This window comes from Gorilla gorilla, chromosome 5 (genome assembly GCF_029281585.2).
Source record: "Gorilla gorilla gorilla isolate KB3781 chromosome 5, NHGRI_mGorGor1-v2.1_pri, whole genome shotgun sequence".
NCBI classification, from domain to species: Eukaryota; Metazoa; Chordata; class Mammalia; order Primates; family Hominidae; genus Gorilla; species Gorilla gorilla.
The window spans coordinates 70,272,934-70,417,112 of NC_073229.2; the positions used below are offsets into that span (position 1 = coordinate 70,272,934).

General features: G+C 44.4%; 1 protein-coding gene and 1 long non-coding RNA gene across 3 annotated transcripts; one reads left to right on the top strand and one right to left on the bottom strand.

The window, feature by feature from the left end:
• Positions 1-4,206: 4,206 nt before the first annotated feature.
• Positions 4,207-83,943, bottom strand: TRAM2 (translocation associated membrane protein 2). Its single transcript, XM_004044187.5, has 11 exons — positions 83,667-83,943; positions 42,590-42,653; positions 23,403-23,512; positions 22,781-22,897; positions 16,310-16,368; positions 15,016-15,100; positions 14,340-14,410; positions 12,823-12,927; positions 12,390-12,533; positions 11,350-11,513; positions 4,207-10,029 (listed from the first exon to the last, which is right to left on the bottom strand). Exons 1-11 carry the CDS (start codon positions 83,784-83,786, stop codon positions 9,956-9,958), a joined length of 1,113 nt encoding a protein of 370 aa, XP_004044235.1. The 5' UTR covers positions 83,787-83,943; the 3' UTR covers positions 4,207-9,955.
• Positions 83,944-84,020: 77 nt separating this feature from the next.
• Positions 84,021-90,879, top strand: LOC134758740 (uncharacterized). Of its 2 annotated transcripts, XR_010134264.1 has the most exons (4): positions 84,021-84,503; positions 84,903-85,241; positions 86,263-86,493; positions 89,744-90,879. It is a non-coding gene; the product is annotated as an uncharacterized lncRNA (long non-coding RNA). The 2 variants fall into 2 exon arrangements; XR_010134263.1 differs by having other exon boundaries at positions 84,025-85,241.
• Positions 90,880-144,179: the final 53,300 nt, after the last annotated feature.

Below are 144,179 nucleotides of genomic sequence, written 5' to 3' on the forward strand. Positions count from 1 at the left end.
ACAAAAATTAGCCAGGTGTGGTGGCATGTGCCTGTAGTCCCAGCCACTCGGGAGGCTTAAATGGGAGAATCACTTGAACCCTGGAGGCAGAGGTTGCAGTGAGCCAAGACCACGCCACTGCACTCCATCCAGCCTGGGTGACAGAGCAAGACTCCATCTCAAAAAAAAAAGGTTAGAAAAATACTGCTTTTAGAGAGCCTGGCCTTGAGAGAGGAAGGAAAGACTAGTTGCAGTTACTATTCTCTAGTGAGCTCTGACTGGCTTTTTACAAACAGGGCTTCTCTTTGGTTGAAGTCAGCCACTAAGTTCATCTTTAAACATGCTATCTCAAATTCCCCGAAGCCACCCAAAATGTGGTATGAATGAGGATAGAGTTACACAGAATTCAGACTGCTTTGCCCTCTCAGAACTTCTAGGGAACTTCCCTTGGTGTTTCCTTCCCTAACGAGCTCAGCCACTTGTAACCAGCTTATTGAAAGGGCTGTGAGGCCGGGCGCGGTGGCTCACGCCTGTAATCCCAGCACTTTGGGAGGCCGAGGCGGGCGGATCACGAGGTCAGGAGATCGAGATCATCCTGGCTAACATGGTGAAACCCCGTCTCTACTAAAAATACAAAAAATTAGCCGGGCGTGGTGGCGGGCGCCTGTAGTCCCAGCTACTCGGGAAGCTGAGGCAGGAGAATGGCGTGAACCTGGGAGGCGGAGCTTGCAGTGAGCTGAGATTGCGCCACTGCACTCCAGCCTGGGCGACAGAGCCAGACTCCGTCTCAAACAAAAAAAAAAAGAAAGGGCTGTGAATGTATTATGTTGATTCCTTTTCTGTTCCAGGTTATTATCTTGGGAATAACCCATGTTTTGTTTTGTTTTACCCTCAGTCGCTCATAACTATTTAAAAGAGTATCTCACTTTCAAGTATAGATGCTCCTCTACTTATGGGGCTATGTCTCAATAAACTCACGTAAGTAAAAAATATCGCAAGTTGAAAACACATTTAATAACCCTGATAAGCCCATTGTAAAGTAGGCAAATAAGTTGAACCATTGAAAGTTGGGGACTATCTGTATTTTAGAAGTTTTTTCAGCTTAAAAATTACCAAGCTCTATCCTACTTGGCCCAGCTCAGTCCTTCCCCAGGCTTAGAAGCCTGTGGTAAAGAGTGTGTGTATACTGGGGTGATGATAGTGGTTTCTTCTTACTCCCTTCTTTCTGTCTTCTGCTCCCTTTGTTCCTATTCAGCCATGCTGCTGTTTCTAGCCCATGTAGGCTCTGGGAAAGGTTAAGGGGGTAGAAACCAGAGAAAAAGGGCAAAGTCTTATTTCTGTGGCTAGTAATGTCGTAATGTGGGGCCAGGTCTGAGTGACATGTGCCGAAAGGCTGACTCTTTCTCCCAGAGCACCTTTTCTCTCTTTTTGGATTCAGGGGGTACATGTGCAGGTTTGTTACATGAGTATATTGCACCCAGGTAGTGAGCATAGTGCCCAGTAAGTAGTTTTTCCACACATACCCCCTCCTTCCCTTCCCACTCTGGTAGTCCCCAGTGTCTGTTGTTCCCATCATTATGTCTATGTGTATTCAATGTTTAGCTCCCACTTAGAAGTAAGAACATGCAATATTTGGTTTCCTATTCCTGCATCAATTCACTTTAGGATAATGGCCTCCAGCTGCATCCATGTTGCTGCAGAATACATGATTTCATTTTTTATGGCTGCATAGTATTCCATGGTGTAGATATACTTCATTTAAAAAATCTAATCCACCATTGATTGGCACCTAGGTTGATTCCATGTCCTTTGCTCAGAGCCCCCTGTTTTGGTGAGTTCTTAGAACTCTTTCCAACCGGAAACTGCCCAGTGCACCACTCTCAGATGGAGGGGACCCAGTCTGTACCTGATCACCCCGGCTCTAATGGTATGGTCTCCAAGGCTCCTTCTGATCTTCCCAGCAGGCCCTTTCAGGCTGACACACCTTCCAGGGTGTGCACTCTCGCCATTTCTCACCCAGATGGCTCTCTTGGCTGTATAATTAGGCAGCTCAATCCCTTTCCTTTAGACTGTTTCAGGGGAGAACCAGGTATCCCAAATCTTATGCTCTCCAAACTCCAGGGGACAGACACATGTCAAACCCTGAGTCTTTTAAAGTATCCCCTCACTTAGCTTGCAGACCCAAGGCACTCCAGCCCCTTTCAAGAAGCTTGCACTTTCTGATATTTTCTCCATCACTCTTGCCTCCTGTGGTAGAGGAGCTTTGGGCTACTCCTTAGCAAATCATTCATGGATTGGCAGCAAATCTGCAACATATGGAAATATTTGCCAATTTTTGTCCTCAGCTTTGGGTCTCAGCCAAAATGGAGATTTAGGAAAGTCTCATTTAGCATCCTCTAGCCTGCTTTTGGTTGTTTTGTTTTGTTTTTGTGTTTGTTTTTTAGAGACAGGGTCTTACTCTGTTGCCAGACTGGAATGCAGTGGTGTGACCATAGCTCACTGCAGCCTCAAACTCCTGGGCTCATGCAATCCTCCTGCCTCAGCCTTCTGAGTAGCTAGGCCTATAGTCTCAGAGGGAACGGTCTTCAATAAAGTTGGCACTATCCACATACACTCCTTAAGTTTGCTGTCCACTTCTTGCCTTGCATCTCCTTTTAAGTTTACTTAAGACTGAGAAGCTGAGATCTGACAGCACCAACACAAGGTATAAAAGAGATTTCATGAAAGACCAAAGCCAGCAGGCCATTTCTGTGGTGTCCAAACTTGCTGCTCACCTGTTTATAGAAAGCAGCAAGTATAGGAGCTACAAACGTCAGAGCAAATCACTTTTTCTACTAAAATCCTGAATGGCAGTGCAGCCATTAGATGTCACTAATTACCTTATGCTACAGTCATAGCTGGCATGCATCTGGAGTGTCAGGTTCAGGTGGTGGAAGAGAGCTGAGCATTACCCTGTAGCAAGCAATATTGTAGGAAGCAGAAATGATCATCACTTCAAACTGGCCACCAGGGAGTTGAAAGATTCTAATACACACACACACACACAGAGAGAGAGAGTGAGAATTATTAAGATTAGCACTGGTAGCTGAAGCTATATCAGGTCTAACTGAAGAATTTGACTAAGACTGCTTATAGTGCTTACGGCTTTGGGACTAATAAAAATCTGCCTTGTGGGTAAAGATGGGCTGTGAGTTAGCCACTACTCAGAAACCTGGGCCTGTACCTTGTCTGCACCATCAGGGGGCCTTGAAAATACCATCCAATTAAGGTGTATCAAATCCATATCTATAGGCTTTGAGGGTATTTGGGACACATAGGTAGAGAAGACATCTCTAAATGTCTCCAGAGAATCCACTTGGTTAAGTGACTCCTGAATATCCTGCTGGCACATAAGTTCATTTTAAAAAGCCAATATGAGTGCTTTATATGTACCATGAACTTAGCATTCAGTATCTCTAAATCTCTCACCACGACTCCCCGCAAAACATGAAACCCTTTTGACACAGCTGAGCAAAAAGACTCGGAAGGGTTAACTGCTTGAGTTCACCTAGCTTCTCATGGCAGAGCAGGACCCAACTCTACAATGAAGCTTGCCATGCATCAGAACCACTCACCTTCACCTCAAGCAAACATTTCCTCTTTCTCACACCCCATGGGTGTCCTTGACTAACTGCCACCTGTAACTGCACTCATCTTTTGAAATCTCTCCAAAGATGGTTCTGGTAAACACAGCAAGCAGCTATAGGCAACAGCAGCCATGTAAGTGACACCAGCAATCCCCACTATTTTACTAATACTTGGATGTCTTCTAGTCAGCACCAACATATTTGTTGGCCTTTACACAAACGAAACCCCATTTCCTCCAAGCTAAATAACATCATAGTAGTATAGTAGGCATCAAGGATGATGTGCTTGTTTCTGGAGCTTCCTACCCACAAACCCCATGTTAAGAAAACCCCTTTTCCACTTCACTATTAAAGAAAGATTCAAATAAAAATGATGCTTATTGCTATCCAGCACTTGATGTAACTGACTCTCCATCCTTAATTCCCTAATTCATATCACAATGGACAAATACGGGTCAAGATATATAAGAAATGACTAATATAGTGAGAAATATTAGACGTGAGGGCTAAAATTCATTGCAAACTCCTTTAAGCAAACGTAAACATCCACGTTAAAAGCATCACCGTATAAAAGCACGTCAAGGAAATAATTATGAGACAATTCTGTAATTTTCTGCCTTTTATTGTTATTTCAGAAAATATTTGATCATTTGTCCCAAAATGTACATTTAAAAAATCCATACAAAACTGTATTGTTTTAAAACCAGACAGAAACAGTGGAAAAATGATTTTGAAAAAAAGTTCACCAAAAGTAAAAAGACACCCCTCCCCCCAACCCTTTTTTACATGAAAGCATAAATACGGCAGGTACAAATTTTCCTTGAGTTCCTTGTTGAAATTTGGTCCATATGAACAGGCTAGAGTAGAAAACAGACACTTTGTCCACACTTGCATTATCAGTTGCTCAGGGCACCAGCAGCCTTAGTTCATCCTTCAGATGTTTTTTTAAACAGAGGAACTGAAAAATGAGGTTTACAGTCTCATCACATGAACACTCAAATCTGTACCCAAGGAAACAGCGGTATTATATTTACTATCACAGCTAGACCCTATCAGGTGAACAGGGCTATCCACCTGCGGCTGTTGCTTCGCAAAATATCCTTTCTCTCCACGTGAACAAGTAGCTCTAGAGTGCTTTTAGGCAGAGTGACGGTGATGTCATGGGCACCACACCAATCTTATTCCTGGACAATGACTTAAGCCCCATCGTGAGAATGGTTTTTTCCTCTTCAACAGATTTTTAAAAAATAGACCTCTAAGATGATGCTACATGTTCTAAAAGAGTGCCACAGAAACCCACCCAGGATCACAAGAATGACAACAACAAAAGGAAAGTGGCTATTTCTTGTGTGAGGGATGACGACTACCCCTCCCATGGGTCCCATTTCTCCCCCAGTTGCAGGTGTTTTAAGGGACAGAAAGGCTGTGGAAAGGACCACTGGCTGGGAGAGTTATTGCACAACCCGGAAGAGTGAGAAAAACGTGGGCAGGCAAGGGGTAGGGGAGAGGGTTGCTGCGACTAAAACAAGGTAACACTGAATTAGGAGCTCGAACAGTTCTGCAACAGTCAGACATGTATGTGTTAGCACTTGAACTGGAGACTGGGAAGTAAAGTAAACACCTTTATCATATAAACTTTGGGCTGAATGGGAAGCAAAATAGACCAAAAGAGGTTACGGCAAGTGGGCCTTTTAAAAAAAATCTGGGGGTGGGGAAAATAACGGAGAAGGAGAGTTTGCTATGTGGGGCCAGAGGAGAGTTTTCGAAGTGGGGGCTGGAAGCTCCGGGCTTCTCTTAATAGGTATGCTTGTGGTTGGGCCACCTCACAGACTTCCACAGCCACCCAGCTGGGCCAGAAGAGAACTGACACAAGGGAGAAACCAAAAACAAAACAGAACACACCACAGACCCTAATCCTGGGCAGCAGGGTTAGAAACAAATGGGGTGAAACTGTCACAATCCGTGTCCCTTTTATATGTAACTATACTGAGGTATGGTGTCCTTGGCTGCCGTCGAGCCCTGGCAACTGGGGGCTGGCCACGGAGTACAAGTGAAAACCACACAGCAAAGTAAGGCACTTAGTCTCACACACGCGCACGCGCACAATCTGCTTGGGACAAAAAGTCTACAGGGGTTGTCAAGCACGAAAGGCTACATGGAGACTGCAAATCCCAATGCTCGTCTTTATAGCTCTGCCAGTCCAGGGAACTCCATAAAAGAATGAGGCAGCTTTCACTGGGGAGAACTGGTCTTCAGCCTTTGCAAGGTGGAGCTAACACTCATGCGAGTAGTGGGGTAGAGTGAGAAGTTGGTAAAGTCTTCCTCACTGGGACAACCTTGAGCTGGAGAGGGATCCTATTTAGGTTTTCCAGTAATCTGACAATGACCTAATCCTCCAATAATCCCGAAAGTCCTCTCCTGAGAAAAGGAACCATAAGCTCAGAAGGCAGAGTGAGGGAGGAAGAGCACTCCATTGTCTTGACTCAAAAGCTTTCAGCACTCCCTCCATTAGAGGAGAGGGCTTAGAACATCAAGAATTGAAGTTTGTGCACTTGTGCCATAGGCCCTTAAGCAGAAGAATTAGGTGCAGACTTCCCTACCTCTCACACCAGGCCTAGAAAAACCAACTAGGAAGGCTGAAGCATACAAAGGAAACCCAAGCCAAGGCCTTTTCTAGGCACAAGGGGGTCGGCAACCCACTTCCAATTAAAGCATCCATGGAAGATAAGAATTTTGTTGTGGAATCCTGGGATGAGATGCACTCTTTCACCCAACCTCTTATTAGCTGCTTAGAAAAAACAAGGGGTACTGACAAAGGAGGTCCCAAAAGAGACCCCAGAAGCACACACCCACCCCAAGCTTCAGGGGTTCTTAGGGTCCCAGGGTTTCCGGTCAAGAGAAGGATCTGTGAACGTGGCCAGGGCAGAGGTGTCTATTGGGGTTTCTTAAATGTTGGGAAGTTATGCCTTGGGACATGAACAGACAAGTTTCTCAGCAACCATTTCGGTCTGGTGACCCAGACACACATAGGATTAGAACTGACTCAAAAGGGAGGACAGCAGCTCCTCGCCGGCTCAGCCTGCTCCCCTCTCGCCCAGAACCATCCCCTACCTTCAAAAGGAGCACATGCAATTTATTAATAGTGCAGCTATCAGCGCCCGGATGGTAAAAATAACTCCCATCATCACTGCACCTCCAAGGAGGGGAGCGGGTAGCACAGATCCTTGGTCCACCAGCGCCACCTCCCTCTCCTCCTACTGTGTCTGTTGGCTTCCCCACAAATGTTAGTTAGCCAGGGCTGTCGAGAGGCCACAGTTGCTGAGGTAGGTTACGTCTTTTCTCCTGCTCTTAGTGCATGGTGCTGAGCTCTCAAGCTTGGAGGTGTCTGGCAGAGCCTTCACAAATGGCTTGGCACTTTGGGGCAGGAGAAAATGCATAAAACTGAAGAAAACAGCCAAAGTGGCCAAAATTAGAACAAGCTAGCCCAACACGCTCATAGGATGAAGTGGAATTCAGCTCTGGCAACACAGTCTGTGTCAACCTGCCACAGACTTGGCTCTGCTGTGAAATAAACGTGCCAGGGGGAGGGGGGTGACAAAGTACCCTACAACTACCCTCTAACCACCCCCCCAAACATCCCTGAAGCCCAGGCTGGCAAGATGCCAGCCCCACTCATGGTCTCAGGGTTGTTTTTTTCTACATAAAATAAACCCTTAGCACACCCCTGTCCACTGGGAAGCAGAGCCTAGGTTGACCCCGGCCACTGGGCTGGTGGGACCACATCCAGGGCATGATGTACTGGCAGCACGGGGAGCTTGCAAGAGACAGGGACATGAAGTTGTGGCGTCTCTAGCACGCAGGTGTCCTGGGACAGAGCAATGGAAACCTACAGGCATGAGAGTGAGGGTTGCTTGATGGCAAGATTTCAGCTGCTCTGCTCACACTACCTCTCCAGCAGCTGGCACAACGCAGGCACCTGGCACATCCCAGCATGCCATACATATCTCTTGAAGCCACAACTCAACAGTTTAACCTGGACTCACCTGAGAGAGGCCTCCTGCATATGAAGCCCTGCTAACGACACAGCCTGGAGAGCACCCAGGATGGGTGTTCTATAATGGGGGAGGAAGGTGGGCTTAGGAGGCTGCTGGCTGAACATGCCATTTGCAGTTATTAGGCAAGGTGGGGGGCCTGAACTCAATTACAGACTCTGTCAGGGCTGTTTGACTAAAGTGGCTAAGGGATCCCATATCAGGTCTGCTGTGTTGAAACCAAACTGCCCTTTTACCACCGTTTCTGCTGTGCAGCCCAGAGAAGTGTCAGGGAAGGAGAGGCAGAAATGGGAGAAATACATATTTTCAAAAACACTGTCTCACTTCCTAAGGGTAATCAAAAGCAACCACGGGTAGCTCTTCCCATTTCTGCAACCTTATCGTAGAGAGGGATGAAGGCCTCCAATGGCGTTAGGAAACAAATCCCTCAGTTACTGGGAAGCTAAAATTTATCTATGATGTAAGTGACTTGGAGAAGGGGAGTTCCCTTGATGAAAAGACCCATTTCCCCCCTTTTGAATCTAAATCCAAGGTTTGGTTTCTACTGTGATGTCAGAAAGATGACCAGTATTCCAAATGACACTACTATTCCTGCACCTACCAAGAACTACTCCCCTTGCCTCAAAACAGAGTTCGGAGGTTCTTAATTAGGACTTTTGTTTTTTTAGACAGAATTTCGCTCTTGTTGTCCAGGCTGGAGTGCCATGGTACAATCTCCGCTCACTGCAACCTCTGCCTTCTAGGTTCAAGCGATTCTCCTGCCTCAGCCTCCCGAGTAGCTGGGATTACAGGTGCCTGCCACTACACCTAATTTTTTGTATTTTTAGTAGAGATGGGGTTTCACCATGTTGGCCAGGCTGGTCTTGAACTCCTAACCTCAGGTGATCTGCCCACTTCAACCTCCCAAAGTGCTGGGATAACAGGCGTAAGCTACTGCGTCCGGCTGTAATTAGGACCTTTTTAAAGCTGAACGCCCCTTCTAAAAGTCCTCACAAGGCACCATAAGGACTTGGAGGCCTTGTCTTCAGGTGGAGGGGAGGGGAAAGAATCTGTGAGGGAAGGGGCCAGAAAGGCACCTATCATCTACCCAGAGAGTGACTCTCAGTCAGTCATGGTTTCATGCAGTCTAAAATGCTGTCGTTGTGCTCAAAAAACGACAATTCCAAAGAACACTCAACAAGGGTGGCCAGATGAACAGTGGTCCAAGTGACCCTCCCTGGACACCAAGGGACCGGCATGGGGCTGAAGCCCTTGAGGCTTAGTGTTTCTGCAGCTAGAGATGAAGTCAAGGTAGTAAGTTTGGCCCCTGACGGGGCTGGCTGGCTCTGGAGGTGAGGACCAGCCTATCTCAGGCAGGTATATGAACTGCTGTTTGGTTTGGTTTTGAATGCTTGTGAATGGCTGAAAAAGCAATAGCGACTGGGACTGCTGGAGAAAGGCCTAGGTCGACTCCACTGTGGGTTCTGCCACCATTACCTTTCTGGAGGTGCCTGCTGCGCAGTTTGCTCTGCTTTTGCTCTAAGCAGTGGGAAGACGTGTCTCCCCCCCAGAGCGACAGCAGGCTGGCTTCCAATCTGCGGCCAGCCACTGGTAGGAGCTCGAGTCACGGGACCCAACCGAGTTCACACCATCCTTCTGGATTGAGTTGTCACGTCCCAAAGCCAAATGCCTTGGCATTTACAACGAGCAGTGGCTGCTGTGCCTCAAGATGGTACATGCAGAACTGGAATCATATATCTCGTCAGTTAATCAGCACCAAGGAGATTATGATCCGAGAGGGCCGCTCTCTTCTTGCCCATCCACATGAGGACCACCAAGGGCCTGCTACCAGCCCCAGGCTTCTGACCGGCAGGCCCTGGGGGACCGAAGGACAGGACTGCAATCTTAGCTCCCCTCCCATTGTAAAAATCAGACAGAAAAATTGCAAGATAAGGTGAAAATAGGAAGTAAAAAGGAAAAGCAGCAGCCATGAGGCAAGAGACAGAGCAAGCAGACAGGTGCCAGCCATGGGTGCCTGGCGTTCCAGAAAAGCCAGCACAGGACAGGAGTGAGGACAGGAGGTGGCCTGAGGGGGAGAAAGAGAAAGATTTTTGGCTTTATTGAGAATGGTTTGTGGAAGAATAAGAGGAAGCCAAGAAGAAGGAAAGCGAAACGCCCCCTCCCCCCATTGAAAGACAGGTTTCGGCTGTTTGAGACGGAGCATCTACAGGCAGGAAGGAGGAGGCAGGGAGGGGGCCTGGGCTCCTTGCCCCCTGCTCAGCCCCCACCAAGAGGATTCCTGTTCTTAGCACTTTGGCCTTAGGGAGACTTGAGTTTCTTAGTCCGTGGGGAGGTTCCGTTCTCTGCCTTCACCACTCCATTTTCATGGTAACCTGGGAAGTGGAGAGAGACAAGCATACATGGTGTTTCTGCTGGAGCTAAGGCAGAAGAGGGGAGGGTGGGGCCAGGCCAAGGAAGGGGCCCGGGCAGCCCAGCTGCTATACATGGATGCACCAAAGGGGCGCCGGGCTGCAGCCTTGCACAGCAAATGCAAGCCAGCAGACGGCTCCCAGGAGGGTCCTGTCTTCCCCAGGGCCCTGGACTAGTGGCCCTGTTTGAGAGGCTTGGTCTCTGACTGCGCTTTAGCAGGAGGGGCCTGGGATGACACACAGTAACTCAGCAACAACAGAGGCCAGCCTGCCCAAGCCTGAGGCTGGGGCTAGATACTCGCCGAAATCACTTAGATGCTGTCACTGTCTCACTGTCCTCAGTTCTTCTCAGGCCCCTGCAAGGCATCAGCCCATTTCCAGTTCAGGAAGAACTCCCAGGAGCAGTGGCCACAGAAGGGAGGGGGACAAGAGGCTGTAGGAACAAGGCCTCAAGCAGGATGCCTGACACTCCTCTGGCAGAAAAATTGTGCTCTATTGTTCAAAATACCTCCGTGCGCCTGCTCAAATTCAGAGGTACTGGCTGCAGTCTTATGCCCCATACCTCCCCCGCCAGCCAGGCCTGACTCTGCGACACACCCAGCTGCGCGCGTGTCTGGTTCAAACACACATAAGCCTTTGCCAAGCAGGTGGCCACCTAGAGAAAAGCAGGTGAGTCAGAAAGCAGCGCCCGGTGCAGACAGGCCCCCAGGCTGGGCAGAACGTGCAGGGCTGGCAGGGCCTGAGGACCTGCTGAAGGTGGGTGATGACTGGAGTGCGTGCACGGGCCAAAGGATAAGTGTCCCACCCCTACCCCCCACCTAGCACTATGTCACTGTGAGTCATTCTTGGAGACAGAGGAGAAGCCAGCAAGCTGGGAGGCAGGGCAGGCTAAGATGTGGAGCAAAAGGGCAGGTGAGGACAGAGGCCGCCGTCCGGCACTGAGAATGGGCGGCGGCAGCAGTAGCAGCACTTGGCTGGGGTCCAGAAGCCACCCTGAGGACACGCTTCCTGCCAGAGTTCCCCGCCCAGCCACTGCCCTGCCCCGTGGTGGCCAGGGCTCCCAGCCTAGTTAGGGCCAGCCCCACCCACAGCCTGTCCCTGGCCCACACCCAGCCACGTGCCAATCAGGGAGCTAGGAGCCCCAGCCCTGAGGTAAGAGTCAGAAAGGAGAAGCTGGCAGGATTGGTCTGGGCGGCGCCCAAGAAGCCGGGTGCCTTGGCTCCTCCCACCCATCCCAGACAGACTTCCCTGGCTCCACTCTCTGCCAAGGGCCCTGGCACTCACCAGATTCCCTCTTGATGAGCCTGGCTGGTAGTCTGGGTGTGGCTGGGACTCTCCGCTTTGCACTCTGCTCATTCCAGTATTCCCGCCAGTGCCGCAGCTGGGAGTGGATGAAGCGCCACATGAGCCAGGCCTGGGCGGCACACACCAGCAGCAGCACGCAGAGCCTGCAGAGCAGGGGGTTAGGGGCTTAGGCTGGGGCTTGGGCTCACAGCCTTGGGGCTGGGTTGTGCAGGGGAGAACAAGGGCCAGGGGCCCTGCAGTTCCCATGGCTCATCACGTCTGCCTTCACCACTGGCCCTCTTCGATACCACCACTATCACCAGGAAGAATGTGTGCTTCAGTCAGTCTCTGCTCCAGCACACATCACATGTGCCAGGGAGATGGGAAGGAAGTGGCGACAGACGTACAGCCAGCTCCACAATCACGCTACTCCTGTGACGAGGGAGGGGTCCATGGCTGTGTCTATTTTGCGCCCATTGCACAGAACAAGACTAATGTAAGCTCCACAAATATTGGTAGCATTCAAATGAATTGAATTTCTGGAAGAGTGGCTTCTCATTTAACATGTCACTTAAAAGTGGAGCAACCCTGGACAAATCACTCTCCTGGGCCTAGGGGCTCTGGAAAATAGTGGCTTCCTCACTGCCTTTCTCGCTGGTACAGGAGGCCACTGGCCAAGCCATTGAGCACATGGTTTTAAAGCACCCACACACAAGAAGAGGAGAATGATATCAACTGACAGACTGGGTGTGATGCCTCTGTGCATCACAAAGTGCCAGACAAATGTAAGGGATTCCTATTTGGACTACAGTCTGAGCAAACCAGGACCAGGGGATGAAGATGGTTTGGATGGAACCAGAGGCTGCTATCTCTTCTCCCCTCAGGCCTGATATCCAGAGATTTCCAAAAAATAACAACATGTGGGAGACTAAAGGGTCTGCTGCCTCCAGACCTTCTGCAGGGGCTGTGCCAAGTTCAGGAGGCTCCTTGTGGTACTCAGGAAGCCCTGGCTTATCACCTTGGACTTCTGCTCGACTCACCTGCAAAACAAAGTGTTGAAGTTCCCTTTCTCGGGATCAAATGCCTGGTTTTCCATGCGAGCCAGTCCAAAGCCAATGGCCAGCACGGCAAGGGTGAGGATGAAGAGGCGGGTAACCCCAAAAACAGCAGCCCAGGCACTGAACCTGCTCACAGAGGCAGAAGAGGGATGTCAGTCTTTAGCACCCTTGAAGGAATCTTCACCCACTTCTCCAGAAGAGACCCCGAGTGGGAAGAGGATTCAAGGGTGGCTGGGGAAAGTGCTTGAGGGACGAGATATCTAAAATCAGATGTTCCAGAAAAAAATAATGGGAGGGCACCACCTGCAGGTAAGCGGGCAGTGTGCACCCAGGGAGGGACCCTCCAACCATCCGGGCCTCGGGGGAACCCCTGCCCAGGCCTCTAAGCAGGCCAGTCTGCAGCAGACCCACTTACAGTTTCTCGTTGTTTTCATCTGCAAAGTAGAAGAGTCTAGCCGTGTGGAAGAGGAACTCAGTTGAGTACTGCAGCAGCAGCAAGATCAGGCCCAGGCGGCTCAGGCTGGGGGTGGGGAAGACTAGACTTACATTCCCTCCAAGATGCTGCGTGGAGCAGAAGCCATTGCATCTTGGCTCAGGCTGTCCCCTGTGCCTGGCTGGGCTCTGCTTTCCACTCCCACTTTCCCTGGCTGGCTCTGCTCCATCCTTTGGATTCAGTTTAGCTCTCACACCTTTAAGACATTTTTCCTAATACCGACCCGCTGGCCGTTCAGCTGTCCTGTCTCGGTCAGATGCCCTTGCCTGCTCCCACAGCAAACCTCGCATAGGCCCTTCACAGTACTTAGCACCTTGCACTCATCACCTAGGCTGGAACCAAGTACATAAAAGGTACTCAGAACACATTTGCTGAGCTCTGAGTATAGGAATATGAAATGTTCCTGTTGTCTGACTTTCCATTATCCAAGTCTTCACAGCTCCGAGGTACATGCAGAAGCAGCAAGTGCTCCTTCTGTGTGGTCCTGCTTATACATTCTTCCCTGGTCCTCGCCACTGCTACGGTGACAGTGCAGACTGGCTTCTTAGACCCGTTATGCATGTGACACGTGACCATCCAACACAAGGGCAGAGCTGGCATCACCCCACAGCCTTCGGCCCTCAAAGACCCATCCAGGAACTGATGCTGCTACAGGCCACCAGAGACAGGAGACAGAGTTTGAGAGCTCCTTCCCTGCCTCAGTCTTACTAATCCAAGTCATTCACACACGATGCCTGCTGCAAGGACCTAGTCCAACGCACCTCGGGATTTCCAGGCACCTCGGCAGAAAGTTACACACAGTGAGCTCTGTAAGTGCCAGCCTAGAGAAAGTGTGGGGTGCTTTTACTGCATGGATAACACTCAGCAAAAGCCCAAATTATCAATGACACAGCTTATTAACATCAAAAGGATTCTTTTCATAAAAGAGGCTCTTCAAGAACTAATATTACAGCAATTCTTTCTGCCTCTAGAACAACCAAGAGAGACCTACTCTCCATGTCATTATAAACCAAAGGGAAGGGAATTCCAGGGCTACGAGCTCTAGCAGTGTTTGCATTGGACACTGTGAGGTAAGAGCCCAGCTTTGGGAAGCCTTCAAGCTGCAAAGCCATGGTTCAAAGGCCGACATCCACTGGAAGTCTTCCTGGCTCTCTCTGTTGAGGGTCTTCTTCTGGGTTGCAGAGCAGATGATACATACTGTGTTATGGTGTTCATCACTCTCAACTGTCCTTACTTATGTCTATAACTGTCTCTTCAGAATGAGAATGAACCACTGAAGATAAAGAATCTTCCATTACCATCTTTGTATTGCCAAGTCTTAGCACAGTGCTAGGCACACAGAGGATGTCAAGAAATGCCTGATAATTATATGATTGTGTGGACAGATGCATGGACATAAAAGGGCAAGGAAATCTGGCTGGCTCCATGGTCTCACTCACTTTAAGAGGTATGCTCCAGCTATATGCACCAGGTACAGGCAAATATACTGGAGCTGGCGGGGAATTTCCTCCTGGAAACAAGAGAAGCAGATGGTAAATTTGCTAATTCCCTAACTGAAGATTCAGGGAAGGGGGAAAAGTGCAGGGGCTTGAGAGAGGGCCAGGCTCCTCTGGGCTGCTTTAACACACAGTCCCATGTCCCACGAGTCCCACAGTCCCATGGCACCAGCCTGCTGAAATTCAAGGGCATTCAGGTCCATTCCCAAATTCCAGCAGCCTTGGGTCTAGTGTCAGAGGGCGAGGTTTGGATTGAGAAAGAAGAGACAGGGACTGGAGAAGAGGGCTCTTGGAAATAATTCAGAAGGAAACTATAAAAAGTAAAAATAAAAAAAGACTATGGAAATGGCAAAGACCTCTCCTTTGACATCTATGAGAGTTAGGTTTCCTCCAAAGCCACAGGTCTGGTGGAAGAGGCAGGCAAGAGACTGACACTGGTGGTCAACTACATGACACTTCTCCAAGAGATGACTCAGCATGTTGCTCAACCCCCAACATATTCCTATCACCACCCAACACTCCATGCTTCTGGAGGAAAGGAAGGGAGGTACCCCTGGGAATAGCAGGAGGGGAGTGGTCAATGAATGGCCTCCAAGAAGGGGGAGAAGTGAGCACTCACCTTCCGAACCTTCTGGAAGTATAGCTCAGGAAGTGCGTGCAGCCAGTAGGCCAGCTGGCATAGGTAGAAAAACTTCACCTGGAAGCTGGAGACAAGGGGGCAAGTCACACGGGCAGGATAGAGAAAAGTGTCCCTGCAGGTGCTGGCCAAGCACGGGAGGGAAAAGCATGGGCTGAGACTCTGCCTGTGAGGAGCTGGTCCAGGAGCAAGGGAGTTAAGCGAGTGACCGCCGCACCCTGAGCCTGGGACCCTGGCTTCTCCGTTGGCCTGTGCCCTTGTTCCACATACAAGACCACTTAAAGGACACGGAAAGTCCACAGAAAGAAACAAACATGATTAAAATAGTGCAGAGGAGGAGGAATCCTTCAGCCTTGAGGAGGGAGCTGATTACAGAGCACTGCTGGAGATAGGGACCAACAGATACACTGAGACAACAAACGGCTCTAAGTAGCAAAGGAAGGTTCTAACTCAGCCCTACATCCTTTGCTACTGTTGCTCTTAAAGATCTCGGGAAAGGCAGCCAGGCGTGGTGGCTCACGCCTGTAACCCCAGCACTTTGGGAGGCTGAGGCAGGTGGATCACCTGAAGTCAGGAGTTTGAGACCAGCCTGGCCAACATGGTGAAATCCCATCTCTACTAAAAATACAAAAATTAACTGGGTGTGGTGGCACATGCCTGTAATCCAAGCTACTTGGGAGGCTGAGGCAGGAGAATCACTTAAACCCAGGAGGCGGAGGTTGCAGTGAGCTGAAATCATGCCATTGCACTCCACCCTGGGCAACAAGAGCAAATCTCCATCTCAGAAAAAAGACAAAAAACAAAGATCTCGGGAAAGGCAAAGGGTGGCCTCCTGAGGGAGATGGCCCCAGGTATTGCCCTTGGGGTACACTGCCCTCTTGGCAGCACTATATGAGGCAGAGGACGCTGGCTCTGACAGACCACCAGCCATGGCAGGCCAGAAGGGAAGACACTCTATGGATGTCAGGGGGTCGCCAAGAAGGTAGAAACCCAGAGGGCATTATGGAGGGAGATGTTCTGCTTCTGAATCTGTCTCATGCAGTTGAGGCACCTCCGTGATGGGAGCCAGCACAGATGGAATTTCATCTGGGGATTCTCTGGTCAAGCATGCTGAGAAGAAGTGGCTTCCAGACAAGTCTACCATCCACAATAGGCTCAGGGCATGATCTGCTCGTCAGGCCAGCTGGGCCTGTGGTGTTCTGGCCACACTCCGCTGGGACAGGAAGGCAGTGGGCCCGGTCGCTCCTCCCTGGGGCTGAGTCAACAGAATACTCACGGGAGGTGCACATGCGGGTAGTCTTCCCAGAGGCTTCTTGGGTTTGTTAAGTATCCTTCCTGCAGTGGGCAAGAAGAGAGACCATTTAGAGATGTGGACGTGAGACCTGCTGGGGCCCTGGGACCGGTCCAGGGGTCAGGGATGCATCCAGTCCCCACCTGACAGAAAGAGGAAGGAACGGGAAATGTGAAAACAGAGAACTTCTCTGTGTGGGACCCCTGGCGCTTGGCTAGTTTCTTTACTGTGGAAGAGTCATGCTGGAGTAGGAAGGGCCACGCTCTGAGGTCCAAAGACCCACATCTGAAGATGAGTCTGACAAGTGAATTAGTCTTGCTCCTCTGAGCAAGCTAATTAGTTTCCCTAAGCCACAGCTGGCTTATCTGCAAAACAAAATAAAAATACCCACCCTCACAGAGTTATTGTTGGAAATGAATGGGATAGTTTATGTGCCAGTGTCTAGTCCTGTGCCTGGCATGCAGGTGCTCAGGAAATGCCTCTATAATGAATAAGCAAATGAACTCTAGAATCACCACTCGCTGGAAAAATGAAAAGCCTACTTTGGCTTTTCACAGCCTGCTGAATAAAAAACATGGCAGGACCCCATAGGCCTCACCATGCAGCTGGACTCTGACACCTACCACACTGTGTCATTACTGTCAGTTGTTTCCATTACTCTTGCAAGTCCCTTCACACTAGGGCCTTTTCTTGCCTATCTTTAGAATTCTAACATGCAGCCCAGCACCTTATATGGGGTAGGGATGGCAACATGAAAATCCTTCCATCACAAAACATCTAGAAATGCTGGGTGAAATCTAATGAATATTCTTTTAAATGCAAAGAGCTGAGCTCACAGTAAGAAAGGGAAACCCCCTGGGACCCAAAGGGAGAGGGAGGCTAAAAGGCAGAGCAGTAAAGTGACACTGTAGCAGCCCAAAAGGCACTAGTCATGGGCCAGGGTTTTTGTGCCCATGTGAGAACAGAAGATGGTGCCTTGGGAGGTGGAACCCAAGACCTTGTATAAGACCAGGACCTCTGAAAGGCCACAATCTCAGAGAAAGGAAAAGACTAGAAAGTGTTTGCTGACCAACACAGGGAAATGAAGATGTCTGCTCAGCCCATACTCAAGGTGAAAACAAAATCATTTATTCTAAAAATCTGCAACCTCAGGTTCACTCTGAGTTTGGAGGCTTTTGTGTGATCCAAAAGCCGCCAAGGTAAGAAATTAGAATTAATAGTGTTGTGGGCCAGTGATACCCTAGGGACATACCCTCATCCAAGGATGCTCAGGATTTCCACAGATAAAACCTTGCTAAAGATGAATTTATAATTCAAGAGTACAAAGCACGGGAAGAAATAATCTACCACAAGCAAGAGTCAGCTGAAACTACAGGAGTGCAATACACACCAGTTGGTTGAATGAATGAATGATGAATGCTTTGGGCAATTTCTCTCTTCTGAAGAAAGGGCTCTTATTTGTCACTCAGAGAAGGCAGAGCAGATTAGATTAGGATGACTTCATTTTAGAAATGGGAAAATGAAAAAACAGACAGGGAGGATCTCCTGAAATAAGATAGTTTTGTTTTGTTTTTTTGATACGGAGTTTTGCTCTTGTTGCCCAGGCTGGAGTGCAATGGCACGATCTCAGCTCACTGCAACCTCTGCCTTGCAGGTTCAAGCGATTCTCCCGCCTCAGTCCTCCTGAGTAGCTGGGATTACAGGCACACACCACCACGCCTGGCTATTTTTTGTACTTTTAGCAGAGACGGGGTTTCACTATGTTGACCAGGCTGGTCTCAAACTCCTGACCTCACTTGCCTCGACCTCCCAAAGTGCTGTGATTACAGGCGTGCACCATTGCACCCAGCCAAGATAGTTTTTCAGTAGCACAGCTGAAATCCGAGTTGGGCCACAAGCCTTCTGGTCCAATAACTTCAGGCTAGGTTGCTTCAGTAAATCAGAAAATCAGCTGAGCTGGTGGCTTTGATGAGAAGGCTGAGAACCTCAAATGTTCACACTGGGATTAAAGGCAGAGGTTTTACAGTGCTCAGAATGAGGCCAACTGGGTTTAGTAAGAAGCATTCTAGGTTATTGTCTATTAGGATCTTTAGTTGTATTTCCAAGTGAGGGCTGATCCACCCACCTTTGAGTCACTAAACGCCCTGTGACCTATCAGCATGCCTTTCGGGTATAGTCCATGGCCCTAATCCCACAAACTTGGGCCTCCATGAGCACAATAACCTGACTGATAAGTCCAATCGGATACATCTATACCACTGTAGTCACAGTCACCTGGATTAGAAGGAAATGATCTCACTTCGAACTTACATGGCCTCATTTCTAATCTCTTCTCACTACCACTCTCTCCTCCCTGGGTCACGCACTGATTGAGGAATAAAAGTGGATGAGGCTCTCGGGTGGTGGCGTGTGTGGCGGTTGTGACAGTTGTGAGCTCTCTCAAATACACTGCTTCTATCACCTCTACCCACCCCCTCTGTCGGGCATACGCCTGCCTTCATCAGCTCTCCTGCCCCAGGCTACCTCATTCCAGGGACATCAGAGAGGTGAGAATGTCTCTTCCTAGAGGAAGCAGGAATGTACTTAGCAGGAAAAATGGTACTTCTGAAACTGAGGTGGGAGAGAAAGTTTTGCCCAAACAAGACTCACCAAGAAAAGCAGCACTGAGAGCAACGTAAAGCCCAGAAAATCTCATGATTTTAAACAGGAAGGCTCCTTGGCTTGGCCTCTTACTTAGAGACAAAGAGGTCAGAACTTTGAAGCCAACAAGCAAAGAAACTCCCCAGAAAAATGTTGCCGGCTTGTGAATGTCCAGTCCACTGGGACTGGAGGAGGAAAGGGGTGGAGGGAGGAGAGCATGGGGAGCCAGAGGAAAAATGACTCACTGCTCTGAGAACAGCCTTTTCCAGACCTCTGTCCAGGCAGCTGTCTGAAGGAGGACTGAGGCTGGGGCACCCTCTGAGCTCAGGCACGCAAAGCACCTGAGTCCACAGGGGGCTGAGTGTGACCCAGCAAGCACCTGAAACCCACCCCAAATCCCACCCACTGACAGGCCCCAGCGGATGGTTTGGAGAGGCTTTTGAAATCCTTTGTTCTCTCTTGATTCTACAAATCCACCCATGAGCTAAGCAAGGCCTCAACAAGGTGGAGAGATCCCTCCTGTTTCCCCAGCAGCCTTCCTTTTGGTGTGTGAACAAACACAACCACGAAGAACAGCATAATTCAGATATAGCACAGGCAAGTGCTACATAAATTCAGACATACCTTATACTATTTGACCATCAGAACAACCATGCACTAAAAATCTGCCCTAAAGCAACTAGTCTGTTAGTAGAAACCGGTCCTGGTACAAGCACCAGCATTAAGGACATTCCCTCTACTTGGTTCTAAAATCTACGGTGGATTTTAGGTTCTAAAAGATGAAGTCAAATATAGCAAGGAAGTCAGACAGGGAAGACCAAACGCCCACCCATCCTGCTTTCTCCAGTGGAGTGTTTTTTTTTCTTTTTCCCTCAACAATGAGTAGTCGATCAAAGGTAGATTAAAAGTTGGAGGCTGACATTCCTATAAAATTATTGGCGGTCCAGCCACACTCCCACTGCTCTGCCTCTATATATGCAGAGAGAAATGTTTCAATCAAACACCAAAATAATACTGGTATTTCTGGTGGGAGGAATTTGCTTTTTTGAACTTCTCTATATTGTTCACTTTTTAAAAAATGATCATTTAGGATATTTATTAAAACAACCAATTCATTACTTTAAAAATGTTGAAGGCTGGAGAGAGAAGATGCATTTGCAGTTTATTCACTCATTCTCATAGCCAACATTTAGTGGGCACTTAGTATGTGCCAGGCACCATACCAGGGATACAGCAGTGAGCACGGTGCCTGCTAGCAGGCAGCTCAGAATCTAGTGGGAGAAACGAGAATACACAATCAAGAAAAGCACCAGCAACAGGCACAGCGCAGAAAATGCAAATTGGTGGGGGGTTCTCTGAGGAGATGGTATTTAGGCAGAGACTTGGATGGCAAGAAGGAGTTGGCCATGGGATGGCAGGGGATGGAGCCCTTGAGCAGAGAAATCACCAGTACAAAGCCCAGGATGCAGAACAGCCAGGCCAAAAGTGGGGGTGTGGCCAGTGAGATGAGACCAGCAAGATCAGCAGGGCCCAGATCACATGAATGGGGAGGAAAAAACAATTTCACTGCAAGTGTGATAGGACTTTTAAGCACGGGAATGTATAGTTTTATTTCTGTTTTAAAAGATCCATCTGGCTGAGCAGAAAATGGATTGGGGTGGGAGGGTACAAGAGTGGAAACAGTCTCCTTCTAGAAAAAAGATATTTAGTGTCTAGGCAAGAGATGATGGTGGCTTGGACTATACAGATCGAGGTTTCTCAATCTTGGCACTATGGCCAGATAGTTCTTTGTTGTGGAGGCTGTCCTGTGCATTAAACGCTATATTGTAGCATCCCTGGGCTCCACCCACTAGATACCAGTAGCATATTGCCAAACGTCCCCTACAGGCCCAAATCTCCCCTGGTCAAGGGTCACTAGACTAGGGTTGGTGGTGCAGGCAGAAAGCAACAGACAGTCTCAATGTGTTTGGGAGGCAGAGCTGGCAGGACCTGCTGATGAAATGACTGTGGAGAGTGAGAGAAAGAAGAGTCATGAAAAAATTTGCATCATAACAGAAAAATTTTTTTTTTTTAAAAAAACAAGCTGTTTTTATGCCTTTTACAGAACTACCTCTCTTCTTCTTCAATCACTTTCCTTCCAGGAAGCACAGTTCCAACGGAGGAGGGCAAGGAGTCAAATGTTGTTAGGAAGAGTTGGCGGGGGGCGGGGGTCACTGGAGCTTTCCGTGGTCCCCTGGTCTCTGTGCCTATTGAATATGTTGAGTGGGGAACTGGCTCTCCCCAGAATAAAAAACTGTTATGTGCCTCCCCAAGAAAAGCCTATTTGCTCTCAAACTAATTAGCATCATGTTCAAATCCTTGAAGAACTGAGAGAGGCAAAGACAGAGCTGTTGAGCATTTCACACCCTGGAAGGCGTGTTAAGCAACTTGGCTCTAGCCTCCAAATCTGGTTGCCACGTGTCACAGCTGGGGTGGAATGTTTGGGGGTGAAGTTGAAAGGGTAAAAGTGATTCAGAGATGAGGCAATCCTTCTCCTGAACGGCGTCTTTGGTATCTTGAGGCTGTTCTGCTTCAAAGCAGCTTAGGCCTCCGGGGGTGGGCATGAACTGAACGTCAAGGGACTGGGTGTGGTCTGAAACCTGGAAGTCTAGGGACTTGTGTGCATGGCACAACAGCAGGGATGCACTGTTCACACAGTGTCAATCTGCCCCTGGGACTGTGACAGCCTTGCCTGAGAGGACAGAAGTCTTGGGCCCCTCATTTAAAATTCCTAGTGTTCTGCTTAGGAAAGCTGCTCTATGATGAAATGATAATAGGAATAAAAACAATGTACAAAAGGACACGTTGACTCTGGCTTTGAGAATAGGAATTCAACATTCAACTCTGGAGACAGAGTTCCTTGTGATGAGAGCGCCCATCACTGTCACTGAAAGAAGAGGAAGAAAGTGAGGGATCTGTGGAAGGCCGGGAAGGAAATCTTAAAGAGGTCACAGGGTTGCTGAATTTTCCAAGACCCAGGCATGGATTTCTCAGGGGGCCAGGTTACAGGAAGGTAGAGCTCCAGGTGGTGGTGGGTACTAACTCAATACTTCCTAGCAGGACAGGCAAGGTCTTGTTACAGCAAACTCCAAAGGACCATCCACATTCCTTCCTATGAGGGAATTTTGCTGTATCAAAGGTTGCTTGAAATAAGAGTCTGTTTACGTAGAAAGGAGGGGAAAATTGTCTGGTCCTGCAGGCATTTGTTGAAACAGCACTGACTCTCACAGGATTTGATGAGCTGACAGAGTGAGGCTGGCCTCGTTTATAGAAGGCCAAGGTAGTAAAACAGAGAGTAAGCTGGGCTTGGAACTCTATCTCCAAGTCCAAACTATCCTTTGCTGTTTCAAAACCACAGAACCACAGGCATACTGCAAAATTTGAGCTTGGAACTCTTCAATCTGTAACATGGGTATCAGAATGAACATCAAATGTATCTTATGGGACAGTGTTTGTAGAAGAGCCTTGTAAAACAATACAGTATTATGTAGATACATGGTATCATTACTGCAGTATTGCATAATGATTATAACAAGTGGTGACTGTTGGCCAAGATGACTCTCTCCAGCTATAAAATGGCATCTCTCTGTAATACCATGAGGATGCAAACATAGTTTCAGTTCTAAGAAGCTAAGAAGGTTCTAAGAAACTTGTTCCCCTTAACAGAAAAAGAAAAAGAGCAAGGGGTCCTTTGCAGTCATTTGATTAGCAATCCCAGAGCTGGAATTGCCCCTTGGTTTGAGCTCTCCTGCTTCAGCAGTCCTGAGAATGGCTCACCGTCACCACCACGTAGAAGCACCAAATCACCGAGGTGAAATGAAAGACGACCAGCTGTCCAGATTCATTGAACTTGCTGTGTTTGACTTTGGAGAGATGAAGCCGTTTGCTGATTTTCTAAAGAATAAAGAAAACCCCTCATATTAATATACAAATGTATCCATATTGGGCAGGTTTCAAACTCTTGTATTCTCCCCACAGAAGGGTTGAACATCGTTAGAAGTTTGCAGCTGGCCATAATCCAAGTCATTTGGTGTAAGCCTACTGTGTGCATACAGTGCTTGGTCTAAGGCAAGCATTTTGAGAAAGTGGCAAGATGAATGTCTCTAGCCTACATGTAAAGAAAATATCCCCAATTATTCAGTGTGCCACAGACCCATAAGGACACCATCTCCAGACAGCTTTCTCTCTGTGTAATAAATACTGCTGTCCCATGTGCTGATTAAAGGAGGCTGTGAACAGAAACCAAAGTGTGGTGAAGGAAGCCCAGGCAATAGACCCAACCAGTGCAAGCAAGTTGGAGGATGAATGGGTGCAGAGCTGCAGTTTCCTCCAAGGCCAGGTCCTCCACCCCAAGGCACCTCCCCAGCTTCTGATCTCAGAATCCAGACATGTCACTTACATCTAAAATGTACTCCTGAACCACAGCATGCAAGATGATGGTGATGAAGATGTAGAACAAGATTGTGACCAGGTCCTTAGGGCCATAGTGGTAGTGCACGGTCTCACTGTCTGTGGAGGTAATAAAAGTCCCATCAGCATCCCTGGGGGAAGGAAATACTCCGGGACCCAAAACTAAAATGAGATGGGAGGCGAAATGCGCCATCAAATGCTACCCGTTTGCTATAGCTCCAGACTCAGAAGAAGGTTTCTGCCCCAGAATCCTGCCCACCCTCTGGTCTTAGCACTTGGAAGCACCAATGGAGGTGGCTAAGGAGAACCAAGTGCATGGCTGTATTGTCGTTAACAGTATCTCCTGAGTCTGTGCAGCAGAGCACAGTGGTTATAACGGAGCCAGGGTTAGAGACCACCAATCCCCATCACTGGCTCTATCACTCCCTAACTGTGTGACTGTGGATAAAGGACTAACCTCTTTGAGCCTCAGTTTCCTCCCCTGTAAAATGGGACTATAGTTACGCTTTCTCAAGAAAGCACCGCGTAAGGGCTAAATGTGGACTCAGAAGCTGGACTCTTCAGTTTGTATTGCAGCTCTGTCCTATGTGACCCAGGGGTATCTCCATGTGTGACTTTTCTGTACCTCAGTTTTCTCATCTGAAAAATGAGGACAACATTTCCTGCACAGTAAGTTTATTATGAGAATTAAATGAATAAATGCGAAGTGCTTAGAACAGTGTCTGGCACATAGTTAAGTGCTATATATGCACTTGCTATAATTTTTGTTGTTGGGCTAGTGCAAGGATCAAATGAGATAATTTGCTTACAACAGTGCCAACAATTTACAGTAAGTCTGCAATAAATGGTGGCTTATTAAAGTACAACTTAATAGTAATAAATTAGACAACATCCCAGGTATAGAAATCTTGTGAAACTCTGCCATTGCAGCCTGTGGACAGAGGAGAATCTGCATCCTTGCTCCAGTCAGTGGGCAGCAGGCTGCGGGGCTGTGAGCCTGGTGGCCATGTGCCTGGGTCTGGGCTGCTCTCTGCAACCCCCACCTCCACCAGGCAAATGGCTGCTCTCCAGCTGTGCTGCATTCGCTCTGAGTCACACACACATGAGTCATCTCACTGCTGGGATGCATTTACCAGAAGGTAGCCAGGCTCAGTTTGTTTCAGGGTGGCCAGGGAACAAAGTCAAGCTGATTGGGTCACTCTGGGAGTCCACCCTAATCTCAGCCACCCTAGACTGGGAGAATGTAACGGTGGGCAGTGGTGAGGGGGTGGGAGGAGGTGGCGAGGACAGAGAGAACATGATCTTTGAAATCAGACAAACTTTCCTTTTTCCTCTCCCTCTTCCTTTCCACAAAGACCTATTCTGTGAGAGGCACTGGGCTAACTGTTGAAACATGGAGATAAAAGACACCACCCCCGGTTGGAAAACATACAGTGCAGCAGGGAGACTAACAGACAGATGTACGATTACACTACAGACAGGCAGCGCTCCCAAGAGGCACACACAGTGAGCCACAGCAGGCGAGGGCCCCACTCTGGCTAGGGTGGAGGTTGTGGGTAAACTGTTCACTGGTCAGGGTGAACAGAACGGCATTGGAACTCGGGGACCAGCAGGAGAGGCCAGTAGGAGGGGCATCCTACCCAGAGAAAGCAGCATCCACAAAGAATGAAGGGACTGCGGCTGGACTGCTGGGGGCGGAGGGGAGGTCACCGTGGTGAGTGGCGGGCTGCTGTGCGTGGCCTTGTGTGCCATGTAAAAGGGTGTGGACTTTATCCTGAAGGCAACGTGGAAATATTGAAGAATTCAAATTAAACAGGAAAATGATGACATTTGCGTTTCGGAACATTTACTCTGGCAGCAGTGAACATGCCCAGAGGTAAGGACACCGGTTAGAAAGCTGTTCCTGTGATCCAGGTAAGAAGCCACAGGGCCTGAATCAAGGCAGGAGAAGAGAGAGGAAGGGAGAAGGAGGGCTGTCAGTGAGAGAGAGCTGATGAGCCTTGGCCACTGAGGACCGAAGGGCTGGGATCCAGGATGGGGAGTCAGGCACTGAAGACCCGAGGAGAAGACACGAAGATGAGGGAGAGGAGACTCATGGCCCAGCCTCTCCGCTCTACCACATGTGACGCCAGGATTACATTTTCCTTGCCTTCTTCATAAAGAGACCAATTAGGTGGCTGCATATTTTGAAATTATAAAATAACTAAACACAGTTTCATCATCAAGATCATCCTTACTAGGCATAATGGGATTTATACTCAACCAAACAAGCACAGTCCAAAAATCAGTGAAACAGTACCTGATAAGACCTTAGATTATCCATTTTAAAGCCCTTTACGAGGGTCACCTGCCATTCTTGATCCCAAATACTAGGGTTCCAAAGAAATATGACTATAATCTGAAATGCTTCTTGAAACTAGAATGAATGCAGAAATAAACACAGACTCGTGTTCCTCTGCTGTTGAGACCTGCGCACATGCATCCTCATTGGCTGATGAACCACGCACAAGGGCTCCATGCTGGGCGCTGGGAGACAGCAGTGAGCAAGGTGGGCACAGCCCCTGCCCTCTTGGAGCTTAGCGGGTACACACCACATCCTCGTACACTTAAACACCAGCAGCCAAAGAACTGTAACTCAACAACAAAAACCAAACAACCTGATTCTAAAAGGGACAAAGTTCTTGAAGAGACATTTCTCCAAAGAAGAAATACAAATGGCCAATAAAGACATGAAAGATACTCAACACCACTCATCATTAGGGCACTACAAATCAAAACCACAACAAGGTTATCTCCTCACACCCATAAGGACGGTTACAATGAGGAAAAAGCAAACAGACAAGCAAAAAACAGAAAAACAACAAGTATTGTTGAGGATGTGGAGAAACTGGAAACTTTGTACATTGTTGGTGGGAATGTAAAATGGTACAGCCACTGCAGAAAACAGTATAGTGATTCTTCAGAAAGTTAACAATACAATTACCACATATTTCAGTAATTCCACTTCTGGGTGTTGGGGTAATTGAAGGCCAGATTTCAATAAAATATTTGTACATCCATGTCCATAGCAGCACTATTCACAATAGCCAAAAAGATGGAAGCGACGCAGGTGTCCATGGATTGATGAATGAATAAACAACATGTGCTGTATACATACAGTGGAAGATGATTCAGCCTTAAAAAAAGAAAAAGGAAATTCTGACACATGCTACAACATGGGTGGACCTCGAGGACATTAGACTAAGTTGAATAAGTCAGTCACAAAAGGACAAATACTGTATGATTTGATTTATATATGAGTTACCTAGACTAGTCAAATTCAGAGACAGAAAGCAGAATGGTGGCTACCAAGGGCTGGGAGTGAGAGGAATGGGAAGGTGCTATTTAATGGGTACGGGGTTTGTTTTGCAAGATGAAAAGTGTTCTGAAAATTGGTTGTATAGTAACGTGAATGCACTTAACAATACTGAACTGTACATTTAGAAATGGTTAAGACGGTAAGTTTTACGTTATGTGTATTTTACAATTTAAAAAACAACAACAGCCAGCTGTGTCAATGCTCTGAAGTGGACTAAAGGCTGGGGGTGTGGAGCAGAAGGTTGGGGACCTGCAGAGGTGGGAGATCAGGAAGGACCCCTTAGAGGTCAGGGCAAGACATGCGGACTGTACCCTAAAGGAATGAGAGCTACTGGAGGATTTTCGTCACATGTTCATAGAGACCTCTCTTTCTGCCACAGGGAGAATGGGTTAGAGTGGCAAGGCTGGAAGCCAGGAGAGCAGTCAGAAGGCGCCCGTGGGAATTCCAGGCAGAGCAATCAGAGAAGACATGGGCGTCGGATAGATTCGGTGACGGAATCAAAAGAACCAGCTAACAGCTGGCTATGCGGATTGATTCTCAAGTTCCTTCTGGAACAGTACCTATATTCTATAGCCTCTTTCATGGTTTTAAAATTCTGCAACATGCATTATCTCGTCTGATCATCCTAACTATCTCATGAGATAAGCAAGGAAAGTGAATGAGGAAAGAGTTCACAGAGTTAAGGGACACAGTCCGTTTCTTGGGTTTCCTCATTCCTAGAACCCAGCCACCAAATGCCACCTCAAGGTCAACACAGCCCCCCATCTCACCCCATCACAGCTCCATTTCTGGTAATATACCATTCCTCTGACCTCTTACTCCTACAATCATAAGGAACAGCTTCATACACAAATAATCAAAAGCTATATTCTGATTCGCACAAATTATCTCCATGGTTTCCCTCCTTACCTGCTATCCTCCTACTTTTTGTTTTGTTTTGTTTTTTGAGACAGAGTCAACCAGGCTGGAGTGTAATGGCGCAGTCTTGGCTCACCACAACCTCCCAGGCTCAAGCAATTCGCTTGCCTCAGCCTCCCAAGTAGCTGGGATTACAGGCGCAGGCCACCAGTTCCGGCAAAATTTTTTTTTTGTATTTTTAGTAGAGATGTGTTTTTGCCATGTTGGCCAGGCTGGTCTTGAACTCTTGACCTAAGATGATCCACCTGCCTTGGCTTCCCAAAGTGCTGGGATTACAGGTGTGAGCCACTGCACCCAGCCCTATCTTCCTACTTTTGATCAGAGGAGGAAAGTAGTAGGTTGGTGCAAACGTAGTAATAAATTGGTTTGGCCCTGTTTTCACAGAACTATAGAGGTTGGACCTCTGTCCCCTTCCAGATGCCTATAAACAAACTGATGTTTTTGATTTTTTTTTCTTTTTAAATTTTGGTTGCCACTAATGCTTATAAAAATCCTCACACAAGGCCGGGCGTGGTGGCTCACACCTGTAATCCCAGCACGTTGGGAGGCCGAGGCAGGCAGATCAAGAGATCAGGAGCTCGAGACCATCCTGGCTAACACGGTGAAACCCCCGTCTCCACTAAAAATACAAAAAAAAAATTAGCCGGGCGTGGTGGCGGGCACCTGTAGTCCCAGCTACTCGGGAGGCTGAGGCAGGAGAATGGCATGAACCCGGGAGGGGGAGCTTGCAGTGAGCCGAGATTGCGCCACTGCACTCTAGCCTGGGCGATACAGCGAGAGACTCCATCTCAAAAACAAATAAATAAATAAAATAAAATAAAACAAAATAAAATAACATAAAATAAAATAAAAATAAATAAATAAAAATCCTCACACGACCCAGGTTAGAGCTCCCACTTCTCATAGACTGCCCCTGTCGTGCATGAGCTCTCAAAAAGAACAGCAATCGTTTGGCAATAATCTATTCTATTTTTTTAGAAGAGTAAGTCCAGCACATCTCTGGCCTATGAGGCCAGAGAGGTGACTCTGATTTTGGATCAAAACAAAACGCCTACAGGGACCGGGGGGAGCACAAATGAGCCAGGTGGTCCAGGTGTCTTAAGATAGCTGCTTTCAATACAGAGGCCCACTGCATTAAGCAGGTCATATTCCTCACTTCCACAGAGAAATATGCTTTCCACTGCTTTTCTTTAAACATATCACCCTCTTGGTCTATCTTTCACATCTCCACTTTGAGAGAAACAAGTTTAAGAGATATCCACTGACCTTTTAACCTTACTAAAATAAATACACGTTAAAACTGAGATAAACGGTAGTAACTGGCAGCCTCGATGTCAGGAACACACTAGAGAGGAGGGGCACACCCCACACTGTGTCCCACAGGGGTGAGGGAGGCAGTGGCGAAGCCGCATCTCAGCCACTGTGGCTACAGGAGAGGCGCAACCCAGTGGCTGGAGTCCCAATGTTTCAAAAGCAAAGAAAAATCTTTACGTGAAATCATCTGATTTTAAAATGCTGGTGACTAATTCGAAATTTTTAAAAACACTGCATGGGCCAACACCAGACTGGCCAAAGAAAACACATCTGTAGGCCAACTCTGACTACAGGCCACAGATTTGTAACCTCCAACCTTCATGACCCCTGATACCTTTCCAACACCAATACTCTATGAGCCTTCTTCCTATATAACCCTATGGAGTACGCCAATATGCTCTAGTGTAGGAATTAATCTAGCTTTGGGAAAAAGCACCTTCAATAATGACCTTCCTACTGTAGTGGGTTATCCCACCTCCCATCAAAAGTGACACTTGCTTTGCTTATCTTTGATTACAGTTTAAAGAGAGACCTGAAATAATCAGAATCTTGGCTGTTTTGACAACCTCTGTGAGCAGCTGTCCCTTTTGGGGAGTCACATTCTGCTTGACCTCCTGCTCCGTTTCCTATGACTAATAGATATTTTCCTGTTTCCTTCTGAGGTCACCTGCAAGCGGCTTCTCCTGCCTGCCTTTACATTTCCCAATCCTGTCTGGATCCCACTGTGCGGTCTCTGACCTCCTCTGCACAACCTGAGCTGGTGTCCACTTCTTACTGACATCCCATCTGCTTCTGAGAACTCATGTGAGCCGGGGCAGGCATCTGCCCTAGAAGCTTCTTCTTTTGTCTGAAAGCTAGTTGTTTAAAGAGCATCACTGTACTCCCAGTTTCTTTCCGAAGCCCTGCAAATCTAGCTTTGTAAAATTTTCTTCTATTGGTTTCTGTGCCAAGAGCCAACTCTGTTTTCGTATTATTTTGAATTTTTTACACTATATATAAATCCAGAATTAGATATGGAAACACCACCACAAACAAAATCTGGAGGCAAATGATCACCTGGGGAAAATATTTACAATTCAGATCAGAGACAAAGGGCTAATCTTGCTAATATGTAGTAAGTTGCTATAATTTCACAATAAAAGGATTTTTAAAAATCAAATAGAAATGAACAAAGGATATAAACAGCCAAGCCACAGAAAAAAGAAACACAGAAAAGATGGCCGTTATACATTTAAAAAAATGCTCAGCCTTACACAGAAGAGATATGCAAATTAAAACTACACTGAGATACCATTTCATACCTATCAGATTGGCAAAAATCCAAAGCTTGACAGTATATTCTTGCTAAGGCTGTGGGGAAACAGACTCTTTCTTACACACTGCCAGCAGGGATGTAAAACGGTACCACCTCTTTGGAGGGCAATTTGGCAATTTCTGTTAAGATTACAAACACATCAATCCTTCGATGCAGCAATTCTACTTCTGGAAATTTATCCTGCAGCTGGTACCTGCTACAGTCAAAATGACATGTGTACAAGGTTACACACCACAGCACTGTTTTTAATGGTAAATGAATGGAAACAACCGATGTTGTTTTATCTATAGGGAACTGGTAGATATAGTTATAATACACCAGGGTTACTCAACATGTGGCCATGGGCCAATAGCATCAGTAACACCTGTGAGCTTAAAAACACGCATTCTCGGGCCCTACCCCAGGCCTATTGGCTCAGAAACTTAAAGAAGAAATCTGTATTTAACTACACCTCCAGGTGATGCTGACCCAGCAAAAATTTTAAAAATATTTATGTAAGCAATAGAGCGATTTAAAAACATCAGAGAGAAATGAAATCAAGAACAGGTAAAACTGTAACTGGGAGATTTATGAATCAGAATACCAGTTACTTTAGGAGGGGTGCTGACTGGAAGGGGCAGAAGGAAGCTGGGGTGCTGTATCTTGATCTAGGCTAGAGCTGCACGGGTGTGGACATATGTAAAAATTCATCAACATGGGCACTTGGCTGCATTAAACCTCAAAACACATTTTTAGAAAGTTGGTGATGCTCTCTGCATATTGATATGAAATGATATCTAGCATACATTATTTGGTGGGGAAAAAAGCCAGGTACAGAAGAAGCATATAGTATTCCATCTTTTATGTAAGAAAGGGCAGGAAAGAAAAATATGCATTTGTAGTTGCATAAAGCAACTCTGGATTGCCAGTTAAGAAATTCTTGGGGCGGCGGGGAGGTACACAAGACAAAACAGGGACTGCCCACAGGGAGTAGGGGTGTGAAAGGGACGGAGGGCACGGTGGGAACAAGACTCTCTCCCTCTGTAGTCATGGACTGGATGGGGCACAGGGAAGCTAGGAAGTGGGAAATACTCTATCTTGGTCTAGGTTCAGTTGGTACAAAAAACCTTGACCTAGGTTAGAGCTGTACAGGAAAGTGTTTTAATACAGATTTATACTTGAACTGTGTGAATGTATTTCTATTCAAAAAACAATTTTTAAGTAAGTCTTCAAATTCTTCCTGCTTTGTACAGATAAAGTGGTATCTTCTTCTCTACCTTGTTGCTCTATTTTTTTTTTCTTCCATAGGGAGCGAGAATGGGCATGAAAAGACCTGGAGCTCACTTCTGGAGCCACCACTTGTCTGTCATATGATCCAGGGTCCCTCTGTCTCAGTTAACCCCTCTGAACAATGGGATAAAACCATCTACCTTTTCTCACAGAGCTATACACTGTAAGGTGCTATGCAAACAGATGAAAGTATTATGCCTATTTCCAACAGAAACAATCAGACGCTAAAGGAACAGAAGAGTCACTTGCTCTATCCATGAGTGATACTGAGCACCTCTCATGGGAACATTTACTCTTCAGAGTAATCCCGGGTATTATCTCCATTTACTGACATGGCAGCTGAGGCGTAGAGGTGAGCAGTCGCTGTGCCCCCAGGACCTGCAGCTAGGCAGCAGTGGGGCCAGGACTCAACTGTGCTACTGATGCCAGGGTCAAATCCATTAGCTCCCCATCAGGCCTCTCTGCCTCCTGATACCCCTTCAAATCACACAGAAGGTGCACTCATTAAACCCTGAAGGCCTGCCCCACTCCCCCAGGTGGCAGGGAAAAAAGAGGAGCTTAAGACAGGCATGGGGCAAGCAGCCTCCAAGGGCAGCATTGCCCCACTCTCCAGGCTGCTGGCCTACTCCCTCTGTGGCCGCCCAACCTAGAAGATGTGACCAGTGGTGTTTTAACTACAAGCATCACCATAGTTCTCAGACACATAAGCATAGATACACACACACAGAGGCTGTTATGGGTTGAATTGTACCTCCATTAAAAAATATTTGGGCCAGGTGCAGTGCCTTAGGCCTGTAATCCCAGCACTTTGGGAGGCCGAGGCGGGTGGATCACGAGGTCAGGAGTTCAAGACCAGCCTGGCCAACACAGTGAAACCCCATCTCTACTAAAAATACAAAAATTAGCTGGGCTTGGTGGCAGGTGCCTGTAATCCCAGCTACTCAGGAGGCTGAAGCAGGAGAATCACTTGAACCCAGGAGGTGGAGGTTGCAGTGAGCCGAGATTGTGCCACTGCACTCCAGCCTGGGTGACAGAGCTAGCCTGCAGTCCTAATTCAGATTGAGTCTTTACAGAGATAAATTAAAATGAGGTCATTAGGGTGGGACCTGTTTCAGTATGACTGGTGGTCTTCTAAAAAGGGAGAAATTTAGACACAGAGACAGACACAAACAGAGGGAGGGTGATGACAAGAGCCAGGGAGAAGATGACCATTTACAAGCCAAGAGAGACCTAGAACAGATCCTTCCCTCACAGCCCTCAGAAGGAATCAACCCTGCCACCATCTTGATTTCAGACTTCTGGTCTCCAGAACTGTGAGACAATACATTTCTGTTGTTTAAGCCATTCAGTTTATGGTACTTTGTTATGGCCGTCCTAGGAAATACACACAGACACACACACACACACACACACACACACACACACACGCGCGCGCGCGCGCGCCAGAGAATTAAAGATCTGACAGATCTTCAGAGTTACCATTTTAACCCCACAATGCATGCTTTGTAATATATTTTCTCCATTTTTATAGTAAGGAAGGAAGATAAAGAAAGGATACTTCCATGACATAAAACAATGTAGCAAACATGAATGAAGGGCTGAAGAGAAGTTGATAAGATCCCAGGTTTCTGCATTGCTTTTTTTTGTTTGTTTGTTTGGTTTTTTTTTGGCCCAGGCTGGAGTACAGTGGCACAATCTCAGCTCACTGCAATCTCTGCCTCCCAGGCTCAAGCGATTCTTGTGCCTCGGCCTCCTGAGTAGCTGGAATTACAGGTGTGCCCCACCACACCCAGCTAATTTTTTTGCATTTTTAATAGAGACTGGGTTTCGCCATGTTTGCCAGGCTGGTCTCAAACTCCTGACCTCAAGTGATCTGCTCACCTCGGCCTCCCAAAGTGCTGGGATTATAAGCATGAGCCACTGCACCCGGCCTGCATTGCTTTCTTGATGCACCATTCCTTTTTATAAAGCTGTAACCCTCCCTGTAGCTTTCCAGAAAGAAATATACAAGGATTCCTAGGTGCTAGGCACATACTACAGACTCCACTGTACTTCAAAGTTCTGTGGCTTCTGCATACAACATCGCCTGGGCATGACACATGCATTCCATAGGCTGCCTCACGTGAAGAATGCTTACAGCTAGGGGAAGGTGTGAACTTTTTAAAATTCATTGAGAGCTATAAAGAAAAAATAATCTCTCAAGAATCACATACAAAAAAATTTTTTTTAATTAAGGCTTTTTTTTTAACTTACAGAAAAAATAACAATTTCAACAAACCCACTGTTAAATTGACAAAAATTATTTCAGTAAAAACAACTGATTAGAAAAAAAAATTATCCAGCTGGGCATGGTGGCTCACACCTGTAATCCCAGCACTTTGAGAGGCCGAGGTGGCGGATCACTTGAGGTCAGGGGTTCCAGACCAACCTGGCCAACATGGTGAAACCCCATCCCTACTAACAATACAAAAATTAGCCGGGCGTGGTGGCGGGCGCCTGTAGTCCTTGCTACTCGGGAGGCTGAGGCACGAGAATAGCTTGAACCCAGGAGGTGGAGGATGCAGTGGGCAGAGATTGTGCCACTGTACTCCAGCCTGGGCAACAGAGCAAGACTCTATCTCAAAAAAAAAAAAAAAAAAAAAAGAAAAGAAAAAAATTATCCTACCTAGGTAGAAGAAACAATTTGATCAGGAGAAATAGGAAAGTGAAATTCAAGTAAAGATGTGGGGTGGAGTCCAGGTCAGAAAGGGTGCAGGGTGGGGTGGGGTGGGAGGAAGAGCAAGATGATTCACTAGGAGAAGACATTTGGGGGCTCAGTGCAGCAGTTCAAAGATGTGGGTCTGCAGGCGCTGGCCACCGTTCCCGCTGATCGCAGGCTTCAGGCTGGTTAACAATCAGCCACAGCCACTCTGTGGTTCTGCTTATTTAAACTGCCACAAGCTCCACATGGAATGGGATAAATTATCTGAGCTACGACAGGGAATTGCATAAAAATCAAGCTGTGTCTGAAGAAGACACTTCTAGGTTGCATGGAGGTGTTTAGTGTGTGAAAATTCATTGAGCTGAACACATGATTTGCCCACCTTTCTGCACAATTGTTACACTTAATAAGTTTTAGTTATTGGAAAAAAAAATCAAGTCCAGGGCTGGCCATAAGACCTGGGTCAGAGGCTCCCCATTCTTTTTCAGATGGCCAACCAATAAGGCCAGGGACACTGGGGACCATGGTTTTTCTCTTATTCATACAAACAGAACCTCAGGGCCAGAGAGCTTTGTGGTGGTTTGGCTCAACAGGGCCAGGACAGAGCCAAGTCTCTACCTCCCTGGTTGGGACTGCCTATGCCCACTGCCCCATTTGATAAACCCAGCTTTTCTAAAGCTTTCCAGAACCCTGGTGCTGTACAGGTGTGAGCACCCCAGTCCCTCCTTGGCTCTTGCTGGTGCATCCTTGGGAGCACGAATCAATTCTCTGAGCCTCAGTTTCCTTGGCTATAAAAGGAGCAGGCCAGGCTAGATGAGTCTCAAGTCTCCTCCAGGTGTATGGGCCACAGATTAGGTAGCTTTCATCCATAATCAAGTATGGCTTCCATCTCCAGAGCCACCGCTGCCCACCTGTCTCTTTCCTTTCTTGACCCCCATGAGCTCATCTTACAAAGAGGGGCTCAGCTTGATATGTGATGTCAATCTTTCAAGTATATGATACAAGCAGGAGACAACACTAATTCCTGCCAACCAGCAAAGGGAACAAGAATCATTTTGAGCCCTGGAAAAAGGCCTTTGGCTGAATGAGGCTTTAAAACCATCTGTCTGAGGTTGTTTTGACTGCAGCAAGTCTCATCCTAGAAGAGGCTGCGAGAACAATGGCCAAGCTATGGTGTAGGAGGTTCTCAGGCCTTTCATCTCTGGCTGCAAAACACAACAGAGCAGATGGTAGTAATAAAGCCAACTGGGATCCTCAGGGCCCGGGGATGGATTCTTGTTACCTTTGATCACTGTAAAACAAACCTTTCTCTGGAAGAGTTCCCTCAACCTTAGCCTTGGTGTTCTAGGTGTGCAGCAGCAGGCAGAAAGCTACCAGAACTTCTGCCCACACTGCCTTACAAGCGTGTACATGACTTTTTTTTTTTTTTTTTTGAGACCGAGTCTCGCTCTGTCACCCAGGCTGGAGTGCAGTGGCGTGGTCTCAGCTCACTGCAACCTCCGCCTCCTGGGTTCAAGTGATTCTCCTGCCTAAGCCTCCCAAGCAGCTGGGACTACAAGCGCCCACCACCACGCCCGGCTAATTTTTTTGTATTTTTAGTAGAGATGGGGTTTCATCGTGTTAGCCAGGATGGTCTCGATCTCCTGACCTCTTGATCCGCCCGCCTCGGCCTCCCAAAGTGCTGGGATTACAGGTGTGAGCCACCGCGCCCAGCCACAAATGTGTACACGACTTAGGGAGCTGTATAGCACCAGCTGGAAACCAACTCCACCAGTGATACTCCCCACCTCCCCCCAGCTTTCCCAGACCAAATATTTATAGAAAAACAAAAACTAGAAAAGGACAGAAAGATGCAAATGAGTTACTGGGTTTAGGGGTTTCCCTATCTTACCTTTGAGGTTAGAAGTGTAGGATTATTTGAAAGCCTAACTAGAGATTTTTGCCCACCTCATTTAAAGCCGTGCTTCTCGGGCTTTATGGGGCACAGGAATCTCCGGAGCTCTTGTTAAAATGTAGGTTTTGATGCAGCAGGTCTGCGGTGGGGCCTGAGACTGTGTTTTTCTCACAGGTTCCCAGGTGGTGCCGATGGTGTTGGTCTACGGAAAATCTGAGTAGCAAGCCCTTCAGAGGACTCCCAGGGCTTCCTGTCTACAAGAACCACTGGGGTTGAGGGAGTGGTCATCACTCTGGATTTTGCAGATGCAAGATGGAGATCCAGGTGTTAAGTGTTTCACCCAAGACCATTCAGCGTTAAGTGTTTCACCCAAGACAATTCAGCAAATTAGTAGCACAACCCAAGACAACCTTGTGGCTAAATGCTTAGCCCATTTGGGCTCACCTGTTCTAGATCAGAAAGGAAGCCAGCAGGCCTGGAGTCTGCCTGTGGGAAGAATCAAACTTTTCTGGCCTTTATAGTCTATACATTTCTGATCACACACTAGATACTTTGTGGTAGTTTAATTAGAAAGAAGACTCAGAGTGTGTAATGGTAAGACCAGAAAACACATATTTTATTCTTTGCCAGAACCGAGCAGGGTGGATGGTTGTGGCCAGTTAAATTTGAATTTCAGATGAATGATGATTAATTTTCTAGTATAATGCTATCTCATACATAATTTGGGACGTAATTATACTTTTAAAAAGATATTTATTGTTTATCTGAAAATTTAACTGGCAGTCCTGAATTTTTATTTGCTAATAGAAAGGCAAGCAGGAATGAGGAGAGCAGAAGTTAGTAAAGGAATATTTCCTGCTTCATCACTGTTGTCCTTAAAGAAAACCTCAAGGACGCCAGGGTGGCAGGGGCTCCACCAGGATGCATAAGATGCATCACTGCCACTACTGTGTGCATCTCTCTGAATGAAGCTTAATCTTTTTAACCAGCTGATTATAATGCACAAAATCATAAATTTATAGCTGGTGTTGTGAGCTAAATTGTGTCTCCCTCACCTCCACCAAAACTCTTGATGTCCTAACTCCCAGCACCTCAGAATGAGACCTCATTTAGAAACAGGGTCTCTGCAGATGTAGTTAGTTAAGATGACGTCACCGTGGAGTAGGTTGGGCCTCTAATCCAATATGCCTGTGTCCTTATGAAAAAGAGAAATTTGGACACACAGACTGACATGCACACAGGGAGAAGTCCGTGTGAAGACTGACACTTCACACGCGAAGGAACTACCAGAAGCCAGGAGGGAAGCCTGGACCAGATCCTTCCCAGAGCCTTCCGAGGAGCACGGCCCCTCTGCTGGCCCTGTGGTCTCGGGATTCTAGAATCCAGAACGCTGGCATGGTAAATTTCTATTGTTTCAGCCACTAGGTTTGTGGTACTTTTGTTACACCGGCCCTAGGAAACTAATACTGGGAGCTGGGAAGACGAGAAAGGAGTATAGAAGAAGAGGGAGTTACAGCAAAACAAAACCGTCAAGAAAAAGCCTCATCCACATTACTTATTAGCTTTGTTCCTTAGAACTTGAAAACGTCTGCTGAGGAAGACACAGGGATTTGGAAATGATGGACCCCCTTGTATGAAAACAGTTACTGGCTCTACTAAAATTCAGTTTTAAATGTTGAGTTGAGCAAGCTATACACTACTTAAGGAAGAAACCTTAGAAGTCAGAATTTACCCTGGTTATACAAAAAAAAAAAAAAAAAAAGGTACATTTCCAAGAGTAGAGTACGATCTAAGGAGATTTTGGGGAGGGTTTTAAAAATCACAACCTTAACAGACTTGTTATTGTAAAGTGTTTTTTCCCATGAGAAGTTTGCTTTCCTCCAATTCTTACAAACCAAACATTACCATATTGGGTTAGTGATTAAGAAGCTCAAAACAAAATTAAGCAGGGTATCCTGATTTCATTGTCTCTCTTGATTATTTGCTTGTCATATTTCCAACAGCCCTGAATGGCAAGATTTAAATAAAAGATAGGCTACTTAAAACACTTTATCTTCTCTTGCTAAAGTAACTGAAACCCCCTCCATTTAGCATGTACTTCACTGTACCTTTTCCTCTACCCAGGCCTGTTCTGGGCCTGGAGGAGGATTCCAGGAGCAGAATTCAACAGTGCCACCCTGGGAAAATGCCAAACCCCACTGGTTCCAGTCACGCTGGCCTATGTACAGTTACTAGAACCCCCCGAGGTGTCTGCGCCCTCACTTGAGGGCTTTTGCACATGCTGGTCCATGTGCCCGGAGTGCTTTCTTCTGCCCAGACCTCTCACTCTACTCACAACACAACACAACCCCCACACTCAGAAACGTCTTCTGTCGCCACCCCTTCGCTTTTCCTTACCACATAACCTTGTATATTTCCTTCATCACCCTGTTACAACTACAATGTAATTCATTGTTTACTTGTTTATTACCTATCTCTCTCTAATAAATGATGTTTCATGACGTCAGAGATCAGATGGGTTCTGGACATTATTTTACACCCAGACCCTGGCTAACAATAGGCACACAAATATTTGCCTAGCTTGATTAATTAATTAAGCAAATGAAGGCATAACATGATCCACAGTGGCACTCCACTACCCCTACTCCGCCTTACTCAAACACTGTAGGAAGCTTTTTCTGCCCAGAGGGTCTGAGTTCAGCTCTAGAGTGTGCTGTCTATGTGTCTCATGCTGTTGTGAGAAGAATGCTTGAGGATATCACTTGTCTGCCAATGTCTCTGGGAAGGTTTCAAACTCAAAAATCAACCCTCTGATCATGATCTGGCTTCACAAATAAGCCCTTCTTATAATAAAAGGATGCCCAATCACATGCACTTCAACTTTTTTGGTCTCCAGGATAATTCTTTCTCATGGTAAATTAGTAAGACAGCTCTGGGTATGTGGGGTATGATCCAGCGTCCCCTGTAAGTTGACTTCAGGGAGAAATGTAATGAAAACACCAGCACAATGTTTGATGACTGGCTATCATTATAGACATTTATAAACTGGTATTCTGATTTTTTTTAATCCTGTGCATTTTATATTTACAAAACAACTTTAAATTTAGGGTTTATGGGTCACGAGTATTAAATGACAGAAGGTATTTTGGCAATACATACATAAAACCTTTACATACTACTTAACCCAGAAATTCTAGTAATAGGAAGTTATCCTAAGAAAGTCATCACAAATAAATGTAAAAATTTAGCCACAAGAATGTTCACTGTAGTACTATTTACAATAAAAATAGGAAACCTAAATATCCATATGGGGCTGATTGGATAATTTGTGGTAATCCCTATTAAGAAACATCCTGCAGCTTTTCAGAATATCTGGTTAAATGGAATGATAATCGATGACACACAAAAAGGTTCATCATATTATAAAAACAAAAAATTGTGTTATAAATCAGTATTCGAAAACGTTCTAACTTTAGTTTTTTTCTGGGTGATGGGGTCCTGTGTAACTTTTATCTTCTTATGGTTTTCTGTGTTATAATTTTTCTCTAAGAGTTATATATCACTCATATAAATGTATTTTGAAAAAGTGTTTAAGAATAAATTTTAACTAGTCACAAAAGGTCAAATACTATATATGATTTCACTTATATGAGGTACCTAAGGTAGTCAAATTCACAGAGACAGAAAATGGAATGGGGGCTGTTGGGGGCTAGAGGGGGTGGGGAAAGGGGAGTTAGGGTTTGGTGGGCAGAGTTTCAATCTGCAAGATGAAAAGAGTTCTGGAGATAGATGGTGGTGATGGTAGCACAACAATGTGAATGTACCTAATGCCACTAAGTTACACACTTACAAATGGTTACGATAGTACATTTTATGTTATATATATTTTACAATTTTTTTAAACTAAAAAATAAATCAGTAAATCTTGAGTACAGCCAAGTCTCTGTTATTAGGATTTTCAAGAGGCAAGAGTAAATAAGCCCGAATTTGACTTAGAACACATAGCCCTGAGCCACATCATCCACGTGCCCCCCAGCACTAGAGTGTGCCCTGGGATGAGCGGGCATCTGTCTGCTTCCTGACCACTGGTGCTGGCCACATGTTTCCTGGCCCACTGAGGACAGAGATGCTCTCCAGTCTCTTTAGTAGCATGGAGCTTTCTTCCTCTCTTGCCAGTGTCCCTCAGTTTGACTCTCAGATGAAGAAACTGACTTGGTTGCCCCAGAAAAGCATGGCTTCTTTCCAAGCCTGGCCACAGTGACTGCAGGGGATGATGGGCTCAGGAAAGATTCATGGCTATATCCTCCATGAGCCACAGGTTCAGGAATTTGCCCCCAAAGTCCTTTAGCTAGTAGCTGGCAGAGCCAGACAAGGAAAAGAATCTCACCTTAAAGTCAAGACAAGTCAGCTCTCTACTATAAAGAGGAAAAGGCCGGGTGCAGTGGCACATGCCTGTAATCCCAACACTTTGGGAGGCTGAGGCGGGTAGATTACCTGAGGTCAGGAGTACAAGACCAGCCTGACTAACATGCTGAAACCCCTTCTCTACTAAATACAAAAAATTAGCCGGGCGTGGTGGTGCACACCTGTAATTACTTGGGAGGCTGAGGCAGGAGAATCACTCGAACCCGGGAGGTGGAGGTTACAGTGAGCCAAGATCGCGCCATTGTACTCTAGCCTGGGCAACAAGAGCGAAACTCCGTCCAAAAAAAAAAAGGCTGGGCACGGTGGCTCACGCCTGTAATCCCAGCACTTTGGGAGGCCAAGGTGGGCAGATCACCTGAGGTTGGAAGTTCGAGACCAGCCTGACCAAAACGGAGAAACCCTGTCTCTACTAAAAGCATAAAATTAGCCTGGCATGGTGGCGCATGCCTGTAACCCCAGCTACTTGGGAGGCTGAGGCGGGAGAATCGCTTCAACCCAGGAGGTGGAGGTTGCAGTGAGTCGAGATCGCGCCATTGCACTCCAGCCTGGGCAACAAGAGTGAAACTCCATCCAAACAAACAAACAAACAAACAACAACAACAACAAAAAGAATAAAGAGGAAAGAACTAGGTTCAGCAAACAAAAGTCCTTCCTTTGTTCATCAAGAGGCCACCCAGGACTTTGCCACTGAGAAAGGAGCGATACTCGGGTGCTGGTGGTGGGATCGGAGAATCCCAAAGTTGCAGACCTGTGCCCGAGGGCTGGACTCAGCCTTCAGATGTGTTGGTTTGGTTTACACAATGTTGACCCGCATGGTGTTTGCAGAATTTCTAAATTAGTTGGCAACATTTAAAAATCAGAGTATTTCTACCTAAAAAGAGATTTCTTTGGATTCTTTTGTGGGGGTAGAAAAGGAAGCTCTTAGGCACACAGCTTTTACACTCCTATGTGACAATTGGCTGGAAGTGAGCAGCAACTACTCCTTTAGATAGACCCTCTCCCCTGTCCAGTTCAGCGATTTACCTGCCTGGCCTTGCTGCTCCTTGAGCTGTAGCCCCTCAGCTGTACTGGGAACTGCCTGTGAGGCCGCTCTGGTACCTGGCATGTTGCTGGCTGGGCTCCCTGTAAGTGCTTGGAAATGCTCAGCCACTATGGGGGAAGCTTGTGATGCAGCAGCTCTAGTCAGTGAACCTTAACAACAGTCCTGTGACAAGACTTGTGGCTGGGCCTGAGGTTTGGTCCTTACCCCAACGCAGTCAGAGTGCAGCACCCTGGGCCCCAACCATGCTTCCATGCACTATCAAAACGCAACATCCTGCCCATTCTCCTCTGAAAATGTTAAAAGGAAGCCATGCTCTGGAGAACAGATCAATGGTCATGATGCCTCACATCCTGTCTCCAACAGAACTCAATGTTAGATGCTTTGGAGAAAGGAGTAGGAGCTGCACAAAGCACCACATGGTGCAGCAGGTCCTCTTCTGATGAAGAAGACAGAGAGCAGAAGAGAGGGAAGTTCTTAGCTGTTAATGCTGCACCACTGCAATCTCAGTGGTGGAGGCTGCCAGAGGCTGGTTGAAATATCTAAAAAGATTGTACACAGCTAGGTGTGGTGGCTCATGCCTGTAATCCCAGCACTTTGGGAGGCCAAGGTGGGTAGATCACGAGGTCAGGAGTTCGAGACCAGCCCGGCCAACATGGTGAAATTCCTTCACTACTAAGAGTACAAAAATTAGTAGGGCGTGGTGGCACACGCCTGTAATCCCAGCTACTTGTGAGGCTGAGGCAGGAGAACTGCTTGAACCTGGGATGTGGAGGTTGCAGTGAGCCAAGATTGTGCCACTGCACTCCAGTCTGGGTGACAGAGCAGAGACTCCGTCATGGGAAAAAAAAAAAAAAAATTGTACACAGATGGGGAAAAGGAAGCTTTCCAGGTCCTTCAGGGTTAACAGGGCCAGGAGAAGATGGAGACCAGTGATTCTTACCTGCTGTAGGCACGCTAATGTTATACTGAGGTAAAATAAATAGAAAGGCAGTCTTGGCTGTGACCTGTAAAACAAAGGAAAAGAGTTCCAGTTTAGCTTTTGGCCACATCAAAAGAAACAAGTGGAAGCTGCTAACCGCCCCTTTTACATCTTAGACCCTCAAACCTCTTGACTGAACGGTTCTGCCTAGTTAGCACTAGTTTTTGTTCCATTTTTCTTTAATGACATACCTCTCAATACCTGTACCCTGGGACTCAGATGGTATCTAGACTGGTACTCACTGCAGATGAGATGAAACACGCTGTGCGTGCCAGGACAGGAGCTCACAAGTGAATAGTACAAATCTGTCAGCCATTCATTCACTCAGGTATTTATCAGTTTAGTTCTGTGCATCAGCATTGTGGAAGACAGAAACTAATAAATAAAGTCACAACCTTCAAGAAGGTTAGGGCCTAGCTGAGGTTTCCACAGCACTTTGGCTGCCTGTGCATTGGAGAGCAGCCCTGAAAGTCGACACCTGAGCTTCAGAAACAGAGAATTCCAGCTGCTAATTTCACATCTACCTTACTGGGGGGCATGGGGCCAGAAGTAACATCCCACATTGCTGGTTTGTTTATTTCAAAAACTGCCTTTAAAATCTTAGTTGTGCTGTGAAACAAAAAACTGTGGTTGCCACCTAGTTATGAATGGCCAAATCAGTACTGTGACAGTTTAGCCAGCAGGGGAGGGATGACAAAACCTGGGGGTTTGAAGCTTGGACTCAAGAATCAACTACCTGGGTTCAAATGCCAGCTCTGCCATTTTCTTGCTATGTAACTACCAGCAAGTAATCTTACACGCTGAGCCTCAGTCTGCTTGTCCATAAAATCAGGGGTGTTTGTAATACCTCAGCTAGTTTGGGTACTACAGACTGGTGTGGCGCTGGCCCAGCTGCTAGCGTTGTTCAAAGCTCCCCAGAGGTTTCGGATGTGCAGGTGGGCCTGAGAACCACCATCCACACTGTTCTGAAACCTGCAGCAAGGCCAGGTGAGGAGGCAGCCCAGGACCAGGCCTTTCCCAAGGGCCCTCTGGAGACACCTCGTCAATAAAGGGGTGCTGGTTCTTCTCTAACAGAGGATTGAAGGATGCACATGTGAGGGAGAGGGTGGAGGACAAACACACTGGACAGTGGCAAAGGCAGCATGGAAATGAGTGAATGATACATCACAGATGCCCTGTGTTGCCCAGACATGCCAGTGAGAGGTCACTATCCTCAGCTACCTCTAGAGACAACTCTCTCCTTTAAAGAGCAAATCTCCCCACTCCCCTGGTCAACAAGACCCATCCCACTCAGTGGGTGTCATTTACTCTGTACACAGAGATGCAGGACGAGACTTCTCATGTCTTTGTGCTGCAGCCTTAGACATGTCCTATTAGGCTTGCAGGGAAAAACCCAAATGAGATTAGCTAAGAGGAGTGATAGAAAACACCAAGCCCTATCCGAATATACAGGTCTTCCTAATCCCCACCCTAAAACCTTATTACCTTTGGTCAAGACCTTTTTCAGTGTTCTCGACCTACCTACCTTTCCAACTGCCTGTATTTTCTTCAGAACAGATGTGCTGGGTTTCAGCCAATACATTCTACTCACCACTTCCTTTGGGGAGTTTTAGCCCCTCTCAGTTTGTGTCCTACCTTTCCTATACCCACCACCACACACACACAGTTCTCCTGATTAGAATCTCACACATCCCTTCATGACCCACCTCAACTGTAACCTCTGTGAAGCCATTCCCAGCTGTTCGAGGGGCATGATCTCTGCTTGCCGGATGCACTCTGTGTCATGCTCTGCTGTTTTTGTCATTTCCATACCCTTGTTCATAGTTCTCATCAGGCTCTCACCTCCTCCACAGTTCTCATCAGACTCCTCACAGTCCCACAGGCAGGGACTGTGCCGTCCTGTCCCATTTATCCTCGCAGCCCCTCTTACGTAAGGAGCTCAGATGCACACAGTAAGTGCTCAGTAAGGGCTCATTGCTTAAGATGAAAAATCAAAAGCCAAGTCAGCTTCACTCAGCTGTACTTATTCTCCCTCTGTCATGGGAGCTGCCCCCAGTGCCATCATCCAGGCTGTCCTCTACCATCAATGGCCTTCTCTCTGAGACCTTTCCAGGCACTAAGCCACCTGAATCCAGCTCTGCCACAGAGCCCCTCCTGACCACGCTAGCCATGTTGGCTCTCCCTCTCTGAACTCCGCTCATATAGGTCATTCCTGGCCCAACCACCTAACACTTCATATTGTCTGACATGACTCCTCTGAAAATAAACCTCATCTTCTCAGCCTGAAATCCCTGTGAAGGAAGATCAGAGGAGTTGGAAGAAATGAGAGAAAGGAGGAGCCAGGAGAAAGCAGGCAGGCATTAACCAAACACTCTACCCTGCCTAGGCACATATCTCCCACTTGATTTCATTCAAGAAATGCACATGTCTTTTAGAGCACAGGGTGGAGACCTCTGTGGGGCTTGGGTTGTCTGCCATCCATTCTCCTCTCTTAACGGCACCAGGGTTTCCTGAGGGAAGCCTCTCTCCAGCTGTGTGTGGGCATAGGATGTGTGTAGGGTCACTACGGGGGATGGGAGGATGGAGGGAATAGACCCTCTACTCAGGGCAGGAGCTGGGCCAACTGGACACCCTCCCCTGGGCTCTGGGTCTTGGGCGGGTATGAGGAGGTGCTGCTGGCCCCCACAGAGCCTCCTTCAGTTGGCCAGGGTCCACTTCTAGGACACATTATCATTCAATGTGAAGAGCACTGGTGTTCAACTCCGGCTGCACATTAGAATCCCTGGGGGAGCTTCTAAAATCTCTCTGCCTGAGCCACACCCCAGCCAATTAAACCAGACTCTCTGGGGCATGGGCATTTTGTCAAACTCCCCAGAGCATTCCAATGTGCTGCCAAGTCTGAGAACTTTTGCATTTTTTTTAAAGGAAGATAGACATCTGGTATGTGGGCTCTACATATATTCTTGCCCTCACCCAACATATACAGTTAACTGTCATCATTCACACGAGTTATGTTCTCTCAAGTCACTGCAAACACTGAATTAGTGAACACTGAAACCTTGTTCCTGGAAGAAATACAGGGTTAGGTTCCTGCAAGCCTCTGGTCCCATTTTTGTCAACAGATCAATTCATAACCTTGTTTTATGTGTGTTTCTGTTTAAAGACACCTAATTTAACATATATTGTTGATTCATTAACATTGAATTCATGGCCAACGGCGCTATAACTCATGCCAGAATAAAGCTTATCTAACCACATATGCTATCTCCATGAGGCACATCGTAGTCATCCTACGCTTAGGATGCTAGACAGCACTTCTGCACGACAGTTGGGGGCCATTTTTAAATAGTGAAATCACCAAAAAGCAGCAGAAAAATGCAAAAAATGTGGCACTAAAGAGACTACGAAAAGGACATCTGTCTACAGGATGAGAGCCGGAACGGGAGGCAGAGTGTCGCCTTGTTTGGCCTCAACTGGGAGTGTGAGTATTGGGCAACCCAAAAGTGTTTGCAGCTCTGCACATCTCTGTGAATGACCAAGGAAGCTGATTTGGGGGTTACAAATAAATCTCAGCAAGTAAGCAAATTTGCAAAAACAAAATCCACAAATAATAAGGATCAAACGTATCAGGGCAAACCTGAACGTCAGCACCATGAGGTTCAAGATTTTTTTTCTTTTTTAACAACTGTATTCAGGTATAATTTACACAACAAAAAAAAAAATCACCCATTTTAAGTGTACAGCTCTAAAGCATTTATCTTTATTTTTAAACTGTCTCTTCCTTGGGGAAACATAAGCTGTAGGAGCGTGGGGATCTGACCTGCCTTGATGATCTGACTTGCCTTGTTTGAGGCGCACATCCATGGACGGCTTCAAACTGCCCCAGAACAGAGCGGCACTCAGCAAATGCTTAAATGAACACAGCGACTAAGCAGGAGAGAGTCGGTGCTGTGCTCAGCTATCTGACCCTCATCCTGTCATCTGTCCACGATTATTCTTCTCTGTATGTCTTCTCTCTCTCGGTCTGTCCCAGAGCTGAGTGAATAGTAGGTTTCTCATAAATTCCTATTTGACAAACTCATACTGTAAGCAGCTATAATATTTAGTGACTACAGATGAGTGCTTAACATGTTTTCTGAACATGATTCTGAGAGAACAGGATCTACGACCATAATCATGACAAAAATACTAGATCCCAGTATTTTTCCATCCCTAGCCCCCCTGGTAGTAGCAGCAGAAACCATTCTAAAAAGTGCAACTTTCTCTGTAAACAGCCATGCTTGCTCCCACATTACCATATCTCAACAAGATGGTGTCAGTTTCCCTGGTTTATAGATGAAAAAGCCAAATTTGGGGCACAGAGAGATAAAGTGGCCTCCCGAGACCTCACAACTATACAAGCAGAAAAGGCAACATTCAACTTGATTTTTTAAAAACATTGTCCCAAAAACAAACTTAGGAGGCACACAATACTGCACATAGAATAGAATGGTAATGTAAAATGGAAGCAGGAAAGAACACAAAAAATACGCATTTTAGGCAAAGAAAAGAAGCAAGGAATGAGGCTGATCCACAAAAATGCATTCCAGGAAGTCCTACTCATTGGCTAAAGGTGGCCAGAAATTTGGCTCCAAGCTTTTCTGCAGCCACCTGAAGGAGTGATCAGCTTCTAGATTGACCACATCCACCCATTAAAAAAGCAAAAAGCACTAGTCAAGAGCAGACTTACTTATTCAGCCTTCTTCTGTGCCTTAAAAGGTCCTTTAGCACCCCAAATCTTCATTCCATGACCCTCTCCCGACCTCAGACTAGGGATGAAACCACTAACAAGTCCCTCTCCGCAAGCACCAGCTGAGTTCCTGTAGCACACAGGGCTGAGAACCAGGAGCCTATTAAAAATGTCATTCCAATTATTTCTCATCCCTCTAAGGCTGTTTATAGGAAACATTATTGAGTTTAATAGCATTTTAAATGCCAAGCTCAGTGGGTAAAAGGTTAAAAGTGACAACGTGCTAATACACTAACGTAAAAGGAGAACACTGAATTATGTAGGAAGGGTCACATCACACACACACATATACACAGAGAGAAAGAGAGAGTGAGAAAGAGAGAAAGTTTCATTAAATTTTTAACTAAAACAGGGCATCAAACACAAAGGCAAAGGCCTTGAGCATGCTTATGTAGCCATAACAAACCAAAACTGTTTCACATGCCATGCTGTATTAGGGGCACATGAACCTGAGCTCTTGGCTGCAACTAGACCAAGGATGCTGGTGAAATAGCTGCTTCCAGCTAAGCATAGCGGATGTGGATTCCAGTCCCAAGTCTGCTGTGGGCCAGCTGAGTGACCTTGGGCAGGACATTTCACCTCTCTACACCCCAGTTTACTCATCTATTAACAACGACAACAACAGTTAATGTTATCGAGTGCTTACTCGGTGCCATGCATGAGTCCAAGGGCTTCACATAAATCTATCTCATGTCATCCCCACAATGACCCTACAAGATAGGTACTAATCATGTCCCCATTTCACAGATAAGCACAGGAAGGATAAAGCCAAAGGAGCAGCTCAGAACGAATGTCCTTAAAGGTCCTTCTCACCCTCAGCTCAAAAAGGTAAACTTTACCCGATTCTACTTACTTTCCAATGCCCAAAACGCAACCTTACACTGACAAACTTTCTAAGAGGTCTTTCCAGAAGTTTAAAATATATTGTTGCTTCTTCACTTTGTGAAGATAAGGTCTGGGTATCACCTATGTCTGACAGAGCAAGAAAATAAGGCCTCTCGGGTTAATCCACCACCTGCCAGCCACAGGCACTGGGTACGCCTAGGCTTCCAGATGCCCAGATAGGTTCTCCTTTCACTGCAAGTTGTTAGCTGGTCACCAAAGATAAAAGAGAAGAACTGTGATGAAAGCAGTTTCATGGCTTCTCTTTTAAAGTATTAAATCCTTTGGTTCAGTTTATTCTGTTTTTTTTTTTTTTTTGGCAGACACATCCATGCATTGGCACTTGGAAGGGGCTGTGTGGGCAGACCAGCCCCCGGGGGCAGACAGGGTACAGAAGGCCTTATTTTCACAGGAGCAGCTCTGCTCTTAATGACTTCTGTCCCACGGACACCACCCCTCCCACCTAAAGGACAAAACACAGAGACACATATGTCCCACGACTGACAGTGAGGACCCTCATTTTTTCTTCCTGAGAAACACAGGGTAAAGCCAAGTGACAGGTCCTGCTGAGGCTGGGAAATTAGGTACCTAAAACTTCCCTTCTTCTCCCAGCTCGGCCTGTTTTTGGAAGCCAAAGGGTCTTCACTAAGGCTTTCCCCAGATTGATTTTGCATCTTTCTGCAGAGGAAGTGAACAGGAAAATTTCAGGCAGACAAGAAAACCTTGGAAAGTTACGCCCAATTGGTGGGGAAGAGATTTTTGGGTTTTGTTTTTTTTTTAACAAAATAGTCTTTTAGCCTTTTTTCCTGGAGTGTTTATGTCCCAAGCCCACTGATCACCTGCATGCGCCAGGTATGTGGTCGGGGTGTGATGAACGTGGGTTTGCAGCCCCTCCACTGCTCGATAAAAGGCAGATACAGCTGAAACAAAGATGCTTTTCACTTGTGCTTTCTGAAAATCTCCATTTTGAAGGGCCAGAGGCTGTCTGTGAGGGCTGAGCGCCTGAATCGCAGGGGGCAGAGTTCTGACAGTACCTTTCTGTGTGGCTTTTAGCAACGTCTAGAGATTCTGGTTTTTCACCTGAAAAACTGCCTTGATACAAAAATCAGGCAAAGCTAAATAAACATGCACACAACAAATTCTCTACAAGCCTGTGATCACGATGTTGAGTAGACTCACTATTAACAGTTTTGATAGCAGTTTTAGATTAAAAGTGACATTGTGTATTTATGAAAAAAACTCGCAATTTGAATAGCCACGATAAAATTATATTACTTGGTTTGTTACAGTCATTGATTTAAAAGTCTAAACTTTATATTGGGATACAGAGGAATGTAGAAAGAGTCACAATAAAGGGTTTAAAAAATCTTTGAAATTGGGCTTTTTAAAAAAGAGAATAAAGCTTGAACTTGCCATAATATACATCCCCAATTTGGGAAATTAATCGGGTACTGAAAAACAGAGGGTGGCCTAGGGAAAGCCCTTCCCCACTGCCTTTATATCCACAAGTTAATTATAACTTTAAGAAGACTGTGTATTTATGCAATTTATGCTGGTATAGCTTGAACTTGGCCTTCTACGTGCTTTATAGATAGCCTTATATAAAACATACGAATTTGCTGAAGTAAATGTATTACTTCTTTGAGAGCCTTAATATATATATTCTCATCCTCCCCTAAAAAAAAGCACTGACTAGGTATTTCTAATACTTACCACTTGATTATATACTTCACTTTCACTCACACCCACCTGCCCCCACCAAGTAGCTTTTCCCCTTATCTGGATAGCATAGCATACTCATAAACCATTCCTTATGGAAGCTAAAAACTACATAAAAAATTTTAAATGCTCAGGCAAAATAATTTTCCAGAATAGTGACATTCTTAATATTTATTTCTCCTGCATCATGGGGCAGAGTTCATATTACTGGTTGTGTTTGGATATGAGTAAAACACACATTGGTCAGAACAAAATGTTTTTACTTTTGGCCAAAAGCCACCTGTTCTGATGCAGTATCATTGATACATTAAAAATAATAACATAAAAAAGAAAGGATTATGGAGTGAAAAATTTTAGGTTGTGAGTTATTTTTGGAGAGTTGAGATTAGGTAATATTTTAGACTTGACTACAGAAAAGAAACCCCTCACCGGTGTAGCACAGTGTCATTTCAGCTGTAGTTTTTAAAGATGTTTTCGCTCCGTAAGACAGAAAGCAAAAAGAGAGGAGGGTCATTCTAATCAGTATAGATGTGTCTGCGACATCGTGTCTGTCACTAATCTTCAGCAAGCAACAAGAGTGGGTGCCAGGAAGAATCATCCCCAAGGAACTTCTGGCATTTCCTGGTATTCAGGGAAATAAAAGGATTATTCAAGGTCTCCACATACTCAGGGTAGCTGGACCAGGCAGGACCCAGGTATATTTGCCTTCATTTGCTTGTTTGCTCTTAGAGAAAGCCAGAGTTGGCAGACAGTGACCTGCTGCAACCATTTTAAATTATTCTCCACCACCTTGAAAGTTTCAAACATCAGCATGTTGACCCCCACAAAACATCAGCATGTTGACCCCCACATTTTGACTGAAGAGCTAGGCACGTGGATTAGAGCCTGCTAAGAAAATGAACCATGAGTTCACACAGCGATGGAGCAGGGTGAAGCCATCTCCGGGGGCCATAAACCAGGCCCGTCAGCAGGGCTGCAGGCCAATTCTCACAGGAAGCCTTCAAATTCCTCTGGGTATTTGTGTAGGGGCACATAAAGACAGGCCTTGACCCTAGATGTCAACCTCCGCCTATCATTAAACTAAGCGAACTGAGGCCAGAAAGTGAAAATACGAGTTTTTTAAATGTTAGATGTGTGATCTCTGTGTCCTAGTTTCTGTACTACCCCTACTCCATGGAGGAGTGTGTCAGTAAAAGAGCTTAAATGAGGGGTCCCATGGAGTTGGCCATGGTACCATTCCAGTAGCTTTAGAAGTCAAGGTCAGGCTGGGGACCTCTGCTATGTGTGTCTCAGTTCTGAATCACCTTGGTTTCCTACCACTCTCTGTTACAGCAGTGCATCCTCCTTCTGTGGGAAATGCATCCTAACACACTCGGCACTGGCGTTTGAGTCCATCTTGCTCGAGTCTACAAAGACCGGCCAATGACCACCTATGTGAGGGAACCCGATAAGCAGAACTTCATGATGATGATTTGATTCCAGCGTCTTAAACCAAGGCCAAGAACATTAATGAAAAACATCCAGCACTCAAATGTCTCTGTTTGTCAGCAAATAATATTCACAAGGGGATATTCAGAATCATCTTCAAAGTGGAGAAGGAAAATAACAACATAAAAGGCAAGAGTTCCCGGGAAAATGTGCTACAGATGAAAGGAAATACAAATCTAACACCAAAGGCAGGGCCTCAGGTAAACACTCCCCACACTTTGCCACAAACCAGTCTCCGCATACCCCTAAGCCAAATAAACAAAGCCTGGGCAAATGTCAATATTTAAATACCATATCCCAAGGTTTCTCTCTCTCTCACATACACAGTTATATACGTATAAAATCTCATTAGACTAACTTGAAAGTGGGTTTTAACTAAAACATAAAAAGACTTGGGGATTTTTTCTCAGTCCTGCTAGGCTAGTCTCCATTCCAAGCTCTAGCATCCCAGGAATCTGATGGTGACTTCATGCAGGGCAAAGGTGGCCCAGGAAGAAAACCAAAAATCAGACGGAGAGGCTGGACCCCCATCTGAACTCACAGCTGGGTCTCAGAGGTTGACAGGAGGCATCAGACACCCTCGGCCATGGCTCAATGTGCAAAACCCCACTTGGTGCTGAATGCAGGCCTTGGAGCAAGGTCCAGGAGGCCAGGTGTCCCCCACCCGAGGCCCATTAAGTAAGTCTCTTTCAGGGGGCTACAAGAAGGGACAGGAACTGCCTGGGACACGAATGACCTTAAGCTTTTGCCAAGAAGCACAGATAATCTCTCTGTAAGAAAATCACAGGGTAAGAGCATAAGAAGGGGAGGACACAGACACACACAAAGAGAAGGAAAGAGGAAAGCAGCTCTCCTGCCAAGGCCTTGCAGGAGTAGGGGAGGAATTGGGAGCATGGTTCTCTTCCTTCATTCTCCTAGTCACTGCTATGAACCCCACCCCCACCTACTGCACACATACCCCGAGCAGGAACCAAGGCCATGGCCTTGCCAAGGGCAGCTGGAAGAACCATCCCCAAGTGCTGTTTCTGCCATCTCCCTCTGACCAAGCTCTGGAAAAGACAACAGATCCATCTTAAAATTCCACAGGCCCTGTTCCATAGTCCTCCATGGCTCCCTATTGCTCAGGAGAGAATCAGGACCTATGCTGACATTCCAACTCCAAGGTGGCCCTACTTTGCTTTTCATGTTTTGCCCCCACTCCCACACTCAGGAATTTTGCTCCAACCCCACACCCAGCACCACCATCCCAGGTAGGAATGGTACCACCGCTCAAATGTGCAGCCCAGACAGATAAATCAGTATGCAAAAAAGTCTTTTACAACACAACAGAATCATCATTCTCACAGGGCAAGTACAGGCGGTTCAGGATGGAGAGGCTCCTGACTGTGAGAACTGAGGCTGCCCCACCCCAGGGAAAACTTCACCAGCAACGTTCTACCTGATCTGCACTCTGAAGGGCTGAAGAGGCAAACAGGAGGCAGGAAGGGTGCTACAGGCTGAGGGAACTGCATGCACTAAAGCAGAGAGAAGGGAGAAATGTGACTCCCTGGGAAAATGAGGGGCCTGTGTATGGACGGTAGTGAGGCTGGAAGGTTGGCAGAAGGCAGGACCTATGAAGGACCCTTTACAGCAGCAGATATAAAAATCGAACTTCATCCTACACATGAGAGGTAGCCACTCATGGTTTTCAAGCAGGGGACAACCCAAGGTGATTTCCATTGCACAAATCTCATTCTTCTCACAGTGTAGAGAAAGGGCTGCAGACGGGAGGTGAGCTAGGCAGCACAGAGACTTAGGTTACTGCAAGAAGAGATCATCCAGGCCTGAACTTAGGTAGTGGCAACAGACCTGGGGTGGTGCTAGGCAATTTTCAAAAGACTTGATGGCACAATTAATTAAGGTGAGGGAATGGCCAAAAGTGGTGCTCAGGTCTTGTTCAGGAAACAGACACACAAATGTCCAATTTAAATAAAATGTGCTAGGGGTGATGACAGATATTCACAGGGTGTTGTAGATGGCTGGGGGTGTGAGAGGGGAGAAGGGCACTGAGAAGGCACAGTCAGAGGGGCCAGAGGAAACCCAGAAGGAGCCCAGCAGCCCAGGCAGGAGACCATTGCAAGGAGTCAGCTGCACACCTGCAGATGCCCCAGGGAGGACCAGTCAACTCAGGACTGAAATGTGAGCAGCCCGTGAGCAGGTTTTTGTTTTGTTTTCTGATGGGTCCCAAGTGCCTACAGCAGTGCTTGGCACATAGTGGGGATTAATAAATATTTATGGAATGAATGTGTGAAGTGTCCATCAGATTTGTAAACCAGAGGTCACTGGTAAATGCTGCCAAAGCTGGAGGAAAGGAGGGGCAGAGCTGGTGTGTATGGGTAAGCATGGAGTGGGAGTGTGGAGACAGAAGTGTGGACTGCTCGGTCTAGCAGCTCAACTCTGAAGGAAAGCAAAGAGATCGGGAGCTAGAGAGGAGTGGACAGTCAGGGAGGCGCGAGAGAAGCTTAGACCATGTGTGGTGACGAGAAGGACCATGGAGAGAAATGTGGTTGGACATGCAGAAAAACAAGGGGGCCTAGAGAAGATGATCTCCTGGGAATTACACCAATCCAATGGGTATTTCTTCAGGAACTGAGATCCAGGGCTGCAGAGAGGGATGCCCAAGAGGGACCACTGGGCCTGGGCAGCTTTTGTTAAGACCACACCCTTTCTCAGTTCCCCAAGACCCCTGCTGCTTGTGCAGTTCAGACACCTTGTCTTGATACACACACCAGCTATGGAGAAGACGCTCAATAAACACCCCATGAATTAATGTACTTTCAGAGGAGCTAGAGGGGAGAGAGGCAAAAACAAAATTAACATCCTCCCTCCACTATATTCGCAAAGGGGCTGGGAAATTTTCTGCTAATCAATTCTTTTGAACCGATGCTACACTGCCACTCTCAGCAGCTGTGACTTTACTTTCATTCATTTCTCTAGAGGGACAGGCAGGGCCACCTAGATGGATTTACAAGGGATGACTGTTCTGCACATTCCCAGGGGGAGAACTGTCAGGGTGCCAAAGGGGTGGAGGGCCACGGGAGGCCTCCGGTCTCCTCTCAGCCTGTCAGCCTTTACTGCATCGGCTGGACTGACAGAGTTCAGAATCAGAACCCACAGACATGCAGATAAGCACCTGGCCATGGGCCAGGATCCATATTCACATTCTACAGCCACAGTGACTGGTGCCATAACCATGGGGCAATTCCAGATCTGACAATGGCCACACAGGGTTTTCTAAACAGATATGTCATGGAAAGCATTAGAAGTATGGTGTGTTTGTGTGCTTATGTTCATGTGCACAAAGCTGGCTGGTAAGACACTTTCACACCCTAGTAATAATGTCTTTGTTTAGCACTGTCCCTATGAAACAAAATATAAACATTTTTAAAAATCAATTCTTCAATCACAAAATATTGAGCACATGCTCTGGGCAAGGCACAATGCTACTGGAGATGAAAGCAATTACAAGACCCGCTTCCTTCTCTCAAAGGCTCAGGACCAGAATCCAGAGTCAGGCTATACATCTACTCCAACTCCATTATCACGAAGACGATAAAACCAACCACCCTTCTTTGAATATTTACTGCAAGCCAGGCAAGGTAAAGGCACTTTACACAATTACATCAAATAATCCTCAGCAACCCTGCAAGGAGCGACAATGACATCTAACGTGTGAGATCTTATGAAATGCCAGGCATTGTGCTAAACGCCAAACAGGATTACCTCATCTAACCTCCAACTCTATAAGGAACTGCTACATTACTACTATTCACTGAACTTCTATCACCTGCCAGGAACTGCTCTGAACACTTACAGAAATGATCTCACTTAATGCTCCCAGAGGCCCTAATGTGCAGAAAAGTGAGGCCCAAAAAGCTTAAGCAACACGCCCCAAGGCACACAGTTAATAAGCCCCAGAAGCGGGACTAGAATCCAAGATCCATCTGACCGTGACATCTGGACTGTTAATCACCATGCTAACTGAATGATGTGCCTAAGATCTAATGATCAAAATGAGACCTTGATGCATAAAGGGTTCATTTTAAGACAAGAGATGTCATAGATCAGGACAGCGTTAGCAAAGGGCAAGTGGAAGCTCCTTTGCTTTCTCCAGGGCAAAGACCATGTCTTTATTTATCTCCATACCCACAGTGTTCTTGGCACAAAGGAGAGACCCAAAAAACATCTGTTAGTGCCCTGGGTTTGGAGATTTCTGGACCTTCTCTGAGAAGATTTCTGCAAGGCGGTGATTTGAGCCAGAAAGATGTACAGAAAGTGGATAAAAGGGGGCAGGTGAGGGTTAGAACAGAATCATAATGGCACTGAGAAAGGACTGGAGAAGGCCTAGAGATACAATGGCTTAGCTTAGGATAGTCATGACGGCTTTACAGGGGCTGTCCACTGTGTGGGCCAACTTCAGATCTCAGCTGTGCCCATTTGTTTCAAATGAACTAGTCTAAAATGGAAGAAACGATATCTGGCACTCAGACCCCTTAAAGCTTTCCTTCCCTTCCTTCCCTCCTTCCCTCCCTCCCTTCCTCCCTTCCTTCCTTCCAAAAGCTGCCCAAAATCAACTGTCTGTCTCCTGAGTTCATCAATGGGGATACCATCTATTCCAGCATGGTGCGCATTTCAAAGCTTTGCTTCCCACAATGATTCAAGCCAAGATAAAGAAATGATTGTCTCCCTCAAAGTATAAAGGAGGCAACATCGTAACATAAAATTTGAAAGTCTCTTCAGCCACAAAACTCTAAAAAACCATCTCATATTTCATAATTAAACAATTAAATTTCATCAGTTACCTAACAGATACGGGAGTCCAAGCTCCTGCATGTGAAACAGTCAAGAAAGCCATTTCCTGTTGGATACAGATATTCAAAGACTAGTAGTAATTAGACACGGTGATTAGAATTCCATTTATGCTGCACCAGAAACTCCTCTTGGTCCCTGAGGGCTAGGGTGCAAATCACTGGGGCAAGAGAAGGAAATGGGTTTAAGTGGTGCTTGAGTATTATCTGAACCAGCCAAAAGATGGAAGTGGAAGCATTTAATGCGCCATCACTTTAAGAAGCAATGGTGATTCTAAATCTCACCAGAAATCAGGGCAAGAGTAGCTTAAAGTTAGATGTGTTGCACTATTTGGCTTATTACAATCAGGAAATGTCTGTCCAAAACTCCTATTCTCAGAGGTGGTAGTATTTCAGGGACATCAGTTTAGCTTTGCCACCCTTTGATTGCCTGTTGTCATATATGAGGTAGGAGTCAAACAGAAGGCAGAATAGCATCTGTAAGTTCTACTGGGCTGCACAATGCTCCATCCTACCCTGTGTCCCAGAACAGACAGCTTCACCTTTATGGAGTACTTCAGTGGGCTTCCGATGGAATCTGCAGAACATGAGAGAGCATGAAAGGGGTATTCATCACCTGGCTCCTTTCCTGCTGGACAGTTCTGGCAGTCACTGCAACCCTCCAACAAAGCTCCAGCCCCTCCCCTTCAACCACAGCTCTCAATGGTATTTCCTCTCTCCCTTCCTTCTTAGTTCTAGATCCATGCTATCCTCAGCCCCTTCAAGCTTAGGGATATCTCCCCACGTTCGCAAGCCTTAGAATGCTTTACTGTTCCTTATCTGTTTCCCCTGAGCCAGTCCACGCCCTTGTTAATAGTGCCTACATAACTGTTCCTCAATTACCCCACCTGTTTCCTGTTGGGACCCTGACTGATGGAGATATGCTACTCAAATAAAAGAATACTAACACCATATGATAATAATTAACCTCATCAACGTAACCGCTGGCAATGGGACACTATTTTTATTTTTTATTTTTATTTTTTTTGCGACAGGGTTTCACTCCCATCGTCCAGACTGGAGTGCAGTGGCAAGATCTTAGTTCACTGCAGCCTCTGCCTCCCAGGCTCACGTGATTCTCCTGCCTCAGCCTCCCGAATAGCTAGGATTACAGGCATGCACCACCACACCTGGCTAATTTTTGTACTTTTAGTAGAGATGGGGTTTCATCATGTTGGCCAGGCTGTTCTTGAACTCCTGGCCTCAAGAGATCCACCTGCCTTGGCCTCCCACCTGCCTTGGCCTCCCAAAGTGCTGGGATTACAGGAGTGTGCCACCATGCCCAACCGAATAGGACACTTTAAACCAGCAAAATTATCCTCCACACACATCCTGGTACTACCCCTCATGAAACGCACGGGAGGCAGACAAATCGCCACTCTTTATGGGCCATCTAATTTCCAAAGGACCAACAGTGTTGTAACCAGTGTCAGAAATGGTTTTCTTTAGGCATGACACCCTGGGACTGGCTTCTCACAAACTCAGATCAAGATAAACCACTGTGGTGGACGAACAATTTGCTGCCTGAGTTTTTCAAGGGGGCCTTTACTGAGGCAGGAGGAGGTGAATATAGGATCTTGAGGACACCACTGGCCTCAGGCTGCAGTGACAAATATGAGTCCTGGCTTCATGAACACTCAATCACATAGCTTTATTATTTTGGAAAAACATATCCGTTATGAATGGGGACTGGCTCTACACTAACCAATAATGTCTCCTAATTAATATCTGATCTGTTTCAGCCCAGAAGGCAAAGGATCTTTTACCTTTACGTGCTCAGAGTGCCACGTAAGGGCACTTGGATGCCACGTAAGTGCACCAAGGGTCGCTTGGATGTAGGGATTACGCTGCTAGTCCCTAGCCATCTACCTCCCTTTCACAAAAGGATTCTTTCTAACGTTTTCAGGATAGAGCAGCAACTGGAGTGAGGGTGGGCATGCAGGGGAGGGTGAATGAGGGAGAAGGGAAAGTCTGCAAACAAACGGGCCACTTATCTCCAGGAGTCTTTCTACCTTTTCCTACAGCTGAGTAGCTTGGGGGCAGGTTGTCTGCCAAGCTTCCCTGGCCCGTGTAAACACTCTGGCACCAGCTGGGGTTTGGAATCTGCTGAGTCTCTGCCAGCTGGCAACCTGGAGATGGGTCAGATTAAAGGAATGCATAATGAAGAAGTGGGTGGGAGATAGAGGCTGTATTTATACAGAGGGGGTCTGCAGGGGTCAGTACGGCGCTAGCCAAAGGGGCCTCTGGAAGTGGAAAAATAGGAAGGGAAGACGAAGGGGTTTCAATGTGCCCAAGCACCATGCCCCACCCAACTGGCCCAAGACTGTTATGTTCATTTATTTTTTTCCTTTTAAAAACTGACTTCTTTGTCCCCTTCTCAGTCCCCCGCAGCATCTCCCAAGCCAATTACACACAGCCCTTTGAAAGGTTTGCAGCTGGCCGCTCGAGAAGGCTCAGCGTGATCAGACAACACGGACACTTGATCTTCTGAGATCCCAATTTGGGAACGTTAACACGGAAACCCTAGCCACGTGCTGACAAGCAGGCCCTGGGCCACATTCTGCCCCAGACTGAGCCCGGGCAAGAGGAGAGGGCACAGATAGCCAGCAGTCTCAGGCAGCCATCCTGGCTTCCAGCCTTAAAGAGAGCGAGATTCCAGGCTCCTCCCCCATGCAAAGCCCAGGGGGCACGGATGCAGAGAGGACAGCCCTGGGACAGGACCAACAGGCTCCCCAGCCCTTTCACTACCCCGAGGAGGCAACGAGGACAAGAACAGACTGAAATCTGTTGGGTACTTGGTGGCCACACCTGCTAGGAAGGCCACCTGCAGCTCTACTGAAGCCTGTGCAAATAGGTAAAGCTCAAATGGCTGTACATATATTACTAAGAGGAAGCAGAAGGGAGAAAAGTGCAGTGAGGAGGCAAGAGACCTGTTCCCTGACAGCTCAGCCACAAACCCGACGGGCTGCTTCCAGCTGCTCCCATCCACCTCACTGGGCCTCAGAGTTCTCATTTTTTAAGGGTGTTCTCTGAAGTCCCTTTGCATCCACGGATTCTTCCCCATGCTTCTGTGACACGGCTTCACTTCCAGGCCCACAGTGCAAGCCTCAGCTCTTCTTGCTTTCTTGGAAATCTCTGCTGTAGCAGCCACTTCTATTCCGGCGACACTCAGATCTACTTTTCCTGCTGAAATCTTTCTCTCCAGGGTGGGAGGTGGGAGGCTGCATCTTTACCTAGATAGTGCATGATTAACTCCCATTCAACATGCCAAACCTGGTGCCCAGGAGAAAGCTCTATACTTGCCTATGTCCCAGGCTGCAGCCAAAGACTCCCCACCTTTCCTTATAGCCCCTTGTTGGCTTTTTCCTTTACTATTTTATTAAATCCATCATTTCTACTCCCAATGCTGCTAAGAGCTTCATATTCTCATTTGCCACCAGCCTGTAGGAGAGACTTCTAACTGGATCCTCAGCCTCAAGACTCAAAATCCCTTCCTCCCCTCCCACTATCCATAGCTAGAATAGCCAGGCATATACACACAAACATACACACACACACCACAGCCCCTCCATTGCCTTCTGCTGCTTAAAGGATAATGTCTAACTCTTTAATCTGGCATTCCTAATCCTCCCTGCCTCTCCACATTTGATTATCACAACTTTCCAAATTAATATGATAGCCCTGGATGTCCTAAAGGATATATTAAGGATATTATTCCATTAAATACTCTCCAAGATCAACAAATGTATTTGGTAGAGAAATATGTAACTCATTAATACTATATGAAGGCTCTGACAAGTCCTGCAATAAAGAAACAGTAAAGAAACAGCCTAGCATTTCCCACGGCAATCTGGCCCAGGAACCCTTGTGCAGCAGTATGCGTAGTAGCCGCTTTCTTTGATTCTCTGAATGTCCTTTCTTGCCTGCACTCCAGCCATCTGCTCTGCCTTCCATTTGTTCATCTGCCTTGGCTTTCCTTTGAGAGCCTGCTCCAGCCTCATCTCCTCCTTCCTCCTCCCCATTCTACCATCACTCCTCTTGGCTGCTTCCTCCTCACACCTGAAGCACTCGCTGCCTGTACCTCTTTGTTGAGAGATAGTAGAGCACAATAGTTAAGAGCCCAGATTTTGGATTCAGAAAGACCTGTGTCAAAATCCCAATTCTGCCCTCACTAACTCTGAAATGGAGTTGTTCAGTTGCTTGGTGTAGACAGAGATAGAATCCATAAAGAGGACTATGGAGGGGACTAGTGGGATTAGAAGGTCAAATGTAACACAAGGCCTAGCACATCACAGGTATTCAATAAATAACAATTAGTCATTCTTCCTCTTGTTTTTTATCATTGCTTTGTCATTTATCATTTTCTGGGTTCTCCTGCCCCTACCCTTTGCATAAATCAAGCTTAACAAATACGTGTTGATAAGCCACCAGCAGCAACAGCTCCATCTTCCATGGGACAGCAGGAAGACACCCCAACCTGCCAGCCCTGAGCACACCATCAGCCCCAGCACACCATCAGCCCCAGCACACCATCCGCCCCAGCCTACCAGCCCTGAGCAAGAGGCTCTCCCAGGCAATCAAGTCCTAGAACTTCACAGAACCCCTCAATGTTACCACCCAGCCCTGTCCCCACCGCCTGTTTGCTTACTGCACCCCTGGGAAGGGATGCGGAGGCAGGGCATCCCACTTTGGTTTTGAAAACCAAAGTGGGCCAGGCGCGGTGACTCCCACCTCTAATCCCAGCACTTTGGGAGGTAGAGGCAGGTGGATCACCTGAGGTCAGGAGTTCGAGACCAGCCTGGCCAACATGGTGAAAACCTGTCTCTACTAAAAATACAAAATTAGGCGTGGTGGTGCGTGTCTGTAATCCCAGCTACTCGGGTGGCTGAGGCAAGAGAATCGCTTGAATCCAGGAGGCAGAGGTTGCAGTGAGCAGATATCATGTCACTGCACTCCAGCCTGGGCAACACAGTGAGACCCCATCTCAAAAAAAAAAAAAAAAAAGAAAGAAAGAAAGAAAACCAAAGTGAACAGATCTCACCCAAACCCAAAAGCTGACTGGGTAACTTATTTCCACAGCCTCTCAATGGGGCAGCAATGGGCTACTGTGTTGGGGTTTAAATTTTTCAAATTTTCACCATTTCAACAACCATTTCACCACAGGCCATTTCATCCATGTGGCTTGTGTAGTTAATGTCTAGAAGTAAGAAGTTACATTTCCACTTAGAGTCAATCCTTTTTTTTTTTTTTTTTTTACAGAGGGTCTTGCTCTGTGGGCCAGGCTGGAGTGCAGTGGGGTGCAACCACAGTTCACCACAGCCTCAACCTCCCAGCCTCAAATGATCCTCCTACCTCAGCCTCTTCAGTAGCTGAGGTACACACCACCATGCCGAGGCTGGTCTCCAACTCCTGGCCTCAAGGGATCCTCCTGCCTCAGCCTCCCGAAGTGCTGAGATAACAGGTGTGAGCCACTGTGCCTGGCCAACTTCTAGTCAATCCTGACTTGAGTTTTTCTTGATGCTTTTGTATCCTTCTCTGACTGGTCTAATACCCTCACTTTCACCTTCTGAGCCACTGTTCAAAAGGCTTCTGAAAAGTAACACTTTGATTTATGTTAGATGGGAATGGTATCTATAAGATCCAGGGTGCAGGCTTCTCTTTCCAGCATCCCTTGGCTGTCAAGCCCCCTCCTCCTGCCCTCTTCGCTCTCCCACTTCCACCCCCACCCTCCACCTGTGCCCTGGCTTCTACCCCCAACCCGCCACCTCTCCCCCAGCAGCAGGCTTATCACTAATCCAAACTTTCTATCTTTCCATTCCCAAAACAAAACCACTTTAACACTGCCTTTTTCTGATCATCAAAATAATATGCATTTCATTAAAACAAATATATATATATGAATAGACAGATAAAAGCGTGGAGAAAAAAAGTAAAATTACTTGAAATCCTACGACAGAGAAAAACACTGGTGCTATTTTGATGATCACCCTTACAGGTATTTTTCTACAAAAATAAAACACATCCAAACGTTTACAGAAAAAGGCCCACACCAATATGGTATTCTGTAAGCTGCTTTTAAAAAAACCATAACCATATGTTTTGGACATCATTCTATGACACTACATACAGATTTATGTCACCATTTTAAATTGATCTAACCAATCCCTTACTGGTAGGCATTTAGGACAACGTCATCTTTAAAAAATGCTAACATCTCAAAATATTTGGATATACTATTGAGTGGGAAAAAAATCGGAATTCAGCCTGTGCATTTTTATTACAACCATAAAAAATCATAGTGTCCAGGCACAAAAACAGAGTAAAAATTAAGTCAATTTTTTAAAGTGGAAGAGCTATAGGAGATCTGCTTATAAAAGTGGTATTTACACAGAAAAGAAAGTCCTTCAACAAAAACAACATGTAAAACGCAAAATCTCCATTATTTTTAAACATTTTATGATGGTTAGGTCACGCCTCAGTATAAAATATTTCAAGCAGCTGATCTCCATTTAATTTAACCTCATAGTTTTCTTCCCAGTGGGAGAGGGAGACAGCAGTAAGCAGTGCTGAAGCCATATGATCTTTGAGAAGGGACAAGGTGAGGGGTAATTCTGGAGCTTGTGGCTCTTGGGGGAGGGCATTCATGGGCAGAGCCGGGGGCTGGGGGCTCAGGCATGCAGGGAGAAGTGGGGCTCAGAGGTCACCAAGAAGCCCTCCGCAAACCCACTCAATCTGTACTTTTTGTTTTGTTTGGCTTTTTTTTTTTTTTTGAGACAAAGTCTTGCTGTCTCGCCCAGACTGGAGTGCAGTGGCACAATCTCAGCTCACTGAAACCTACACCTCCCGGGTTCAAGTGATTCTCCTGTCTCAGCCTCCCAAGTAGCTGGAAGTACAGGCATGTGCCACCACACCCAGCTAATTTTTTGTATTTTTAGTAGAGATGGGGTTTCACCATGTTGGCCAGCCTGGTCTCAAACCCCTGACCTCAAGTGATCCACCCGCCTTGCCCCCACAAAGTGTTGGGATTACAGGCATAAGTCACTGTGCCTGGCCCAATCTGTAAATTTCTTAACAGTCTTCGTGGCTCAGGCAGCAATGTTTGAGTGTAAAAGGTATAGGCCAGGCACAGTGGCTCATGCCTGTAATTCCAGCTCTTCAGGAGGCTAAGACAGGCAGATCACTTGAGGTCAGGAGTTTGAGACCGGCCTGGCCAACATGGCGAAACCCCATCTCTACTAAAAATACAAAAATTAGCTGGGTGTGATGGTGCATGCCTGTAGTCCCACCTACTCGGGAGGCCGAGGCAGAGGAATTGCTTGAACCCAGGAGGCGGAGGTTGCAGTGAGCCAATATCGTGCCACTGCACTTCAGCCTGGATGACAGAGTGAGACTCCATCTCAAAAAAAAAAAAAAAAAACTCATTTTGGGAGGCCGAGGTGGGCAGATCACCGAGAGGTCAGGAGTTCGAGACCACCCTGGCCAACATGGCGAAACCCTGTCTCTACTAAAAATACAAAAGTTAGCCAGTGTGGTGGCGGGCACCTGTAATCCCAACTACTTAGGAGGCTGAGGCAGGAGAATCGCATGGGCCTGGGAGGCGGAGGCTGCAGTCAGCCAAGATCACACCATTGCACTCCAGCCTGGGCGACAAAGCAAAACCCTGTCTCAAAAAAAAAAAAAAAAAAAAAAAAAAGATATGTCTGGTGAGGAACGGATGCACCAGGATGTACAGACTGTACATAACCTATAATATGAAAATTAGAGGCACATAAAATGGCTGCTTAATGACAGAGACAATACTCATGGAATTAATTAATTAATATTCAGGTACTCTGAACAAATACATTGAGTCCTTACCGTATATCAGGTTCTATAAGGATGCCATGCATGCATTATTCACTTATTTGGTCCTTTCAAAAACTCACTGAAGTAGGTACAAGAATTTTCAACCCCATTTTACTGACAAGGAAACAGCCACAGTTAAGGAACTTCATCATGTTATCTAGTTAAGTACAGGAGTCGGTAAAGAATCAGACAATCTAAATCAAAGCCTGCACTCACCACACATGCATAACACCGTATTTATAAGCCCCATGTGACATGGCAATGAGAAATGGAGAATCAGGGTGTATGTCCTGATAAGGCAACTGAGCCTCAAATCTGCAGCCTATTTTTCCAGGGAAGAAGAGCCTGTGAGTTAATCATCATAATAAACCTTTTCCAAAAGGAGCTCTATATACTATATAAGAATGCCCTATCTTTCACTTTCAAGAGGTCTCCATGGAAATGAACAAAATCAAATGTGACCTGGAGCCAGTTCTCTGCAATCTGTTTAGTTTTACACATACCCCTAATCTGGGACTTCGGCCACGTCACCATGGCCATTTTTTAGACACAAAATGAAGAAAAGGCACTTAGGAGTAATCACAGAAGTCACTCCTAGAGGAAGCTGAGCTTGCAAGCTGAAGGACAGTATATTTAGCTTAAATATGATGACTGGAAAGTCTAGGATACTATATTTGGGCAAATTGTTGATTTGGGGTTTGGTGAAGTTCTGGTTTTGGCAGCAGCGCCCTTCTCCTGCCCTACCCCCACCTCAGGCCACGTGGGCTCAGCTATAGAGCACAGCTCTCGCACAAGCAAAACCTGCAGACTTGGCCTCCCCGGGGTTCTGGGGAGCAGAGCAATTCCTTCAGGGATTGACAGGGTGAGAAACTACTTGCAATCAGCAAGTAGCCAAACCGGATGCCAGAAGAGAAGGAGCCCGGGAGCACCAGGTGGGAGCAGGCCCAAAAGCCCCCCACGTCCAGTCCCATAAGGAGTACCTCACCACTCTGGCCATCCTGAACTGTAACCGCTGGTTTTCCTATCTGTCTTCCCCATTACACTGAGCAGGGAGTGTATCTTGATAATCTCAGAGCAGCTGCTCAGTAACTGTGGAATGAACTGAAGAGTTCTGGAGATTGGTTGCACAATGTGGATGTGCTTAACACTACTTAACGGCACACTTAAAAATGGTTAAGATGGCAGACTTAATGTTACATGTATTTTACATAATTTTTAAGAAAACACAATAGTGACACTATTACAGCAAACAAAAGGTAATAGCACTTGGATCCTTCTAACACTCACTGTATGAAATCTGGTAGAGTGTAGGTGGAGTAATTTGAGTTTAGGAAGTATGGGAGGGTTAATTAGGTGACCTCCCATACACCCTGTTAATGGTGAATCATGATTTGCTGCAACAAAAAGTCACAGAGCAATGGCAAATACGATCCCCCTATTAGGCTTTTCCATGTGTCCTAAAGAAGGAAGATTCAGGAAAATGTGTCAGTGGCTAGAGATGTGGCCCCAAACCCAACCAAGAAATCACACTCCATTAATTCCAACAAATATTTTTCCTCACACCCTTCTAGCCTCAGACCTTGGAGCTGGCACTCTTATTTATTAACAGACAGAGAGAGAAATGGAAAGCTGTTCAAGAACCTGTGGCTTCCTTATAGGACAAGAAGATGGCATTTCACAAAGTGGGATCTGTGGAATGTTACTATACACTACTTGGAAAGAGATGATCACAGACTTGAGAAATGGTGGATAGTACTTTAGTAAGTTTATATGCTCTGTGAATCTCCAAGAAAGGGGGCATGGTAGAAAGAGTTCTGCACACTTCTCTGGCCCAGAACCCCCAGCTCCCACTGTCATCCCCAGGGGTTTCAACAGCTTGGACTCCACATCAGGAAAGATCAGTGTAACAGACGTGACGGATTACTTGGAATATCCTGAGTTCAGATCCTGGCTCACCAATTTACTAGCTGTATCATCTAGGGCGAGTGACTTGAATTATCTTGGCCTCCATCTCCTTCTCTTTAAAATAGAGTAAAGGACTCAGGCTGTGAAGTCAGACACACGGACCTTGAATTGTGGCTCTGGCATTCATGAGCAACGAGAGTCCTTAGTCTTTCTAAACCTCAGTTCACTCATCTGTAAAAAGGGAGGCACCACAGTATCTGCCACACAGGCTGATTGTGGGGGCTGAATGACAGAATACAGGTAGAGTGCTTTTTACAAGACTGAGCACAAAGCAGGTAGTAAATACAGAAGACACACTTGTTATCTTTGATTCTATAAACTGTGAAGTGCTCTATAAATGCTACCTATTCTTTAAGGCCCAAGTCAAGTCCCATTCTTCATGAAGATTCCCTGATTGCTAGAACCTAAACACTCTCTCACCTCTGGGCTTACCCCATTTTTAAACTATGTTTACAACAAATGTATCTGCACTGAATCATATGCCAATATGTGGTATTATATCCTACATTACTATCTAGTGGTTCAGACATAATTCTTATCTCAAGTTTTTTTTTTGCCCCCAAAACAGAATTGTGGGAAGTTAACTGAATTTAAAAGCAATACACACCTACTGTAAGAAAATTTTTAAAAAGAAACATATAGGCCGGGCGTGGTGGCTCATGCCTGTAATCCTAACACTTTGGGAAGCCGAGGCAGGTGGATCACCTGAGGTCAGGAGTTCAAGACCAGCCTGGCCAATGTGGTGAAACCCCGTCTCTATTAAAAATACAAAAAAATTAGCTGGGTGTGGTGGTGGGCGCCTGTAATCCCAGCTACTTCGGGAGGCTGAGGCAGGAGAATGACTTGAACCTGGGAGGCGAAGGAGGTTGCAGTGAGCCGAGATCATGCCACTGCACTCCAGCCTGAGTGACAAGAGCGAAACTGTCTCAAATAAAAAAAAAAAGAGAGAGAGAGAAACATATAAAGTTGAAAGCTGAAGTCTTCCATAAACTATCTCCTAGAGAGATACCAATGTTGACAGTCTGCTGTGTATGATCTTTCCAGGTGTTGCCTGTGCATATATAAACATAAGGTTTCTTTAATTAAAATAGGCTCATCCTATACATACTAATTTGTAACCTATTTTTTTTTGTCAGATATCAGTCTGTGTCAACACAGAAAGATTGATCTCATCCTCTTTTAAACAGCTATAGAGTATTCCATTGTATGGCTATACCACAATTTACCTAATCTGTTCATTGTAGGTGGATATTTGGGTTATTTCAAATGAAGTCTGCTGTTAGAGCAGGAGCTGTGTCCTGTGTCCCGTGTGTTTTGGCATCTCCATGGAGTTCACACTGTCGTATGAACTCTAACAACATTTGCTCTGAGTCACAGAGGATTACTGGCTCACAGTTTATCAAATATAACTCTCAATAACCAGCACTGCTGGGTCAAGCCAGAATAATGGGCAATATTAATAATACTGGCCCTGAGCTATCACTCTCAGATCAAAATACAAGCTGTTCAATATCGTTTTGATGCTGGCTCCTTGCCTATATTAAAATTAATTAATGACCCAGCAATTCCACCCCCAAGGTATATATCCAAGAGAACTGAACACATGACATCCACACAAAAACTTGCACACGCGTGTTCAGAGCAGCATTATTCATAATCGCCAAGAGACAAACGTCCATCAACTGATGAATGCATAAACAAAATGCACTTCGCAGTACAATAAAATGATTCAGTCATAAAAAGAAATGAAATACTGATACATGCTACAGCATAGATGAACCCTGAAAACATGCTACGTGAAAGAAGCCAGGTATGAAAAACCACATATGGTATGATCCCATGTATATTAAATGCCCATTTGCGAGTCCAGAGACACAAAGTAGAGAGTTGTTGCTGGGGTGGAGATGCAAGTGGATATTAAGGTGGGATGGGGACCAATGGGAAATGAATGCGAACAGTTTTTTGTTCGTCTGTTTGTTTTGTAGAGACGGAGCCTCGCTCTGTCACCCAGGCTGAAGTGCAGTGGCACAATCTCGGCTCACTGCAACTTCCGCCTCCCAGACTCAAATGATTCTCCTGCCTCAGCCTCCCAAGTAGCTGGTATTACAGGTATACGCCGCCATGCCCGGCTAATTTCTTTTATACTTTAGTAGAGACGGAGTTTCTTTTTTTTTTTTTTTTTTGAGACGGAGTCTCGCTCTGTCACCCAGACTGGAGTGCAGTGGCGGGATCTGGGCTCACTGCAAGCTCCGCCTCCCGGGTTCACACCATTCTCCTGTCTCAGCCTCCCGAGTAGCTGGGACTACAGGCGCCCGCCACCACGCCCGGCTAATTTTTTTTTTGTGTGCTTTTAGTAGAGATGGGGTTTCACCATGTTAGCCAGGATGGTCTCATCTCCTGACCTCGTGATCCACCCGCCTCAGCCTCCCAAAGTGCTGGGATTACAGGCATGAGCCACCACGCCTGGTCCTAGAGACGGAGTTTCACTGTTTTGCCCAGGCTGGTCTCGAACTCCCAAGCTCAGGCAATCCACCCGCCTTGGCCTCCCAAAGTGCTAGGATTACAGGCGTGAGCCACCAGGCCAGCCAAACGGGTTTCTTTTGAAGATGATGGAAATGTTTTGAAATTAGATAATGGCGATGTTGTAAAGCATGGTGAATACACTAAAAATCACTGTATCATACACTTTAAAAATCACTGTATCATACACTTTAAAATGGTAAATTTCATGGTACGTGAATTCTATCGCAATTTAAAAATGCAAAAAAAAAACTTTAAAAAGGGATTATCAACTGGTAATTCCACTTTACCACTCATGTATTGAAAATACATGAGATCCAATAGAATGTCAAGTGCTGTGCTGGTTACTTGAGATACAATGGTAAGCAATGCCTCCTGCCCTCAAAGGACGCACAGCGAGGTTATGGAGTATGACGGGCTGCACATGATAAACTTGGGGGTCGTCAGAACCATGATAAGGGAAGCACAGGGAGAAAGGAGGGCTTTCCAGAAAAAGTGGGCTGCAGCTTGAGGAATGAGGAACAGCTGGCCAACTGAAAATAGGAAGCATGTCCTGAGTAACTTGTATGAGGTGCCAGAGGCAACAGAAACGTCACAGAGGAGCTGAAATATAATCAATAGGAGAGAGCCCCATGATCCAAATGTGCCCAACAGAGTAACTTTAAAACTCCAACATGTATTTTGCCCCCTGTTACATACCAGGCACTTGCTGGATGCTCAGAATTTTTTTAAATTATACTTTAAGTTCTGGGGTACATGTGCAGAACGTGCAGTTTTGTTACATAGGTGTACACATGCCATGGTGGTTTGCTGCACCCATCAACCTGTCACCTACATTAGGTATTTCTCCTAATGCTATCCCTCCCTTAGCCCCCCACCCCACCACAGGCCCTGGTGTGTGATGTTCCCCTCCCTATGTCAACGTGTTCTCATTGTTCAACTCCAACTTATGAGAACATGTGGTGTTCGGTTTTGTGATGCTGAGAATTTAGCAGGGAGCAAGATCAATGAAGGCACTGGTAGAACTTTTAGTATGTAACCATACATTTTCATGGGTATACAGTAAACAGTCTATGGCTAATTGATTCACTGACCTGGACGTGGTATTTTAAAAGGACCAGTACAATTTGTCAATATCTATCAAAAATACAAATGCAGTTAACGCTTTGACCTTATCATCCCACTTCTGGGAAAATATCCAACAAGATATGCCTGTATAGGTACAAAATGACATATGTGCCAAGATATTCACTGCTGCATTGTTTATAAGAGCAAAACACTGGAAATGACCCAAGTGTCCGTCAAAAGGGGACTGGTTAAATGAATTAAGGTGACCCTGCACAATGGAAGACTGTGCAACCTTCCATATAAATAGGAAATTCTCTGTGTACTGACATGGAAAGATCGCCCAGATATTTTGTTAACTGAAAAGGCAAGGGGCAAAAGTATAAATAATACACTTCATTTTGTATAGGAAAAGAAACAGATAAACAGACAGACAGATATAAGGATGTATCTTATTTATAGCTGCTTGTATTTGCTTAAATAAACTCAACAAGACAAATACATAAAAGCCAATAAAAAGTGGTTACTTGGGGCCGGGCGTGGTGGCTCACATCTGTAACCCCAGGACTTTGGGAGGCTGAGGTGGGCGGATCGCGAGGTCAGGAGATCGAGACCATCCTGGCTAACACAGTGAAACCCCGTCTCTACTAAAAATACAAAAAATTAGCCGGGCGTGGTGGTTGGCACCTGTAGTCCCAGCTACTCAGGAGGCTGAAGCAGGAGAATGGCGTGAACCCAGGAGGCAGAGCTTGCACTCCAGCCTGGGGGACAGAGCGAGACTCAGTCTCAAAAAAAAAAAAAAAAAGTGGTTACTTGGGGACAGGGGAGCTAGATGAGAACAGGTGGGGAGGGACAGTTCTCAATGAATTCCTTTTTTATGTTTTTTATTTTTGAGTCATGTGAATGTATCACCTAATGGTACCTAATCAAAAACACTATTTTTTTTTTTGCCACATGAATGTATCTCCTAATGGTACCTATTCCCCAAAAAAAAAAAAATTTAAGCTTTAAAAGGCTAAGATTATAGGCTCTTATCTGCATGCACATGCTAAAGTAGCCAGCATTCCTAATGTGCTCAAAAGCATCTCTTACTGGTTACCCGAGAACCCAAAAGAGACAGCAGGGATAGAAAAGCTTCAAATGACCACCAGCAGCAGAAAGGCAACTCACACACACACCATCCTGTGTGTGCATGGGACCATACCTGACAAACTCATACTGACTACGTGGTAGGTACAGAGGTGCTAGGGATACTGAGAAAATGTGAAACACCTCTTTCCTTGGGTCATGGAGGGATGGCTCACAGCAAGTGCAAGGAGCCATGCCCGGCCCTACTGCCAGTGACCTTGCTAGTACAAATTGGAGTCACTCTCACGCTGAAAAATCTTCAATGGTTCCCTATTACCTAAGCTGAGGACCAAACCCCAATTTTTAAACACCTCCATGGCCAGAACCCTGCCTGCCAGTCCGGTGTCACCTTTCACCACTTCAACCCTTAACCAGCTCCTACCCAGCCCACTCTGGCAATATAGAGACACTTGCCATATTCCCCCTGCGCCCATGCCTTCTCTCTGCCTGGAACTCCCTCTCCCCAGCACATCTGCCTGCCCCATGCCCCTCGAGCCTCAAGGAACAGCCCAAACATCTCCTTTTTAAAATGAACAGTCCCTACCCTTCCCAGAGGGTTTATGCTCTCTTCCCTGACACACACACTGTACCCACCACACACAAGAGCAGCAGTGACACTGTCACTCCCTAGGGACTCTCAACTCAATGGAAGCAGAATCTTCACCTCTTCATCCTTTATCCCTAGCCCCAAGAACAGGGCTTGGCAGAGAGCAAATGCTTGGTCCAAGTCTGGCTGAATGAATAAACAAGAGAAAGACAGAGGTGGGGAGAAAGGAAGAATTAACCCTCTCAGGGCAGAGGGGCTGGAAAGCGCATTCTGAGCAGGTGGTGCTTTTGCCATATCTGAGGTGGGCCTCAAAAAAGAAATAGCAGTTATAGGATGAAATGGAGAATGAGATGACTTGGAGTGCAGCGTGCATGAACAAAAGCAGAGAAGAATGAAGGAGGAGGGAATGTTCAGGGAACACAGGTAGGTTGGTCTGCAATGAGGGTCAGGGCAGGGACGAGGCCTGAGGGAGGTGCAGAGTCCAGGACAAAGGCTGATCAGATTGCGGGGAAGCTTTGAAGCCAAGCTAATTGCCCAGCCTTTAGGCGGACATCTTGGAAGGACTCTAAGTAGGGAGACCCATGTTCAGCTCTGTGTTTGAAGACAATCCGTGACAGCTATGAGGAGAAAGGATCAGAAAAGATGAGAGTGTGGGGTCCAAGTTAGGACCAACCATGGCCATTTAGGTGAGGAATATCAAATGCCCAAGCTAAAACAAAAGATCATTAGGGCAAGAGGAGACCTGGGGGCAATTCAGAAGGTAAAACCACTGGACTTAGTGAACAGACACTGGGGGCAAGCCAGGGGAGGGCAAGTGATGGCTGCGGGCTTCGGTTCCGGTATATACACTTGTTGAATTTCCCTCTCCTAGAGACCATGCAAACTACAGTCATGCATGGGGATGGTGGTATGGGAGCTAATACAATTGTGGTGTCACCAATAGGCCTTGGTAAGAAGACCCCTAGATACTAAACTAATCTGCTAGAAATCAGACAAAGGGAAAATCTCACTGCATCTATTTCTAGGGGGTCTGGCAAAAGTTTAGAGATGAACAGCACACAATGGATCCACCAGTCCTCTTCATGTTATCACACGCACTTCAAAAAATTACTGATACCTTCATCAGGAACTTCCAGGTGCAAACTATAGGTAGACCTCAGTACATAGCGAGTGCTAAGTAACTTTTCTGAATAAATGTTACATACAGGCTGTGCCTACTTCTTCTATCCACTGAACATGCCATGTCCCTCCCAACCTCCACTATCTCTGGAAAAGCCTCCACAAAGGAAGTTCCCACCCACTGTGCCTCCGCTGAGCACTGAAACAAAACCAGTTTCCTTAGGTAAGTCCACGGTATTTGCATGCAAGCATCATTATGGCTTATTTAGCTAACAAAACAAAAGATAGAGAGAAAAGATGTTCTAACTCACTGGGTCCCTACCTTTTAAGAAATCAGAAGTTACATGAGATGCAAACAAATACCTTTTTATTATAATAAGTCCATAGGACACTTCAGTGATAAAGCCATACGAAGGCAATGCAAGAAGGTGAAACGGAATGATATGCACGTTCAGGAGCACCACTGGCATCACTGCACACCTCAGGGTTATAAGAAGGTCTAGAGAAAAGCCCTTTCTCTCTCCCAGCTTTCACTGTCCTTGCCCGCCCCACCACTGCCCTGCTGCTTGCCTGTGTCACATGAAACATATGAGAAAGAGAGCTGAGAATGGCCTTGCAGTTTCTGAAGTCTCTGAATCAACACCAGAGACAGTTCAGCTGCTTTGGGGGCTTGCTTCCTGGTTGGGGGTTGAGACTGAAATTTCCCCAGGTGGAAGTTCTCACCTGGACCAGTGCCCCAGCCTCCTAACCAGACTTCCTGTCTCTAATCTCTAATCTCATCCCCTAAACCACTCTAGTAGTCTCCAGAGCAACCTTATCACACTGCTGTCTTTCCTAACAGTCTTCAAAGGCTCCCATTACCTCCAGGACAGTCTCAACTCCACGGCAGGACCTAAAGGGCCCTGGGTGATCTGGCCCCACCTCCACCCTTGTCCCCGCTGCATCCCACCTCCAGAGCATCCTATGACACCAGTGTGCTGAGTGTCCAATGCTTCACACCAGCTCATCTGTCTACAAAGGACGGACTAGTCTATCGCCCTCCCATATCTCCTTCTTTCTCTGGCCTTATCTAGCATCCATCTATCCCTATTCTGAGCTAGGAGACCCCCCTCCATGTTCCCAAAGCATCCCCTCTAGTACACTACACTTACTGAGTGAGCACCACTGTGTGTGCTAGACCAGAAGACCCATATGGCAGCTCCACTAGGGTGGTCATCGTCAAGTGACTGTACTTGCCTCCTTTTATCTATCTCCCTTATGAGATGGTAAATTCCTTGTGATTAAGCAATGTGTCCTTTTTCTCTGTGTTCCCAGCATCTAGAATGATGGTTCACACAAAAGCGCTGCTTAATCAACATTTGCAGAACAAGGGGCAAGAGGTCAAAACCAGCTCAGTTCAGACTCACGTCCCTTGGGCCATGTGAGCAGCAACCCAACAACAGCCTGGTAGGGCTGAGAAACCAACAACATTGGTCAGGTTACACTTAGCTATGCCACAGCTGCAGGCTAAAGGCGTGGTAAGTGGTCAGTGAAAATCTGGCGAGGCCATAGTTGTCATGCCTGAAGTTATCTGGACCCAGGAAATGCAGGGAAGAGTAGCTGAGAAGTGTCACATTCTCTTCTTTCTGAAGCTCCAAAAATGAGCACAGTAGAGAGAGTTGTATCAACAAATATGTTAGCTGGCTTGAATTTCAATTTCAGCGTTTTGTACAGAGTAGGTGTATGTGCTGAATGATTATAAATAAAATAAAACTCAATGGCCAAATGGTTGAATAGTGTTGAATGTAGATATTTCCCAGGCTGGGCGAAGAATGACAGAAATGTTTCTTTTACATTTCTTGGGTAATAAAATGTACTATGCAGCAGACCAACTTTGCTTTTTACTTCAGCGCTATAAAACTGTAGCTTTCCAGAAATTTCTGCGGATGAATCAGTCTGGATAGCCAAATTCTCCATATTGCCACAGATTTAGTTTTGAAACTTCAACATTGTTCATTATGGATGGCAATCTTAAAGTCTCAAAGCCAAACCCAGATTCCTTTCCAATATACAGATTTTTTCCTTCTCCACCATGGGTTCTGCTAAGCCATATTTCATGCCAACCCCAAATTTGTGCTAGAACCTGGTTTCAACTCAAATAATAAATGAAACCAAGATTAGAAGTGAGCCCACTAACCTAATGGAGCACAATGTTTGCCTAGCTACTACTCCTAAGTCTATAGGTTTGGGGAAAGGTGCCTCTCTCCTTCTCCTCCCAATTTCTGACTGGTAATTTGAGTTTTATACACATTTTCCAGTCCTGTTCTACATGTCCATGTTAAGAAGGCACAACCAGGCCGCCGGACATTTGACACATCCATGAAGCAGGTGAGCCCCAGAGAGGTGAAGGGCCTTGCATGGGCCACAAGGCTATTTAATGGAAGAATCCAGGCCCCTGTCCTCACCCCTTTCACTGCACGCCTCCCTGCTGCAGGCCCTCCATTGGCACCAGCCATAATTCATTCCACAAGAACTCTGAAAGAAGGGCACACGTTCCAGCCATCATAACCAAACCAGAACCCTGCTATTTTTTAAAAAAATCAACTATCACCTGTTCCTTTTTACTTCAACATTCCTCCTCCAATCACAAAATCCATACAAACAAGTTATTCCTTGCCCATTGAGGTCACAAGTTGATCAAGTACAAAGTTGGACTACAAACTAAAAACACAGTCTCAACTCCAAAACCATGGGTCTGAAAAGTTCCAATTCTGCTCTGAGTTCCGAGGAATTCTTCTCAGCCGGAAACCAGGCATTGTGAGGCTGGCCCTGTGATTTCCTGCAGGACTCCAGGAATTGCTGGAGGGAAAGCCTGTTTATCCTGGGATTGCTCCTCCAGGTCAGGAGCTCCCAGACTGCTCTTAACCTTCATGAAAGGAGCTGATAAATAATTATGTAAGTTCTGTCTCTATCCTTTGTCTTGAGGTAGGTACGTCCTTCTCCCTCTCCAATAGCCACAGAAGTCTTCATAACAGTGCTGGGTCCCTCAACAGTCTCTTTTTAAAAGTCTCTATAAAAAGAAAAATTAAATACCCTCTAAGACAGAATATCTACACTTATATAATAAAGATGAAGGAACAAACTGATTAAACTAACAATACTCTGTCCCTGCAAAATTCAGGGGCTTTATTAAGAAGTCCTCTTTCCATTTCAAAGGCAGGGCAACTGAGGCTCAGACAGCTATGTCCTTCACACCAGAGGTACAATCATCAGCTCCACCAACCCAAAAAAGACATTAGACATCATGTTTGGGTTTGATGTTTAAAGTCTTAAGAAACCATATGGAAGAGTTCTCCTAACTCCAGCCAGGGTTTCAATCAATACAGGCCAGCACCTTGATCTTCAGAACTATGAGAAATAAACGCACGGCCAGGCACGGTGGCTCATGCCTGTAATCCCAACACTCTAGGAGGCCAAGGCAGGCAGATCACCTGAGGTCAGGAGTTCGAGACCAGCCTGGCCAAAATAGTGAAACCCCATCTCCACAAAAATACAAAAATTAGTCAGGCATAGTGGCAGGCACCTGTAGTCCCAGCCACTTGGGAGGCTGAAGTGGGAGAATCGCTTGAACCCGGGAAGTGGAGGTTGCAGCAAGCCAAGATTGCACCACTGTACTCCAGCCTGGGCGACAAAGCAAGACTCCATTTAAAAAAAAAAAAAAAAGAAAGAAATGCAGGTTGTTTAAACCACCAAATCTATGGCATTTTTGTCATAGCAGCCCAAACAGACTGCCTTTATGCAATAACGTATGTATAAGGGTACAAACTGTGCCTCACAAGGTATCTAAAAGTGACCACCACTCTTCTGCTTGAATACTAACCACACTACACCCAGGGCATTAGTTCTTAATTTAATAAAACACCCCTTCCATCAACAGCAATGGCTCGAGGTTGAGGCCCAACAGTTGGAGGACACACCTGCCACTCACATCAAGTTAAAGACCTGACTCCTATCCACAAATAATCTATCAGCTTTAAGCTACCATACTAAGACCTCTTTGAGAAGAGGGACCCCACCTATTCATCTCTGCATTCCCAGAGCTCAGCACAGGCCCAGAACAGGCACTCAAGCACTCAATAAAAAGCTGCCAAATAAATGAGCAAAGCACTCAATTTCAAGACTTCTACACAAATATTGGCATTCAAATATTGGAATTCAAATTCACTAGAATTCCAGTGGGCAGAGCTGTAGAAGACCACCAGAGATGAGTCAGAAGACTTGGATTCTAGCCCCCGTTTTGCCAAAAATTCACTCTACTATCCTGGGCAAATCTCCCAGCCAATGAGGGTCTTATTTTGTTTTTCTGTAAACACAGTAGAAGACTTCTTAGGTTTCCCTCTAAGATCTTAAACTTATAAAATACAAAGCAAAGATGTGCCCTTGAGCTACAGCTACAATGTTAACTTCATGATAAGGGCAGTAAAAATATAACAGCCAGAGTCATCTTTTCTTACACAGATGCTAGGTAGCAGCAGGCAGTAACTTTACTAGTAGGTAAAGCTCCTGTGTGTTTGCTTATGTTCACACGTTATATACACACACATTTGGGTCACTCCCTGTAGTCTCTTTCAGGGAGATGCAAATTTCAACAATTGTTCCAGGCAGAAAAGCCTCCAAGTGGAACAAAGACCTACAGACATTACTTCCAGGTAATAAACAGATTCCACTCAGACAAAGAAAAATAAAGCAGCCGGTGGCTACATTCCACAGACACCCCATTTGTGGAAGCATTGGGGCTGAGCTCTAAATGTGAGCCAGACGTTGCTGAGTTCTTATTTTGGCTCCGACTCTAACTTGGAGTGGATGGTCCTTGGCCAAGTCTGTGCTCTAGAAGCCAGGCTCTGGATGAGTATGGCAACCCCCATAAACCATCCCGATTACAGGGTGAGGCGAGTGAAGCATTTCACAGATGTAAAGTGCTGCCAGCCCCTCCAGACAAATGAGGAAAGCCGTCACGAGGCAACGTGGCTTGGTGGAGAGCCACAGAGCAGCCCCTCTCCTAACCTTGGGCTCCTACAAACTCACCAGAGGCCTCAGAGATCTGCCCCAATCCTCCCTGCCCCCTCCCCCCGACACACACACACTCTGCCTCCATTTCCCCTGCTGAAAAGCAAGGACTTTTTGCAAGTCACTTGCAAAGCTCTTTAAACCACACAGTTAACTCACAATGTTAACCAGCTGCGACCAAGTTAGGTGTCGTTCTCCTCTACTATGGGACATCTGAGACAGTAGAGGTATACCAAGGCAAAGTAATAGAATGTATAAAAGATAAAGGTCTGTTTGTGAAATAAGAAGGGCTGTTCAGGAACCATGTTAGTACTTTTACTGTTTCCCCCCACCCCTTTCTTTAACCATTAGGTACCAATGGATACCAGATACACAGAGCTGAATAAAAAGGTTAAGAGATACTATCAGTAAAGTTTCCCACCAAAGCCTGCTAATAGCGCTCTCACTGATTAGAAAGCACTTCTGTCATTTGGGAACTCTAATCCGCTCTTATCAACCCTCTGGCTTTGCCATTTATAAGGGTAGGAATGAGAGGTACATCAGCTATGCCACAGAGTGATTTCTGGGGCCCCTGCCCATGAAGAAGCAGATCAAAAAGGAGCTCATGCCTGCCAGAGTGAAGCTTTCACCATAGCAACACATGTTATTCTACAAACAGTCGGGACCAAGGCACTCTGTTGTGACCGGTCCGGACAGTGCCCCCAAGAAACAAGTGACTGAGGGTTCAGACAACAGAGCAGGCAAGAGAAAAGTGATACCTATTTAACTTGCAGGGCAGTCTCCCTGTGGTTTTTACTTCTCCACAAAGTTAATAGTGGCAGCCCTAAGACCCTCCAGTACCCACGGACTGTGTTCTAATAAGATAAATGTCAAAGAGAAAACAGGTGTTCTCCATGGAGCAGCTGCACCACCAGGCTCCCTGGGGAAAAGAAGTTCTGGGGTAGAGAGATTGGTCTGTTTGGAGATTAGATGGCTAGCAGTGGAGAACTTGGGGGAAAGGTCTCCATCTCAAAACATACCATCTCTAAAATGAAATACAGCCAGGATGCTCAATGAGCCACCGGAGGATGAAACGTGGACTCCCAGACCCACCAATGAAGTCAATACCAATAGTCATCTGTGTACTTGTTGAGACCATTAAGTGCCCATGTGCCAGGTACAGTGCTGGGTATTTTTACACATATTAGCCTTCACTGGGTAGTTAGGGTTAAAATGTCATTAACCAATCAATGTCACTTTTCTGGATATCACATTTGTGCCAAAGAAAGAAACAGGAAAAATCAGTGTGCCCTTACATCCCATAGGATAGGATTACACTTGAGGCTTGACCAGTAGAAAATCTAGCTCCAAATTTCTGCTCTGTTGCTCATATCATGGAGACATCTGTACAGAAATCCAACCACAGAACAAGAGCGCTCAAGAGAGTACGTGACCCTCCTTGGTTTCCTCTGTCTAACTTCTCTAGAACACCATGGATAGAGTAAGTAAAAGGCTAAAAGGGAGACGCATAAAGTTAGGAACTAGAAAAGCTGGCAAAGGAACTTCTTCGAAAGTGCATTAGAAGTTAGTCAAAGAGGCCAGGCGCAGTGGCTCAGGCCTATAATCCTAGCACTTTGGGAGGCCAAGGTGGGCGGATCACCTGAAGTCAGGAGTTCGAGACCAGCCTAGCCAACATGGTGAAATCCCGTCTCTACTAAAAATACAAAAATTAGCAGGGTGTGTGGCATGTGCCTGTAATCTCAGCTACCTGGAAGGCTAAGGCAAGAGAATCGCTGGAACCTGGGAGGCGGAGGCTGCAGTGAGCTGAGATTGCACCACTGCACTCCAGCCTGTGCGACAGAGCGAGACTCCTTCTCAAGTTGATCCGTGTCCACAGATGTATTATGTGTGCCATTTGCACACGTCTTTCTATGAACACAATAGAAGCAGGATTGTTTTATGATGCTGCTAACATTCACAGACAGGACCCGCAGCCACATTTCAGGTTATGATGCCTACAGGTATGTCTGGGAGGATATGAACCAGTGCCATGGAAGCCATGTACTAGCAGGTGGTGACACAATGGGCTCCCATTGTATATGCTGCAAACATTTCACCCTAACAAGTCAATCAGTGTCAGGAGCAGGGAAGAAGGTGGTTCCTGAAGAAAAGGTAAATCTGCCAAATCTGCCTCTAAAACAATTAAAAAGCAAAAACCAGCCATCACCAAGAACTCCTCTGGGTCCCTCAACCTTTAAGTCATCACAGACCAAAAAGAAACCAAACCTACAAATGATAGGCTCAGAATTGTGGAAACATTTCTTTGCAGCTTCAGAGCCTGTAAATGAGCTTAAAAAAAAAAGTTTCAGTCCTGAACTGACATTTTAAAGGTAGTATATAAATTGCTTCCTCTCTCTTCGGTGCACCCCCTTTTTCCTCATTCTCCATTCGCTAATGAAAGACTTTTCCTCTTCCCCTGCCTGTTTCAATTTGAAACGTGGCACAGAACAGGACACTGGAAGGAGAAGGGAAGGTGGAGGGGGAGGAGGCTACTTTCAAATCTGACACACATACCCCCCAACCAGCTGTCCACACCCTGGTTGATGGTCAGGCCAGACTCCACCTAAGACCAAAGAGTTGAGTAGAAAACTCCCCCTGTGCCACCTCTCCCAAAAGCAGACTTAACGGTGGAAAGGAAGGAGGGGGAAAATAAAGTTCCACATTCCTGACATTTTTTAGCCAAGTGCTGTGGCTGCACAGAGCAGCTTCTCTATTCCAAGCAGCCTGTAGGACTGGGAGAAAACCTGGGTTCAGGGGGGAAAAGCTTCCCCCTGCCTTCGAAACAGGATGGCTCAAAACTAAACCAAAATTGGGGTAGCAATAGGGGTGAGTGGTGAGGGGAGAGACAGCCTTTCACATGTGTTTTCAAAAGGAAATTATCCCAAGGGAAAGAATTTAGAGTCATCATCTCCCTAGGGACAGAGAACTAAAGCCCTGGGGTCCCTAACGGGGAAACAGAAGCCCCCTGAATGCAGAAGAGGTGACCAGTGAGTTGGGGAAACAGCAACGCAGGGATGCAATGCAGACACAAGGGCTGTGGCTGCCTGGGGCGTGGGCTGATAGGGGCGAGGGACCCAGCCCATTGGCAGAGGCACGACAGAGGTCCCCAGAAGGAGGAATGGCCAAGAGAGTCGCTCTTTGTGGGAAGAATTATAATTGAGTTTTCCTGGCTCAGCTTCCAAATGAAGGAATCCTAGCCAGGGCCAAGTCAGAACCCCAAAAGCCTATGTCCTCTCACTCCTTTCTCCCATTCCCCTTGCACCTCTTCCTGCCGTCACTTCTAGGAAAAGGGTGGTGAGTCCCCAGTTGCACCTACCATCGCACCATATGCATCCCTACATACCCACACATGCACACCACACACTTCCAGAGAGAAACCCAGAAGATCCTAAGTGATATCCAGCCAGTCCTGTGCTTGGTTATGAGGCGTCTCCCCAGGCTTTACTCTGAGTGTGAAGATGCCCACATTTGTTTCTCTGTGGTACCTACAGTATCCAGGACGCTTCTGCTCTCATTTGATAGAGGCAGCAGTTCCAAACTCCCCCTCTCCACCCCCAGGAATACTTATCTCTGTGGAGAGTTAGTTAGTCGGTGGGTAAAGACAGTGAGGCCCCCACCATGTGCCCAGCACAGAAGAACACAAGACCTTCTTACTGGAGGCTTAGGGCAAAGCCCTCTTTCTCCCAGAGAAGCACAGACTGATGATCTCACAAAGTACCTCCAAAAGAAGGAGACACCTGCCCTGTAGGTCCTGTAGGTTCAAGGTGCTATGGGAAGAAGTGATGGACTTGGCAGGAAAAGGGGGCCTGTAGGCATTTCAACCAGGGGCCTTGCTACACTCCCCAGTACAAGCCTAAGGGGGAGGAAGAGTAGTTTTGTTTGTTGTTTTTCTCGTCTTGGGCCTTTCTCTTTCACCAGATACTGGAAGTAAGAGCTCTTAACACCTTTCAACTTTTAGAGTGGCAGGTTTAATGCACAGGACTTTCCATAAGACTAGAGACCCAGGGAAGGAGGTAGGTACCAAACTCAAATGCTGGCAGCCCTTTCTGAGCAAAGATAAAACAGGGAGGGCCACAAACCCTAACAAATGCTAGAAATATGACAGAGAGAGCCACAGGCTATGCGAGAAACTTCGTGGCTGCAGAGCCTGTGGCTTTGAGGTTTACAGCTGTCACGTGTATGTTTCCAGCCACACCCTCCAAGGCTGGGGACACGCACTTGGAGCCTTCTTAGAATGGAGGACAGCAAACAGACAGCAGAGAATGCGCTGGGCAAAGGAAATTCTGCTATTTTGTTAAGCTATTATTATGATAAATAATCACAGGGCTCCAGGCGCAAGAGACTTTTTCATGTTGGTAGGAGATGTTATGGCTTTTGTTGCTGATATGATCTCAGTTAAACCTTACAACCACCCTGTGAGGAAGACCAGTTTTATGAACGTCTTTAATGATGGGGAAACTGAGGCTGCAGTCAGTTTTCAGTCTGACTAGTCACAGAACAGGGACTGAGACACACGGATATGACTCTGAGTGACACCACACACTTCCAGGGGAGAACCCAGAACAAGGTGGAGCAAGCCCGACCCAATATACCACTAGAGAGAGCTGTGAGAGGGAGAGGAATGAGACAGGGACTGAACTAAAGGAGCACTATCAAAAAGTGGAGTGGAGACCCCAGTCCTAGCACCACCGTTTATTTCCTACAGACCCTAAAGCCCAGCCATGGACACATTCATTCATCCAACCCTGACTTGGCCACCACAAGAATGTTCCCAGCTTGAGGGCAGCTTCGCCAGCCAGTTAGGGCCCTTGTCATTCGTAGAGATACAGGGAACCCGAGACAGAGGGACAGGGAAGGAAATTTAGCCAGGCAAGCCATCCTCCATCTCCAAGGAAGTTTGTAAATGATCACAGCTTCCTAACCCAACCGTGAGAATGCAATAAGCAAGCTGGCGCAGAAGGGAGGACAAGGAGTCTCAGGAACCAGAGGAGACCACGGTGAGAGTGAGGGGAATGTCGCTCACATATCTCACTTCTGAGACAAGATATACCGCAACAAACCCATGCCAAGCTTCCTCCAGTTCTTCCCACTTTTGAATATCACATTTTTCTTGCTCTGCAAGAGTAGGGAATCCTTCCCATCAGTCTTGTGAATTCTGACCCCTTGCTGGCTTTCTACAACTCCCTGCCTGGGAGGCCGACACCAGGACATTGCTGTTGGGGGTGGGATCCCCATCCTCTACCCCCCACTCCTACACTATAAGAGAATCAACTTTCCCCAAAAAGTGGAGGGTATCCCTGTCTCTCTTCTTGTCTCTGTAAAGGGGGTGAAGCTCTGGGTCGCCGCAGATGGATCTAAAGGGACAGTTCACGGAGTGGTAAAGGATATCCAAAAACTGGCCTTCTAGAGCACAGCAAAAAAGTGGGAGCGAGACGAGAGCAGAAGGCCACTGCTGGGATGGGGCCAGGGCCACACGTGAACATCCGAGCACGTTCCAGAGCTGAGATGCAAAACACCCAGAAAATCACATAGGAAGTGGAAAAGGTTCTGGGTCTCTCCCACTGGAAAAGCCCAAAAGAGCTAGTGGCCACCCCTTGGGGCAAGAGGGGGTTGTGCAATGACTGCGGGTCTGGGAGTCTCTGGGCTTGGCTCCTGGACGCCAGAAAGGGAACCCCACGCGTCAAGCCACGGTGGCAGCGCGGCTGTTGGTTCGAGGCCAGGCTGGGGTTTCAGGGCTGCAGACAGAGCTGCAGGATACAATGAGTGCCCAAGGGGGCGGCAGAGCATGGCATGGCTGGCACGGCGCGGAGCTGGGGGTGCTGTCTGGGCTGGCCGGGGTACAGGCCGGAGGGGTACAGTGCACAAAGCCGGGGTGCCGATAACGTACACGGCAGCCAGGAGCCTCCGATCAGAGGAGGGCCCGCTGACCTGCAGGGGTGTGCCGGGCGGCGCACGACAGGGGGCACTGTCCCTCCAGCTCCCTCCTCCCCAGGCTCTCACCTCGAACATAAGCCCGATGAGGACGCAGAGCACCAGGCAGAAGCCGATGTCCGCATGGTTGTGGATGACGAACTCCTGGCTGAAGAGCGGGTAACTTTTCGTCCTCCTGCGGAAAGCCATGGCAGCGGGCGCGCAGCGGCCGGCGGGGCCCGCACCCTGCGCTCACGAACCGCAGCGCAAACTTCTCCAGCACCGGCCCGGTCCGCCCGCCGGCCTGCCGCCCGCTCTCCCACAGCCGCCCGCCCGCCCAGCGCGGAACAACTTCGGGGCCCGCCCCCTTCCTCCGCCCGCCCCCGCCGCCCGTAACCGCCCCCGGCCGCAGCCCCCGCCCAGCCCCCGCCCAGCCCGCGGCCCGCACTCGGCGCGCCTGGCCCCGCCCCCCGCGGGCTTAACCCTCTAGCCGCTGGGCACGCGCGGGCTGCCGGGGCGGAGGCGTACGGGGGTGGCGAGCCGACCTCGGCTCCTCCTCGTCCCGCGCCAGCGCCGCGCCCGGCCGCATTCTCGGGGCCCGAGGCTCAGCCGCTCGCGGCGGAGAAAGCAGGCCGCGGAGGAGGCGGGCGCCCAGGCCTGCCCGGACAGGAAGTGGGCCCAGCTTTCCCACTCCTCGCTCCGTTCCTTCCTCCGCGGGAAGGGCAGGCCCCGGGGGTGGCCGGGCAGCCGGATGCTCCCGGGGTTGCGGGCTGTGGCCCCGGGGGCTGAGGGCGGCGCGGGTGCGGCGGAAGCAGGGAAGCCGCGAACCGGCCTTCTCGCTGGCCACAGCGCTCTGCACGGACGATCAGTGAATGGCGATTACTCAAGTATTTATCGAGAACTTGCAGTGGGCTAGGCACGGTTCAGGTAGATCAACAAACCGAAAGACCCTGCCCTAGGGGAGCTTTCGCTCCAATGCGGGGAAAGGGTGGATGATTGCAGTTTTGCCCAGTAATTTTTGGGACCCTCATGCCACCATTAATTAGCTACACACATCTCACCGAAAGTCTACCTTACATATTAATCAGAAGAAGTGGAAGAATAAACACAGAAGAAGCAAAAAAGGAAAGAACTTTCTCACTGAAAGTTTCTATTTAATATTAAGTCTTAAAAGTACTCCTGGAAGGACAAAAGGTGTTCTTAATAAATTATATTCGCAAATATTGGATTTAATCCTACCAGTAATGAAGCAGTCAGTTACTTTCTAGATGTGCAGAAATATGTAATGAACAAAAAAAAACTAATTCCTATTCCATTTTTTATTAGGTCCACAGTTATTTCACTTCTAAATATGATTTTTTAAAAGTGGCACGCGGTGGAATGTAATTGAGACAGGATGGAGTTCCTAGAGAAATTTTACTTCCTCAATCTGCACTCCACCTTATTAACATACAGTCTTGGGTCTGTAATTCCCTTATTTGACTCTCAAGGAAATGAAAAAGTAATGCCTAGATTGGACTAAACCTCATTTAACTCCAAGACTGACCTTTCTCAAAGTTGAACCTTCGTCTTGTGAGGAACAGAAAGATCAAGATCTCTGAAGCACCTCGACTTTCCACCTGTGAAGATGTGTTCAAATTTGCAACGTGCGGCCACACCTATGAGGTTGGACTTTATACAATTGGTTTCTTTATAGGTTTAGATGGTTGAATTTAAGTTACCCCCACTGCTATTATTATTATTATTATTATTATTATTATTATTATTATTATTATTATTTTGAGACAGAGTCTTAACTCTGTCCCCCAGGCAGGAGTGCAGTGGCGAGATCTTGACTCACTGCAACCTCTGCCTCCTGGCTTCAAGCAATTCTCAAGCTTCAGCCTGTAGCTGGAACTACAGGTGTGTGCCACCACACCCGGCTAATTTTCGTATTTTTTAGTAGAGGTGGGGGTTTCACCGTGTTGACCAGGCTGGTCTCAAACTCCTGACCGCAAGTCATCTGCCATTTTTTGAGACGGATTCTCTGTTGCCCAAGCTGGAGTGCAGTGACGCCATCTCGGCTCACTGGAACCTCCTCCTTCCAGGTTCAAGCAATTCTCCTGCCTCAGCCTCCTGAGTAGCTGAGATTACAGGTGCCCTCCATCACCCCCTGCTAATTTTTGTATTTTTAGTAGAGACGGGGTTTCACCATGTTGGCCAGGCTAGTGTCGAACTCCTGACCTTCAGTGATCTGCCCGTCTTGGCCTCCCAAAGTGCTGAGATTACAGGCCACTGCACCCAGCCTTTTGCTACACATTTATACTAAACTATATTATGGGGCAGCACAGTAGGTTTGTTTACACCAGCATCACCAGAAACACGTGGTTAATGCATTGTGCTACAATGTTACAGTGGCTATGACATCACTAGGTGATAGGAAATTTTCAGCTCCATTACGATCTTATGAAACAACTGTTTTATATGTTGTTTGACCTGAATATCATTACGTGGCATATGGGTATATGTCCTCCAGTTTTTCAACATTCCTTCCTTCAAAAAGAGGCAATTCGTTCCCCTCCCCTTGAGTGTGGGCTGGACTTAGTGGCTTACTCCTAATAAATAGAATGTAGCATAAGTGATGGTATGTGACTTCCAAGACTAGGCCAGAAGAGGCATTTGAGGGTTTCTGCTTTCTTTCTCTCAGGTCACTCCCTCTGGAGGAAACCAGCTGCCACTTTGTGAGGATACTCATAGTCCTGTGGAGGCATATCCTCCATATGGCTGAGACCTTCTGCCAACAACCATCACTGACTTGCCAGACATGAGTGTGCCACCTTGGAAGCAGATTTTCCAGCCCCAGTCAAGCCTTCAGATGACATCAGCCCCTGCTAATCTCTTGACTACAACCTCATGAGAGACCCTGAGCCAGAGCCAGGTAAGCCACTCCTGAATTCCTGACCCACTGCACCTGGGAGAGAATAAATATTTGCTGTTTTAAACCACTAAATTTTATTATAATTTGTTATACAGCAAGAGATAGCTAATACACAGTGCTAAAGCTTACAATCTTTTAGAATTGACTGAGACATCATTACAATTCAGTGTGATGATGGTGACTCTAAGAACAACCTGAAATATGCACACTCTGAGTACAAGGAAAAGGTAACCTAATTCTGTCTGGGGTGTAGGGAGGAGGTCATTTGGGCTAGGCCTTTACCTGACAAATGGTACTGACAGAGAATGCAGAAAAGGAGTGGTAGATGAATTTGGAGAGTTAAAATAGAACTGGATTGTGGCAGGTTTTGTATGCTGTGATAAAGAATTGTGACTTTATTCTGCAAACAATGGGAAGGAATGGAAAGTTGGTGTTTTTTGTTTATTTGTTTTTGAGATGGAGTTTCCCTCTTGTTGTCCAGGCTGGAGTGCAATGGCACCATCTCAGCTCACCGCAACCTCCGCCTCCCGGGTTCAAGAGATTCTCCTGCCTCAGTCTCCCAAGTAGCTGGGATTACAGGCATGTGCCACCATGCCCAGCTAATTTTGTATTTTTAGTAGAGACGGGGTTTCTCCGTGTTGGTCAGGCTTGTCTTGAACTCCCGACTTCAGGTGATCCACCCACCTCAGCCTCCCAAAGTGCTGGGATTACAGGCGTGAGCCACTGTGCCTGGCAAGAAATGGAAAGCTTTTAAGCATGACCAGATCTGTCTTTAGAGGAGAACTATCAGGAGTATGGAAGACCATCCTGATTTAAACAGGAAGACCACTTTGGAAACTATTATAACAGTCCAATAAAGAAATGGACACTTCTCTCTTCTTTTTGAGACAGGGTCTCTGTCACCCAGGCTGGAATGCAATGGTGCAATCACAGCTCACTGCAGCCCCAACCTCCTGGGCTTAAGTGATCTTCCTGCCTCAGCTTCCGAGTAGCTGCGACTACAAGCGCACACCACGATGCCTGGCTAATTTATTTTTATTTTTTGTAGAGACAGGGTCTCCCTCTGTTGCCCAGACTGGTCTTGAACTCCTAGGCTCAAGTGATCCTCCTGCCTCTACCTCCCAAAGTACTAGGATTATAGGCGTGATCCACCGCGTCTGGCTAGCACTCCTCAAAGAACAGTAGCAGTAAGAGTAAAAGGGAGTTGAATGAGTCAGAACTTGCATCTGGGATAACATAAATGATGGTGGGACCATTAAAAAATTTATTTGGAATAACAGATAAAGAGCATGTTTAAGGGAGGAGAAGAAGATGGCCTCTGCTTTGAACAAGCTGAGGTTGAGGAGCCATGGAACACTTTGACAGCTCAGTTGGAAACTGTTGGATTGGACTTGGGGAGGGAAAATCACAACTAAAGTATTTTCAGTTCATCTTCAGTAGGACTGTTGAGGTCATCAGGTTACATAAGTGTTCTGAGAGAATGAGAAAAAGTCTGAGGTCAGCAGAATCCTAGTGAACCCCGACACTCGGAATGGGGGAAGATGAGGAAAAGGAAAGGGTGGCGTAGAGGAAGCCACGACATAAGAATTTCGTTAAGGACAGGTTGAATCAGGCAGAACAAGAATGAGATGAAACTCCCAGATTCAGCCATCGTGGCTTTTAGAGACCACTTAATTGAACATTAGAGTGGGCTTAACAGTAGGTAGAAGTTGAGAAAAGGAGGTGGGTAAAAACATCTGTTTGTAAAAAAATGTTTTGTGAGAAAAAGAGAAATGGATGGTGTTTTGAGGGCTATGGAAGATCTAAGGAAGGACCTTTAAATTATATTTAATTTTTGAGATTGGAACATATTTGGAGACAGAGCGGAAAAACCCAGGAGAGAGGGAAATACTGAAAATACTTGAGATACGGGAGATCAGTGATGAAACTGAGGAGGAGGCTGGAGGGTGGCTCCAGCAATAGGAACAAAAGGGAAAACTCCTGAGATGGATCAGGGACCTAAAAATGGGTGAATACAGTTCCATCTGGATGTGGAGGAAATAACAACGCCTTACGTTTATATTGCACTTTCCAGTCACCCTGTGAGGGAGGCAAGACAGTTATTACCAGCCCTTTCTTGTAGCTGTTCTGAGACATGAATGACCAAGGGCCACGTAATGAGTGGGTAGCTGAAGCTGGACTCAGACCAGCCAGTCAGGCTCTCAGCACAGGGTTCCCTTTGCTGGACCATACTTCAGCCCGCTCAGGCTTCCTAAAGCACAGCACTGTCAGGCAGGCACCACCTGTGTCCCTCTCTACCTGCCTAGTCATGGCTGCCAACAATTCGGCTGTATCAACTTTTTTTTTTTTTTTTTTTTTTTTTTTTGAGGCGGAGCCTTGCTCTATCACCCAGACTAGAATGCAGTGGCACAATCTTGGCTCACTGCAACCTCTGCCTCCTGGGTTCAAGTCTCCCAAAAGTACCTGGGATTACAGGCATGTGCCACCATGCCTGGCTAATTTTTATACTTTTAGTAGAGATAGGGTTTTGCCAGGTTGGCCAGGCTGGTCTTGAACTCTTGGCATCAAGAGATTTGCCCACCTTGGCCTCCCAGAGCGCTGGGATTACAGACATGGGCCACTGCAATTGGCCTCAACTCTTAACTAAATTAGATTACTCCCTCTTTACAAAACAGAACTTATGGTTTCCAATCTCTATGTCTGTGTGTTTTTGTTCACCTCTCAATGTTAACCATCTTTCAAGATAAAGAGTGTGCACCTCTTCTATCACTAAGCTTCATGGCATTAGTCTGGGGGCATCGACACAGCAATTTGTGTGTAGCTCTCAGCTAGCACCAGGTCCTCCTGCAATCGGTGTGTTTGTCTATGAATTTTACCCCTCATTACATGGTGCAATCCTTCAAGGCATGAATTCTGCCACGGAATACTGTCATAGTCTAACAGCATAAAGCACAAGAGTCCCACATCTTATGTTCTCAGCAGATATTGGTTGAATGCATGATTGAATGAGAGACGCTGTTGCTGTAGGCTGTGTAAGAATGACCACTATCCCCAGCCTTATCTACATGGAGCACAGCATGCTTTTGTGTTGATGAATTCTTTCCAGTAGCTGTCCTTTCCCCAAAGTGGAAAATTCATTTTTTCACATAACAAGAAGCCCAGAGTTAGTTTATTCCTAGGGATAAGTAATGCACCCAAGACCAGGGTCTCACTATCCTCCCACTTTGAAACTTGTTTGCTTTTGTTGCAGGCTTACCCCTCATGGTTACAAAGTGGCTGCAACAGCTCCAAGTGTTCTATCCTTTAACACAGAATAACTCAAACAACAAGACCCAATATTCAGACAAGAAGGAAAGGGACTTTTGGAGAGTGAAGAAAACTTTCCTAGAAACCTCAGACTTCTCCCCATGCCTTATTGGCCAGATTGTATCCCATGCCCATTTCTAAACCAATCATTGGCAAAGTGAGTGGAATTGACTTGATTAGATTAACTTTACCAAGAATGCATCCTCAGAGAGGCTGAGAAAAAGTCCAGCCTCCTTTGAAGAGCCTGGCTACCTTTCACCTGAACAAAACAAGAATTCTGATGAAAAGAAAAATGGAGAATGTATGTGGAGCAGGCATCCGGAGTGTCTATGCCAGGATTTTTTTTTTTCAGTGCGTTTCACCGGTTATATTTTTGTCTCTTTACCTTACAAGATATGTGGCACGTTTGCCTAAAACAAGCCTTGCTTTCTGATTTCTGTGCACTAGGCACTTAAACCTTGCAAATGTCGCTTACCTAACAGTCACTGTCAAGGAGTACCTGGCTAAAGAATCTCCAGCTAGACAAAGTAGAAGTGTCTGTGCTCTGGCAGTTGAATATATTGTATCAGGCTCAACAGCACCTTTCACCAAAGGATGAGACTTCACAACCATTAGATCTTCTTTTATTTTGTTTTTATTAAAAAAAAAAAATTTTAACACACCATTGCTAACTTGAAGCCATTAGATCTTCTTACCCCCAATACCACAAAAGTTTAGTGGAATCAGGGGTATATCAAGGCAGGTGGAGTAGGGGAGCTGGGAGTAATCAGCCCCCAGGGCAGGCAATGAGGGATTGTGAATCTGTGAAGAATTTTAAAGCAATGATACAGCTCTAAATGCGATGTACTATCCTGGACTTAGCCCTGGAAAAGAAAAAAGATATTAGTGGAAAAACTGGTAAAATTCAAATAATGTCTGTAGTTTGGTTAATAGTATTATACCAATGTTAATTTCTGTGTTTTGATAAATGTACCATGGTTATGTAAGCTGGATGAAAGATATGTGGGACATCTCTCTACTATTTCTGCAACTCTCCTGTAAACCTAAAAATATTTCAAAATAAAAGATTTAATGCTAAAATTGACTGAAAATTGATCTGCTTTTTTATTATCACCATGCACTGCACATGCTAAACAATGTTAGGAATAAAATACTTCCTCCCCTCCTCCAAATCTTTTGGTCTAAGTTCTAAACAATTGCTGTAGATGCTGTTGAATCTTAATAATATATATGTAAATTTCAACTTAGCATATTTTTATTATTTGTTAATGAACTTTGCAGGCTGGGTGCAGTGACTCATGCCTGCAATCCCAGCACACTGGGAGGCCAAGGACAGAGGATTGCTTGAGCTCAAGATTTCAAGACGAGCCTGGGCAACATAGCAAGACCTCATCTCTACTAAAAAAAAAAAAAAAAAAAAAAATTAGCCGGGCATGGTGGCTTGCACCTGTAGTTCCAGCTACTGGAGGCGCTGAGTCAGGAGGATAGCTTGACCCAGGTGGTTGAGGCTACAGTGAGCCATCACTGCACCTCTGCACTCCAGTCCGGGTGACAAAGTGAGACCCTGTCTCAAAAAACTAAAAAAAATTTAAACATTGCATTCTACATGCAAGTTAATCCTAGAAACTCATCTACCCAAACAGCCCCTGATGTGTGCAGCCTCAGGTGCACGTATTTGTTCATACCCTATTGGAATCATCTGAGTTTGTTTGGGGCACAGTTCACATCTCCAATCTGGTACTACAGATTCTTGTGTTTAAACTAAAAATTTGAAAAGCGATAGCATGGTGATTGTAAAAACAAAGAAACAGGACTGGTTACTTTAATTCTGTCATTCTACATGACCACTTGAACCTTTTGTGTTTAAAACTTAAGTTAGTGAAATAGAGGACACAATGCCAGTACTATCATTTGTTTCATGGAATGATTTGTGTGTGTGTGTGTGTGTGTGTGTGTGTCATTCTTTTCACTTTCATTGAGAGGAGCAGGGGGTTAAAAATGATCTGCTCCAGGGCTGGGCATGTTGGCTTGTGCCCGTAATCCCAGCACTTTGGAAGGCCAAGGCAGGAGGGTCACTTGAGCCCAGGAGTTTGAGAACCACCTGGGCAACATAGGGAGACCCTACAAAAAAAAATTAAGAAAAAAAGATCTCCTCCTGGTATCAGATATGCTAAATATAAGAGTGAGTGGAATTAAGATTCGAGGTATTAGAAACTACCTTAGGGCTGGGCGCGGTGGCTCATACCTGTAATCCCAGCATTTTGGGAGGCTGAGGCAGGTGGATCACCTGAGGTTAGAGACCAGCCTGGCCAACATATAGTGAAACCCTGTCTCTACTAAAAATACAAAAAGTAGCTGAGTGTGGTGGTGCACACCTGTATTCCCAGCTACTTGGGAAGGTGAGGCAGGAGAATTGCTTGAACCCGGGAGATGGAGGTTTGCAGGGAGCTGAGATGGTTCCACTGAGCTCCAGCCTGAGCAACAGGGCAAGACTCTCTCAAAAAAAAAAACCAAAAAACAAAAAACAAAAAAAACTACCTTAAACATTATATAGATCCACTTTCTCACTTTAGAAGCAAAGAAAGGAAGGCTCAGAACTTGCTGCCATTAGTAAGGATTTCATGAGTGGGGTTGAAAACAGGCCCCCTCCCTCCTGGTCTGTTGTTGCCAGCACTGCCTCTGAACCCTACGCCTGTTCTCCTTTAGCAGACAGGTGATAACTCAGAAAAACCAAGTCCCTTGTCCAATGGCCACTAGTGACTCAGTGGCAGAGTAGGCATGGGAACCGGCACTCCTGACAGCTCCAGGGCTCTGACCACTGTGCCCGGTTTCCCCTTTCCAGCTCTCCTTCAGCTAGAGACAGATAAATTCCAGGCAACTAGTGAATGTGCCACCTGACTTTCAGATGGGAAGAGGGGAGCATTATTAAAAACAGACTTAAAAAAAAAGACACAACTTGACACTAGACAGGAGTAAACTTCAGCCAGAATTCCCATCACCAGAAAAATACTGGGATATGACATTTGGGAAGCAAGGGAACAATTTCAGGCACTGTTTTCCTCTAATTTGGGAGACATCTTTGTTGTTGTTGTTGTTGTTGTTGTTGTTTGTCTCACTGTGTCACCCAGGCTGGAGTGCAGTGGCACAATCTCGGCTCACTGAAACCTCCACCTCCCAGGTTCAGGTGATTCTCCTGTCCCAGCTTCCTGAGTAGCTGGGATCACAGGTGTGTGCCACCACGCCTGGCTAATTTTTGTATTTTTAGTAGAGCTGGGGTTTCACCATGTTGGCCAGGCTGATCTCGAACTCCTGACCTCAGGTGATCTGCCGCCTTCAGTTTCCCAAAGTGCTGGGATTACAGGTGTGAGCCACCATGCCCGGCCTAATTTGGGAGGCATGTTTGGATGAAAAGTATATTAGAAACTTAAGCTGCTCACAAATATGTTTATTCCTTAGTTTTTCTTTTTTCTTTTTTTTGAGATGGGGTCTCACTCACTCTGTTGTGCAGGCTGGAGTGCTGTGACACAATCGCGACTCACTGCAGCCTTGGTCTCCCAGGCTCAAGTGATCCTCCCACTTCAGCCTTCCCAGTAGCTGGAGCCACAGGCGCGTGCCACCGTGCCCAGCTAATTTTAAAAATTTTTTTGTAGAGACAAGGTTTCACTATGTTGCTCAGGCTGGTCTCAAACTCCTGGGCTCAAGCGATCCTCCCACCTCAGCCTCCCAAAGTGCTGGAATTAACAGGTGTGAGCCACTGTGCTGGCCCTTAGTTGTTCTACATACACAGAGAAAGCAATAATTATCAGAGGGACACTGTTATGTTGTAGTATGCCATCACACTGAGGAAAAGTTCAATAGAAAGAACTCTGTGGAAAGAAGATTTTCATGAGCCAAAACACAACTCATGAATCCCTGTTACTCAACTGCCATGCCTGCCTTCTCTGAGCAGTTGTCTCCTAGGCTGCAGAGAAACTCAGAAACTATCTTGTTTAAATTTAGGTATCTCTCTATGAACCTTGTTATACCAGCCCTTGCAATTTATCCCATCTCTGCTTCTCAGATCACAGCCCAGTGTTCAGGAACCATTTGTTTGTTAATTATCAGGCACAGACAGTGCATGCAACTACCAGTGTTCTGTCTTTACACAACTCTCTACCACAGTAATTGGTTATGTATGCCCTGCTCCCTGCTGGACCAATAAATGAACTCTTACCACGTGCTTGGAAGGATGATGGATGAGTGAGCAGAAGATGGATGGATAGGTAAATGGATGAGTGATGGATGTGTGGGTGGATGGATGCATGCATGGATGAGTGGATCGATGGGTGGTAGGTAGATGGATGAATGGGTGAATGGATGGTTGCTTGTGTAGAAAGGTGGCTGGGTGGATGGATTAATGGACCAAAGTGTGGAAATCTGTATCATTCCATTTTTATGTTGATACCTGAGGTAATTCCACAGTGAAGATGCCCCAAGTGGATTCTGCTTCCACGTAAAAGATATGTTCAGGACGAAAGTTATGTTTAGATTTGGTAGAAGTTTGCCTTGGGGTAGACTTTAAGACCCTGAAAGGCAGGGATCATAGCTTTCCATCTATGAGAGAGTAACCATCATTGCCTGCCACATAGTAGGTACTGAGTAAATATTTGTTGACAAACATGTATGAATGAATTATTTGGGAAACACAAGGATGGCTCTCCTTGACTCTGAAGTTCAACCCCACATTCTGATTCTTCATGCTTATACAGTTTTAAAATTGTATTTCTTTATAAATCGGTTAGGCATCCAGAAGTGTCCTGTTATGATGCAAAACATTCTTAGATGTTAAAAATATTAAACCCTTTGCATCTGTTGTCCCTTTGTCAGGAATTAGCTGGTCACATTGCTGTCTCCTTGATTCTTTGCTGATGATGTTGGGCATGGGGCAGGTCTGGTGGTTTCTCTGACTGGGCTGAAGGACTTTTGCTGACAGATAGGAGAGGGTCCTTTACAGTAGGAATCACCAAGCCTGCAAGGAAGGACCCAAAGACTCCCCTCTCTCATGATCTCAGCAGCCAACCCCTGCCCATAGTGCCTTCTTGGCAGCCGTGCTCCTGATTTGAAGGGAATTCCTCACTTTGTCCCATGGGTTTCTGCAAGCTGAGCAGGACACCTAGGTGAGGACAGAAGTAAAAAGACAAGAGGAAAGGTGAGAGTGAGAAAGAAAACATGAGAAGGGAGACACACAACAGTAAGAAGAGAAGAGAGGAAAGAGAGGGATATGAGCAGGGGGTAGGAGAGACAAAAAATAGATTGTATTTGCAGCACAATGCCTCTAGTAATAATATTACCATTATCTTGCCTGAACAGATGTGCAAGGACTCCCGTCTACTCATTATCCAACATGACAATGGAACACGTTTTCTATCAGCCTCATCGGAAATCTTGGCAGATGCTGTCAGAAAGTGTGTGCTGTTCCTGAGATGTGATTTTTCAACAGTGTAGACTGTACTATTTGACTAGGGGTGGGAAAAAGAGGAGAGGGAGTTGATTGTGCTTTCTTTTGGTTTTGTTTTTAATTTTGAAATTCTTCTCTCCAAGGGGGCCTTGCCTTGGACTATGTCCAGCTTTGCTGAATAGCCATGTCTGCATGACCAGTGGTCTGGGGCTGGCCAGCAATCCCAGGGCCACACCAAAGCCCAGTGCCAAGGGCCCATTTCTTTGAAATAGTTCCCTCACGGCTCTCACTTCCCCTTACTCGAACATTATTCGTACCTACCATGCCCCGCTATTCCACTTCTGCCCTGACCTCAGTGTCTTGCATTGAGACATTTGAAGAGTGTGGTTCAAGGAAAGAGCATGTTTGTTCCCAGCTGAACAAGGCTCAGGGAGACTAGCAGTGCCAGAGACAGGAGTGGGCACCATTTCTCTGTGAATTAAGCCATGCAGTGTGCAAGTTCCCCATGGCAAACACCACCTTTCCCTGGGAAGACAGCCAAGGCCTGGAGCCCCATGTAGGAAATCTCCTGTGAGAGGCCCTTCCTGAGCCCCACAGAAAATGATTCTTTTCATAGGCACTGAGTCCCCTTTTTTTCTAGCCATAAATGCCCACATCACATTCCCCCTTCCTGGCCTTCTACACTCTGCTCCCGTGCCAAGTGCCCTCACCCAGGCCCCCTCATAGCTCATGCACCCCTTTCCCTTCCTTTCCACACTCAACTGGCCTCACCAAGCCCTCAGAAAGCCTATTCCTTTCCCCTGCTGGGCTGTTGACTCTCCCTCCATCCTGCACTCTATGCCTGTCACATGCAACTGCTCCATGCCGTGACCTAACATCTCCAGAGGCTCCTCTCGGGTTGAACAGACATGATTTGTTGACTTTGCCAGATTAGCAAAGGGAGCAAATTCCATAGATGCCTCTGCCCCTAAGTCTCAAAGTGCAGACCTTCATCTTGATAGCAGGAGCGAGGTGATGGAGGCAGCCTGGGATTGCATAAAACAGTAACAGCAATATGATGACTCTGTTGGGACAATTACTCCCTGGCAGGTCTAAGGGCTAAGCCTTAATCTTTCCAACAAGGCTCTGCAGTAGGTATTATTACTAGCCTCATTTTGTAGTCGAGAGAATGGAAGGCCGGGTGCTGTGGCTCATGCCTGTAATCCCAGCTCTTTGGGAGATGGGCAGATCACTTGAAGTCAGGAGTTCAAGACCAGCCTGGCCAACATGGTGAAATCCCGTCATTATTAAAAACACAAAAATTAGCCGGGTGTAATGTAAACCCAGCTACTCCAAAGGTTGAGGCACAAGAATTGCTTGAACCTGGGAGGCAGACATTGCAGTGAGCCAAGATTGCACCACTGCACTCCAGCCTGGGCAACAGAGCAAGACTCTGTCTCAAAAAACAAAACAAAACAAAAGGCCCGGCAAGGTGGCTCATGCCTGTAATTCTAGCACTTTGGGAGGCCAAGGTGGTTGGATCACCTGAGGTCAGTAGTTCAAGACCAGCCTGGCCAACATGGTGAAACCCCATCTCTACCAGAAATACAAAAATCAGCCAGGCATGGTTGTGGGTGCCTGTAATCTCAGCTACTCGGGAGGCTGAGGCAGGAGAATCACTTGACCAACACTCTCGCCTTAACCTGGGAGGCAGAGGTTGCAGTGAGCTGAGATTGTGCCACTGCACTCCAGCCTAGGCAACAAGAATGAGACTCTGTCTCAAAAAAAAAATAAATAAATAAAAGGAAAAAGAAAGATGTTAAGTGACTTTTTCAAGGCCCTGGGTTTGCAAAAGACAGACCCCTAGCATGCCTGGGGAGGGGCTTTGTGCACTCATCCGGCTGCCTTTCCTGGCATGCCCTGGGGATGGCAGGAAACCTGGATCCCTGCCCGGCTCTGCTGTTTCTAGGTAGGTTACCTCAGGTCAGACACATTCATCTCCCAAGTTTCTGATTTCTAATCAGAAAAACTGTGGGATTTGAGGTGATTTCTTAGGGCCTTTTCCATATGGTGATGCTGTCATTTTTTTTCCTAATGATAAAAGTATTCAGAAAGCTCTTCAAATTTTCTGGATTCAGGGCCAGTCCTAGGCAAAGGGAAGAAATAGGAGGCAACATTGATCTTTGGTGACACCTAAAGGCTCTGTGCAACCTTTTCCTCTGTCCAGAATAAGCCTTTGGTGTAATCCCTGCTGCCTCTGGGGACCCCAGGGCAAAGTCTTGGGGAGGGCGCAAAGAGGGCTTGTCCATCACTTGAGGACGCAGAGGACGCATGTGCCCTGCACATCAGGATGAGTAAACCTGAGCTCCTTACTAAAATAAAGCTGTCTTTTGAGTGTGTCCTCACTTGTAACCGGGGTAAATGCACTGACCAGTGCTAGTCAAAGATGACCTCAACAACTGCTCCATTCCAACTGTCTTGGGCAAGAGGGGAGTGACTGTTTATGCTTTGATATGAGATGGAGTCATAAATACTGTTTCAGATGCCAGGGGAACATATGATCAGAGACACCAGCATCATACTGTCATGCCAGGAAACCTTCAGTGACTGCCTGCTAGAGGAAGTTCACATCCCTTAGCTTGGCTTCAAGGAGCTCCAGGAGCAACACTCTCGCCTTCCCACCTTGGCCTCTGCCTTCCCTAGCTAGACACCCATGAGTATACATTCCCCCAATTCCCCGACCAATTTTTTTGACTGAGCCAGCAGCACATCAAGGGTTAACCCTTACCATTGGTGAAAATTTTGTATCATCATATTTGGTTGATTCTAAGATGCACGCTTTTTCTCATGTTAACCTCTTACTCATTTAACATTGATGTTACAATCAATGACATGTCATTGTTTTGTGGCACTTTTTCTTTCTTAGTGGTTTGTAAAATAATGGTGCATCGTGACTGAAGGCCTCTTGGATTTGCTGAAATACTGGAAGTAGCATTCTCCAGATTTGAGCTCTAGCAGCTCTGCCAGAAGCCGGGAACCTGTGTGCCCATACTCTGAGTTTGTTTTCCCAGTTAGGACTGGGTCCTAGTGTAATGGGGTGATATCTGGGAACCTATATAGCTCCCTAGATGTAACCAAGGGTGATATTCAAAGTGTTTAATGACCATACCAGGCCAGGTGCAGTGGCTCATACCTGTAATCCCAACACTTTGAGAGGCCGAGACGGGTAGAACATTGAGGTCATGAGACGAGCCTGGCCATTGTCGTGAAACCCTGTCTCTACTGAAAATACAAAAATTAGCCAGGCATTGTGGCAGGTGCCTGTATTCCCAGCTACTCAGGAGGCTGAAGCAGGAGACTCGCTTGAACCTGGGAGGCAGAGGTTGCTGTGAGCTGAAATTGTGCCACTGTACTCCAGCCTGGGTGATAGAGCAAGGCTCTGTCTCAAAAAAAAAAAAAAAAAAAAAAAAAGAATTACCATACCAATTAGAAGAGAAGATGACTGAAAACAACTGGCTTGTGTATCCTGGAGCTTACCTGCTGAACCCCAGGCCTACTACCGTGCTCCTTACCTGTTTGTTCTCCACGCAGCTCATTCCTTATTTTATGGATACTTGACAGCACACTCAGGGAACATGGCCTGTTGCCCATTCCCAGGAGACATTCCCTAATCAGGCTGAGCCAAGCATGGTTACCCCAGGCTACTTTAGGGGAGGGTATGTGTACTAGTTTTCTGTTGCTGTTGTAACAAATTACTACGACTTTAGCTCAAAACCACACACATTTATTTTCTTACAGTGATATAGGCCAGAAGTCTGGTTCATGTCTCACTGGGCTAAAATCAAGGTGTCCACAGGGCTGTGTTCCTTTCTGGAGGCTTGAGGGTAGAATCTGTTTCCTTGCTGTATCAGGTGTTGGCTGATTTTAGTTCCTTGCAGCTGCAGGACTGGGGTCCCTGTTTCCTTGCTATCTGTTATCTGGGGGTCTCTATTAGCTTCTAGCAGCCTCTCTTTGTTTTTTTGTTTTTTGTTTTTTTTGTTTTTGTTTTTTTTAATGATTAAGTATAGAGTTTTTTTTAGGCTAAAGCTTGAGGATAGCCACCCGAGGGCATACATTCAAGTTGCCCTGAGTGCACATTCCTATTAGCAGTAGTTACAGGTGGCACTTGTTTGTTTTTATTGCTACATTATATTTATACATATTTAAGGGATCTCTCTCCTGTTCTTATACATCACCTCCTACATCTCATCCCCAAATACTTCCCACGCTGCCATCTCCCTTACTCCCCTGGGCTATTGTGATTAGATGGGGCGCACTGGTAATCCAGCATAGCCTCCCCATCTCAAGATTCATGCCCTTAATCATATCTGCAAAGTCCCTTTTGCCATGTAAGGTAACATAGTCACAGGTTCCAGGGGACTAGAATTTGAACATCTTTGACAGCATTATTCTGCCTATTACAGTATGTAAACCATCCTTGCCAATGAAATGTAGAGAGAAATCTGCTGAGGCTTGCAGGGAGGATTTTGCTCTCTGATTAAAAAGAGAGACATTAAGGAGGTCTGCTTTGATTGAGGTGATGTGAGCTTGGCAGCTATCTAATGACCATAAGGCCCTAACATCAAGAATAAAAGCAGACACACTGAGAACAGCAGTAAGAGTATCAAAGTGAAAAAGTAGAAAGAGCTTGGCCTTTTGATAACAATGTTTAGCCACCAAGCCAATCCTAAAGCACCCACTTCCAGACTTCTTGAGAGATACTTTGCTATCTTTATTGCTTAAGCCACTGTTAGTTAAATATTGTTACTTGTAGCTAAAATCATCCCAGTATTCTGTTACTTATAGCTAAATCATCCCAGATCATCCCAATATTCTGTTATTTGTAGTTAAGTCATCCCAGATAAAATTTAACACCTTTATTATTGGTCCATTTCAATAATACCTTGATTTACTGCTTGGTAATTTCTTTGTCTGTCCTACCTATTAGTAGTATCTTGGTCCTACTATAGTACTCATACTACCCACCTCCTCCCTAAACTTTTGCCTATTTAACTAAGGTCCTGGCCTCCTGCCTAGTTTCTCCTGACACCCTCTTTAGGGGCTAGGCAAGGCCCCTATATTTCCAGTTATGGCTGGGGATTAGTCTTGGATGAACAGATCTCCCCAGCCCATGACACTGCCTGTAGATTGTACCTCCTAATCGAGATGATTGTCTGAATTATACCTGACTTTGCTGCCTTTAAAACATGATTACTTGGAAAGCTGACTGGCTTCACAGTGGCTCCGTCTCCCCAGCCCTGACCCATCCAGTTTCACTGTTTAATCCTGCATTTCCAGGGCCACATCATAATACACTCTGTCCATCTTGATATCTCTGGTGTCTCTCCTTTTGTTTTTTTGAGACAGGATCTCGCTTTGTCACCCAAGCTGGAGTACAGTGATACAGTCTTGGCTCACTGCAGCCTTAATCTCCTAGGCTCAAGTGATTCTCCTGCCTCGGCCTCCCGAGTAGCCGGGACTACAGGTATGCACCACCATACCTGGTATTTTTTTTGTAGAGATGGGGTTTTGCGGTATTGCCCAGGCTAGTCTCAAACTCCTGGGCTCAACTGATCTGTCTTAATATCCAGGCATACTAGACCACTGGCCATTCTTTGACTAGTCTTTTCACTTTTATGCTTTTACTCAACTTCTCATGCTGGTCCTGTAATCAGAAATGCCCTTTCTAGACTCTTATATCTTTACCACTAAATCCTCATGACAATCTTGTGAGGAGGTGCTATTATTCCCATTTTGCCAATGATTAAAAAAAATTAGGTAACTTATTTAGGGTCATACAGAGTGGCAGACTGGGATGCTAATGCAGGTATCTCTTACTTCAAAGCTCATGTCCTTTCATTCCCATGTTTGGCATTTTAGAGATAGATAGTGCCCAACCCAAGACTTGAAGGACTTATTTCCCTCAATGTGTTATAAGCACCCTGTGGGCAGGTCTGATTATTTATTGACCACTAGAGTCAGTGGCATGCTTGTAAAGGGTTAACAACTGACTCTCCAAGGGGCATGGGGGAGGCCCTGATTTACAGAGGTTTTCTGAGTCCTGTGGAGTAAATACTCCCATCTGTCTGATTCCGAGCTACTAGCATGACGTATGTCACTGAACAAGGGGTAGGGAACAGGTGCACAGTAGCACACGTTAGAGGGTATTTCCACTACACAGACATCATTCATCTGAGCAGCCTCAAGGGCACAGTTAATAGTAAAATGGGAAATAATTAAGAAGTGATGAGTTTGTATCTTTATTACCTTCATTTTAAATCTGATTTATTCAACAGTTATTTTATGTAATTTAATCTTTAATAATCATTACATTTAACAATCAGTTTGCAAATTTCCTAAAAATTTAACAATTAGACTCATAAACCAGTTTGAACTAGCTCCAGCTCACCACTGCTAGAGTCTATTATAATACTTTGCTTTTAGTAGACACGGAATGGTGGTAAGGATGCTAATAAAAAGAACATGATTCTCCACTTATGAGCTTTGAATGCAACTGGTAACCCAGATTTCAATATTCTTTCCTACATCTGAGACTTTCTTAGTTCTATCTCTCACACTTAACAGAAGGCCAAACAAAAAATAGTTGAGGGTGGATACCAAAGAATAGCCAAAGCTCCAACTAAGGACTGTGAATACTGAACTCTGCCCAGGGTCAGGGTGGGGCCCGATGCCTGCTTGCAGTTGAAAACAGTCCTCTACAATCGGGCTTGAGCAAGCCTCTGAGCTATAACTGTCTTTCCTCCTCGCCTCTTCCTGACCACACCCACAACAAGAGAAGCACTGAAGAAAAAGCACCAGTCATAATATTCTATTACATTCCAGAAAGGACAACCTCCCAGGAAGTGGGGAGCCTAGAAAGAAGTAAAACCTAAATTGCATCCTCCCAAAGGAGGTGAAGTCCTGAACTTCAGCTATCTTAAACTTTTGTTATGAGTGCAGTGCTGATCTTAATGGAAACTGGAGTGGGCAGGCACAGCTTAGGGAGAGAGGGACAGCTGGTGAATCAGCTGTGTTGCATTACAGTCAGCACTATCCCTGTCATGGTTCAGGGATTATACCATATATGGACTCAGGACAGGCGAGCCCACTGATTTGCATCAGGACTCCCCTAGAATTGCATCTTGGGATTAGGTCATCATTACTAGAAAAGGGAGACCCCAGAGAGGTTGTCAGTATGAAGAAATCAGGACCAACTGTGGTCTGGTAAGGCAAAGATGAAAGAAGGAGGGTGCAGCCGAGCTGTGCTTGGGAATGAAGTCCAGAGCCTGAGAAAGCTGTGGGAGTGATTCTGAGAGTGGTTGCAAAGGGAGTGAGGGTTACAGCAGAGGACCGGCCCCCTTCTGCAGACTCCATCCTGCCTCTCACCCACCTGGGGCTGCGGGAGCTGTATCCTGAGGCAGACTCAGTCCAGTTTAATAGGGATCAAGGGGAATAGCTCCCAAATTTTAAACATGAGAGGCAGTTTCTCTTACTGTGGGTGAGGGTGGCTGTGATGCTGCTGAAGATGCAGAAACCCTACAGACCAAGTTGGAGACAGTCCAGGCTCTGAGTTATTCTAAGGTCAAGGTGGGTTCACCCAAGTAGAACACAGCTCATTAACCTCCATCCCCCAACTCTCTGTTCAGGCTGGGTGATACAGCCATGTGGGGCTATGGGCATCTAGGGGTAAAGAGAGAAGAGAGGGATGGGGGAGTGATCTGGGAAAGCAGCTTTTAAGAGATGGCCAATAAGTTGTATCTAATTTGTAAAGATTAAACTGCATTTTTTTTGGTGTTTGACCAATTTCATTGCTTTAACTTTTTTTTTTGTTTTTAAGGACCAGCTTGAAGTGTTTCAGGACACTTCTCTCTGTGTGTGCCTCTTGATTTTGTTCAGAAGCCCAGTACTATGGAATACTCTATCGCAGTGATAATTAACTACTCGATATGCAAAACACAGACAAATCTCACAAACATAATGTGGAGCAAAAGAAGCCAGAAACAAAAGAGTACTGTGAAATCCCATTTATGTCAAGCTCAAAACCAGGCAAGACCAATCTGTGATGTTAGAAGTCAGGATAGTGGTCCCTTTGTTGGCGGTTGTGGCTGGGAGGGGCTAGAGGGCTCCAGGAGTGCTGGTAATGCACTAATTCTTTGTCTGGGTGCTGCTTACACAATGTGGACATACTGGGCTGTCCATTTATGATCTGTGCACATTTCTGTACGTATGCTGTATTTCAATCAAAAGTCTCAAAAAAAAAAAAAAAAAAAGAGAGAGAAAGAGAGAAACCAGAATGTAATCTTATGAAATAAGTAGTCACAGGAAGTATGAACTATGTGCCAACCAAAAATAAGCCTCTGAGGATTGGTGAGGCTGGAGAACAGTATCATAGGGCTAAGAGTCAGAAAACCTGATTTCCAGTCCCACTTCTGTTATTCACTGGCAAAAGGATGCTGGAAACTTAGCTCCCCTCAACTCATAACAGCCAGTGATTAAATGAAGGCCTTCAGGAAAATCTAAAGATGTTCCCCATTCCATGCCTTGCCAGGAAAGGTTAAGGATCCCAGTTGAAGACCAAACACGAAGAAACTTGGATGACTAGTAACAATCTCATGTTTGTATAATGCTTCCCACTCCCAAAGCACTTTCATAATCATTATGCCATTTGATTTTTCATAATAAGATCAGGAACGCAGGCTCTAGGGCCAGACTGGCTGGGTTGGAATCCTAGCTCCATCTGTTGCTAGCTGCTTGACCTTGGGCACATCGTCCCTCTGCCTCAGTTTCCTTATCTGCAAAACAGGGACATGAGGGGATTCAATGAATTTAACATGAAAAACATTTACAATGATGCCTACCACAAAGTTATCATTTGATAAATGTTAGTTAAAGCAGGAACAAAAGTCCAGATAGTGTTATCTAGATTTTATAGATGAAGAAACTGAGGCTCACAGGTTATCACAAGACTAATTCACAGCAGATCCAGAACTGAAACCCAGGCCTTCTGGGTTACAACACTGACTTGTTAGGTTATCTGGAATAATCTAAATGGACTTGTCTATTTTTATGTGATAATAATAATAACAATAATAACAATAACACTACCTTTTACTGAGTACTCACTGTTTTACGTACTATGTCTCATTTAATCCTCATAAGAATCTATGAGGCACGTGTTGTTATCCCCATTTTAAAAAGGGACAAACTGAGGACTGAACATTGAGAAAGCAAACCTGGATCACTCAGCTAGTGACAGGGAAGGCCAGATTCTGAATGCAGGTCTCTGCAAACCCAGGACCTGCGTTTTCAACCACTTACATTCCATAACCTCTGGATAGAAAAAGACCACCATGGTTACTGCTTTATAAACATTTGGGGGTTTCTGGGACAAATTGGGTGATTTTTGTAAGTTCCCCAAGGTCAGGAAGAGCCCTTCTTATCCATCTTTCATCCTTCTCCTGTGCATCAGGTACTGGACCTCCATAGGTGTCCCAGAGGCTCCCATGGAAGGATTTGCAAATCAGGTTCCAAGAGCTTAAAAAGCCAGGCTTAGTAGTGGAGAGGCACCAGATGAACTCTTGATAGCCCAGGCAAGAACTGGGCACCAGCAGCATTACGTGATGGTGTCAAAGAGGTAGAGGACCAAATGCCAGGATGCAGAGGGAGCCATGGTGCCTGGACACAGAGACTTTGCCACAGCTATCAAGTTTGCAAAATGAAAACAAAGGGAGAGATTAATGAGACTCCACCTAGAAGCAGCCACTCCTGGACAGGCTGCCCTTCCTAGATGGCTTCAGATGGCTGCCAGGGAACATCTGCCTGGTTAAGATTTCAAGTGAAGACCTAATCGAAGCAGCCCTTTGGCAGGCTTTGCACTGGCCGGCCTGACTCTGACATACGCTCCGATGCCCACACATGGTTGTGGCTGGCAGCTCAGACAGACACGACTGTTTTGGCTTCTGTCATTTCTTTTTCTTCCTCCAGGCGCTCAAGTTCTTGATCCCAGCTCGCCTGATTAGGGGTCGTCATCAGTCCGCGCACCCTGCCTGTACTTCCTGGGGCCCCCTGGTGGATGATCAAAGGATAAAGGGATGGTTGGAGGCAGGAAAGAGAGAGTTGGGGATGATAGTGCAGTGGACTGTGTGGATCTTTCCCCATAGGCTTCCAAGAAGTCTTTTGTGAATATCTCTCTCGTCCCCCACTGGGTGAATGATTTACTATGACTAAAGGGGCCGCACACACAACAGCTCTCACCCTGGAATGGACTTTGAGAGGGAAGCAAAAGGAAGCGTTGCCCTCTTTCCTGGACTTCCCTTTGGAGCACCCCACAACTCTCAGGGGATTTAGAAGGTAACACATTTAGAGCTTTCCCAAAAGAATGTGCGGCTGTGGCTTGAGCAAAAGGTGTTTACTCCCACGGAGGTGGGATTTTTATTGCTAGTTTCAACATCAAGTAGGTGTGAAAGTTATATACAAATCCTGACAATCAATACCACCTGAGAAAGGCGAGAAAGAGGGCTGCATGGGCCAATGCTTCACAAACTTAAGGTGCACAGCTTGGAAGCATTGAATTGTGGGGGGTGGGGATCTTGTAAAGTGAAGATTCTGAATGAGTAGGTGTGGGATATGGCCCACAGTCTGTGTTTCCAACATGCTTCTGCCACAGGAAGACTGCTCTGGACTAAGAAATAGTCCTGTGCATTTCTTAGCACCAACACTCAACTCCCCCCACCAAAAACATGAAATAAAACAAAACAGGGACATTGCATTTCCTGGATGTGTCTTACATGACACCAATTAAAACTATCTTTTTTTCTTGCTTATAAATTTACTCTTTTTCCTTTTTTTTGAGACGGAGTCTCTCTTTTTTGCCCAGGCTGGAGTGCAGTGGTGTGATCTCAGCTCACGGCAACCTCCGCCTTCCAGGTTCAAGCGATTCTCCTGCCTCAGCCTCCTGAGTAGCTGGGATTACAGGCGTGTGCCACCACACTTGGCTAATTTTTTGTATTTTTAGTAGAGATGGGGTTTCACTATGTTGGCCAGACTGGTCTTGAACTCCTGACCTCAAGTGATCCACCTGCCTTGGCCTCCCAAAGTGCTAAGATTATAGGTGTGAGCCACTGTGTCTAGCCTAGAAATTTATTCTTTTTTTTTTTTTTCAGACGGAGTTTCGCTCTGTCGCCCTGGCTGGACTGCAGTGGTGCGATCTCGGCTCACTGCAACCTCTGCCTCCTGGGTTCAAGTGATTCTCCTGCCTCAGCCTCCCGAGTAGCTGGGACTACAGACGTGCGCCACTACACCCAGCTAATTTTTGTATTTTTAGTAGAGATGGGGTTTCGCCCAGCTAATTTTTGTATTTTTAGTAAAGATGGAGTTTCACCATGTTGGTTGGCCAGGATGGTCTCGATCTCTTGACCTCGTGATCCACCCGCCTCGGCCTCCCAAAGTGCTGGGATTACAGACATGAGCCACCGCGCCCAGCCAAAACTTATTCTTAAAGGTTTGACTGATGTACATAAAAATCACTGGAAAACATAGTTATAGGTAAATTTTATTATTTCTTTGTGTTTTTCTACATTTCCCAAACTTTCTACAAATGAACCTATATTGTTTTTATTTTTCTCGAAGGCTAAATTTGAAACATCTTGTATTGTTTCAAGGCCTTTCTTTTCCCCTGGTGCTAGCTAGACCAGAATGGATTGTTTAACATCTCAGGTCAGATGTCTGAACCTTTGCAGGTGTTGGGAGACTCAGAATCTTCTGGTGTTGAGGAGACCAAGCTTGGTCAGGTCGGGACCATGTTGAATCACTGTTTAACACTGAAGGAAGGCCAGGGAATGCCTGTGAGGGACACGCAGTCTCTGCCTCCCGAGGTCATGCTGACCGCTTGCTGGCCCAAGTCTAATTTATTTTAGTTTCTATGTCTGTGAACAAGGCCAATTTGCATGAATGATGGTCTGGCATCTCGATCCATGTTTACAAATCAATGAGCAGACCACCTAAATCAGTGAACTGTGCATTTTATAGATGAGAAAAGGCAAGTTGGGGGAAAGAGACTGGAGAGGGTGGTGGTAATTATAGAAATGAGACTTTCATAACTCAAGTTTCCATCCCATGGCGTTTTCTTTAAATAAGGGATTCCCAATCTTCAGAAGCACTAGTGCAGTATAACTTTGGATAAACACAGCTCTGTCTCATCAGCACATTGTTTTGTATTCAATAGGTACTCAATGTTTAATATGTTATAAAATATAATTTTTGAATACATTTTTTTCTATGATGGTCTGAGCACACAGCACAGAGCAATTTTAGGAAATTGCCATGCTTTCCCATAGTAGCTATAAGCTTTGTGTATCCAGTCACCCAGGACCTATTTGTTAGATAGGATAAAAGAACATTGAAGTGACAAGATTTGACAGAAAACCTAGGCAATACCATTCAGGACATAGGCATGGGCAAAGACTTCATGACTAAAACACCAAAAGCAATTGCAACAAAAGCAAAAATTGACAAATGGGATCTAGTTAAACTAAAGAGCTTCTGCTCAGCAAAAGAAACTATCAGAGTAAACAGGGAACCTACAAAATAGGAGAAAATATTGGCAATCTGACCAAGGTCTAGTACCCAGAATCTACAAGGAACTTAAACAAATTTACAGGAAAAAAACAAACAAGCCCATCAAAAAGTGGGCGAAGCATATGAACAGATACTTTTCAAAGGAAGAAATTTATGCAGCCAACAAATATATAAAGAAAAACTCATCATCACTGGTCATTAGAGAAATGCAAATCAAAACAACGAGATATCATCTCGTGCCAGATAGAATGGCAATCATTAAAAAGTCTGGAAACAATAGATGCTGGTGAGGCTGTGGAGAAATAGGAACACTTTTACACTGTTGGTGGGAGTGTAAATTAGTTAACCCATTGTGGAAGACAGTGTGGCATTCCTCAAGGATCTAGGACCAGAAATACCATTTGACCCAGCAATATCATTACTGGGTATATACCCAAAGGATTAAAAATCATTCTATTATAAAGACACATGCACACGTAATGTTTATTGCAGCACTATTTACAATAGCAAAGACTTGGAACCAACCAAAATGCCCATCAATGATAGACTGGATAAAGAAAATGTGGCACATACACACCGTGGAATACTATGCAGCCGTAAGAAAGAATGAGTTCATGTCCTTTGCAGGGACATGGATGAAACTGGAAACCGTCATCCTCAGCAAACTAACACAGGAACAGAAAACCAAACACCACGTGTTCTCACTCATAAGTGAGAGTTGAACAATGAGAACACATGGACACAGGGAGGGGAACATCACACACCGGGGTCTGTTGGGGAGCAGTGGGCAAGGGGAGAGAGAGCATTAGGACAAATACCTAATGCATGCTGGGGTTAAAACCTAGATTATGGGTTGATAGGTGCAGCAAACCACCATGGCACATGTATACCTAGGTAACAAAGCTGCACGTTCAGCACATGTATCCCAGAACTTAAAGTAAAATTAAAAAAAAAAAAAAAAAAGAACATTGAAGTGACAAGATTTGGGAGGACTGAAACAAAACAGACTACAAGGAACAGGAGAAAAGGGACAACTGTAAGAGTGGTAATATTCTTTTATATTTATGCATGTAAGATGGCTGTACTGGTTTCAAGCATCTGACTTTTAATATTTGAGGAAATAAAATTCTTGCTTAGGTCCTTCCACCCGCTATTCAAGAATGAAGATTGACCTTCTGTTACCATCTTAGCTGATCTGTCTGCTGCTGCCTTTTTGCTTGTCCTACTCAGTTTTAAGTAATTTTCATCCTTCATGCTCTGGGCTGCAAAAATAAATATAAGCAACATTTGCTGTCTTCATCGCCAATCTTCATTCTTCTAGGTCCTTTATTCCCTCGACCATGACCTTTCCCACCAGTGTTCAATATTTCCATGGCTTCCTCTTAGAAAAAAGGAGAAATTCCTTTATACAGAGGTACAAACAACTGATAACGGTTTAGAGTAGCATAGATAAGTTCTATTTCAGGCCAAACTGGCAGACAAAATTCTTCTCCTAAGGATCTCCTTGCCTAGTTTGGATCCTTTGTTTACAGTGTTAGGATGTCTCTTGGTCTAGGAGTACCTCCCTAAGGCTCTCTGTCTGCTAGGGAAAGGCTCCCTATTTGCAACCTTGCCCTAACCACCACACCTCTCCCACTCTCACCATCCCAGCAAAACCTTCCAAACTTGTCCCAGCTTTCAGTGTCTTCATCATAAATGTACCAATAAGTCCCCTTAATAGTGAGATCAGGGGTAAGTGCATTTTTGAGAAAAGAGAACTTTAAATCATCAAATGTAAGTGGACCTGCTCTTTTGTCCAGGGGTCAGATAAAGGTTGATGGCAGATGAGTTGGGCTGTGGCCTAGTGTTTATCTTCCCTCCATTCCAAAGCACCTTCCTCAGGCCTTGTAGGTGTCAGTGACTTACTGGTAGCCTGGGAGGCTCAAAATGCCCCAAAAGTAAATCAGATAAGATGAAATCACAAGGTGGTGTTTGCCGAGGTGGATTGTCACCATTTAGGCAGGTTTCCATTGGCTGTTTCTGATCTGAGGTCCCTGGCTGAGTAAACTGAGACTTGACCAATTCAATTTCCCTTGTAGCAGATGTAGCACACGTCCAAAGCCTCAGTCATCATGAAGTACATTTCCTGAGCACTTGGCTAACGGAAGGGGGCTCTGCATCATATGGAAGAACCAGAAGACCAGATGTGGGGCTTGGACACCCATGTCTCTTGGCAAGAACCAGCCCTGAGTTCCCCATAAACCTGCCATGCCTTACCACTGTCCTACAGTGGAGCTCTGTGATTGATCATGGAAAGCAGTCTGCCATAGAGAAAAACAGCTGGGAAGACTCCAGGACATCCTGACTTCTGGGGAGTTCTAGGATCAGTGGCTAATAAAAACAGTGCTTCATTCATTTGCTGTCAGGGGAGCATGAGCTGGAGTTCTCAGACCCAGGTCAAGCCCGCATAAACTTGAGAAGGGAGCCCTCTGTACTTAGGGGAAGAGTCTGGCATCTTTGATTTGCTAGGCTGCAGGGGTATCTGGGTCAGCATGTCAAGACCCTAGTTTAGAGTACAGGTTGGACACCTTGTCAGGAGCTTGAGCTAGGGTGGGTCACATACTCCCTGGAACTCTCCAGGGGACCTTTTTAACCAACAGTAATCCAGCTCTGACTCATTCTTAGCCCACTTAAGACTGCTGACAGGAAGGGGCCTCTCAACTTAACTGAGGATGTTAGATTGGGGCAATTGGAGAAATATGTTCCAGGATGTGCATGTTTGGGGGACAGGATGTACCACTTATTTTCTGATCTGAGAACAGATGTGATTCGATTAAAAAAGACTCCAGGAAGGGTAAGTTACATGCAAACACAAATGTTACCAGTTTACCTATCTTGAGAGGCTTTATAACATAGTGTTAAATCCACAGACTTTAGCATCAGACAGATCTGGGTTCAGATTCCAGCTGTACTTGCTGTGTGGACTGCGACAAGTTACTTAACTTCTCTGGACCTCAGTTTCCTTATCTAAAACATAGAGATGATGATAATAATAGTCCCTTCTAAATAAAATTATTGTGAGGATTAAATAAGTGAATCTAATCAAAGTGGTTAAAGCAGTGCATTATTTCATAAGCACTCAATAAGTGTCATGTATAATGTTGGGTATGTGAAAGCCCATCATTTTTTAAAAATAAAAGTCAGGTTTATGGAGGTCCATTTTATGTACAATAAAATCCATTTCTTTTAGTGTATGGCCCTGTGAATTTTAACAAACACTGTCGTGTGACCACCACCACAATCAAGATGCAGGATGGTTCTATCGTCTCAAAAAGCTCCTTGGTGCCACTTTGTCATCAAACCCTCTACCCATCCTTAGCCCTGGGTAACCACAGACCTGTTTTCTGTCCCTGTAGTTCTGTCTTTTCCAGAATATCATATAAATGGAACCATATAGTACCTAGCAGAAAGCTCATCATGTTTAAAGGCTGGCCTATATTTGGTATCCAATAAATTTCTAAATGCATTTAGAGAATCAAGTCAGAATTTTTACTCCAAATCAGATTATATATTTTTTTGTTGGCGTATTGAAGAGGTATAGTATTTTTGGAATGGTTCCTGATTTCATTTCTTTATTGGTGTGTCTTCCCCATATGCTGTGGCTACCTATCAGTCACTGAGTCTCAACCTTGAGGCTAAATAGTTGGTAAGGAGGAGGATAGGGCATCATGAAAATCTCAGATATTCAAAAAGTGGGGAAAAAAGAAACATTCCCCTTCTTATCTGAATGGACAGAGGGAAAGGAACTAGAGTCACGTGAGGAAGTGAATTATATGGTTCCCCATCTCTTCATTTTGGGAGAAACCTGGGGAGCTATGGAGAAGAATGCCAAAAGCAGGGGCATTTTTTTAATTTGTTTGTTTTTCCAATTCATAGCTTGCACTCTTAGAGGATATTGCCTTGTAGCCTGCCTTGCACCAGACCTAGGAGATGGCCATTTCAAAGTCAATTTGGTGGCACAGTGACTATCTCAGCTCCCATATGGTATGGAGGAGGCTCAGAAGTGCCTTCATGAAGTGGGAGGAGAGAACGTAGCTGGTTGAGAGTGGCCCACTGTGACAAGCGGAGATGCCTCTGCAAACATGGGCTAACCACCTAGACAAGGCACTAGACCGAGATGGCGGTTGAGAGGGATTTCACACGAAATCCTGTCAAGAGGCCAGGAAGACCCAAGCAGCCAGGATCACCCCCAAACCCTGGCTGAGAGACCAGATGTTGGAGCAAACCTACAGCTGACTTAGCTGCGAGGGTCAGCAGGAAGGGCAGTGCCCAGACTAGCTGCTGGGGATCAGTGGGCAGGGGCAGGGGAGGGTAGGAGGGATGAGTAGAGCATCCTCGGACACTTCTTGGATTCCAGAAGCTCTTTAGTCTCATGACGATTCAGTTAACACACCCCTCTCCCCCTATCCCATTTTATGGAAGCAGAGGAGAAGGTGATAAGATTGGGAAGATTGAGCGTCTTACCTCAAGTACTGGTTTCATTATTGCAGCAGACTAAGATGATTCAGTGGGCCAGGGCTCGTGAGAAAGTCAGGCCAATTAGAGATTAAAAAAAAAAAGGAGCTATGTTTTCTCAGCCCTCCTGAGCATAACGTGTGTAAATCAACAGCCCCACTATAGTCTCATTACAACTTCACAGCTGCTTTACCTTAATTTCTGGGCTGTTACGTCTTGACAGTGCCCGCTAATAGTGTAGCTTTAAGAATTTTGGTCTAGCAACTTCTGTGAGAGCTGGACATTTTAAGAAATAGTGCAATGCATATATACCTCTTCAAATAATGATTTAGAAAAGTTTTGTAACTAAAGTAGGTGTTCCATAACTCATGTTTCAGTTCAGGATTTTACCCTTCTTCCCTCCTCTCCCCTCCCTTCCCCTCCCCTCCCTTTTGTTCCCCTCCCCTCCCCTTTGTTTCCCTCTCCTCCTTTGTTCCCCTTCCCTTTATTCCCCTCCCCTCCTTTATTCCCCTCCCCTTTGTTCTTTGTTCCCCTACCCCTTGTTCCCCTTGTTCCCCTCCCTTCTCTTTGCTTCCGTTCTTTTTTTTTTTTTTGAGGCAGAGTCTCCCTCTGTTGCCCAGGCTGGAGTACAGTGGTGCAATCTCGGCTCACTGCAACTTCCACTTCCTGGGCTCAAGCAATTCTCATGTCTCAACCTCCCAAGCAGCTGGGATTACAGGTGTGCGCCACCACTCCTGGCTAATTTTTGTACTTTTAGCAGAGACAGGGTTTCACCATGTTGGTCAGGCTTGTTTCGAACTCCTGAGCTCAAGCATTCCACCTGCCTCGATCTCCCAAAGTGTTACCCTTCATACTTCTTCAAATGGGCCCCTTCTCTTTCTTTTTGGATACACATAAAAGCACATTAGACTGTTAGATGTGTTTATGCATTTCCATAGGCAAACATGAGCTTTTAATAATGAGCAATCAGAATGAAATTTTACTGCCAGGAAAAGATTAAGAAAATGATTATAAATAGCAGGAAGAACAAATGCTCTTTATTTGGGAACAAATAAACTTTAAATGTTAGGATGGGTTACAATGTCACGGTGATAAAATAATTAGTAGTTCATATTGAAACAAACTTAACCCAAGAGAAACTCCATCAGCAATTATATTTCCCATGTGTAACTGGCCAGGAAAAATATGAGACCTAAGAAAGCAGAAAAGAAACTTCTTTGTACACATCCATTAAAATGGAATGTTGGAACATGAATGCACCCTTTAGTATATCATTATTTTTATGCACCCTTTTATCACTCTGAAGCAAGAAAATCAATCTAAGGAAAATGCGAGAGAGAGTTGGCATTTTGAAATGCGCTGAGAAATTCTAAATTATGAGAGGTACTGACAAAGCTGGTATTTATAGCTCTATCAAGGATTTTTATAATATTTACATCTATCTGGGCTATAAACACAGTCAGAGGTCACAATCCTATTTCAATTTATTAATGCTGTTTCCATCCTCAAAGTCACTAGATTAAAGCATCATGACACTCTTCTTGCAGCCAAATCCATGCAAGACAGAGTCACACTGAGAGGTTAACTTGGATCAAGATTTAAAATACAGACCATTTAAAATAAAGGTCCCCCAAGCCAGACTATGCACTTTGACAAGTTATAAATTGGATCTAAATTGGCATCATCAAGGACATACATTTTTTAACTAATCAGCTTAATTTAAGATTCAGATTCAAGAGATATAGCTTTCATATTCATCTGCAAGCATAAATTCTTACAGCAAAGTCAGACATTGCCCAGGCATGTAAAATGTCCATGGAGCTGAGGGATTTCTGATTCCTAAAACTGTGGCAGAGTTTTCTCTAAAACCCCACCTTCTTCAGATTCTGTAGCTGGAGGAAACATATTCAAACAGGAAGAATTAACAATTGGCTTCCTCTTAGCACCTCTGTTCATTTCCCCCAGGTCTTAATTTCCCCTTCCTTTGGTGAGGTCTTCCATTTCATTCATTCATTTATTGATACATGCATTTGTATATTGTATTATTTATCTGTTGTGATATAACAAATTACTCCCAAGATTTAGGGGCTTAAAACTGCACATATGTATTTGTTTTCAAATTTTTCTGTTATTTATTTTTAAAATTTAATTTAATTTTAAGTTCCAGGACACATGTGCAGGATGTGCAGGTTTGTTACATAGGTAAATGTGTGCCATAGTGGTTTGCTGCACCTATCAACCCATCATGTAGGTATTAAGCGCCACATGCATTAGCTAGTCATCCTTATGCTCTCCCTTCCTCCACCCCCCACAGCAGGCCCCGTTATGTGTTGTTCCCCTCCATATGTCCATGTGTTCTCACTGTTCAGCTCCCACTTACAATGTGGTGTTTAGTTTTCTATTCCTGCTAGTTTACTGAGTATAATGGCTTCCAGGTCCATCCACATCCCTGCAAAGAACATGATCTCATTCATTTTTATGGCTGCATAGTATTCCATGGTACATATGTACCACATTTTCTTTATCCAGTCTATCATTGATGGGCCTTTGGGTTGATTCCATGTCTTTGTTATTTAGAATAGTGCTGTAATGAGTATACACGTGCATGTATCTTTATAATAGGATGACTTATATTTCTTTGGGTATATTCTCAGTAATGAGATTGCTGAGTTGAATGATATTTCTGTCCCTAGGTCTTTGAAGAATCCCCACACTGTCTTCCACGATGGTTGAACTAATTTACAGTCCTACCAACAGTGTAAAAGCATTCCTTTTTCTTCCCAATCTTGCCAGCATCTGTTATTTTTTGACTTTTTAATAATCACCATTCCGACTGGCATGAGATGGTATCTCATCATGGTTTTGAAGTGATGCCGAGCTTTTTTTCTTATGTTTGTTGGCCACATAAATGTCTTCTTTTGAGAAATGTCTGTTCATATCCTTTGCCCACTTTTTGATGGGGTTGTTTGTTTTTCTCCGGTAAATTTGTTTAAGTTCCTTGTAGATTCTGGATATTAGACCTTTCTCAGATGAATAGATTGCAAAAATTTTCTCCCATTCTGTAGGATGTCTGTTCACTCTGATGATAGTTTCTTTGGCTGAGCAGAAGCTCTTCAGTTTAATTAGATCCCGTTTGTCAATTTTTGCTTCTGTTGCAATTGCTTTTGATGTTTTCATCATGAAATCTTTGCCTGTGCCTAGGTCTTGAATGATATTGCCTAGATTTTCTTCTAGAGTTTTTATAGTTTTGGGTTTTACATTTAAGTCTTTAATCCATCTTGAGTTAATTTTTGTATAAGGTATCAGGAAGGGGTCCAGTTTCAATTTTCTGCATATGGCTAGCCAGTTTTCCCAGCACCACTTATTAAATAGGGAATCCTTTCCCCATTGCTTGATTTTGTCAGGTTTGATGGGTGTAGATGTGTGGTCTTACTTCTGAGTTCTCTATTCTGTTCCATTGGTCTATGTGTCTGTTTTTGTACCAGTACCATGCTATTTTGGTTTCTATAGCCTTGTAATATAGTTTGAACACTGGTAGCGTGATGCTTCCAGCTTTGTTCTTTTTACTTAGGATTTTCTTGGCTATACGGGCTCTTTTTTAGTTCCATATGAATTTTAAAGTAGTTTTTTCTAATTCTGTGAAGAATGTCAATGGTAGTTAAATGGGAATAGCATCGAATCTATAAATTACTTTGTGCAGTATGGCCATTTTCATGATATTGATTCTTCCTATCTATGAACATGGACTCTTTTTCCATTTGTTTATGTCCTCTCTGATTTCCTTGAGCAGTTGTTTGTAGTTCCTCTTGAAGAGGTCCTTCACTTCTCTTGTTAGCTGTATTTTTTGGTATTTTACTCTCTTTGTAGCAATTGTGAATGGAAGTTAATTCATGATTTGGCTCTCTGTTGTCCATTGTTGGTATATAAGAATGTTTGTGATTTTTGCACATTGATTTTGTATCCTGAGATTTTGTTGAAGTTGTTTATCAGCTTAAAAAGCTTTTGGGCTGAGACATTGGGGTTTTCTAGATATAGGATCATGTCATCTGCAAACAGAGACAGTTTGACTTCTTGTCTTCCTATTTGAATACGCCTTATTTCTTTCTCTTGCCTGCTTGCCCCGGTCAGAACTTCTGATACTATGTTGAAAAGGAGTGGTGAGAGAGGGCATCCTTGTCTTGACTGCACATATTTATTATCTCTCAGTTTCTGAGGGTCAGGAATCTGGGCGCAGCTTAGTTGAGTCCTCTGCTTTGGGGTCTCTTACAAGGCGGTAATCAAGATGTTGGGATCTCATCAGAAGGCTTACTGGGAAAGGATCTGCTCCCAAGCTCATGTGGTTGTTGGCAGAATTCAGTTCCTTACAGGTGGTTGGACTGAGAGCTTCAGCTTCTCCCGAGGGCACCCTCATTTCCTTGCCGAGTAAGCTTTCCCAACACAGCAGCTTGACTCTTGAAGCATGCAAGCCAAGAAGGTAACTAGCAGGATGGAAGTTACAATCTTTTGCAACCCAGTAATGCAACTGGCATACCCTCAACATCATCATATTCTAACATTTAGAAGCAAGTTACTTAAGGTAAGAAGATTACACAAGGCTGTGCAGACTAGAGAATGGGGATCACTGGGAGTCATACTAGAGGTTGCCAGCCACATGTATTAAGAATTTATTCAGCATCCCCTAGCTGCCTGACACTGCTGGGTGTTGGGACTGTAGTGAAAAACATCCTGCTCTTATCAGAACTTGCAATAAAGCTGGGGGAAGGGAGGAGACATTAAATAGATTATTGCAATTGTGATAAGCACACTAAATAAATACAGGGAATAAAAGACGCCCATCGTTGTCTAGGTTGAGGAAGATAGAATGTTAGGCAGGGAAATTTCAGTGGAGACTTGAAGGACTGGCCTGACAGGCAGAGGGAATCCGGAAGCAAGAAAGATCATGCTGCAATTGGCAGAAAAGTTGCTGGAATATAGTTTGAGAGTGGGAAGACCAAGAGAAGGAAGTGGGGCTTATCTGCTGCTATGTTAAGGTGGGTGGTCCAGAGTCAAGACCACAGGGAAGCCTTGAGAGGTGACATAGAAGTCCCCTTTGGCCACCTTTCTCCTTGTCCTGCAGGTCATCTCTCCACTGGCCTCTGGACTGACTACTAGTCTTGAGGTTGTGACCATGCCTGGACACTCCTGACTCCTCTTTGTCCTGTAACAATGTTCTGCTGATATTGTACCAAATGATCCCACATGGCATAGTATTATAGCAGGACAGGTTCTTCCTTCCACATACAGTATTTTTTGAACAGTTTTCAAACAAAACTAGACATGATATACCCCTAATATATAAAACAGATAAAAGCAGAGCCACTTAGATCTGAAAGTTACAAGTGGAGAAGGGCACTCGGGAACATGTTCCCCCACATTCTCATGGTGGTCCCCAAGAGACCCCTCTGGAGCTCTAGGACTCTGCAAATTCTCATTTGAGAGGCACATGTGTAGGCCACAACATTGCCAACGGTTGTTCTCAATGACTCATTCATTTGATTACTTGTATTTAATCCTTATGATGTGTCAGGGATGAAGTAGGCACTGAGAATACAAAGGTGATTAAAACAGTCTCTGCCCCTCTGTAAACTCACTGTCGAAGGAGGGATTCACACGGATAAGTGAATGCTGTGGTGTGAATGTGTCCCCCAAAAGTTTCTGTGTTGGAAACTTAATTGCTATCGTAACAGTATTAAGAGATGGGGCCTCCAAGAGGTGATTAGCCCATGAAGACTCTGCCCTTATGACTCACTGCATTATAAAGTGATGTGCAATTAGAGAGGTTTGAGCAGCAAACAGTGGTATACTTCAAACGGGCACAGGAAGACGTCACAAGCAGAGAAGGCTTGAACAAGAAGCCTGGTGGTGCCTGTCTTTGAGGATTTTTCTCTTGCATCTGAAATTCCTCCTGTTACTCTGCCCATTTCAGACCACGCCATCTAGATGGCTTTCTGGAGCCGTTTCTCACTAGGCTAAAACAACTCTCCTATGCTTTTTTTTTTTTTCCTTTGGGATGGTGTCTCACTGTTGTTGCCCAGGTTGGGCTGCAATGACGTGAACTTGGCTCATTGCAACCTCAGCTCACTGCAACCTTCACCTCCTGGGTTCAAAAGATTCTCTTGCCTCAGCCTCCTGAGTAGCTGGTATTACAGGAGCCTGCCAGCACGCCTGGCTAATTTTTGTATTTTTAGTAGAGATGGGGTTTCACCATGTTGGCCAGGCTGGTTTTGAACTCCTGTCCTTAGGTGATCCACCTGCCTTGGCCTCCCAAAGTGCTGGGATTACAGGTGGGAACCACTGCACCCAGCCAACTCTCCTATGCTTTAAGTAGAAAAGCCTCAATTGCTCCCCTAGGTTCTATAACAACCATGATGTTAGAAAGTTTGTATTAGATTTTAAATTTCTCATAGTTTCTGGATTGGAATAGAAAATGAACAACTTTACATGGTTCTGTGCCCCAAATTGTCTTTCTTCACTTACAGGAAGGAAGGAGTGAGAACACTCCCTGCATCCTACCCTAGTATATTTCCTGCCTACCAGGGCTCTGCACAGATGAGGAACTGGCAGCCTTTGACCTCCTATCTGATCTCTGAGTCTTAGCCCTGAGGTCACCTATCAGGTCTAGCATGTTCTGTTGGTCTGTTGGATCCTGCCTCATGTATTTGACAATCCAGAATTCTAAGGTAAAATGGCTTCCATTTGCTGATTAATTATCCAGGGATTTGGCTAATCCTTCATGATGATGAACTAAAAGTCCCTACCAGTCCTCAATTAAAAAAAATATGTAATATTATTTAAATAGAGATGAGATCTCACTATGTTGCCCAGGTTGGTTTTGAACTCCTGAGCTCAAGTGATCCTCTTGCCTCGGCCTCCCACAGTATTAGGATTACAGGCGTGAGCCATCGTGCCCAGCCGACACCAGCACTCAAACAGTAAATTCAGTAAATTTACAGCCCTAAAACTGTAAAGGACACAATGGTAGGCTGAGGTTATACAAGATCAGAACAACTGGGGCATTCAGAGAAAAAGAGTTCAGACCGGATGTTGGGTTGTACAAGCCAGGCAGTCTGTTGTTTAATTGTTTTATCTCTTGGTGACCATTTGGCATCTTTTTGCTTAGCCTCAAGGCATGTTTAGATAATAGCAAAATAATCCAGCCCAGCTCTCTCCTCCTTCATAAGAGCTTTCTTCCAACAAAGAGTGAGCTCTGTCTTTGTCTTACAAACTCAGATCACCTCTGGATTTTTCCATATCCTGTTAAGTAGTAGTATAGTATCTTGGGATACTTCTTAAAAGGTTTCATTAAAATTTTACACTGTTTTCCTTCTCCCGTGATGCACTTTGTCTGCCAGAGTAGATTGTAAGCTCTTTTTGGGCTCTGGCAATGCTTTACTCATATTGGTATTTCTTATCCTTTCCTATCTCCAGAATATTTAGCGCAATGTCATACAGGGAGTAGGCACCCTATAAATATTTGTGTATGAATGAATAACCATGGCACTTTCCTCAGGCATTACACAGCCAGTCTCAATGACAGGAGGGTGACCTGTGGGTGCATTTGTGGGGGAAAGGAGTTCTGGCAGGCAGTCTGTGTGGGCTGCATATGGTTCACAGCTGGCACACAACCTCTGTGGACCCCAGGTAGAGTATGTGTGAAAGTCAACATCTCTATGCCCTTAAAAATATCCTTAATTAAAATTGTATGGAGGGCAATTACTATTCACTTAACCCCAAGTTGAACTACACATATCACTAGGCTTCACTGGAGCCCCTTCATTTTGGTGTCATCTAACCATTTGTGCCACATTTCACTTATTTACCCAAGTAAGCATTCTTTGGAAACAACCAACCTGAGGATTCTATTAAGAGCAGCATGGTTTTTATTTCCTTTCACTATTGCTGTTTACCTAGATGACAGGCAATTAGTTTCACCTCCTTCAACCTAGATGAAAAGTTGAAGAGCGAATAATACATCCAGATTGTCATGATGCCCTTATTCAAAGACAGGATTTGCTTTTTAGTGCAATTATAGAGACTGTGTGTTCTTAGCCTTGGATAATCCTGCCAGAAGGGGTTTAGACTTCTGTTCTTAGGATAGTCCTTCCCGGTTTTGTGACTGAGTGATTCTCTCATTCATCAGGCAACTTTCCTCCAGCCATTAAATGTGAGAAGGATGGGTAATATTATGAATTGCTTATCAGGCTTATGGACATTATGAGAATGAATTGCTTTTGGTTTGTCCCTTTTGGAAAAAAGATACACCGTAAAATATGGATTTGTAGACTTATCATTTTCCCAAATTGGATCCTCTTCCTATTTCCTTTATTTCTAGCAATAGAAGCATTTTCTACTTGACAACCTTCCAGAGGCAGCCAGTCGACTCTTAACTAAGTCTTCCTTTTCAAAGTCTGTGCATCTGTCCTTTTTTATGTACCTCATTTAGTCACCTAGTGACTACTACAGAGCACGAGTGAAATGCAAGCCATTGTATTGGTTGCAAGGGATAGAAATAAGAATAACACTTGGTCTCCCAATTAGGAAGCTTGCAAAGCTCCGTCAGTGTCACAATTATCAGCTATATTCTCAAAATTTTTCCTCACACCTGCGAAAGTGAAGTTTCAAGTGTCATCTCCCTCCTGCAATCTCTTATTAATTTTCTCTATCAAGCATCCTACTGACAAACTAATACTCTTAAGCAAACATTTTAATCATGTCATTTCATGGATTGAACACATGGACACAGGAAGGGGAACATCACACTCTGGGGACTGTTGTGGGGTGGGGAGAGGGGGAGGGATAGCTTTAGGAGATATACCTAATGCTAAATGATGAGTTAATGGGTGCAGCACACCAGCATGGCACATGTATACATATGTAACTAACCTGCACATTGTGCACGTGTACCCTAAAACTTAAAATATAATAATAATAATAATAATAATAAAAGAAAACATTCAATAGCTTTTCACTGCTCACAAGATCAAGATCAATCTCTCTTTCCTTTTTTTTTTTTTTTTTTTTTTCTGAGACGGAGTTCCACTCTGTCACCCAGGCTGGAGTGCAGTGGCGTGATCTCAACTCACTGCAACCTCCACCTCCCGGGTTCAAGCAATTCTCCTTCCTCACCCTCCTGAGTAGCTAGGATTACAGGTGTGTGCCACCATGCCTGGCTAATTTTTGTATTTTTAGTAGTGATGGGGTTTCAGCATTTTGGCCAGGCTGGTCTCGAGCTCCTGATCTCGTGATCCGCCCACCTCGGCCTCCCAAAGTGCTGGGATTACAGGCGTGATCCACCGAGCCAGCTAAGATCAATTTCTTAACCTGAATGTTCAAGAGTTTCTAAAATCTGAAATAACCTTATTTCCTGAATTTACTTCCCATAACTCCTCATTATACATTTTCTGCCTGGACAAATTGGTCAGATTACTACACTAAAAATATACCTCCATTTTTTTTTACTCCAGTCTATTCATTCATATATTTAAGAATGTACTGGAGGCTGGGCATGGTGGCTCATGCCTGTAATCCCAGCACTTCGGGAGGCCGAGGTGGGCAGATCACTTGAGGTCAGGAGTTTGAGACCAGCCTGGCCAACATGGTGAAACCCTGTCTCTACTAAAAGTACAAAAACAAGCCAGGCATGGTGGCGTGTGCCTGTAATTCCAGCTACTTAGGAGGCTGAGGCATGAGAATCACTTGAACCAGGGAGGCGGAGGTTGCAGTGAGCCAAGATCACGCCACTGCACTCCAGCCTGGGCAATAGAGCAAGACTATGAAAAAAAAAAAAAAGAATGTATTGGATGCCTTCTATGTGGTGGTGCTGTGAAAAAATATGGTGCATGGTTTCTGCACTCAAAGAGCTTATTGTTTACTCAAGGATGCAGACAAGTGACTTGAGCATGGCAACGATAGAAGGAACACTGGATGTAATGAAGCACTGGATGTGATAGGAGCCCACAGAACTGCACCTAATCCAGCCTTGGAGAAGTTAGAGAACACTACTTAGAGAAAGTGATATCTCATGTGAGACACACAGATTGAGTACGGGTTAGACAAGAAGCTGAGGAAAATGTACCAGAGCAAAAAACCAGTGTATTTAATGGCCTGATGATTAGAATCCAATGGATTGGAATAACTGAGAGAATTTGAATCAGAATGGAATGTGGAGTATGAGAGAGACAGAGAGACAGCGTGTGTGTGTGTGTAGGGTATAGGTAGGGCAATTTCAGGAGGAGAGGCTGAAGAGAAAAGCAAGGCCACATCATTCAAGGTCTCATAAGCAAGGCTAAGAGGTTTAGGCTGGCAGGTTTGGAGCAGCAGTGTCATGACCACATTTGGCTGTCATCTGACAAATACCACACACTGGTCCTGTAAATCAATGCTGTACCTGTCAATCTTTTTTATTTTCTCATTATTTATACAAATCTTTCCCACTTGTCAAGCTCCAGATCAAGCCTCTTTTAACCATTTCAGCATACAGTCATCAATTTTTGTTTTTTCATAACACCATCTAACTATTAATCATATGTAGGCTTGTATTGACATCCAACTTTGTGTGCATGACTTATATCTGCAACAAAATTGTAAATCATGTTAAGATAGAAACCATCTCCATACATCTTTTTACAGGAGTCAGCAAACTTTTTCTGTAAAAGGCCAGAGAGTAAATGTTAAATTTAAATTTTGTAAACCACATATGGTCTCTGTCATAGCCATAGAAAATAGATAAACAAATGGGCATATTCTGATAAAACTTATTTACAAAAAGAGGCAGCGGCCAGATCTAACCCACAGGCAGTAGTTTGCTAACACATGCCTCATAACATCCACACAGTACCTAACATAGAATATGTGTTGAATAAATATTTGTCAGATAAATGAAGAGGCAAGGAATTGATGTTTTGGAGAGTTAAGTAAGGCCTTGCTTTTCAGGATCATTATTAGTGATCTTCTTAAGATGTCTGCAGTTTCCCTGCATTAGTCTTGAAAGTATGAGAAATGCAACTGAATCATTCTTTGAGAATTCAGGCCTTTGTAGGGTCTTAGAAGAATGGTATGGAAGATATGCCTAAATCAACACATGACAAATATATCCCCTGGTGGTATTTCATACCAAATTCTTGCCTTAAAGATAATAGGTACCACTTGGTTGAGTGCTCACTACATGCTCTTATATTAACTTATGTGAGGTATGTATTAGTATACCCATTCTATAGACTTGAAAACCCATTCTCAAACAATTATGTGATTGGCTTAAGGTCTTGCTCATTATGAACAAGTAAAGCTGAGACTTAAGCCTAGATCTGCTTGATTTCAAAGTACAAGTAATTTTAAGGTCTTAGTTAGTTAAAATTTATTCTATATTAATCAAAGGTATTTTAGGATCTTTCCCTTCCATCATCATTTCTCCTAACTCCAGATGTATAGGCTACTCTACTGTGTCTGGGGTGGGAGATATAAATAAATACACATAGCACTGGATAAAGAAATAAATTAAGGAGGGATACTCCAGGGGAGATGGTGAGGGGTATTTTAGGGCGATTCGTACTGCTGAGACATTGGAGAGCAGAATTTAAACCATGCAAAATAAGTAGGACTAATGCTTCTCTCACTAACTTCAACTTCGATCCAAGCCCTATGGTAATAACTAGTGGGTTGGAGTGAAACTGCTTCTTTCCTACGGCCCATTTGAGAGGTATAATGAACGGTTCCTTACATAAGGCTCCCTTGTATGGTGTGATCAAGTACACAAAACTGAGTCCTCCAAAAACAGAGGCCCATGTCCAGGTTTTAAAACCACCAACCAACCTGCATCCAGAAACAGTCATTTATTTAGATTTGCAGGAACTGAACAACTTCAGAAATGTTCCAAGACAAACGGCACAGGGTAAAAAACAAACAGCAACAGCTTGCTCGCATGATGTTTCCAGGAATCACACTGCCCAATAAAGAAAACAACTGCCCAGATCTGCATGTTAACCCATTCACATCTGAGACTGTAACTCTGGGTTTCAATACTATTTTAAAGTGCAAAAAATAATAAAGATCTCCCATCTAAGACCTTGAAAATAGGTTAGGAACTCAATGAAAAATCAGAATTTCTGTTCTATCACCCTACTGCCTACTCTAGGGAGCAAATATGCAAATGTTTACTATAACATCGCATGGGGCCAGAAAAAAATTGGAAACAACCTCAATATCCATTAATGGGGAATGGCTAATAAACTAGTGTAGTCGTATTTGTAGAATATCATGTAACAAGAAAAAGGAAGTGCTAATGAGTACTAATAAGTACTCAAATGGACAGTTCTTCTTATCGTCCAGTTGAGTAAAAAACGTAAATTGCAGGACATTATGTAGTTTGACAATATCAAAAAATCGAAATATCAAAAAAGTACCCAAAAATAGAAAGTAAAGCCAAATTTCAGCAACTCTATGTCTTTTCTGAGAGTTAATGTTTTGGAGAAAGTTATGGAAAAACACACAGCAAATTGATGAGTCGTTCCCCTGGAGAGGAGAATGGGATATGGGCTGAGGAAAAAGTGGGGACTTTAGTTTTATTTATAATTTTATTTTATTTTTTTTTTATTTTTTTGAGACAGAGTCTTGCTCTGTCACCAGGCTGGAGTGCAGTGGTGCGATCTCGGCTCACTGCAACCTCCGCCTCCTGGGTTCAAGCTACTCTCCTGCTTCAGCCTCCCGAGTAGCTGCGATTACAGGCATGCACCATCACACCCAGCTAATTTTTGTATCTTTAGTAGAGACAGGGTTTCACTATGTTGGCCAGGCTGGTCTCGAACTCCTGACCTCAAGTGATCCACCTGCCTTGGCCTAACAAATTGCTGGGGTTACAGGCGTGAGCCACCGTGCCCGTGCCCGGCCAATATTTTATTTTTTTACAAGGAGATGTATTCATGCATTAGTTATATAATTATAAATTAGTAATAATTATCAAATTGATAGTAGTAACAACTTGAAAAAACGAGGCTTCTTGGTTACTAATATGAGGATCCCACCTAGATATGTGCCAAATTAATGTAAGAAAAAACAAATCTCGAAGAAGAAATTTAGACTTCTCAAGGAAGAACTTCCATTATTAGTGTTTTGAGACTATAAAACAGATAACCAAATGGAACTGTGAAGACTTTCCTATGAAAAGCTTTGTTATTAGGAAATACTTAATGAGTATAATAGAAGAGTAAATAAGGGGCCACCCCTCAAATGAAGTGGAGTAAAATACCCGAAGTTATGCTCAGTTTTCCAATATCCAAGCAATTATTGATTAGAAGACTCTGATGAAAACTATTATGTGTATAATAGCAGTGGAAAAACATAAAACATCCTAGAAAGTACAGGATCTATATGACCACAACTTTATTAAGAAATATAAAAGAAGATTGAGATTAATGGAGAGAGAATGTTCCTTGGTGAGAAAATGAATTGTAGTAAAGGATAAACAAATAATTTCCAAATTAATTTACAAAATTAAGTCCATCTCAATAAAAAATCCCAATGAAATTTTATTTTATTATTAGAATTTGAGAACATGATTCTAATTCACTTGGAAGAATAGACTGAAGAGAAACATCAAGTTTTTTTTCTTGTTCTACTATATGTTAAAATGAACTATTATATGTAAAATTGTAGCACAGAGCTTCAATTTTAAAAATTTTGTGGTATCAATACAATAGTCAAAATAGGAATTAATGTAAAAGAATAAGTCTAAAACAGATAATCTATATACCTCTCTCTATATATGTGAATGAAATATCACAATCCAATGATGGAAGAGAGGATTATCAGTAGGTGATTTTTTTTTTTTTTTTTTTTGAGATGGAGTCTCACTCTGTCACCCAGGTTGGAGTGCAGTGGGGTGATCTCAGCTCATGGCAACCTCTGCCTCCAGGGTTCCAGCTATTCTCCTGCCTCAGCCTCCTGAGTAGCAGGGATTACAGGTGCATGCCACCATGCCAAGCTAATTTTTGTATCTTTAGTAGAGACGAGGGTTTCAGCATTGTTAGCCAGGCTGGTTTTGAACTCCCGATCTCAGGTGATCCACCCACCTCGGCCTCCCAAAGTGTTGGGATTATAGGCATGAGCCACCGCGCCCAGCCAATAGATGATATATATATGTTTTTTATACTTTAAATTTTAGGGTACATGTGCACAACTTGCAGGTTACACATAGGCATGGGCAAGGACTTCATGTCTAAAACACCAAAAGCAATGGCAACAAAAGCCAAAATTGACAAATGGGATGTAATTAAGCTAAAGAGCTTCTGCACAGCAAAAGAAACTACCATCAGAGTGAACAATAGATGATATTTTTAAACAAAAGATTATATGAAAACAACAACTAAGCCAAACTTAATTTCAGTGTTTTGACTTCACAATTTCCATACATCTTTGTATCCATTGAAGTTCAGAAAAAAATTTCCATATAAACATAAGATATATATTTTTATTTGAAAATGTAGATTAAGATATTGATATTTATAGAGAGGAATATTCTAAGCATAAACAAAGAAAGAGGTCATGAAAGAAAATATTATATTTCGAGCATGGAAAAAAGTAAAACTGATTCACGGGGCTTCTGAGTTCTACAATTGCAGGGGAAGGATGGGAACTCCTGGAGCCTCCATAGGTCTTGCTTCTGTAGATCAAAACCCAGCATCATCCCAATTAAATAGAGGCACTTCCTCAACATACATGACAAAGAGATTTAGACAGAGTGGTTACTTATCACACAGCAGATCACCTCCCTCCTCTATTCAGATCCTTTCAGTAGCTTTCATCACACCCCAAGTAGAAGCCGAAGTCTTTCCAGTGGCCTCAAAGCCCTATGGCCACCTCTTGGACCTCGTCTCTTTCTACACTTTTCCTTAATGACTCCACTCCAGCCACACTGACCATTGTACCTGCAACCCATCAGGCACACTCCTGTTCCAGGGCCTTTGTTTTTGCTGCTCCTTCTGCCTCAAGGCCCTCTCCACTTTCTTCAACCCTCTCTGTTTCTTTTTCAGCAGGGCTGCCTCTTCCCTGGCACTTGCTTTATTTTCCTCCATACTACTAAACCCCACTGACACTATATGTTTACTCATTCCTCTGTTTTTTGTCTCCCTGCCTCTGGAATGTAAGTTTGAGACAGAGTCTACTTTGATCACTCCTATATTTCCAGCATCTAGGGCAATGTCTGCATATGGTATTCAGTATTTATTGTTAAATGATTGAATAAATATACTTATTAATTAGTACTTTGATTTCCAAGTAACAGAGAACCATTTGAACTAAAGTTGAAATTAGCTAAGGGTGGAGAGGGAGCTGGACCATAGAACTAGGGACTGGAGTGTTATAAGCATCTGAGGTTGTTCTCTTGCTCTGTTTTCTACTTCATACTTGCCTCTCTCCATAGAACCCCATCTCTGTTTCTCAGAGCACATGGTGAACAAAGGGCCCCAGCAGCACTCAAGTTTTACCACAACTGGTCCAGTTACCTGGGGAAGAAATAACCTAATTCTGTTGATTCTCATTTCAAGTCCCTGGGGAGGCTGTGAATGACTCAGTCTGGACTGATGCCCATCCAGGAGCAATTGACTGTGGTCAGGGTGAAGGTAGGGGTGGGAATTTCATTGTGATCCTATGGCTGCCCCTCTGCAACCATGCATAGAGGGGAGGGCAATTCCTAACAAGGGGTATTAGGCAGGCAAGCCAATAGGCATCTACTATAACATAAAATTAACTCTTTCAGTTCAATTATAAAAAAATGCCAAACCCTAACTTAAAATTGGAAAAGATAAGAACAGATAGTTTGCCAAAAAGGAAATACAATTGTTCAATACATTTTAAAAAGTAGGTTGGGCATGGTGGCTCATGCCTGCAATCTCAGCACTTTGGGAGGCCACTCAGAAAGATTGTTTGAGGCAAGGAGTTGGAGAACAGCCTAGGTGATCTAGTGAGATCCTGTCTCAAAAATTAAAAAAAAAATAGCTTGGCATGTTGGTGTGTGTCTGTAATCCTAGCTACTCCGGAGGCCAAGGCTGGAGGACTGCTTGTGCCCAGGAGTCTGAGGCTGCAGTGAACTATAATAGTGCCATTGCATTCCAGCCTGGGTGACAGGGTGAGACACTGTCTCTAAAAATAAAAAAAATAAAGTGTTTGATCTTATTTATAATTCAAAAATACTTTATGAGGTGGTGGTATACTATAAAGTATTGTGATACTGGCATAAACACAGACATGTAGACCAACAGAACAGAATAGAGAGCCTAGAAATAAGACTTCATGAATATGAGATGAAGTGATCTTTGATAAGGGTGCCAAGGTCACACAATTGGGAAAGGACAGGCTCTTCAACTAATGGTGCTGGGAAAATTGGATATCAACATGAAAAAGAATAAAATTGGACCCTTACCTTATACCATATACAAAAATTAACTCAAAATTGATCAAAGGCTTAAAACTGTAAAACTCTTAGATGAAAACATAAGGGCAAAGCTTAATGACAGTAAATTTGGCAACGATTTCTTGAGTATGTTGCCAAAAACGCAGGCAACAAAAACAAAAATAGACAAATGGGACTATATCAAACATGAAAACTTTTGTGCATCAAAAGAAACAATCAACATAGTGAAAAAGCAACCTACAGAATAGAAGAAAACATTTGTAAATCATGTATCTGATAAGGGGTTAATATCCAGAAAATATAAAGAACTCCTACAACTCAACACAACAAAATAAATAATCCAGTTTTTTTAAATGGGCAAAGTACTTGAGTAGATATTTCTGTAAAGAAGATATACAAATGGCCAAGAAACATGACAAGATAATCAACATCACTAACCATTAGAGACATGCAAATCAAAACCATGTGAAATATTATTAGGTTGCTGCAAAAGTAATTGCAGTTTTTGCCATTAAAGGTAATGGTAAAAACTGCAATTAATTTTGTATCAACTTAATATCTGACATCCATTAGGATGGCCACTATCAAACAAAACAAAACAAAACAACAAGTGTTTGTGAGGATATGGAGAAGTTGGAACCTTTGTGCCCTGTTGGTGAGAATGTAAATTGGGTAGCTGCTGTAGAAAACACCATGGAGGTTCCTCAAAAAATTCAAAATAGAATTACTGCCTGATGCAGCAATCCTACTTTTGTGTATATACCTAAAAGAATTGAAAGGAGGATTTCAAAGAAATATTTGCACACCCATGTTCATTGCAGCATTATTCACAATAGCCTAGAAGTAGAAGCAGCTCAAATATCCATCAAAGGGTGAATGGATAAACAAAATGTCATCTATACAAACAATGCAAAATTATGCAGCCTTTCAAAAGAAGGAAATCCTTTCTCAGGCTACAATATGAATGGAACTTAAGGACATTAGACTAAGTGAAATAAGCCAGTCACGAAAAGACGAATACTATATGATTCCACTTATATAAGGTACATGGAGTTGTCAAATCCATAGAAACAGAAAGTAGAATGGTGGTTGCCAGGGGTTGGGGGAAGGGAAAATATAGAGTTGTTGTTCAATGGGTATAGAAGTTTAGTTTTGCAGGATGAAAAAGTTCTAGTGATATGTTGCACAACACTGTAAATGTATTTAATACCACTGAACTATACTCATAAAAATGATTAAGATGGTAACTTTTATGTCATGTGTTTTTTACCACACAGAGGAAAGAACCCTATGAGGATTTGTACATGCATTGAGGTTTGAGATGCTAATAACTTTTGATACTTAGAATTTCAGAGCTTATAAACTCTTACAAATTATTTTATATACATTATCTGGAGAATATAACAAAACATGTGAACAAAGCAATGAATAAGATGGGAGGAGATAAGTTATACCTTTCAAAAATAGTGTCCACCAAGGAGATTTAATGTTGTTTTATAGATACAGAACAAGTAAGGCTTTCCCTCATTGACCAGAGTGCAAAATTCCAATTGTTAAAAAAAATGTATGGATGGTCAAATAAAGAAATTTGGTGATCTCTGTCTTAGGCATAGCAACCCACTTGGTAAGAAGAAAGGAAAAAAAGATATACTAATCCCATCTATCAAATTGGTAAATATAAATATTAAAATATAAAAATATTGAGAAATAATATGCATACAGTAAAGGACAAAAATAGTACATGTAATAGTCAATAAATTTTCACACACACACACACACACACACACACAGTGAAACCAAACTTCTAACAGTCTAGAATCCTTTCTCATTCCCCTTTTCAGTCAACCTCTCTTGAGAATGTTTTAAAGATAAATACTAAGTACTTGTTGTTTGACATGCACTTTTCATACATCATTAATAGAAGTGTAATTAGTGGAAGCTTTCAATAAAGCAACTTTATAATATTTTTAAGAGTATTAATTATACAGAAATTCTTTACTAAGGAATTAAGCTTCTTGGAATATATCCTACACAAATAATCGGAGATGCAATAAAACATATACATATAAGGATGCCTACCACCACAAAAATAGTATCAAAAAATTGGAAATAGCCTAAGTACCCATCATGAGGGAATGCTTAGATTAAAATATATTCACTTGGCAGGGCGCAGTGGCTCACACCTATAATCCCAGCACTTTGGGAGGCCGAGACAGGTGGATCACTTGAGGTCAGGAGTTCAAGACCAGCCTTGCCAACATGGTGAAACCCCATCTCTACTAAAAATACAAAAATTAGCCAGGCATGGCGGCATGCACCTGTAATCCCAGCTACTCAGGAGGCTGAGGCAGGAGAATCACTTGAGCCCGGGAGATGGAGGTTGCAGTGAGCCGAGATTGCATCACTACACTCCAGCCTGGGTGACAGAGCAAGACTCCGTCTCAAAAAGTATATATATATACTTGATGAAATAGTTTGCAGACATTAAAAATTAGGCTTTTGCTGAAAACAAGCAATGGAGAAAGGACTCCCTATTCAATAAATGGTGTTGGGATAACTGGCTAGCCATAAGCAGAAGATTGAAACTGGATCCCTTCCTTATACCATATGCAAAAATTAACTCAAGATGGATTAAAGACTTAAATGTAAAACCCAAAACTATAAAAACCTTGGAAGGCAATACCATTCTAGACACAGGAATGGGCAAAGATTTCATGACAAAGATGCCAAAAGCAATTACAATGAAAGCAAAAATTGACCAATGGGATTAATTAAACTAAAGAGATTCTGCAGAGCAAAAGAAACTATCAAGAACAAAATGATGACCTACAGAATGGAAGAAAATATTTGCATACTATGCATCTGACAAAGGTCTAATATCCTGCATCTATAAGTAACTTAAACGAATTTACAGAAAAAAACAAACAACCCCTTTAAAAAGTGGGTAAAGGGCCGGGAGCGGTGGCTCACGCCTGTAATCCCAGCACTTTGGGAGGCTGAGGGGGGCTGATCACGAGGTCAGGAGATCGAGACCATCCTGGCTAACACGGTGAAACCCCATCTCTACTAAAAATACAAAAAATTAGCCAGGCGTGGTGGCGGGCGCCTGTAGTCCCAGCTACTCGGGAGGCTGAGGCAGGAGAATGGCGTGAACCCGCGAGGCGGAGCTTGCAGTGAGCCGAGATAGCGCCACTGCACTCCAGCCTGGGCGAAAGAGTGCGTCTCAAAAAATAAATAAATAAATAAATAAAATAAAATAAAATAAAGTGGGGGGAGGGGCAAAGGACACAAACAGGCACTATTCAAAAGAAGACATGCATGTGGCCAAGAAGCATATGAAAAAAAAAGCTTAACATCACTAATCATTAGAGAAATGCAAATCAGAACCATATGAGATACCATCTTACACCAGTCAGAATGGCTACTATTAAGAAGTAAAAAAATAACAGATGCTGGTGAGATTGCAGAGAAAAAGGAACGTTTATACACTGTTGGTGGGAGTGTAAGTTCAGCCACTGTGGAAAGCAGTGTGGCAATTTCTCAAAGACCTAAAACCAGAACTACCTACCATTTAACCCAGCAATCCCATTACCAGGTATATACCCAAAGGAATATAAATTGTTCTATCATAAAGACACATGCATGCATATGTTCACTGAAGCACTATTTATAATAACAAAGACGTGGAATCAACCTAAATGCCCATTAATGGTAAACTGGATAAAGAAAATGTCATACATATACATTGTGGAATACTATGCAGCCATAAAAAAGAACAAGATCATGTCCTTTTCAAGCACATGGATGGAGCTGGAGGCCATTGTCCTTAAAAAGCTAACACAGAGGCTGGGCGCGGTGGCTTACGCCTGTAATCCCAGCACTTTGGGAGGCCGAGGCGGGTGGATCACAAGGTCAGGAGTTCAAGACCATCCTGGCCAACATAGTGAAACCCCGTCTCTACTAAAAATACAAAAATTAGCCTGGCATGGTGGTGGGCGCCCGTAGTCCCCTCTACTCAGGAGGCTGAGGCAAGAGAATCGCTTGAATCTGGGAGGCGGAGGTTGCAGTGAGCCGAGATGGTGCCACTGCACTCCAGCCTGGGCGACAGAGCAAGACTCCGTCTCAAAAAAAAAAAAAAAAAAAAACTAACACAGAAACAGAAACTCAAATACTATATGTTCTCACTTAAGTGGGAGCTAAATGATGAGAACATATGGACACATAGAGAAGAAAAACAAATGCTGGGGTCTACATGAGAGCAGAAGGTGGGAGAAGGGAGAGGATCAGGAAAAATAACTAATGGGTACTAGTCTTAATAGCTGGGTGACAAAATAATCTGTACGACAAACCCCCATCACACAAGTTTATGTATATAACAAACTTGCACAGGTACCCCTGAACTTAAAATAAAAATGAAATAAACAATTAGGCTTTTGAAAAATTTGTGACAGGAAAAAAAACTCATTATGATTAGATATTAATAAATAATGAAGAAATAAAATAGTAAATTGAATGTGATCCGAATTTGGAAAAACATTATTTTTCATAGAAAAATTTACTATCTTGTTATTATCTTAAATTAATGGCGTTATAGATAACTTTAATTTTGTTCTTTTGTTTTTTGTATTTTTCAAAAATTTTAAGAGTCACATGTATTTCTTTTATAATCAGAAGAAAACGGTTTTTTTTAAAAAAAACAAGGAAGGAAAAAGTAAATGAATCACAATTGGTTCAGTTCCTTCGATAATGAAATAAATGCCTTTCCATGGTTGATTGCAATTTCCATACAATTTACTCTGGAGACTAAAATAAAGGAAACAACAAAATACAGAAGAGATCAAAAGTCAAATGGGTACGTCTATGAAGAATCTCATGACACACCTTTTTTTATAGACAATTCATAAAGGCTCATCACTGTGATGTTTTGTCAAAAGGAAAAGACCATGAAAGTTGCATAAAGTTCTGTACTATTTCTTCCATGGAAAGAGAGTGGGGAGATAAAAGAAAAAGCCAAACCCTCTGTAACAGCTCATTTTTATCTTCTTTCTGGAGTTCATAGGAGAGGTCAAAATTAATCCAATCTGGGATCTTCTGGAGGGAACCCAAAATCCTTCTAACACCCACATAACATAGATTACATGCATAAGCAAACATTTAACCTGCTCTTTAATAGTTTTGAGTTCCTTACCAAAGAGCAAAATATGAGACCAGAAACTTTGTATTCCCTGGTGGACCTTGAAACAACTCCCTGCTTCATTTTTGCTGGAAGTTAGAGGGGGAAAAAATAAATTTACCAGCCTCTGTACAACACAATCCATATGGATGGAACAAGATTTTAGAGTTTAATTTATATTTATTTTTATGTCACCCTTTAATGTTTTCTATTCTTTCTGTGTACAGAATATATCAGCACAATGGTACATCTACATACTTTAAAAATAACTCTCTCTATATATGTATACACACACACACACACACACAGTGGGGTGTGTATGCTTGCATTTTTTTAAATGATGGGGGTACATAAAAAGCAAATTGGAGACCCTCAGTCTATACCAGAGGATCTCAGCCTTAGCCTTCAACTGTGAAACATGTTGTAATTAATATTTTATTGATAATAGGGAAACACTGTATCAGTTTAGGATCTTAAACAATCAAAGCAGATCCAAGATTATCCCTTTCATGGAATCACTGTCACTTCTTACATAGTTTGTATGCTTTCTTCAGTGGAAAAGATAAGCATACATCTTGCCCAATTTTCTCCAAAGCCCCAAATAAGACCTCACTACTGAGGTACTATTAATAATTAAGAAAATTGAAAATCATTGTAATGCATTGTAGTTTCTCATTTCTTTTAAATGAGAAATGTAGATAGATGTATAACAGGAATAAAGGAATAGGCAAAAGATACATAAGTGGTTAATTAACAAGAATGATGCCATGAACACTTATATTAATAATAACACATATCATTACTAAACCAAAGCAATGATATGAATGAAATTTGCATTAATGCTAATTAAATTAATGCTATTACTTAAAAATTCAACAGATGGCACATTAAAATAATTAAATAACTTTTGCCTAAACTTATTCTTCAATCATAATACCTCCTTGCCTGATTAATATACCTGTAGAGAAATGTACTGAAAAACAACTAGTCATGATTTTTAAAGTTTAAAAATTAGACTGGTCCTGTGTTTTACCATGTTTTTGTAGTTTTTGAAATTCTAAATGACTGACAGATATGATGGATAAAATGCTTTTATGAAACCAAATCAAGAGAAAAGATCTGGGGTACTATTTTCTTATTTTTTCTATAAAACATTTCTAGATTTTTTCAGTATTTGGATAGACCATGAAAGAGTGTCATGCTTGTGGCGTCATCCATCATTTGCATTGCAGGAGGAAAAAGACAAGAATCTCAGGCCTATTTTTCAGTCCCATCTGAAGAGGTAATTTCTCCATCAGTATTCAGGAAATCCAAATTGCTTCTCCAGCTCTAGGTAGTTTATGTGGACTAGAATTACACAGGTGCTGATGGTGTCAGAACCTAGAGAGGCCCAGAAGTCAAGAATGGAAAGGGAGTCCAGGTGTGGTGGTGGCTCACGCCTGTAATTGCAGCACTTTGGGAGGCTGAGGAGGGCTGATCACTTGAGGTCAGGAGTTCGAGACCAGCCTGGCCAACATGGTGAAACACCATCTTTACTAAAAATACAAAGTTAGCTGGTGTGGCAATGTGCACCTGTAATCCCAGCTACTTGGGAGGCTGAGGCATGAGAATTGCTTGAACCTGGAAGGCAGAGGTTGCAGTGGGCTGAGATCACACCACCATACTCCAGCCTGGGTGATGGAGCAAGACTCTGTCAAAAACAAAACAAAAAAAAATAGGAAAGGGAGAGCTGTGGAATCGGGGACAGATCATGGCCACAGATGGATCAATGTGTTGATGTTATTCAAAGCTTATTCAAAGACAGACTGGCAGTTGGTCAGAATAGCATCCTAAGTCAACACCTCCAGCTACTCATGGTCTACCTTTGCCATTAATGGGATCATAAAACATGGTATTAAGGTGAGAGGTCATTTCATTCCATTTAGATCTCATAGTGGTTTTGCCAAACCTAGAAAATAGTATGTGTCAGAAAGGCAAAAATCAAGAACCAGAGGAAAAAAATCAGTCTAAACCAAATCAAACCCACCAACCAAACAACAACAAAACAAATAACAGGAGCTTTCTAGTCTTTGTACTCAAAATGGTGAACAGATGTTCCTCAGATCTACTGAGAAATGGCCTGAAGTTATAATAATGGGAATTTAGACAGATCATAAATTTGGTACAGATGGAATGAAGAACCCAGGGGGTTAAAAATCTCATTATAAATAGGAAAGCAGAGGTAGTGGGTTGGGGAAGGTGGGTGAAGATGTTTTCAGAGGAGAGTTAGTTAACATGGGAATGGGTTATTGATGGAGATTGTTCAAAGAACATTTGCTTTTAGCAGACATTAAAATAAGATGGACTCTCACCTCTCTGGAGCAGCATAAATAAATTCTTAGGCCTCTCAAGATTTTGCAACTCTAGGATTATCTGTAGGGTGTAACTAAATATTAGTACCAGAGTTCTTTTTATGAAATGTCATGAAATGGACATCTCTCGGAAGTAGGTCTTCCTGGTCAAGATAAACCCTATTTCCCTGTCCTTAGCAGGACCACATATGGACAGATTACCTAAGATTTGTGATTTTGGGGACAATGAGAAATGCTCCTCATCTTTGGGAACTTAAGCAATGGTCCTCAACAATGGCTGCATATGGTAATCACCTGAAAAGCTTGAAAAAAAAATTGATGCTGCAAGACTTATACACTGAAAACTATAAAACATCACTGAGAGAAAATAAAGAAGGCCTAAATAAACGGAAACATGTCATGTTAATGAATTGGAAGGCTTAATATTGTTAAAATTGCAATACTCTCCAAACTGATATACAGATTCAGCACAATTCTGTACAAATCCAGGCTGGCTTTTTTTTTTTTTTTTTTTGGTAGAAATTGACGTGATCCTAAAATTCATAGGGAAATACAGGGACCCAGAATAATCAAAATAATCTTGAAAAAGAACAACAGGTAGGGCGCGGTGTCTCATGCCTGTAATCCCAGCACTTTGGGAGACCGTGGCGGGTGGATCACCAGAGGTCAGGAGTTCAAGACCGGCATGGCCAACATGGTGAAATCCCTTCTCTACTCAAAATACAAAAATTAGCAAGGCATGGTGGCCTGTGCCTGTAATCCCGGCTACTTAGGAGGCTGAGGCAGGAGAATCACTTGAACCTGGGAGTTGGAGGTTGCAGTGAGCCGAGATCACACCAGCCTGGGTGACAGGGTGAGACTCCTCTCAAAAAAAAAAGCAAAGTTGTAAGTCTCACACTTCTCAATTTGGAGCTTAGTACAAAGCTACCCTACTCTAGACTGTGTGGTACTGGCATAAGGATAGAGATAGATCAATGGAATAGAATCAACAGTCCAGAAATAAGCCCGTGTGTCTATGTAGCCAACTGATTTTTGACAAGGCTCCTTAGACAATTCAACAGGGAAAGAATAGCCTTTTTAGCAAATAGTATTGGAGCAGTTAGAGAATCCACATGCAAAAGAATAAAGTTGGACCCCGACCTCATACCATATATAAAAATTATCCCAAAATACACCAAAGACATAAATTTAAGTGGTAAAACTATAAAACTGTTAAAAAGAAAACATAACAGGATTCTATGAAATTAAAAAAAATTCTATGAAAAAATATTGATGCCTAGTCTCCACTCAGATTAATCAAATTCAGATGTCTAGGAATGAGGGTTGGGCATTTAAATTTTTTATCGCTTCCTGGTGATTTTGAAACACCATGGGCTTGCAATAAACCATCAACCTGTTTTGATTGTGTATTCGTTGGCAGAGATTAACATGATTTTTGACTCCTATTGCACTAGTAGTTAATTTTGACTGGGGACAGACAGCAAGAAAAGGACTGGAGCAATCCTAACTAAATGCCAGAATTCACCAGTACCGTTAACAGAGGAATATGTTAATTGTTACATTATATCCTAATGTACTTTTTACAAACAAGTTTTCCCTAGAGCTAGCTATTCAGTTGGCGTGTTCCCTCATTCTCTGTGTTCCCTCATATTCTCCATATGGTAAGGTTTTTCAAAGGATGTAACATTAATGTCACATTATCCTTAGTGACAGTGTCAATATAACAATATGTAAATTCCTTCTTTTAAAATTTACTCCTGCTTCAAATTTCCCACTGGTATAGCATGGTAGACCCTAGCTGTCACCCCTAGCTCTTCGGACCCAGGAGCAGGATGCAGCCTTCAGACCGTAAGTGGTCCAAATGGTGAGGTGGGAGTACTTTAAGTAGTAGAGCCTCAACTCTTTCACTTAAGTGAAGGCAAGAACTACAACTGTCCAGTGGTTTTAAATTTTACTTTATCATTTGTTTAATATTCCCACTTAATTCCAAAAAGGAAGTTGAAGCAATCTATTTCGTTGTTTGTTTGAGAAAGCAGATTTAAGCTCAGAGGAGTCCTGATAAGCAAAATATTAGGTTTCCAGCATGGTTCCTTATGCAGAGAGACTTGAGTCTAATAATTCCCCCTAACCTGGATATTATATATCATTTTGGAAAATGATTGTTTTCTACAGGGTCTAATCCTATGACGAGAAGCAGCAGGGACAAAGCCATGCAGAAGATACAAACATAATTCAAAGTTCTAGTGCACGCCTACTGGGAAACACCTTTTTTTCTGATAAAATGCCAGAATCATACACACGTATGTTTTTTGTTAGAAAAGTTTTGTATATTTAAATGATAATCTTTCTGAAACATGTAAATCTCTAAATAATGGGTTTCAAATGTTTAATCTGTTGTTAATAAGCATAGTGAATGAGATGCAAAACATACTCCTGGGGCATGTCAGAGTTACACAAAATAACTCTATCTGTAACTTTACTACTTTTTATTCCATATAAAAAAGTATATTAAAATTGAAGTAAAAGTAATGTTATTTATTAATACTTGAATCTAGGTAGTAGGTATAAGACTGTTGTTCATTGTACTAGTCTTTGCTAATACTGAATTGTATAGTTATATAAATATTTAATTTGGGGGTGGATTCAATAGAAATGCAATTAGTATAAACTACTGAGGTAGTTTCAATATTGGGATAATATTGAATCTGTTGAATCTAAGATTACCCTAATAATAATATCAACTTAAACAAACATTTTACTAGAGACTTCTGGCCTAGCCATGATGGAGTAACTAGTACCAGACATCCCTCCACTCTCAGCAACCACAAAACCACACACAATATATAAAATAACTATGATAAGACACTGGACGGCAATCAAGGAGGACTGTGATTCCTTAAAGAAGGGAAATAGGTAAGCTATACATAAAAAATGGCTTCACTGATAAATTATCTGAAACATTTAAGGAAAAAATAATAATTCTACAACACTCATTTTAGAAACACTTAAAAGCTTAAAAAAAATTGAGACAGAGTCTCACTTGATCACACAGCCTGGAGTGCAGTGGCACAATCGTAGCTCACTGTAACCTCCAATTCCTGGGCTCAAGCAATCTTCCAAATAGCAATCCTAGCAAGTAGCTAGGACTACAGGCAGGCGCCACTACACCTGGCTAATTGTGTGTGTGTGTGTGTGTGTGTGTGTGTGTGTGTGTGTGTGTGTGTGTGTAGAGATAGGGTCTCACTATGTTGCCCAAACTGGTCTTAAACTCGTGGCCTTAAGTGATCCTCCTGTCTCAGCCTCCCAAAGTGTTGAGATTATAGGGACGAGCTGTTGCATCCAGCCAACAACTCATTTTATGAGTCCAAAACTATTCTGATATCAAAACCAGAAAAAGACATTACAGAAAACTGACTAACATCGTCATGAACATAGATGCAAAAGTCCTTAAAATTTTAGCAAATTGAACCCAATGACATAGAAAAAGAATAATGCATCATGATCAAATGGAGGTTATACTAGGAATGCAATGTTAGTTTAATGTTTGAATATAAACTGATGCCATTTAATAGAATAAAGAAGAAAAATCATATGATCATCTCAACAGATGTAGAAAAGCATTTGACAAAATTAAACAACCACTCATGATAAAACCTGTCAACAAACACAGAAGAAAACTTCCTCAACCTGATAAAGCAGTGGTCCCAACCTTTTTGGCACCAGGAACTGGTTTCATGGAAAACAGTCTTTCCACGGACATGGTGAGGTGGGCGGGGTGGGGGGTGGGGAGTGGTGGTTTCATCAGGGCATTAGTAGATTCTCATAAAGAGCACGCAACCTAGATCCCTCTCATGCGCAGTTCACAATAGGGTTCACAGTCCTATGAGAATCTAATGCCACCGCTGATCTGACAGGAGGTGGAGTTCAGGTGGTAATCCTTGCTTGCCTGCTGCTCACTGCCTGCTGTGTGGACCGGTTCCTAACAGGCCATGGACCAATATCAGTCCACGGCCCAGGGGTTGGACCCCTGTGATAAAAGACACCAATGAAAACTTTATAGCTGACAACCTATTAATGGTGACAGATTAAAACATTTTCCCCCTAAGTACTGGCCTTGATCAGGGCCAGTATTTCTACTTTCACCACTTCTATTAGAGGTCTTAGACACCTCTATTCGATGACTTCAACAGCACAAAAAGACAAAAATAAAGAAGAGGCACAAAACCATAAAAGAAAGAGTAAAACTGTCTTTATTTGCAGATGATATGATTACACAGAAAATTCTAAATAACTTAACATAAGCTACTGGAGCTAATTAGTAAATTTAGGAAGATTGCAGGATATAAAGTTAATATATAAAGTTCAGTTGTATTTCTATATGTTAGCAAATGAACATTTGAAGACTGAAACTTAATACCATTTAAAATAACACCAAAAACTCAAAATATTTAGGAATGCACTTAATAAAATTTGTGTAAGACATACACCTTGAAAAATTATAAAATATTGCTAACAATCAAGGAAGAAAAACAAATGGAAAGACACTATCACTTATTGTTAAGATGTCAGTTCTCCCAAAATTGACCTGTAGATTCAACACAAGCCCAATCAGAATCACAGAAGCCTTTTCTGTAGAAACTGGCAAATGGACTATAACATTTTTCTAGAAATTTGAAGGCCTTAAAAGAGGTAAAGCAATTCTTAAAAAGCAGCAAAAAAAAAAAAACAAAACAAAAAAAAAAACAAAATCAAAAGCAAAAAACCAAAGTTGGAGGATGTATACTATCATTAATTTCAAAATTGCTATAATTCCATGGTAATCAAGACAGTGTGGTATTGACATAAAGACCACCAAATAGATCACTGGATAAGAATACAATATAAGAATAGTCCCATATATATTGATTTTTGACCAAGATAGCAAAGAAACTAAAAGGGGAAAGAAAACACTTTCATCAAACGGTGTTGGAACAACAAGCTATCTATGCAGAAAAAACACTTGAAATTCATATCTCACGCTAAACACAAAAATTGATTTGAGATGAATCATATTGCTAAACACGAAAGCTAGAACCATAAAGCTTCTAGAAAAAAAACACAGGAGGTTATTTTTACAACTTACAGATAGGCAAATATTTCTTTTTCAGCACACACAAAGCACTAATTGTACAAGAAAAAATTGAAGAAATGAACTTTCATCAACATTTAAAACTTCTGTTCATCAAAAGACACTGTTAAAAATTGAATAAACAAACTGCAGATGGGAAAAAATATTCACAGCATATATATTTGACAAAGGACTTGTACCCAGAATAAAAAATAGCTCCTGTGACTCAATAATGAAAAAGACAAACAATCTAATTTTTAAAAAGCCATCAAGGAGATTTCTGCTTCCAGAAAAATTGAGTAGACGTACTTTTCTCTTATACTTTCTGCCAAGGACAGCTAAAAAAAACCCTGTACATTTTATATAAAACAAAGAAAAGAAGACTCTGAAAGGTGGAAAGAAGGCAGACCAGCAGTTGACCTCGGGATCAGAGAAACAAGTGGGTGAGCTCCCTGGGCTTTCTTTTTGCTTTATATACATATATCCCAGACTGGTTGCTTGAGAAGCCAGCAACCTGGAAATATCAATGGAAACACACACACACACACACTCACACAATCACCTAGAAAAAGCCTGCTCACTCTTGCCAAAGGATCAGAAAGGGACAGCTTAGGGAGACAGAAAACTATTAGACAATAATGACTCTACTCCAGCTAAACACCACAGAAAAATCTGTGACCTCACCCCCGTCCCTGCCTGCTAAGACCAACTGGGGACCCTACCCTTGTGAGGTTATAATGAGGCACCCTACGCATCCTTCCTTCCTGCTTCCCCGCTTAAGGTGGTGTTAGAAATCAGAGAGCTGGAAAAAAAGTCCTGGCTTCACTCCACTCTGATTTCAGTTGTTCAACCTTTTAAAAAAACCTGCTATGAGTTGATGAATCACCATTTTAGCCTAAATAACTTTAACTAGATTTAACTGAGAGCTCTAATTCAACTTAAAACTCTTTTTGCTAAGATCTAAACTCTACGTACTCTCTTATCTCAACTTTCTATCCTTTCATGCTTCTGACTACTTGATTCTTGTCTTGTCTTTAATTGCATCAGCCATGCTTGCCCCACTTCCTTAGTGCCCAATCTATATCTTATACTGCATCTCCTCAATGATGCTTTTTGTTTAAATGACTTTTATTGAGCTATAATTTGCCTGCATTATTCAGCCCCTTAAAATGCATAATTTGTTCAAATGTCTTATCATAAAAAATGATAGGTAAGCAAGGTGAGGGATCTATATATAAATATATATATATACATACATATATATATATGATACATTTTTTTTTTTTTGAGACGGAGTCTTGCTCTGTTGCCCAGGCTGGAGTGCAGTGGCGTGATCTCGGCTCACTGCAACCTCTGCCTCCTGGGTTCATGCAATTCTCCCTGCTTCAGCCTCCCAAGTAGCTGAGATTACAGGCAACCGCCACCACAACTGGCTAATTTTTGTGTTTTTTAGTAGAGATGGAGATTTGCCATGTTGGCCAGGCTGGTCTTGAACTCCTGACCTCAGGTGATCTGCCCACCTCGGCCTCCCAAAGTGCTGGGATTACAGGCGTGAGCCACTGTGCACAGCCAGTGAGGGATATCCTAATTGGCTTTATTTAATCATTCCACATTGTATACACACATCAAAACATCATATTGTACTCTGTAAGTGTATACAATTATGATTTGTCAATCAAAAGTAATATTAGTAATAAATTTTTTAAAATATAAAAAGCCAAACACAACAAAATATACAATTTCATGAGTTCTGAGGCATGCAAATACAAGTGAAACTACAGCTACAACCAATATATGTGTATTTTCATCACCCTCAAAAGTATCATCTTGCCTGTCATCAGTCCATCCCTCCCTCCACCCTCAACCCCAAGTTTTTGTGACTGTATTTGCATTCTTACTATAGTTCGTATTTACATTTTTATGTCTGGCTTCTTTCACTCGTCAGAATGGTTTTGCGTGCATGTTGCATTTATCAGTAGTTTGTCTCCTTTTCATTGCTAAGTAGCATTCCATTGTACAGCTAGACAGTACATTTTGTTTATCCACTCACCAAGTGAAAGGCATTTGGGTTGTTTCCAGTTTGGGTAATTGTGAATAAAGCTACAATGAACACTCATGTTTTTAAAAATATTGGCATAGAAGAATATTTAGTGATAGGGAAAGATGTTCATGACCAATTGAATTGTTAAATGAAAAAGGTTACAAAATGAACCCTTTTTTGTAATAAATATATTGGCATAAATAAGTAAATACACAGAAAAAGTCCAAGACGTTAATGAGGGTTATGGCTGGGTGTTGAGATTACATGATTTTTAAGTTAAAAAACGAAGTGGGCAAAAGAGTTGAACAGGCACTTCACAAAGGAAGATGTGCCAATAAGCACATGAAAAAGCACTCAACATCACTAGGCATCAACGAAATGAAAATTAAAGCACAATGAGATACCACTACTCATAGCAATATGGGCAAGGATGTGGAGCAATGAGCACTCTCATCCATTACCGGTGGGGATGTAGAATTGTGCAAGCACTTTGAAAATCGGTCGGGCAGTTTTTCATAAAGTTAAACATGCACCTACTCTATGACCTGGCAAATGCACTTCTAGGTATTTACTCAGGAGAAATGAAAACATCTGGACACAGAGAAGACTTGTACATGAATGTCCATAGCAGCTTTATTCATAATACTGAATACTCCAGGAAGAAAATCAGATTTCAAAAAACTTTTTTCTTTTCTCTTTTCTCTTTTCCCAGCCTTGGCCTCAACAAAAATAGCAACAAACT

Coding starts and splice junctions, on each gene's coding strand:
- TRAM2 (XM_004044187.5), bottom strand. CDS start 83,786: ATGGCTTTCCGCAGGAGGACGAAAAGTTACCCGCTCTTCAGCCAGGAG. Junction 14,411..15,015: donor ACTTCCAGAAGGTTCGGAAG/GTGAGTGCTCAC, acceptor TCTTGTTTCCAG/GAGGAAATTCCCCGCCAGCT. Junction 12,928..14,339: donor GCTGGAGCATACCTCTTAAA/GTGAGTGAGACC, acceptor CCCCACCCCCAG/CCTGAGCCGCCTGGGCCTGA.